We start from the raw sequence: 144,179 nt of genomic DNA on the forward strand, positions 1-144,179 counted from the left end.
TTTTGTTTTTTTAGAGACAGTAAGCACAGGCAGGGGAGGGGCAGAAAGAAGGGAGAGACAGAATCCCAAGCAGGCTCTGTGCCATTAGCACAGAGCCCAATGCAAGGCTTAAACTCACAAACCTTGAGATCATGACCTGAGCCAAGATAAAGACTCTCAGAAGCTTAACCCACTGAGCCACCCAGGCGCCCCTCCTCATAGTTGTCTTGAGGACCACTCCCTCCCTCTCATCCTCCCTCTTCTCCTCCCTCTTCTCCTCCCTCCCTCAGATCTTCAATTTGTGTGACACAACTTTGACTCTTTTCTTGGTATTGTCCTAAAAGAAGCTATTGAGTAAGAGAGAATGAAAACTTTCAATACATCCTTTTTAAACAAATAATTCTCTTGATCGATCTCATCACACAGAACTCAAGAGTATGCAACATAAATGGCAGCTATGAAAAAAATTACTAGGAAGGTAGCTGCAGATATTCTAAGCAACTTTTCCCACCAGGATATTAAACTGGACGTGGTTTTATAAAACCTAGAAAACAAGAAAATGGACAGGCTGGTGCACCGAGGAACAAAATAAATATTTTATTAAATTAATGCAGGTGTAAATAATGACAATTAAAACGCAGAACTAAGTATCATCTCTGCCTATGTCTTTTACAGTGAAACACAAGACAAAGATATAAAGTGCCTTACAAATCTAACACCACAAGAAGGCATTAACATTTAGGAATGGAGTGAACAGACTGTCCTCCAACTCAGCCAGAACCCTTTCTTGTACCTCACACAGAGGATACAGTCACGCAAACAACGGATGCTGTACAAATGAACGTGTACAAAAAGAGAACAGAAGGAGTTCTGTTCTGTTGGAGATTCTGTTTCTTCAGCCTTGACATGTGGCAAAGCAAAGGTTTTCCTTGTTGATAACACAGGTAGATGGCGAAGACAGAAGGAATACGCTGGGGCCTCCAGAGAGGGCATGTAAATTCAAAGTTTTGAAAAGCAATATCTTGGATCTGTGTAGTGATGAGAACTGGTAGGACTCAAGGGTTCAGGCACAGCTCATGGGCCTTTTCTAGCACAGGTGAGAGTCAAAGTACATACTGGAATTTCAAAAAAACAAAAACAAAACAAAAAACAAAACACAATAAAACCCGCTCATGTAGTTTTGCAACTGCAACATCAAAGTCTAGTTTGTACTCAAGAGAAAACAGAGAGGAAAAAACAAGTTCCACACATGATTCAGTCGTAGAGAATTAGTATTAAAGTCAGCCCTTAGGACTAGGTTGACCCAGTGTACCCTGGAGAACCCAAGGGTTTCACTTTGAGAAACACAACATAAACCAAATCCAAACTCAGTCACAGAGCACTCAACAAATGCTGTTGTCTAAATGTGGATGAAGTAATATTTAGGATGTACTAAGTCTTAGAAAAGATAGTAACAGGCTATGGAAGAGATGATCTAGAAGCAAAGAAGACATGATGCCTGGCCTCTGGGAAGTTCACATTGGTTCCAGCCGCTACATGAGGAACTATATATTCAATAAAAATAGCAAAGTGCACAGCAAGTGAATAGTGTGTTACCACTTATGTGAAAAAGAGAAAGAAATAAAAGACATACTTTTCATACATATTTCTACATATATTCAGAGATGGTCTTTAGAAGACCACATAAATAAAAGGCAGGGATGGTTGCTTCTGCAAAGGAAAACTCGACGGCGAGAATGGAATGAAGACTTTTTAATGTCTTCTCTTAGATCTGAAGTCTGAATCACGGAAAGATATGAATTCAAAATTCAACAGCACTTAAGTAAAAAGAAAGAACTGCTAAAAATAATACCAACACGATATATATCGACATCAGACTGCAGGGCAAAGGTAAGTAAATCAGAGGTGAATACAATGAGAGAAAAGGGATTCAAGAGTTATCGTCCACAATTTTTAAAAATGCTGACTTCTCCTCATAAACTAAAATCACTTGGATTATGAAAATGTATTTTCAGCTTCTGAGGAACACACTGACTGGCATCCCTCCTTTTGGCAGCTTTTCCAGACTCTCCACACCGTCGCGGTCCTCCGGTACCTTATACTATGACGCTGCACTAAGTTGTAATAATATATTCTCTGGCCCATCACTCCTCGATGCCACGAGCTCCTTGAGGAGAGCTACTTTGTCCTCTTCAGTCACGGCCTGGCAAAGTGCTGGACGTGCAACGGCACTTCCTAAATGTCTCTGCTGAATGAATGAAGTGCTTAAAGCAAAACACAGCCCTCAACTGTCTTCCAAAAGGCCAGTGAGTGACAGCTGTGGAAATCTCAGGTGTGATATTTACTGGCTTGGGCCAGTTACTTTATCCCTCCTCTCCCTCCACCGTGAAATGGGGGTAGCAACGGTGCCTACCACAATACAGTTGTCACAAGCACTACGTGACATGGTGTGTGAGGATGCCACATGGCTGTAACGCTGAGAGGTAAAATGGAACAGACACTGCAGTAACATACCTCACCTTAAGGTGTGAGAGTAAGAGTTTTCAAGTCAACCAAAGTACTGGGGGGCTAAATAAGGTAATATCCTATACAAACCATCAGTCCGTTCTCTATGCTTCCTACGTCCTGGTAGCTGTGGTGGATACCAAGCACTTTGTAAATACTACACGCCTTGGGGCACCTGGGTGGCTCAGTCAGTTAAGTGTCCGACTTCGGCTCAGGTCATGACCTCATGGTTCATGGGTTCCAGCCCTGAGATGCGTTCTGTGCTGACAGCTCGGAGCCTGGAGCCCGCTTCGGATTCTGTGTCTCCCCCTCTCTCTGCCCCACCCCTGCTCACCCACTGTCTCTCTCTCTCTCTCTCTCTCTCTCTCTCTCTCTCTCTCTCTCAAAAATAAAGAAACATTACCAAACAATTTAAAAACACTATACATCTTATTGAACACACCCAAGTCACTAAGCAGTTTAGTTCCGTGGCAAAATTTTAACTTCCACCATAGTATTCCTTCAAAAGAAATCACTCACAACCACACTCACATGACAAGACTCCACACACTCAAAATAAATAGAAATAACATACTTAAATATTGCTGCAACACTGGGGCTCTCAATAACACAGACGACAAACAGAGATGCTGGTGAAGCCAACGGGCACTTCTGTAGGAACTGACCACTAAATCAGGGAATCTCAACTTGTTTTCCTAGGATGAGCGACGGACAATTTGGAAGTGTCCTCTCTCTTTCTCAGGTGCCCGTAAGTCTGAGGCCCCAGTCATGCTGAGGCCACAGGGTTTCCTGGCAGGTGACCCCTGCTTACTCCTTGCTTTGTTATCCTCTTCTCTCCTGGCTTCCACTTTGCAGTGCTTGGGCCTCTCACATCCGACATCATCTGCAGTTCGCCTGGCCCTCCGCATTCCTCTGGTCATGCTTACCCCTGACGAGCCCAAACCACAGGCTGAGAATCCCTGCTTTAAGATCAGGAATTTCAATGCTGGATTACGTCTCCTCAAATTGTAGATCTGGAGAGTGATCGTGAGAAACATAACTCATGGTTGCTAGATGATACAATAAATTTGCAGTAAGAGAAAGAGGCAAATTATGTTTATGTGCAGTTACCTCTGCAGTATAAAGGGTGATCAACCATCTGCTTTGCCTAGGTTTGTTCTAGTTTTAAAACTGAGAGTCCATGTCCTGAAAAACCCCTTAATTCTGAGCAAATTGAGAGAGATGGCTGGTCACCCTAAGATGCTCCAAACATTCACTAGTTTTACAAAACAATTGAGTGGGATGGACAGCATAATGAGACCTGCCTGGGCTTACCCAAACTAATTAGATTCCTTTAAATTTGGGCCTGTCATGAAGTTTCATTTCTATCTGAATTAGAAAGAATTAGAGGGGTGCCTAGGTGGCTCAGACAGTTAAGCATTAGACTTTGGCTCAGGTCATGATCTCGTGATTTATGGGTTCGAGTTCTGCATCGGGATCTGTGATAACAGCTCAGAGCCTGGAGCCTGCTTTGGATTCTGTGTCTCCCTCTCTCTGCCCCTCCTCCACTCGCACTCTGTCTCTGTCTCTCTCCCTCTCAAAAATAAACATTAAAAATTTTTTTTTAGAAATTAGAAATCTTAATATAACTTTCTTCTTAGTTCAGGGGTGCCTGGGTGGCTCAGTTGGTTAAGCTTCCAACTCTTGATTCTGGCTCAGGTCATGATCTCAAGGTTCATGAGCTTGAGCCTGGGCTCTGGGCTACAGTGTGGAGCCTGCTAGGATTCTCTCTCTCAAAATAAATAAAATAAACTTGAAAAAAATAAACCTTTCTTCTTAGTTCAATCAGCTGGGTGAGGTCTTTCTACCTTTTATCAATGCAGACATTTGTGGTGAAATGAATGTTAGTGGACAGGTTAAGAGTAAGGATCAATGGTCAGGCTAGCAGGCTCCAAAGCCTGATTTTTGTCAGGTATGTGTTCTTGGGCAATTTACATGATCTTCTTAACCCTATGTTTTCTCTACTATAAAATGGGGAATATTCCAGTATTTATCTCTTTGATTTTGTGGGGGAAAGATTAAATAAGGAACTGCCTATGCAGTTAACACAGTGACTGCTACTCAAGTTCTCTATCATCTATCCATCTGTCATCCATCCATGTAACTCAACTTGGTCCCCTTTTGCAGGGAGGTGTTAGGATTCAGAGCAATAAAAATTTAGCAGAGAGAAGTTACGTCCTCCTGCCATCCCCAAAGCTGTGGACCAGGGCTGTTCCTCAGTTTCCCGGCTGACAGTGAGAGGAGGACCCTTATCACAGGTGGAGGTAAGGAGGAGCCCGTTGCTCTAACAGCCAGCATTCTTTACAGTGAGGGGAGATGATAGCTGATGGCTTTCTTCTTGTTAACTTTTTGTTTCTTTTTCCTTCAGCTTCCTCACCCGTGCTAATATTCTTACCATTTTGTTTCTTTGAGTTCATATCTGTGGTGTCACATTTTTCCACATCCATCATTCGCACTTCCAAAAAAAAAAAAAAGAAAACAACAAATCATATTTATCCCCATATAACATAACTCTACATCCCATGCAGTGACTCAAGTTTAAATTCCAGGTTCTTAGGAAACATTTTTAATCCCCTAGGAAATCTGGTAGACTTCCAAATTTATTCCATGGGTTCCAACCCCTGAGGTCAATTCAACAGTTTAGGGCATATTCTTTTGCTGCTAGATTTCTTTCTTTTTTTTTTTAAAGTTTGTTTGTTTGTTTGTTTGTTTAGTTGTCATCTCTATGCCCAGTGTGAGGCTCAAACTCACAGCACTGAGATCAAGAGTCATATTCTCTCCTGACTGAGCCAGCCAGGTGCCCTGCTCCGAGATTTTTTTTTTAGGAGTATATACTTTTATTCTCTATCCTTCCCTCAGAGATGGACCATATTCCAAGGTACTTTATTATACACTAGTTTTCTAGTCATTCCTAATGCCAAAAATTATTTTTCATGGGGAAATATTCAAAATGCAAGGTGGCAATAGTCACTTCCTTGGACAAATCAACTCCATTTCAGGGTCATCATATCATTGAAACTTCATCCTTACATTCTGGCTCATTGTCTCAGTTCTGTTAAATACGTATTCTTTAGAAACAGCTGACCTCCACTCAATTACACCACTTTCCCGTATCCACTCACCCTATTAAGGGGTTGTGGGGAATTTCTCAACCACCATTGGAATTCCCTTCCATCCTCCACTTCCCTATTTGGCCTCAGATAATTCTACACACAGATCATCATTGGATCCCCTGGTATACTTCTCAAAGTATTGGGGAAATGTCTACTTTGAATCATCTTTAAATGGGAGGAAATTATTTGAATAGATTCAATTTCCTGGATTTTAATTGTTCCCATGGGCAAATAGAGAAACACATGCAAATTATTTCAAAAACTGTATAGCACCCTCAGCCAGAAATCTTATAAAATACTCTATGGTAGGAGTATCACAGCTCTACAGGAAAAACTATCTTTATTCCTTAGGGTGCCCAGAAACCAACTCAGTACAGCAGTACAACTAATGCAAGACTTAAATTCAACCGAAACCGACAGGTATTTTAGCTTTTCCTCTCCTACTCTAAGTCTGTGGTTATTTGCATGATGGAAAGAAATTGTATGATGCGTGGTCTTCTTCACCCTGTGTACACACCCATTCTCCCACCCTCACCCCCATACAACGCTCTTCACCCAGCAATCCTGCTCGGCCTCACTGCCATCTCTATTCAACAGTGGAATGTCTTTGGGACACGCTGCAAAGGCAAATCAGGTTTCCCTGCAGCCGTGATCCAACTGTCACCCCCTTGGAAATGCTACTTCAAGGGCTCACTGCCATCTTCAATGTAAGCAATGGCGCAGAAAGCGAAAGGAGCAGGACTGGAGTAACGCATGACACACAGGTTCACACGCTAGCACAGCTAAGACCTACTTTGCATAACTGAAAGCTGGCCTTAGAAGTGAACGCAAATAGCAAGGCAGCATTTTACAAATCATTGTTTCCTAGTGGGGCCACCACTAACATTTGGGGTGGGAGGGCCCCCTGCTACATGGGACTATCCTGCACATTACACAAGACTTAGCAGCCCTGGCTCTGCCTATAAGAGCCACTGTGACAACAACAGCCCCCCATACGCTTGCCCATATGCCCGGTGGGCACCACTGCAATAAAAGATATACCATCTTGTTTCTTCAGACAGAAAGTGACAGCCGGGACCACGACAAGAAACAACAGGATGGCTCCCAGAATCATGAAGTGAGTCCTCTCATTTGCTGGAACCAGAAATGGTTCTGAAAAACAAAAGAGAAAGAGAAACTAAAGATAACATTTTGATGGGAAGGGGTCGAGAGAATAATTATCCTTGAAGTTTAATTCAGATTAGCTTGAGGTGGCCAAAAGTGCCAGGCCAGCGAGTGGCCGGAACAGCGAGAAGCCTTCGACATGAGAATGGGAACAGCACGGAAAAGAGAAAGAAGCCCAGGCTTTGGACAGACGGGCCTGGAGTTCAATTCTGCTGCCACTCCCTAGCTTTGAGGTCTCAGGCAAATCCTTTAACCTGCCCACAAAATGGAAATGATGATAAATTTATTGCGAGGCTAGCGTTTGTGAAGTGCTCACCACAGCAGCTCAGTACCACGTGGGAGCCTCATTATTCTCCTCGCATTCTTTAATGCAGAAGCCAATGGCTTGCTGTACGTGGTGGAGATGGGACATGAAGGCCACCTGGTCCTGGCAGAGAGCTCCTGCCTCCCCGTACACGTGGCCGCCACTAAAGGCCATTTCAGGCTACCTTTTATTCTCAGTTTGAACATCTTGGGCCATCCAATCACTGGTACCTGTCACCAATCTGTCTGGGGTTCCGTGCAGGAGGAAAAGGGGTTCCCTCAGCACATGATGCTCAGATACTGCTAATTCCCATTTCCTAACCATTAGTCATGATCCCTGACGGCCTAATTCAAGCTTTAAAACCACACAGTGGTCAACCTTTCTTTAAGAGCTTACAGTTTACAACCTGTTTATATCTAATTTATTTCAATCTCAAAGTAAGTGGAGTTAGGCATGTAAGATATTAAAATAAAATCACAGGTTATAGATGAGGAAACAAACACCAGCAATTAGGCGAGTTACTGTAAGCCTTCCCACAAATAAGCTGTCGTAAAACAACTTTTAAATGGCAGGAGCCCATGAGAGGAGCCCCTACCAAAGTGACTCATAACCCAGTAAGAGCATCTCTTTAAGTTTCTAAACTTTTTTTGCTCTTTTCATTCATAGGACCAATCCGGTATTAATTACCTTTTCCTATTGTTTGACCTTTCCACCTAATTTCTTAGTTTTTTTTTTTTAAGTTTATTTATTTACTTTGAGAGAGAGAGAGAGAGTGCGTGCAAACTGGGGAAGGCAGGGTAGAGAGAGGGAGAGAGAATCCCAAGGAGGCTCCACAATACCAGTGCAGAGCCCAAGGGCTCGAACTCACAAATCATGAGGTCATGACCTGAGCCAAAACCAAGAGTCAGACGCTTAACCGACTGAGCCACCCAGGCACCCCTCTTAGTTGTTTTTTCTTAAGTAACTGAAGCTTTACTGATAACATCTAGTAGAAGAGGGGGCGTTGAGAAGTGCTTCTCAGAACACCTCTGGGGTTACGTTAACATCGTACTCTCCTGTCTCTCTCTAAAGGTCTGAGCCTCTCACCAGACTCTGTATCCCACCTTACCCACTTCTGTAGGGTAGTAAGGAAAACAATAACGGAGTCTGTGCAGGCAAGAGTCTCAAATCCCTCTCACACGCTGTAGCTTATTTACCCCTAGGATAACCCTGCCTGACCGGTTATTGCTGTAGAGGGAGCGTGACACATGCAGAAATTGAGTCTCTTATGTCTTACGTGCTCAGCAGACTGCTTTGAGTTGGAATGTCATAGACTATATCTGGGGTTGGGGGACAGATGGGGAGAAATGACCTGTACCATTTAGAATAGGATAGATTTCCATTTGCTTGCTACCAGAGAAACCCTGGAAAGAAAGGAGCAGCTCTGATGTGCTCAGATCTGGACTCCTGAAACCCTGCCTGTGTTGAGTCTTCCTTTCAGATACTCCCCCAGACCCCCTCAGCCACAAGAGCATTTCCTACATGGAATGGGGTTGCCTTATCTGTTTAACTTTTCCTTTTCCTGGAGAGCCTGAATGGTGTCTTACTTTTCTATGAACCCCTGATAACTGGAACATAGGGCGTATTCAATAATATTTGCTGAATGCTTATTAAATAGCAATAGGACTCAGATGAGTGGAGGTGAGGAAGCATTTTTTAAATATAGTGTAATATATGCATTCATCTATTTAACACATGAATGCCTACAGTGAACACGCATCGTGCTAGAGGCCAGGGGACAGCAGTAGGCACATTTTAGTTGAGACATTTCAGAATATTACCTGGGATGACCAACTCAGCAGTACTGTTTCCCTCGGGACTTGATCTTTGAAGAAAAGTGCAGTAGAAAATCTCGTTAGCCGTTGTGTTGATTCTCAGCGTGCTGGTCACATTGAAAAGCTTTGTCTCCATATTGGGAACAGAGATGATGGTTTTGCCATTCAGGACTTGATGGGCACTGTTTGTCCAGATGACTTCAGCGGTCGGGTAACCCTCAGCCTGACACATTAGTTCATGTTCAGAGGTGACAGGATCCACAGAAATTCTTTGGTTGATTTTTCTATATGGGGCTAGGTCATGAGCAAAAAGAAGGCAGGGCTTTTATTTAGGACAAAACTATGTTTGTAGCTTGGTGTTGTCTACATTAGAAAAAGTATCAATTCTGGCTGGTTCTCAGAGAAATAAGCTTACTGTTCAGACGTCTCAGCAGTGGGGAACCCCTGTTAGTTCTGTTTCAACTCTTTTTTAAAATTTTTTTAACATTTATTTATTTTTGAGAGAGAGACAGAGAGCAGAGTGTGAGTGGGGGAAGGGCAGAGAGAGAGGGAGACTCAGGATCTGAAGCAGGCTCCAGGCTCTGAGCTGTCAGCACAGAGCCCAATACGGGGTTTGAACCCATGAACTGTGAGACCGTGACCTGAGCTGGAGTTGCATGTTTAATCGACTGAGCCACCCAGGCGCCCCTCCTTCAACTCTTCTATTCACAACCGGGCTAAGTTTGAACTTACAGGAACAACTACCTTGCCATAAAAATCATATTGCTTTTATTTAGACTTCAAGTAAATGTACAGATTAATTTAAAGAGAAATGTCTTCCTGAAACCAATAGTCTTTCTATCCAAATATAAAGTATGTCTGTCCATTTACTCAAGTCTTTGTATGTTTCTCAGGAAAGCTTTATAATTTTTACAAAGGGCCAAACCATTTCTTCTTAAATTTATTACTGGATATTTTCTTTTTGTTGCCATAAATCTATCTTCATAACATTGAACCTCTTCAGCTGGCCAGCACAGTTTTCTTAGACTTTAATAAACAGAAAATCTGATTTTCTTGTGCCACTCACTTTTTTTTTTTTTTTTTTTTTTTTACTATTTTTCTTCTTCTTTTTTCTAAATATACTTTATTGTCAAGTTAGCTAACATACAGTGTATACAATGTGCTCTTGGCTTTGGAAGTAGATTCCCATGATTCATTGCTTACATACAACACCCAGTGCTCATCCCAACAAGTGCCCTCCTCAATGCCTGTCACCCATTTCCCCTCCCCCTTCCCCCTATCGACCCTCAATTTCTTCTCTGTGTTTAAGAGTCTCTTATGGTTTGCTTCCCTCTGTTTGAAACTATTTTTCCCCCTTCCCTTCCCCCATGGTCCTCTATTAAGTTTCTCAAATTCCACATATGAGTGAAAACATATGATATCTGTCTTTCTCTACCTGATTTATTTCACTTAGCATAATATTCACTTTTTCAACTGTAGGTCAAGGATCAGAAATTAGGTATGAAAAAGAGCATGATATCATTATAAAAACTGCTATGTGTTCCTGATAATACTATTTAAAGGTTGGGGCGCCTGGGTGGCGCAGTCGGTTAAGCGTCCGACTTCAGCCAGGTCATGATCTCGCGGTCTGTGAGTTCGAGCCCCGCGTCAGGCTCTGGGCTGATGGCTCAGAGCCTGGAGCCTGTTTCCGATTCTGTGTCTCCCTCTCTCTCTGCCCCTCCCCCGTTCATGCTCTGTCTCTCTCTGTCCAAAAAATAAATAAACGTTGAAAAAAAAAATTTTTAAGGTTAAATTTATTTTTGATACTAAAGTAGTTTCAGATTTACAGAAAGATTTACACCAAAGATAGTGCAGAGTCCCTACATACCTATCACCCAGTTCCCCACTGCTGACATCTTACAGTACATTTGTCATAACTAAGGAGCCAATGTTAGTACATTACTATTAACTAAACTTCACACTTTGTTATATTTAACTAGTTTTTCCCTACGGTCCTTTTTCTATTCTAGGATCTCATCCAGAATTCCATATTATGGTACTTACTTTTTTGAACATTTTTATGCTATTCTTTATTTATTTTATTTATTTTTAAAATCTATTTATTTGAGAGAGAGAGAGAGAGAGAGAGAGAGAGAGAGAGAGAGAGAAAGGGAGAATCCCAAGCAGGCTCTGTACTGTCAGCACAGAGCCCCACATGGGGCTCAAACTCATGAACCATGAGATCATGACCTGAGCCGAAACCAAGAGTTATATGCCTTAACTGACTAAGCTACCCAGGCACCACTATGCTGGCTATTTTAATAAATCATTTAAATAATTATTACACTCAAGATATAAAGTTTAAATTTTAGATCATCGATTAAAATTTAACTCATCAGTTTAGGACCCTTTTAGGATTAAGATACCATGTGTACTGACTATTCTAGTAGATTGTTTAGTCTATTTACATCACCTAAGACCTTTATTCATGTTTTTTCATTACAAGCATGGTAACGAGCCATTATTATGCTGGTAATCTTTATTTTACTTCTAATGCTTCAGTGAAATCACTAGCGGATCACCCAGAGCCTTAACTTTCCATTCCTTTACTAAAGGCCTAACAATGGCTTTATGATAAGATATATTCACAGAAATTTGATACAAAACAACCAGAAACAAAACTGAAATAACGATGTGATGCTTTTGTGCTCTTAATGAAACCACAAATAGAAACACTGGAAATCAACATAATGACAATTTCAAAACACGTAAAAAATGGTTCTCATGAGTACTTGGGTCCTCAACGTTGTATCTGTTATGTTCAAGAATTCTTTAAGAAAAATAAATCCACTGGGGCACCTGGGTGGCTCGGTTCTTGATTTTTTGCTTGGGTCATGATTTCAGGGTCATGAGACTGAGTCCCACGTCAAGCTCCACATTGGGCGTGGAGTCTGCTTAACATGGTCTCTCTCCCTCTACCCCACACACTGCCCTTGCATGCGCGCTCTCTCTCTCTCTCAAAATAATAAATCAACCAATCCACTGATTATATACCTCCTGCAATAATATTACCGTAACAGGTTCTAGTTCACGTAGCACAGAGCTTGATCTCTGGACAATTTCAGTTTCAAGAGTAAAATCACAGATAATGGTAAAGGATTAGAGGTAAAAAGTTTGCTTTTTTACTCTTCTAATTGTTAATGGAATAATAAAGGAGAATGTTGCTTCATGCTAAGAAAATGTATAAATGTGGTACACCTCTAAGTGCCCAATAAATGAGTGCATTGGTTCTACTCATGGTTAGATATCCACGGTATCAGTCTCTAAAGTAGGGCACATGTATTTGGGTATAAGAAGAAAATATGAGAACTTCCACTTATACATATTTTTATCATAATAATTAAGAAATAATCTAAGCTTAAAGCTTTGCTAATTGATACTGGGGCTTGCTTCATATGCCACATGAGGGTCATATGGGAAGAGGGAGGTTTTACAACATCAAAGGGAGAATAGTGACTCATTTTGGGCTTATTATAGATTATCTAATTTTAAGTAGACTGAACCTGCTTACAAAATGAACAACTAATTAAAAGTTTCTCTGCAGAGAAACTGAAGATGGAAGATAATACTAAGAATTCAAGCACAAACCACAAGGAAGTGGCAGGAATGACACTTTATGAAGTTAAAACAGTAAATGCCTAATGGGACCTGACAAGGTGATGGTTTGAAAAACCTAAAGACTGTAGATAATGCTGCTATAAGTACTGGGATACACGTATACCTTTGAATTAGTATTTTTGTATCCTTTGGGTAAATACCTAGTAGTGCAATTACTGGAGCATAGGGTAGTTCTATTTTTAACTTTTTGAGGAACCTCCATACGGTTTCCTACAGTAGCCAAATTATGGAAATAGCCCATATGTCTATCGAGTGATGAATGGGTAAAGAAGATACGGCATATATATACACACAACACACTACACACACACACACACACACACACATGAGAATATTACTCAACCATAAAAAAATAATGAAATATTGCCATTTTCAATGACATGGATGGAGCTAGAGAGTATTATGCTAAGTGAAACAAGATGGTGAAAGACAAATACCATGATTTCACTGGTATGTGGGATTTAAGAAACAAAAAAAATGAGCATAAAGAAAAGGAGAGAAGCAAACCAAGAAACAGACTCTTAACCTATAGAGAACACACTGATGGTTACCAGAGGGGACGTGAGGGGAGGTGGGTGGAGGGATGGGTGAAATAGGTGATGGGGATTAAGGAGGGCACTTGTTGTGATGAGCACCTAATGTTGGATGTTAAGTGTTGAATCACTAAATTGTACACCTGAAACTGAAAAAAACCCTCAAGATTGTCAAGACCATCCACTTTGTTAACAATGAACTTCACCTTGAAGTATTAGCTAATGATAGTGAATCATCATAATTAGCGAGGCATTAAAAACATGGTATGTTAGGGGCACCTGGGTGGCGCAGTCGGTTAAGCGTCCGACTTCAGCCAGGTCACGATCTCACGGTCCGTGAGTTCGAGCCCCGCGTCAGGCTCTGGGCTGATGGCTCAGAGCCTGGAGCCTGTTTCCGATTCTGTGTCTCCCTCTCTCTCTGCCCCTCCCCCGTTCATGCTCTGTCTCTCTCTGTCCCAAAAATAAAATAAACGTTGAAAAAAAATTTAAAAAAAAAAAAAACATGGTATGTTAAATTTTTATTCCATCCTTTAAAATTTTCTATTTTTGTACATATTTTTAATGTTTGTTTTTGAGAGAGAGGCAGAAAGAATGTGAGCAGGGGAAGGGCAGAGAGAGGAAGACACAGAATCTGAAGCAGGCTCCAGGCTCCCAGCTGTCAGCACAGAGCCCTAGGTGGGGCTCAAACCCACGAACCCTGAGATCATGACCTGAGCCAAAGTTGGATGCTTAACCGACTGAGCCACCCCAGAGCCCCCTATTTTTGTACATTTATGGAATGCACAATGCAGTAGGTTGAACCATATGAAATTAGCGATGTTCAACTTCTTTTACCTTTTAAAAAAGTCAATTTCTTATGCTATATCCTTTATATTAGCACAAGTACATCCTTTATAACTACACACACATATTAGCTAATCTACTTTATTGATGGGGTAGGTTATCAAAAACATTTACAGACTACTGGTTTACTAGATATAGAGCACACATGTGCTAATCCAGTGGTCATATCAAGACCAAGAAAAGTTCACAGTAGTTTTGAAGTCAATATACAATTCCATACATACCCTGGAGGGATAAATACAAGGGGTAAAACCTGGTCATTAAGGACAGAGACTTAAGAGCTAGATTACCTGAGTTCAGAACCTGGCTTTACCACCTAATAGCTGAACTTGGGTAAATTACTTAATTTCTTTAGACCTCAGTTTCTTAAAAATATTTTTTTCAGGGGCGCCTGGGTGGCGCAGTCGGTTAAGCGTCCGACTTCAGCCAGGTCACGATCTCGCGGTCCGTGAGTTCGAGCCCCGCGTCGGGCTCTGGGCTGATGGCTCAGAGCCTGGAGCCTGTTTTCGATTCTGTGTCTCCCTCTCTCTCTGCCCCTCCCCCGTTCATGCTCTGTCTCTGTCTGTCCCAAAAATAAATAAACGTTGAAAAAAAAAATTAAAAATATTTTTTTCAATGTTTTATTTACTTTTGACACAGACAGAGACAGACTGCAAGCAGGGGAGAGGCAGAGACAGAGACAGAGGGAGACACAGGATTCAAAGCTGGCTCCAGGTTCCGAGCTGTCAGCACAGAGCCTGACGCAGGGCTCGAACCCACGAACCGTGAGATCATGACCTGAGCCGAAGTCAGACGCTTAACCAACTGAGCCCCCCAGGTGCCCCGGAGCTCAGTTTCTTTATTCATAAAATGAGAATCACACCATACCCATCACTGAATCCAAGATGGCATCTATTGAAAGACGCACTTAGATTGCAGAGATAGTCGAATATGAAAACATGCATCCTCCTACCCCATGATGGACCTCCTACCCCATAGAGTCATTTGAGGATTAAGTGAGCTAATATAGGAAAAGTGCTTAGGACAGGGCCTGGGATGCAATAGCTACTACATACGTGTCAGTTACTACTAGGACAGCTACTAGAGCTGCTGCCGCTCCTCTCCTTACTACCTCTACTTAAGGGTCCTCAGACAGTCTTCTTCAGAAAGTACTGACAATTCCTCATGAACAGACTCAGAAATAAATTTTCACATATTCAAACTTGTTCATGTTTCAAAAAGGTTAGGCTTATCCTATTTGAGGAAATACTTCATTCATTCATTCATTCAATAAATATATTTTTTATGTTCTTTTCATGTTTATTTATTTTGAGAGAGAGAGAGAGAGAATACGAAAGAATGTGTGCATGCACAAGAGAGCCAGGCAGGGCCAGAGAGAGGCAGAGAGAACCTCAAGCAGGCTCCATGCTATTAGCACAGAGCCCACCGTGGGGCTCGATCTCATGAACCATGAGATCATGACCTGAGATGAAATCAAGAGTCAGATGCTTAACAAACTAAGCCACCCAGGCACCCCATTCAACAAATATTGTGTGTGTGTGTGTGTGTGTGTGTGTGTGTGTGTGTGTTCTTGTCACACTCTTCTTGTATGCGAAGTCCTAGGGATAAAACAGTGATTAAACAAACCAAAATCTCTGCCTTTGTGCGAAATATATTCAAGAAAGAGGAGAGAGATAACAAACAGAACAGGCACATTTATATGATGTGTTAGATGGGAATAAGTATGTTCTGTGATACATTAGATGGGGAGGAACACTACAGAGAACACCTAAATGGGGATGGCTGGTGAATCTGGGGGGAGAAATGGGGTTGGTGGGGAATGACAACATGAATCCTTGGTTTGTATGAACAAATGAGCTTTATCAGGGTAACTATATAATAATTGAGTTAATCTAAAACTAAACTCTTACACATTTCAGTTTTGAAATGCTTCCCCCTTAAAATCCCAGGGTGAGTAAACTCTCTGTGGGAAAGCTGCTGTTAACTCAGGTCGACAGTGATGGGGAGAGGAACCTGACAGCATTACTGTGAAATCATTTGCATATGGAGATGACTCAGGAATTCTAACCTGCTTGAGTTGTGAAGTTCATGAAAGAGGACATTTGCACGAACGACTCTGCCTCAGTGCATGCGAAGCTTGGTGGCTGGCTTGCTCTCAAGTGTAGTTCAACTCAACACCCAAGACCACTGTGTACAGATGACAAGAGGGATGGGACTAGGGTGCCAAATTTAGTAATTTATAATACAAAATGGAATGGTCAAAACAAATCAGGGTGCCTGGGTGGCTCAGTCAATTGAGCATCTGACTCTTGATTTCAGTTCAGGTCATGATCTCACAGTTCGTGGGATTAAGCCCTGTGTTGGGCTCTGTGCTGACAGCATGGAACCTGTTTGGGATTCTTTCTCTCTCTCAAAAATAAGTAAATAAACTTTAAAAAACAAAAATAAATCAGACCCTCAAACCTGGATGTTCATCTGCTTTGTTCCATTAGGAACGCTTCCTTGGAAAAACCATCAAGGCTATAAGGTTTTCTATTATGTTGAACCATAGCAAAGGAAGTCACAGATCAACAAGGGACATTACAGAGCCCAGAGGACCTAAAAGAACACTCACACTCGCTACAGGACAACTGTTCCACTCTCTGCATACCCCCTAATGGCTGATGAGAGACCCTCTTTTCTGGAAGCAGAAATTTATACCCTATACTTCCTTTTACCTGACCACAGGGTTTTGCTCTTTTTCTCCAACCCAGATCCAGCCATGCTGGCCATTCATGGGGCTAAGTCTTGATAATTTCTTCAATGCCATGAAACAGTTAGTGCCTGATATTTGTTGACAGACTGAAGGAAAGTTGAAAATCCCAACCTGGGATCTCACCAGCTTGCTGTTCTGGGGAAGTATATGGTAAAATATAATGAAAATTAGATCTACTTCCCAAGACAAGTGACATCTTCTTGACAACAGTAGCACTAATTGATCCAGAATCAGAAACTCAGTAATGTGCCATAAAATAGATGCATTTCTCCGAATTCCTACAAAATTTTGATTTTGAGTTTATAATGATCAGTTATCCCTTTATGATAAATATAAACTTTTTCTACTTATAAAATCGATCTTCCAGTGGAAGGTGGGTAAACCAGGAATGGAAAGAGCAAGGAGGGTAATGATTAGATTCTGGTCACATACTAAAAGATCATCATGTAAACAAAAAAGGCAGGCAGATAATCTCAAAACTATGACTAGAGAGAACAGATTTCAGCTTAGTATCAGATAATAATTTCAATAAGCCTATGGACAGGATGTTGCTGTGGAAAGCATGTGAGCAAAAGATCCCTTAGGGGAGATTTCTGTTCTTTGGGAGTTTGGATTAGTTTCTCTTACTTGGGATCCTTTTATGTTTCAATTCTGTGAATCTAAACAGTGAAAGCAGTGGGGGTCAAGTAAGGTGTTGAAGGTGTTTTCCTTTTCTTAGCTAGTGGCAATGCAAAACTTTGAACCTAAGTGACCTGATGACGTATGTGTGGGTCAGTACCCAGGAATTTGATATTCACAGTTCCTCTGCAACACTCCAAGATAACAGTGGTACATATTTTCAACATGAATATATGCCCAGTGAGCCTAGTTTACACTGTCTCTGAAGAATAGTTTCCTTTGTATTTGGTAGGATTATTTTTTGCCTACATAGACTGACTTCAAGTCTTTCTGAATGTAAACTTTATAGTGGGGTTTGTTTTTAACATATTAATTGGGACTTGACACAGAAAGGCATAAAGGAAGGAAAATGATGGCAGACTTCATAAAATTTTAAGAAATTATAGTGGAATAAAAAAATTCCTGGAGGGACACACGAACAGTGGTTGCCATCTTTGTGTGCCATGGAAAATGGCAGTGAATGGAGGAAGGGCACTTTTGTAATTCATTTTACTCCCCTCCATAGTATCTGAATTATTTGCAAATACATATATTACTTTCACAATAATAAAAAAAGTAAATACTAGAAGCTTATATTTAGGAGAACTGAAAAAGGGCCCTGCCATGTTTGGCTCTAGATTCCTGGGGGCTGTTGAATAGGAAGTGTTCCCATAATGCTCCCTGATGAGTGTGTGAAGGAATGAATGAACAGACTGCCACCGTGGATATTGAGGTCCACTTGCAAGAAGGAAATGTTCCCAGCACCAGGACACGGTTTTCATCAAGACTGGGCCCTCTTCACCTGGGGACTACTCTTACCATGAACTTTCAAAGTAATCCGCTTATAGTCAGCACCGCCATAGCCAATCAAGCAGCAGTAAACCCCGGCATCCTCCAGGGTCACGTTTGTGATCTGAAGCGCGGCCTTCCCCAGGAAGAGCTGGTCCTTCAACAGCTGGGCCCTCTGACTGTAGCTTCTGTGCTGAACTTTCAGGTCTTCCTTCCCTTGCACAAACTGAATGATTTTCTTATCCTCCATTTCCCAGTAGACGATCAGTGAAACCAGGTCTAATTGTTCTTCTACGGGGAATCTGCACTCCATTGTCACATTGCTGCCGTACTCTACCACATACAGGTCCTTGGACACTGTGATCGTAAACGCTGAAGAGAAAGATGATCAGTCTTCAGAAGATGGGAAACTCCTCAAAAAATGTGCAGACTGACGCAGGGTTTACAAACACTTTATCTGGTCACTTATGTGATCATTATGTTCAAGGACTTACTTCCCTAAAATACATATTTTATCTAGTGGCTTCGGAGCACACTTTGGAACCCTAAATCTCATCCATGAGTCAGAATAGTAAAATCCACTAAACAAGCTGCTGTCCCCAAATCATAAACCTATATTACTGTAGAAATATGACATGGTGATGGTGTACTTATAGCCAGGAAGACTTGGTTTCATACGGATACCCCCATAATATCCTTTGGTTGGATACCTATTTACCTTCTAGACAGTCTGAATGATAGATTCCAACAGTCCTCTTTTCTTACTGTCCTAACCTCTTGACCAGCTGTCCAGCCAGAGGTACATGGGTATGGAGATTTAGGGAGGGTCTCAGGAGGATGCCAGTACTGTGTTACCCTGACACTTTCAACGTATACTATAATTCTTCTGTAGAATATACTCACTGGGAAAAGCAGGTTGCAGAGGAAGGTGGATATAACGATCCTGTTCTTGTTTAAAATAAATGAATAAAAGTACATACATAGACCATTTCCCCAGATATTTTCAGGAATTATCCCTGGGAAATGGATAATGGGTAATAGACAAATAGCTAATGGATAAGTTTTCTTTCTTTCAGTTTGACCATATTCCCCATATCTTTGGCCAATGAAATGGGTTTATGAAATAAAGAAGGAAAAACAGAATGTTCTCTAAAAAAAAATGACATCCATTTAAAATAATTATTTTAGTTTTTAACTTATGGTAAAATATTTCAAATATAGAACCTAATGAAACGATCTGGTGTCTTACCTTTCAGCAAATGACAGTAGGCCATGAATGCAAAGACACTAAATATCCTCATTTTTCTGGAGTGACCGAATTATGGAAAAACACAAAAAGAAAAATGCTTTATTCAATGATGACAGGTCTTGGCAGTTCTCACTGAAATAGTCTTCTGATAACCAGACAATGCCTGATTCATAAATGTGGAAGTGCAATAGGGAATTTAGAAGTTTAATACCTTTACTTAATATCCCACAGTCCTATAAAGCCAAATGGAGAAAAGTTACTGTGATGAGAATCTTTATTGTTATTTTTTTTGTTTCAGAAGTAGAATTCAGTGATTCATCACTTACATATGACGCCCCGTGCTCATCCCAACAAGTGCCCTCCTTAAGGCCCATCACCCATTTAGCCCATCCCCCCACCCAACATCCCTCCAGCAGCCCTGTTTGTTCTCTGCGTTTAAGAGTTTCTTATGGTTTGTCCCATTCTCTCTTTTTATCTTATTTTTCCTTCCCTTCCTAGAATCTTTAAATGTAATTACAAGGTCTGAAAATAACTTATACTAGAACTCAAAAGACACCAAGGAGAAAATATTACACTAAACCCTCTCAACTATTTCATGTTTTTTCTGCAGTGGAACATATCTGGAAATCCAAACTTGCCCTGTGAAAAATTTCAAAGGAGAGTCTGACTTCCACACCTCCCACCTTTTAACTCTTTTTTTCCCCCTCCATGGCACCTGAATATTTTCATCCTACCCTTAACTACTCAAGCCTTCCATATCACTTTCCCAACCACTCCACTTCTCTCCCAGGGGCCATCCTTCTAAATCTCCTCTTCTGTCCTTCACTTATTCCAAATTATAAATCCTATTCTCTCAATAAAATTGATTCTACAAGTAGCAGGAGTGAGAAGGAGAAAAAGTAGGATCCAACCAATTCATACTAAGATGTTAATGACTCACAGTCACTCTTTCTATTCTTAACACATTCTCCCTCTTGTATTATACATGTATTTACACACTTTGAGAAGTCAGTTTTCCCTCTTAAGGTCTCTTTGACCTCTTGTATACATACAAAAACTCACAACTTATTAATCTATGCTACACACATATAAGACAGAAGATTTAGGCTACTACACAAATAGCTCCTAAAAATCAAAAAGAAAACTACATACAACTCAACAGAAAATGAGCAAAAAGTTCTAGCATACAGGTCAGAGAATAAGAAGTACAAATGACATATACACACAGGAAAGAATGTTTAATCTCAACAGTTTTTAAAAAAGTATAAGTTTACATTAGGTACTATTTTTCACTTGTCAACCTAGCCAAAATTATAAAGATTCCTAATATTTAGTGTTTGTAAGAAATGGACAAATGGGTTTTCTCACTAATGGTAGGAATGTGAAGTTATACAACCTTTTTGGGATGGCAATTTGGTAATGCCCATTAAAATTTTAAATGTATATATGATATATGAGCTCTCACCTCCTCTCCTAGAAATATATCCTACAAGAACACTTACATAAACAATACATGTAAACTGATGATACTACTAACACTAGCCCCAAACTGGGGAATACTCCAGAAAGCCTAAAGGGTTAAATACATTTTGTTATAGTCATACAATGTAATACCATTAAGGATAGAATTGTAGTGACTTTGCAAAGCTGTAGAACATAATTTGCAGAGCAGTATATGTAGCAGAAATCTACTGTAGTGAAAACAAAGAAAAATCTGTGTGTGTGTGTGTGTGTGTGTGTGTGTGTGTGTGTGTGTGTAGACATAGGAAATACCCAGAAAAATCCATACCAACACGCTGATGGTGATTATCTCTAGGAGTGAAATCAAAGGGATGATAAGCAGGTTTTCACCTTTTTATAATTTTTAAAAGAAAGAATGGGAGAAAAAGAAAAAAAAAGCAGATGATCTTACTAATGATTTCTTTGGTGTTTCTGTGTGCACATTTTCAAATAAATGGATATGTTTCCCTTTAGTTATCAGAAAAACATAAAAATGAATTTAGTGAAGCATTTCATCCTGCCAACCTGCAGAATGTTTGTGAGGCAGAGTAGCAGAAGGGACAGAACCCTGGAACCTCAAGCATCAGAGTTGAGGGAGAATAATGATATTTAGTTTCCTGTTTTTTTGTTCATTATTAGAATAATATAAACACATTGCAGAAAATGAGAAAAGAAGGGAAAGATCACCCACTATTCCATTACTTTAACCTGGGAAACAATTGCTAATGCCAGGACATATTTTTGGTGTGCAAGTGCAGTGGGGTGGGGGTGAGGATTGCTGGTCTCCAAGAATGCTGTCTTTGAGCATCCCACAAAGCACAGGACAGCCACCACAGCAGAGCAGTGTCTAGGCCAAGCTGTCAACAGTGCTAAGACTGAGAAACCATTATGAGCATTCTAGCAAATATTTTACCTCTAGTCCTTTCCCCTATGAATTTTTTTAAAAACAATTATAACCTTATCCTACATTTAACACTCATTTTTTTTCATTTAGTATTACAATACAAACATTTTCCATTTTACTGAATGATATTCATAAGTATCTTACTGATTCCATAATGGTTACTTCCCCTATAGTTAGGCATAAGATTGTTTAAAAATATCATACATATTTGTGTATACAGCAAATATCTGGGAAGTGCCTACTGTGTGCTCAGCCCCATGCTAGGTCCTAGGATAGACTTTCCCCAAGTGGAATTGTTGATCGAGGACAAAGAACATTCTGGGACACCTGGCTGGCTCAGTCGGTTAAGTGTCCAACTTCTGATTTTGACTCAAGTCATTATCTCATCGTTCATGAGTTTGAACCCCACATCAGGCTCTGCACTAACGGTGTGGAGCCTGCCTGGGATTTCCTCTCGAACATCAGGGCAGCTGGTCTAAGAGAACACTGACATCTTCCTCAAGTAAGAAACTCTGATGGTATATCTGGATTCCCCGACAAGAGCATTCAAAGAGCAAGGAAACTTGAACTAGGAAAGAAATGATGGTTCATTCTGGATGGGGAAGCAGGTTTGTGCCTGGGGAACTCAGTATAATCCTTTGGAACTGATGCTACCCCCTCCATCTCCCAAGGGTAGCCAGGGTAGGGGGAAAAGATGGAAAAGAATTCAAGCTTCCTTTCTCAATAAGTAGGAGTAAGCAGTGTCTTGATATCTGTTTGGTTTAGAGTTTCCTTTGACTTTTACTTGATGTAAATAAACTATAATTTGATTTTCAAAAAAAAATTTTTTTCCTAGAGTTTGACAATGTAACTCCAAAATGAAAATCCACCCCATCAATAGATCAAGAGAGCTGACCTATTAAACCCAGCTAAACCCTGTGCCCAACTCCCTTCCCTCGGTCACCCTGAGACCCTCTTCTATGTTTCCCAGGTGACTTCAAATCCCAGCAGTACTTCTGTGGCTTCCTGTAAGACTACACTCTAACTACTGTCCTGTAACCTCTGCCTACTCTCTTCCACCGAATAAGGCTAATTTTTTCTTTAGACTATCATAGTCCTTAAAAACTGCTGGCAACTTCGATGGAAAGTGGCACTATCCTGAAGGTGATTTTTCAATTTGCCTCAAAAGGTGGCTCAGTGGGTTGAGCCTCTGACTCTTGATTTCGGCTCAGATCATGCTTTCATGGTTGGTGGAAATCGAGACACATGTCAGGCTCTGCGCTAATGGTGCAGAGCCTGCTTGGGATTCTCTCTCTCTGCCCCTACTCCACCCCCCAAATAAAATAAACATTAAAAACTTAAAAAAAGGGCTTTAAAATATTCAGGCTCTTTGCCTAAGTAGTTAAACTTACAAGAGTTTGCCTGAAGGAAATAATCAGCAATATCCCAGAGATTTACATTCAAAGATGTTCACTGAATGGCTAAGATACTTAAAACACTGTAAATACTCTTTATGTCCAGAATGGGATATTAATTTTGCCTGGTTACCCAGTAACATGGAATGCAGGCATTAAAAAAACTCTATCTACATGTACACACACATATACAATACACATATATATACATACATACTGTGTATTTTAGAAGACTGTTTAATCCACAGAAAATCATACAAGGTATTTCTTAGACGCAAACAAGGTGGAACAATGTGTTATAAGACAAAGACCATGATCAATGTGTCCAAAGGCTCCATTTGGAGCCTGCAGGTCTCCTGCAGGTCCTCAGCGCAGGCAGCAAGAAGAACTCCTATTGAGGTTTCCTGGATCTTACAGTAGGAGGGGATCCTTAGGAGATGCTGCAGGTGTACGACGTACTCAGAGAGCAGCTGAGGATGGACGAGGACCCAGGTGTCCGACCTCCAGCCTAGGAATTTCCCCCTAGACTCTGCTACCTAAGTCAGGACCATATTCAGGAACGCGCGGAAACTTATACTTACAAAACTGACATGAAGCAAAACTGAATCCCACCTGGCGAAAGGCCAAACGTTTTAGCTTTTCCTATTAACCTATGCAGCTGATCTGCTCTATTGCCCCATCCAACCAGCAACGCTTTCCCTCGTCCGCCTCCCCTCTCCATTCCAAAGGTCTACAGAGCATTTTTTAAAGCGCCAACCCCAACCGGGACAGCCAGCGAATCCCGCGGTGGGCACTCCTTGAGGGAAGGACGCTCCCTACCTGCCGGCGGGGAGACTGGCGGCGCCTCCGCACGCGGTGGCCCCGGAGCTGCTGCAGCAGCAGGTGGCGCGGGTTCTCGAGCTAATGAGCTGGCGGGGGGCGGGGCGGGGCGGGGCGGGACTCCGCCCCACCCGGCCGCAGCCCCGCCCCTGAGACGCCGGCGCGCACTTCGTCCTTGATCCATTCTCTAGGCTGGGCTCCTAGTGGGGAGTAAGCGGTTGCGTTCTAGGAGAAAAAGTAGAAACCGAAAGCGAAAATAGAGGCCCGGGTTCTTGTAAATCAGCTGTTAAAGAGAAAAGCTTCCTCATTAAAGCAATCTAATAATTCCTACCTATTCTGTTAAAACAGAGGTTGAAAAAATAAAACAAAGGTTGAAAACAAACTGACGTCTGAGCTGATTACAAAGACTTCAGACGGCTTTTATTTTAGGAATCCAGACACCTGACGTTCTGCCCATCAGGTTCCCCCCACCCCCCAACCCCCACCGCCTTCTGATAAAAGCTTTTCACAAGATGAAGGTACATCTTGTCGTAGCTGGATGTAATTCCACAATACATACGAAGTAAAATGGCAAGCCCATATGGCTTTGGTTTTTATTCTAGAAAGTACGGGTGTGTGTAATAGGAAATCTACTTTTAATACGTGAATTTTGAGGACTTCCTCAAAGTTCCTCGACATAATGAAACTTAGGTTGCTTTGACATGAAAAGAACTTCCCATCACCAGTTACATCTTTTAAGAATGCTCTCGATCCCTGCTGTCTTGCCATCCTTGGGGGTTCAGGTTAGGTTAGCACATTCTAGGCGAAGATTAGGAAAACCCTCCAGACCGTTGGAGGAGACTAGCTAAAAACCATGTGAGTCACACAGAGGGTGATGGCATAATTTACTTAAGCGTTCCCCATTGCTGGACTTGTAGGTGCTTCCCTCTCTTCCTCCTTCCTTCTTCCCTCCCTTCTGGTCTCTCTCTGTCTCCCTCTCTTTGTAATTTTAAATTGGTAACCTGAACTCTTCATTGTTTTGACTTTCCTGCTTATTTATTTCAACTGCAATTCAAAATACTGCATAACGGATGAATATCAAGATGTCCATTGCCTTGGTTATGGCATTTGCTTCCCAAGTAAGACTTCACATTCTCAAGAGTATCACGTTTTTATTATTTAACCTAGAAAAATATTGAGGATGATACTGCCTTAAAAATCTGGTAGAGAGTGTGAAATTCTCTTTAGCCTCAATCAAATTGTAAATATACTTGGAGATTCAGCTGAGACGCTCCCTCTTTCAAATCTCTTTTTGAGGCCACATAGTGGAATACGGTAGTATTATCCCAACTTTGTCTGATATTTTCTATTTTATCTTTCATTTTTCTAAAGATGAGAGTTAAGACCCAGGACACAAGATTTCATGACCTGTGAATGTGGTCATGACTATTGTGTGAGGAAAAAAAGAAAGAAAAAAACTGTCTCTAGAGCTACCTGCTGCTAACTAGCTAAGTTATCCTGAGCAACCAATTCACTGAGTAGTAGTGAGGATTAAGTAATATCCTCTTAGATGGCCTCTATGATCTATGAATAATTTTTCAAACTGAGAGGAGGGGGCAGGGAGGGTGTTTAGTTTATTGTTTGCTTTACTAAGGTGATGTCCAGGATCTACATAATGATCAACAGAGAAGGCAGAGAGTGAATGGAATCTGCCTTTCTCTGAACTCAGTGATGGGAATGGAAAGTATTTACTCAGATTGCTGCTCAGTGATTTACATATTAGTAATTTGATGATTGCTGATCTTATTCATCTTCCCCACCTGTTTTCACCCTTCAGCCATTGACTTCCCATACAGCTTATCAAGGTTCTTACTGAAGTTTTTGGTACCTTCTGGAGATATTAAAAAACAAACAAACAAAAAAACCAGGATGTGTTTAGAAAAAAGGAGAATTTATCACTTCAAAAAATATATGAGAGTCTGTATGTTACTGTACTGGAATTAAAATTAAAAAACGTAAAAATATACATGAGAATCAAAACAATCCTGACTTTGTGATTTGGGTAAAGTAGACGGAGAAGTGCTGAGACAGGAGGAGACAAGTGAGAAGCCGAAGGTGTGGGATGAGACACCCAGATCATCTTCAGTATTGCCATATCCTTTCTCACTGCTCTTACTCTATTCATTTTTAGAGGAAAACACTCATCATTGCCAACGTGCCATTTCTCAGGGTGTTTCTAAGGTTGACTCGCATCACAGTTGACTTGGCATAGGTGTTTAAATACAGAATCCAGGTCTCTGCTGAATCCAGTTCTCCTGGGGCTGGTCTGGACATGCACATTTCAACACCATCCCTGGGTGGTTCATGTGCACACTAAAGTTTTGAAAACTGATGGTATAATGTTTAAGGAAAAACTGAACCAAGAGTTCTTTGCAAGTGCAGACGTAGCACCCTTTCCTGTAATTTGGTTAACGAGTATCAGTACCACCCTTCACTCTAGTTCTGCCTATCCCACTTCCACATTTGCCCTTAAAACGAGAGAGATGATCTTTGTTCTGTTCTTAAAAGGAGGATAGACTGTAGGTTCTGAACAACTGGGCTTGAAGTGCCATTAGCAATTTCCTGGTGAAGGAGCAATTTCCAGTAAACTTTCTTGATCATCACAAACAGGATAAAATAAAGAGACTTTAAGAATATCAACAACCTGCTTGGTTTGCATTGAAAGTTTACAAATGCATTTTATTACTAGATAGAGAGAATATCCAAATGTGTCTCCACGTTCTATTTTTGATCGTGTGCAACTGTAAATCGCTGCCCTGTGTTATGCCCATCTCTCTCTCTGTGTCCCTATCCGCCACCTGCTGCCTTCTGTTGGCTTCCTCCTTCATCATCTGTTCATAATCTGTACATCTGTGCCAAACAGATTTCATTGATAACACTTTGCCCTAGTCACACAAGTGTTTAAAATACAGGAGTAATTCACACACGGGGATGGTCAGAGAGAAGCAGCTGTCATCACCTGACACCCATGTTCAGATGCTTCTCTCACTTTACACTGTATTTGTCTCCTTTCTCCCTGTCCTCAGCTGGGGATGGGCTGGCCAATTGAAGAGTTCTATCTAGCCTTCAAAGGGGAGCTCCCATGCTGTGGGCACTTGAAAACAAAGATGAGATCTCCAACAATGTCCCCTGTCCTCAGGAATTAATAAACCCACAGAAATACTTATGACTTGAATCAATGCTGTGGGACTTTGGGACTCTATGGGAAATAACTTAGTTCTAAGGTATCTCAATAAATGAAGGCCACTAAAAGTAAAGTTTACAAGTGGGAGATACCCTTTTAGAGGATACTAGAAAATATTCTTTATTGATTTAATATCCTAGACTAAAAATTACATAAGTGAATGTTATACAAGTCAAACAGTCCCCTCGGAGTCATTTCACTTGATTTAAGGGCATGATTTAGTTCCAGTGTCTCTTGTAGAATTGCCTCCAGAAGTATTATCTTATACTCACACTGAGATTTAAACCAAGAACTATGTGAGTTCTCAATACCTAAAAGTCTTCAAAGCCTCTCCTTTGAAGGAAATAACTGATTTTTCTTCTCTGGTCTGAATAAGTGTTTATTCAAAGGTTATAGTCACATCCAAGTCACAGGATTGAGAACCTACTTAATCTGCCACTCCTGACTGCAGACTCATCATAAAAGAATGAGAAGCAGTTGTTTTTTTTTCTTTTCCCCATCTTTTACTGAAAAGACATTAAGGCCTTTCTGTTTTGAGAAAGAGAGATGGGCAGGGAAGATAAGCAGTTTCCCCATCACCCATGAGGGCTGGCCTAGGTTTGGGTTGGAAAGGTAGTCCTAGTTTTGCTTCTGGTGCAGTAGGGTTGGTATCTGTCACCCTGTATTTCACAGACTCCAATAATTCTGGAAATAACCCTCATTTGATTGGTTTTGGTAAAGGGGATAATTAATGCCTGCTGTAACCACAAACGATTTAACCCAGTTAGGTCATCATTTTTCATGCGTTTATGGAGGGCAAGAGGAAGATGGGGAGCTGACATGGGGAAGAATACATTCTAACATTGAAATGCTTGTTCCCAGATTCACTTAGAAGAAATCAATGGGACTATAGCAGGCCAAGTGGTACAGCATTTCCAGGGATGCTTGCCATAGGAACAACAGAAACAGAATTAAGACTGAGGTCTGGGTATGATTTTTTGGTGTCCCTGGGTAGCACAAACATATGTTGTGCCCTTCTTGTGAAGAGTTGAAAAGGAAAGGTAATAGATAATAAAGTGGATCACCTTATTCATCAGAGTTCAGAGACTGTTCTCAAGTTTTTAAAAAGGGTATTTGTGCTGATTCCTCAGGGGTGCAGGAGGCTGAGAGTCACAGGCGGAGAACAGTCATGTGAGCCACATGGGCTGGAGAAAGAGGAAGTCAACCCGGGTCTAGTCTAGTGGTCTTTTCATAGTCGAGAAGAAGGAAGAAGGAGGAGAAATATAAATAGGTACTGTGAGTGGAAAAAAATCGGGAATGAGAGAAATACATAGAGAAGATCTTGGAGTCTATTAAACAGGCTGAGGAGAACATTTGCAGGAAATTCTTCAGAAAGCTTATGTATTATTTTTCAGTATTTCAGCTGTCAGTTTATATTTCCTTAGAAAGCCATTACATGCTTGGACTGAACCATGTGAAGCCTTGGTTTTATTCACTTTACACTCTGAAATATAATCACCCTTCGCCCGTGCTGAAAAAAGCTTTCCTTGACTCTGCTGCCCCCTTAAATTACTGTCATCTCCGATTACGCCATCTCAATGGCACACCTCAGCAAACTATATCATCACTTTCTTCAACTATCAAATTAACAAAACAAAAAGCAATCATTATAGTAAAGATTAATACAGTAATAGTAAGACATAGATTTTGTACATGTCGGACTCTGTCTTGGTAATTTCCATATATTAGCTTGCTTAAGTTTTATCCTATGAGGAGGGTACCGTTATCACCCCTATTTCAGAGATATGGATACTGAGGCACCAGTGCCTAAGTAACTTGTGTAAGCTTCCACAGTCAGAAGTGGCACAACCAAGGTTCAAACCCAGGCACTTTGGTGCCTAAGCTCTTAACTACTATACAAGTGTGCAGTGAAATTGGTATCCTTGCTTACTGCTGCTGGCACTGTGTATTTGTTCAACCTCAAAAAGTGAAAGAGGCAACTGGGTGACTCAGTGGGTTAAGCATCTGATTTGAACTCAGGTCATGATCTCACGGCTTGTGGGTTCAAGCCCCACGTTGGGCTCTGTGCTGACAGCTCAGAGCCTGCCACCTGCTTCCGATTCTGTGTCTCCCTCTCTCTCTGCCCCTCCCCCACTCTCTCTCCCTCTCTCAAAAATAAACATTAAAAAAATGAAAAAAGCCCTGAAACACACTTGCTATCTGACCCAGTAATTCCACTCCCATATATCTATATATGTATCTATATGTATATCTACATCTATATCTATATCTATATCTGCCTGAGAACTGTTCATAGTAGTGTTACTCATAATAACAAAAGATAGGGATAATATAAATATTCATCAATTTAAAAATTTTTTTAATGTTTATTTATTTTTGAAAGAGAGACAGATCGTGAGTGGGGGAGGGACAAAGAGGGGAAGACACAGAATCTGAAGCAGGCTCCAGGCTCTGAGCTGTCAGCACAGAGCCCAACGTGGGGCTCAAACTCATGAGCCGTGAGGTCATGACCTGAGCTGAAGTCAGAAGTAACTGACCGAGCCACCCAGGTGCCCCCAAACATCCATCAATTTTGAACAGATAAACAAAAGATGGTACACCCACACATTTGCATATTATTCAGCCATAGAAAGGAACGAAGCAGTATTATATGCCACAACTTGGATGAAACCTGAAAACCTTATACTATGTGAAAGAAGCCAGAGTCAAAAGACCATATACGTTGTACGACTCCATTTATGTGAAATGTCCAGAATAGGCAAATCTATTGAGACAGAAGGCAGATTAGGAATTGCCAGGGGCTGGGGGAAGCAGGAGAACGTACAAAACTCAGTGATGTTCTCTGTTGGTTCAAATGTATAAACATGTTCCATGATTCAAGTGTAAGTTTGTAATTTACACCGTGTTCCCCACAGCTTGGGAAACTGTTCCAGAATAGCTTACTACTGAAGAGCTTCTGGCCTCAGCCCACACTGTGCACCTAGATGCCTTCCTTCACAGACCGAGGCTCTTGGCTAAACCTCATTCTCAGATTAATGGAGAAATTCATAGTCCTTGGGAAAGCATCTCTGTTAAAAGGAAATACTACCATACATACCTTGAATTTTCAAAAATGTTGTTTGTTTAAAAACTACTTTATGATATACAGGGAAATGGTGAATAATTTTACGGTCCTGGGGGGGAAGGACTTTCAATGACTTGAGGATTTTACATCAATTCTAAAATATGTGTACTACTCAACTTGGTATTTACAATCAACATATTAAATGGTTATATATATATGAAGCTGTTTATCACAGTGTTATTGACAGTAGCAAAAAAAGAAAAATCCAACAATGAAAATTGTATACACACTTGCAGAAAGTCATACACCTTTTAAAAATGGGACATATGGGGGCACCTGGGTGGCTCAGTTGGGTAATTGTCCAACCCTTGATCCCAGCTCAGGTCTTGATCTCAGGGCTGTGAGTTCAAGCCCCGTGCTGGGCTCCGTGCTGGGTGTGGAGCCTACTTTTAAAAAGTGGGATGTATGAATGCTATCTAACAAACATGAAAATCATGCTGCCATGCAAAATGATTAAAAGCACCTATTTGTGTGTGTGTGTGTAAAAACATACAAACATTCAGTAATTCAGACAGTTATAAATAATACACATACTCATTAAAGTTGTATGTTTGTTTTTTTTTTAAGAGAGAGAGAGAGTGGGAGATGGGAGGAGAGAGAGGGAGAGAATCTTAAGCAGGCTCCACGTCTAGCATGGAGCCCGACACAGGGCTCAATCCCATGACTCTGGCATCATGACCTGAGCTGAAATCAAGAGTCGGACACTCAACCAACTGAGCCACCCAAACACCCAAAGTTATATGTCATTTGATACTGAAATAATTTCCTTTAATCCTCTTACCCGTATTCCATTGTGTTCAATAACTATACATAGATTTCTCTTAATTCCAAAGTTATATATTCTATGGTCACTTTTTTCACTTCTATCTTAAAATTGTGAACAATATCGGGGCACCTGGGTGGCTCAGTCGGTTAAGCATCTGACTTCGGCTCAGGTCATGATCTCGTGGTTCGTGAGTTCGAGCCCCACATTGGGCTCTGTACTGACAGCTCAGAGGCTGGAACCTACTTCAGATTCTGTGTCTCCCTCTCTCTCTCAGCCCCTCCCCTGCTCATGCTCTGTCTCAATAATAAATAAACATTTAAAAAAATAAAATTGTGAACAATATCATACATATAAGAGTATAATGTAGGTATATCGTTTGAAGTGCATCCATTGGGTTTCCACTGGGAACTGGAATTCTACTCGGTTCAACTGAAGAGATGTTAATGAATACACTATTTAAGAGGGTGTGGGTGAGATTAAGAGAACCATGAAGTTGGGCCTGAACCATCAACAACTAGCAACCGTGGGAAGTCCATACCATCTCTGCACTAACATGCAAAGGAGGAAAGCATTTCCAGAGCTCCATGAGCTAGAGCCACAGAAGAGAGGCCTCTGGTCAAGAGTTCCAATTGTGGGAGGACCCAGCCACTACTAGGTCATCAGTCCCAAACAGAGAAGGAAAGTAGAAAACATATCCTACCTCTTTCCTCCTGCTTCCAGTCTCCTCTTCGAAGTGTCCAAACACAAATGGAAACAAAACGAGCTGTGGTGAGCCCAGGTGATACTCTCCAAAAAGATCTGCCTCTAGAGGCATAGAACAGGGCAGGGGAGGAAGAGTGGATATGAGGAAAGGCAAACAGAAAACCCAAATGGTCTGCCTGTTTTGCCACTCAGCAATTATTCTTGCCATTGATCAGGTGAAGAGAAGCTCATCCCCTACATATGAGAATCAGAAGCCTACCAACCACTATACTGCTTTGAGGTGATGTCAATTTGGGTATACTTTGACCTAGAAACTAAATTGTAATATTTGTCTCCACCAGCACTCTTGACACAAGGTAACAAGGAAAGGGGGCAAGGAAGAAATGATTAACATTTTACATGTCTGTCTGTCTCAACAGCTTGTTGCAAGGCTAAAATGGATAATTATAACTTCCTACTTCATTTATGTTTCCCTTGCCCTATGCGGTTCCTTTGTAGATCAGGAATTTTTTGCCTGGTGTGGTGATACAACATTTAATTTCTGCATGTTCTGAAATTTAAGTGGTCTCGACCTTATCAAGTTCCTGCAGCTATTTAATGACCATTAGTACTGCACATGGGAGTATTCAGATATGCCCAGTGAATCTCTGGTCATCGTGCAGAGTTCTCCTTGCCCTGATTGTATAGCTGCAACCCAATTTCTCCTTGGTAATTGGGATCAGTTATCCCAATTCCATCACAGTGAGAAACCAAAATGATGAAGGGGGCAGATCCAGCTTCCAATTCAGTAGAACCACAGCTGAGTCCTGTGGTAGAAACATTCCTTTCTTTTGAACTAGGACTTCCAAACATGGTCAAAGTTTGTAGAAATGGTGTGCTGGACATTTTCCATTTGTCCCAGCAGTCTTTGTGCCTAGGAGGCTGACCTCTAAAAACTGTATGAGCCTGGTTTCCTCATCTTTGGCTTCGGGGTAGATCCAGCTAATGGAAGACCTCAGCAGGATATCGGAGCATGAGAGGACACAGACGGGCCTTTCTTTTCCACCCTGTCCTCAATTGGAGCTGAGGGTGTGGCAGTGGCTCCAATGACAGAATCTCACCCTGCTGGGCTAATGGTCAGTACTGACTGCCTTCCTCTGCTGAACAGCATAGCTTCTGTTGGGTAGCCCTCACCTACAGCCACACCTGTGGCTCTTGCCTGGTTTTAGTAACTGTTCCACCCCTCTGGCCCCTTCTGCTCCCAACTATTGCTGGTTATGACTGGTTATTGAATACAAACTATGTGCCAGACACTGTGAGAATTGCCTAAATACATTATGTCATTTAGTCCTCACAGTCCAATAAGTTCGAAGGCTTTTAGTCCTATTGTAGAGATAATATAGTTTTAGAGATTTATGGAAGTGACAGTGACAGAGTTTGACATAGAATCTAGGGGTCCTTATGCTAAGGTCTCTGCACTCAAATACTATTCCCTGCTTCTTTTATCAGTTAATATCCTGCCTTAAAGAATCGAGGTTCCATATGGCTTTGCTCCTGTGGCACAAAGGATACCTTGACAACACACCCGCTCCCACAGTTGGGAACATGAATGCTGGTAAGATTTCCCCATCCAGCCATTCAACAAACAGCGTCTGGAATGTAGGACCCAAGCTCCAGAATGCTAAGGGTCAGTGCTGACAGCATTAAGGCAAGCCTAGGAGGTTGGTTTGGTGCTTACTCACAGGGAACAGGGAGCTTTGTGTCTATTAGTGTGCAGTACCATACTATTGTGCAGTGACAGGATAGACAGCCCAGAAATAACCCCCACATTTATATGGCCAATTAATCCACAAAGGAGGCAAGAAAATACAATGGGGAAATCAAAGTCTCTTCAACAAATGTAGCTAGGACAGCTACATGCAAAAAAATGAAACCGGGCTACTTTCTTACACCATACACAAAGATAAACTCAAAATGGATTATAGACCTAAATGTGAGAGATGAAACCATAAAACTCCTAGAAGAAAACATAGACAGTGATTTATTTGACATTGGCCTTAACAAGGGAAACAAAAGAAAACAAACTACTGGGACTACTCCAGAGTAAAAAGCTTTTGCATGGCAAAGGAAATCATCAGCAAAATAAAAAGGCAACCTACTGAATGGGAGAAGATATTTGCAAATGATATATCTGATAAGCAGTTAATATTCAAAATATAAAAAGAATGTATACAACTCAACGCCAAAAGACACAAACAGTCCAATTCAAAAACGAGCAGATGACCTGAACAGACATTTTTCCAAAGCAGACATACGGATGACCAACAGACATGTGAAAAGGCACTCAACATCACTAATCAAGGAAAATCAAAACCATGAAAATCAAAACCACAATGAGATATCACCTTACACTAGTAAGAATGGCTAGAATCAAAAACAAAAGAAGTAAGTGTTTGCAAGAATGTGGAGAAAAAGGAACTCTCATGCACTGTTGGTGGGAATGCAAACTGGTATAGCCACTGTGGAAAACAGTATGCAGGTTCCTCAAATAATTAAAAACTGAATTACCATATGATCCAGTAATTACACTATTGGGTATTTCCCCAAAGAAAATAAAAACACTGATTCAAAAAGATATATTCACCCCTATGTTTACTGCAGCATTATTTACAATAGCCAAGATATGAAAGCAACCCAAGTATCCATTGACAGATGAATGGACAAAAAGATGTGGTACACACACACACACACACACACACACACACTGGAATATTACTCATCCATAATGAGATTGTGCGATTTGTAACAGTGTGGATGGAGGTAGAAGGTATGATGCTAAGTGAGACAGATCAAAGACAAATATCATATGATTTACTTATATGTGGAATCTAAAAAACAAAACAAACGAATACACGAACAAAAGTAAAAACAGACCCATAAGTAGAGAAGAAACCAATGGTTGCCAGATTGGGGGGGGGGGGGTAAGGGGATGGGCAAAATGGGTGAAGGGGAGAGGGAGACACAGGCTCCCAGTTATGGGATGAGAAGTCACGAGGATGAAAGGGACAGCCTAGGGAATATAGTCAATGTAGTCAATGGTATTGTAATCCGGTTGTATGGGGCAGATGGCGGCTCCATTTGTGGGGAGCACGGTATATAGACTTGTCAATCACCATATACACCTGAATGTAATGTAACATTGTGTGTCAACTATACTTAAATTAAAAAAAAATGCAACTGTGGATCATATGTTTAAGTGACAACCTCTCATCAGACACATTCTTTTCTGGAAGACAGACCCAACAGTGTGGTTGACACCACTTCTGGAGAGTAAGGAGATGGCTCCTTAAACTCTTTAGAAGCTCAGCTGGGCGCGGGAGCAGGGATTTCTCTCATGCATGGGTCACTTACAAACCTCACTGAGGCCTCCTCGTCCCCTCAAAACCTGACAGCTGAGCCGCTGTTGGTTTGAATTTGCCTCTTTGATCTCGCCATTCTCTCCCGGGCACCTGGCGGGACACAGCACACTAGGCCTCGGGCAGGAGAGGGGCGTCTTTCAGGAAGCCAAGGGCTGCGCTGATTGGCTAAGCCTTGGAATCACTGTCAAGGCCGTCCAATCCCGAGGCTCCGCCCGCCGAGTCCCGGTCGAGTCTCGGTGGAGGGGATTGCGGGCCTGGAGGCCTCCGCTGCGATTACTGTCCGCACCTCGGCCGCCGCCTGCTGCCCAGTGAGTGAGCGCCGGGCCCGCGGGACTGGCCGAAGGCCGATGGGGAGGGGGGAGTCCGCGCGGCCGCCTCTGCCGGCGACGAGCTCCGGGGTCCCGGGCTTGCCGGGCAGCGCGGGGCGCCCGCTCCTCGGGAGCACCCCTCGTTGGCTCTCCTCTCGTCCTCCCGGGTGCTGACCGCTATCCCCAACCTCGTTTCGAAAGAGCGGGCTCTCCTCGCAAGGAACCCTGGCTTCTCCAGAATCGATGTAATCGAGCTGGGAAAGGAGGCAGAGCATTATCCGCGGAAATCCGCATACCACTGCAGGAAATACCCAAGTTACTGCATTTGGGTCCAGGGAGCGCGGGTGGAGTTACCATAGGGAAAACCTCCCGGAAGCTGTGGGTTCTGAGCTGGAATTCGCGGGGTGGGGGGGGGGGGGGGGGGGAGGGGGAGTGACCTAATTTGAGAGGGATGCAAAAACGTACAGTAAATTATTGTAATGTGCCACTAGTCTTAAATGTAGGTAATGTACCATTTGATCAGGAAATGAATCAGCACAGACATTTGGATAACAGGTCACCCATGGGTCATGAATCTTTCTTTCTCTTTTTCTTTCTCTTTCTCTTTCTTTCTTCCTTCCTTCCTTCCTTCCTTCCTTTCTTTCTTTCTCTTTCTTTCTTTCTTTCTTTCGTAAAATCAAATCATAGTTCCCAGGGGTGACAGGAGTAGGGCTGCCCGGAACTTGCAGCCCCTACCTATTCTCCTCAGATATACCTCTTCCCATCTTAAACGTTGGCATAGTTGAGGGCCTGAGGCATTGAAGAGCCCTTTCTAAGGTCTCAGGAGTAATCAAAGGAAAAATGAAGGCAGAAGGGACCCGAATCAGCATTCTCAGCCCCTTGAGACACACTGGTATCTAAGCTGTAAGTAGTAAGACTTTTGTCACCAGTGATTTGTCACCAGTGATAAAGTTGTAATTTTTGAAAGACACCTTATTCAATTTGGTGAATTCAAAGTTATCCCTATTGCAGGATCACTCTTGCTTATTTTCTGATAAATATTTTGTGAATGGGAGAAAGCTGAAAGTATTCTGGACACCCTAAGGAACCGCTTAGATTTTGGACAATGCCTTTGTTAGGGTGGGGACAGAGGGGAAGCTGAAGATACTGAACTCTGGGACATAGTTCACAAGGTGTGGTACACTTATTTTCAGGTGTGGGTTCCCTTGGGGACCACAGGGAACTTCTTCATCCTGATTGGATTCTACATTTAACCCTTGGGAGCAAGACCAAGAAACTGAGGCCCAGGAACAGGTAAGTCTATACCCTAACTTCCAGATAGTTTCTCCTCCCTAGATGGCTGATGTGAGCACTATCTCTCCACTTCAGGAGAGATCCCACCCCCTTCTCAACAGGGGCACTGCCAGAGACACAGTTCTATAAGTTACAGGGTGAGAGTGTGTGTGTAGGAATGGGATTAGAGGACAGCTGTTTTCTTCATAAATGTTTGTAACATGTGTAAAAATTCAATCATCTACTCCTTTGTGCAAGAAAAAAAAAAAAAAAAAAAAAAAGAATGGCAAGTGACCTAAGCTTGATTTCTCTTGTATCACTCATGTTCTATGCAAACATTTATGGGAAAACGACATCATGGGGACTTCCAAGATGGATAATATATTGCTACTTCCTTCAAGCAAGTTCTGGCCTGCTGTTGCAGACAACTGACTCGGGGTGCCAAAGTTCAGAAAAAGGAAAGAACTTCTGTTACATCTCCCTACCCTCAGTGGGTGGCCTCTGACTCTCTGGACAGGGGATGGAGTGGGGCTGTGGCAGAGGGGAAGAGAAACCTCATGACCTGCCTCTTCTCTCCAGTGAGTTGTTCAGCCTCCTATGCCCAGCACTGAGGCTGACTCTGGCTCTGAGGTCCCTGTAAATCAAGAATGCATCTTTGGCAAGAATACAGGGAAGTCACTGAAGTCTGGCTTGGAGTGCCCACTTGCCTGGAACCTAGTTAGCAAGGATAACTATTCTACCACCTGGCACAAAATTCCCTCCCTCCCCCAGCATCTTCTCCCCAGCTAGCCAGAACCCACTATTTCATGATAAGGCTGTGAAAAACATAAGCTCTGCTGGGTTTCCTACAGAAGAGTGTGGGTGCGTTGGAAAGCACTGAGGCTGGTCGGTCCGACGTGAGGTTCACAACCTGCTTGGTAGCCTACCAAAGAGAATCAGCACTATTATTGAGGGGAGAGCGGTGGTAGTTCCCCTAAGTTTTTTCAATCTTCTGAAAGTAAAATTAATAATAAACCGAAGGCCTTCTGTACCTACCCAATTGGATTAAGAACAAAAAATTGACATTTTGGCTCCCTAGAAGTGATAGAGCACTTAAGAACTTCCTAAGCATGATAAATAAGATAGGCAATACCATGTATTCATTTAAAAATTGCTTTTCCCAGGACATTTAAGTGTCATTATGTTCTTCCCCTCTTGAGACCTTCAGCAGAAGCTGAAGAGAAGAAAGGTGAAGCCAGAAGAGGATGGCCAAGGGATGTCACCAGTGGGTGACACAATAGGGGTATATAGGAGAGGGCCAGGGATCACAGGAAGAGTGTTGACATAGTGACCTGGAAACACCTAAAACTTCCTAAACACAAATACAAGGAGCACAGAGAAATCTGTCTTCAAGGTGTCCTCAATGCATCTTCTGAATCACCCCTTCTCAGAAGCAAAGTTTCTGTCATCCAGTTGTATAGAAGGTCTGTACAACTGTCCCTCACAGAAGAGAGAGTGATCTTTTAGTTTGTCTGTTTTTAAGTATTCAGTTCTTCAAGATTTACAGTGGGAAGCAAAATCAGGAAACATGGAGCTGTATACCTATAGAGAAGGAGGAGATTCTGAAATCATCTTCGTTCAGTCAGCTGGTCGTAGGTTAGCAAATGTTGGCCATGCTGGTTAAGTTTGCCCAAGATCAGACAGCTACTTAGAAGAAAGGACTGTAATCCACACTGTATTCCTAGCTCAGAATTTGATTTTTTTTTTTTTTTTTTTTTTTTTTTACATTTTTATATGGTATCTGGTATCTGGTATTTGTTATATGGGCAGTCCAAAGCATCCTATATGAGGATACATGTAGAATATATCATTTTAAGCCTCATTGCTTTTTTACATTTTAGGTGAAGATGGGGTTTATATTCTCAAAATCTATGAATGAAAACATGAAAAACCAACAGGAGTTTATGCTTATGAATGCTCGACTCCAGGTACATTTTCAAATAAGTTTTTATATTGTTACAGTGGTTAAAGTTTCTATGACATACTCCAGCAGTATTGTTCTCTTTGGCCCCAAAAGGTAAAATGCTCTTGGGCCTCTATCCTAGGAGCCAAGATGAAATGGATTACTAATTATCTGGTAAATGGGCGTGTTTAAATCTCCAATCTAGATCCTGGTATAAAAATTTCCATACCAAAGGAAGACGTAACTGCTTAGAGTGTAGGGGAGGTAGAATGATGCCCCTCTCCTCACCAAATATGTGCATCCTAACCTCCTGTGGATATGTTGCCTTACATGGCAAAAGAGACTTTGAAATGTGATTAAGTTAAGGAGTTTGAGCTAAGGAAGCTCCTGGGTTATCCTGGATTATCTGGATGGGCCCAATGTAATCACAATGGTCCTTATAAGGGGTAGAGATGGGGCGCCTGGGTGGCTCAGTCAGTTAAGCGTCCGACTTCAGCTCAGGGCATGATCTCGCGGTCCGTGAGTTCGAGCCCCGCGTCGGGCTCTGTGCTGACCGCTCAGAGCCTGGAGCCTGTTTCGGATTCTGTGTCTCCCTCTCTCTCTGACCCTCCCCCATTCATGCTCTGTCTCTCTCTGTCTCAAAAATAAATAAATGTAGGGGCGCCTGGGTGGCGCAGTCGGTTAAGCGTCCGACTTCAGCCAGGTCACGATCTCGCGGTCCGTGAGTTCGAGCCCCGCGTCAGGCTCTGGGCTGATGGCTCGGAGCCTGGAGCCTGTTTCCGATTCTGTGTCTCCCTCTCTCTCTGCCCCTCCCCCGTTCATGCTCTGTCTCTCTCTGTCCCAAAAATAAATAAACGTTGAAAAAAAAATTAAAAAAAAAATGTTAAAAAAAAAATAAGGGGTAGAGAGAGGACAGAGGGTCAAAGTCAGAGAGAAAAAAAAAAAAGGTTTGAAGATGCTACACTGCTGGCTTTGAAGATAGAGTGAAGGGCCAAGGAAGGAATTCAGGTAGCCTCTAGAAGCTGGAGAAGGCAAGGATGTGGATTCTTTCCTAGAGCCCAGAAGGAACACAGTCCCACAGCCCGCTTGGGATTTCTGACTCCAGAACTATAAGATAATAAATTTATGCTGTTTTAAGCTTCAAGTATAATTTGTTATAGCAACAATAGGAAATTAATACACACTCTGAAAACTTGACACTGGATTTAGACATAGGCTGATAGCAAAGTAGAAGTAGCAAAGTAGAAGATTGTCTAATTGCCTGATATTGTCTAACTGCCTAATTGTCAGGAAGTATTATGAAACGTTATAAAGGTTTGACTGAAATTATTTTCCTAAGGTTTCAAACAAAGATCTCTTGGCTTCTGGGGTTCATTATGGCCCTGGGGATAGAAGGTCCTACTGTGAGGCAGTATGGTGAGTGGTTAAAAGTGAGGACTAAAGACAGACCAGCTAGGTTTGAATCCCATCTCTACCCCTAACTGTATGACTTGTGCCTCAGACTCCTGGTTTATAAACTGGAGGTAACAGTATCCCCTTCACAAGGTTGTTTTGAGGATAATGATGGTCGTGTAAAGAGAGTACACGGGACAATGCTTCAAGTCCTCAAAACAGTGTCTTTCACTTTATAAGTATTCATGGTTGCTGCCATGATTGCTATTAAGAGTGTCCTGTGCAGGACAACAATTTCTTTTGGGGGAATGGGACAATTTAAAGAATGGAAACTGAATTTTTGTAACACAGAAAAGTGGCCTAGGGGAGATTAAACATTAGGCATATGAACCAGCCAAGAATGTCATATGCCCAGAGAGTCTTTTGTCCAAGATCTTTGGAAACTATAGATTTTTACATCCATTCCCTTGAAGTCAGGATATGTGAAGGGTGTGGGATTTTATCCTATTTGCAAGATAACAAATTAGCCTGTTACTATTTGTTGGACGCTGGCAGAATACAGGAGACACTTCCATCAGAGACAGAGGACTTCACTACTCATAGCACAGTAAGCAGCATGAGCTTGAGGTTGGCATGAGTTTTCCCCGTGCCCCTCAAGTCTCAAGAGGGCATGCAGGTTGGCTTAATTGGATGCTGAGGTGGGTACAATGGGTTCGGGACACAGCGGAGGAACAGCGAGCTATGGAATCTACTACTTTTACCGTGACTGGTCAGCCAGGCTGCTCTTAGGTAAGACTTGTTACTTCATTTCTCAAGGTTTCTCACTGCAAACACAACCCTGAGTAATGGCCCATGTAAACAACAGTCAGACCCTATATCCTTGGCCTACCCAGCAAAAAGTACAGGAATGGCCCATGCAGTTTGATTCTCCCAACATGTGTTTGGTTAGGATGATTAGTTTTTCTTTGTTGATCAGGATATACTTTATTATTTATCTTCTAATTTCAAGGAAGGATGATAAAAAGAATGTAGATCAACACTATTAAAGCAGCTTTCCACCTTAAAGCTACTTGAGTTCTGATCTTAACTGGGACAGGCTAGAGAGAAACATAATCTGTAGAAATTTTGGAAGATTAGGTGGGTCCTCAAATATTTCCTGTTTAAAGGAATTAAACTCCTAACATCTTTCTTAGGATTTAGAGCTATTCTTTTATTGAAAAAAAAGTATCACAAAACATTTGATACATTCTAGAGAATATATTTATAAGTTATGAAGCATAATAAAATGAGTACTGATGAACCCATTACTAAATTGAAGAATTTTGTTATCACAATACACCTGAAGCTACCTACAGGTTCCATCCTATATGTTGAGTGAGCCCAAACAGTTAAAGCCGGTCTGGAATTGACCTCATATCCCAGAGCCCCTGGGACTGGGCAGGACTCAGAAGATGTAAGGAATGGGCCACTAGGGTAGAAGATTTCTTGTCTTTGTAAGTTCTTTAAAATATTTTTAAAAATCCCAGTTGAAACATCATATGTACTAATGCCTTTAGCCCATGACGGCATGTCTTTTGGTGCTTTTCCTGTTTGATGGCATCTCAATAAAAGGGGTAAAGAGAAGAAATAAAGCAAAACTCTTATTAAAGAAAAGCCTAATGACTAGAATACTTTTCCCAGTTTTTTTTTCTTACTTCTACTTTTTTTTTTTTTTTTTTTGGTAAAATAGGAGATAAATAATAACTCAATCATTCCATATTATTGGGTGTTTTTTTTTTTTCATTCAGGGAAAAGAACAAGAATTAGAGATTCAGCTATATCTCATACCAGTGCCCAGGTTCTTAACTGGCTGTACAATACTCACTCAGGGCTTTGGGATATTTAGGTCCCACCCCAGACCAATCAGATCTCTTCCTGGCCGGGCATGCTGTCACTGTTCTAAGCTCTCCAGGAGACTGTAATGCACAGTCTAGTTTGAGGTCTTTGCCCTTCGTTTTCCATGATGCTACATAATTATAATCAATGATTGGCAGCGATTTAACACAATGCATATTGGAGATGGAACCAAATAGTTTTCAATTTAAGTAAGCTAATCAGGAAATTAAATCAGTCACTGGAGTCTGATTAATAAGAATTTGTAAAAGACTTCAAATCGGAAAGTTTTCTCTTCATTACAACTTTGGTTCAAGTTGAGCTAGAGGGGATTTATACTACTAGTTAGAATGATGTTTTCATATCATCAGCAAACTTCAGTTTCCCATTGCTTTGTTTAGCATCTCTTACTCATGATGGTGGCTATACTCAAGTAAACGAAGTATCAAAAAAAAAAAAAATGAATACTTTCTTAAAATGCCATTAGATGGCATACCTAAACTAATTTCATATCACTTGAGTGGCCAGAAAAGCATTTTGATATTATATAACAGAATGGAAACTGAAAATGGAAAGCAGAAAGAATGAGGGAAGATTCCATAAGTCTTTGCTGTGCTCTAGAACTCTGTAAGCAAAGCAGTTATGATCCATGTAAAGATAAGTCAGGTAGTTTATTCACCGTTTACTGTGTATAGACAACAAACGCAAGATTTAAAAAATACGTGATTGTATGTCTATTGTTAGTTTGGTGTTAAAGAAATGAGGTATAGTTATAAACCAAAAAATACATATTTAATATATATAAAATAATGTGCTGTATGCTAAGCAGGACTCAGAAATGCCTAAGGTATGTGCTCTATATTCAAGGAACTTATCATCTAAATTCAAGGAATTTATCATCAAGGGTGAGTCATGCTGCAAATAACCAGATGTTTGTGTGTATGTATGTGGTAAGCAGAACATTGGCTCCCTAAAGATGTCCACACAGTAATCTCTAGAACTTTGAATGTATTATCTTGTGGCAAAATGGACCTTGCAGATGTGATTAAGGGAACAGACCTTGAGATGGGAAAATTATCCTTGGTGATCCATGTGGACCCAATCTAAACACACAAATTCTTTTTTTTTTTTTTTTTTTTTTAGTTTTTTAATGGTCATTTTTGAGAGAGAGAAAGACAGAGACAGAGAGAGACAGAGAATGAGCAGGGGAAGGGGAGAGAGACAGGGAGATACAGAATCTGAAGAAGGCTCTGGGCTCTGTGCAGACAGCTCAGAGCCTGACGCAGGGCTCAAACGCACGATCCGTGAGATCATGACCTGAGCCGAAGTCAGATGCTCAACCGACCACCCAGGGCCACCCAGGTACCCCTAAACACACAAATTCTTAAAAGTGGAGAGGTGAGGACAAGAGAGAGAGAGAGAGAGAGAGAGAGAGATAAATACCAATGTGGAATTTAAGAAACAAAACAAGTGAGCAAAGAAAAAAATAGACAAAAAAATAGACTCTTAACTGTAGAGAACAAACTGAGGGCTACCAGAGGGGAGGCAGGATAAGGAGGAGTGAAATAGGTGAAGGGCATTAAGAACACACTTACATGAGCAGTGAGGAATGCACAGAACTGTTGAATCACTATAATGACACCTTAAACTAACATACCACTGTACATTAACTACACTGGAGTTAAAATTAAAGAGAGAGAGAGAGAGAGAGAGAGAGAGAGAGAGAGAGAGAGATGGAGATGTGATGTTGCTGGACTGCAACATGGAGGAAGGGATCCCCCACAAGGAATGCAGGTGGCCTGGAGAAACTGGAAAATGCTAGGAAACAGATTCTCCCCTAGACTCTCGAAAAGGAGGTTCTTGCAGACACCTTGATTTTAGCCCATTCGCACCTGTGTCAGACTTCTGATGTCCAGAAGTATAAGATAGTAATTTGTGTTATTTTAAGCCACTAAGTTTGTAGCATGGACTCTGATAGGATTGTTTCTGCAACATAAAACATAATGTATACTCAATACATGCTTTTTCAAATATATAAAAATTAGAACAGCAATAACTATTATGAGAACTTTCTGAAATTGCTTAAACCCCTATAACTCCCAACAACCTGCCATTCTTATGCCCTCTCATCTGTTTTTTGCTTTTGTTTTGTTTTTTTTTTTTTTTTTTTGAGGTGAAAGCTTCTTGAAATAAGAAGGGCTTAATGTTCTGAGGAAAACAAGAGAGTACAGTGTCTGCTTGGTAGAGAGTCTTGTGGCAACAAGGAGCCCAAAATGTAAAGTAGGGAGTGAAGAGGGAGGAAAGCAGCCAACTCTGTATGTGGAAGGACGAGCAAGTGGGAGATGGTTCCAGAACCAGAAGTGGCCAGGAAGTACCCTGACTAAAAGATCACCATGTCAACACAAGCTCACCAACTTAGATTTAGAACTCTCTTCAACTTACCCCTCTGAAACTCATTGCTGTCCAGTCCCTATCCCCGTTACCTTTGTCCCTCACTCATGATTATTCTTGAGGTTTATTTTTATTGTGGTAAAACACAAATAATATAAAATTCATCATTTTATAAAATTTTTAAGTGTTTTTATTTTATTTTTGAGAGACAGAGACAGAGAGAGAACAAGTGGGGGAAGGACAGAGAGAGAGGGAGACAGAACCCAAAGCAGGCTCCAGGCTCTGAGCTGTCAGCACAGAGCCCAACGCGGGGCTCGAACCCACGATCCATGAGGTCATAACCTGAGCCAAAGCCCGATGCTTAACTGACTGAGCCACCCAGGCGCCCCTAAAATTCATCATTTTAAAGTGTACAATTCAGTGACATTTACAATGTTGTGTAACCATCTCTGCTACTGAATTCCATAACATTTTCATCAAAAGGAAACCCCATGCCCATTAAGCAGTCACTCCCCATCACCCCAATCCCTGGCAACCACTAATCTGCTTTTGTATGGATTTGTCTGTTCTGGACATTTCATATAAATGGAATCATGCAATATTATTTTTTTGTCTGGCTTATTTCACTTAACATAATCTTTCCAAGGTCCCTGTATGTTGTAGCATGAGTCAGAGCTTTATTCCTACTTATGGCTAAACAACATTCCACTATGTAGATACACCACATTTTGTTTATCTGCTCATCAGTTTACAGACATTAATATTTCCACTTTTTGGCTGTTGTGATTAATGCTGCTATGAAAATTCTTATACAGGTTTCTGTTTGAACATTTGCTTTTCAACTCTTGAGTATATACCTAGGAATGGAATTTCTAGATCACCTACTTTTATATTTAACTTCTTGAGGAACCACAAAAATGTTTCCCTTGGTGGGTGTACCATTTTACATTCTTACCAAAAGGTATGTCGGTTACTATTTACCCATTTCCTTGACAAAACTTGTTATCTTCCTTTTTCTTTTCTTTTCTTTTTTTTTTTAATTCTAGCCATTCTAATGGGTTTGAAGTTGTTTCTCATTGTGGTTTTGACTTGAAATTTCCTAATAACTAATAACATTTTTTCACAGACTTTTTGGCCATTTATATATCTTCTTTGGAGAAATGTCTATTCTGGTCCTTTGCTCATTTTTATTTTTTTATTTTTTTATTTATTTTATTTTATTTATTTTTCAATATATGAAATTTATTGTCAAATTGGTTTCCATACAACACCCAGTGCTCATCCCAAAAGGTGCCCTCCTCAATACCCATCACCCACCCTCCTCTCCCTCCCACCCCCCATCAACCCTCAGTTTGTTCTCAGTTTTTAACAGTCTCTTATGCTTTGGCTCTCTCCCACTCTAACCTCTTTTTTTTTTTTTTTTCCTTCCCCTCCCCCATTGGTTTCTGTTAAGTTTCTCAAGATCCACATAAGAGTGAAACCATATGGTATCTGTCTTTCTCTGTATGGCTTATTTCACTTAGCATCACACTCTCCAGTTCCATCCACGTTGCTACAAAAGGCCATATTTCATTCTTTCTCATTGCCACGTAGTATTCCATTGTGTATATAAACCACAATTTCTTTATCCATTCATCAGTTGATGGACATTTAGGCTCTTTCCACAATTTGGCTATTGTTGAGAGTGCTGCTATAAACTTTGCTCATTTTTAAATTGGGTTGTTTTTGTTTTTGACTCTGCAGGAGTTGCTTATACATGATGGACACTAGATCATCATCAAACAAGATTTGCGAATATTTTCTCCCATTCTTTGGGTTGTCTTCTTACTCTCTTGACAGTGTTCTTTCATGAATACAAGTTTTTAATTTTTGTGAAATCCAATTGATTTTTTCTTTTGTTGCTTGTACTTTAGGTGTCATATCTGAGAAACCATTGTCAAATCCAAAATCATAAAGATTTGCTTCTGTGTTTTCTTCTAAGAGTGTTATAGTTTTAGCTTTATATTTAGGTTTTTGACCCATTTGGGGTTAGTTTTTTATGTGGTGTGAAGTAAGGGTTCAACTTTACTCTTTTGCATTAGATATCCAGTTAGCAGGAGGCTCATTCTTTATGAACATAAAGAAGTCAGGCACTGCACAGTTAAGATTAGGAGTCACATACTAAATCTGTAACTGACTCAGATGACGAGTCTGTTCATCAGGGTTCAGGCTCTCTGAAAAGAGCATCTTGGCCTATTAGTGGTCTTCAAGTACCTGAAGTTCAAGACAGTGACAACCTTCCAGTTTCTTTTCTACTAAAGTTGAAATGGATAGAAATAAGTTAATTTAACTACATTATGAAGAATTCGGTAAATACATAGAATACAATACATTAGTTGACTTTTTTTTTTTTTTTTTTAAATATTATGCCGTATTATTTTTTTTTTTCAACGCTTATTTATTTTTGGGACAGAGACAGAGCATGAACGGGGGAGGGGCAGAGAGAGAGGGAGACACAGAATCGGAAACAGGCTCCAGGCTCTGAGCCATCAGCCCAGAGCCCGACGCGGGGCTCGAACTCACGGACCGCGAGATCGTGACCTGGCTGAAGTCGGACGCTTAACCGACTGCGCCACCCAGGCGCCCATACATTAGTTGACTTTTAAAGAGGTTGCTAAAAATCTTCAGCAAATCTCTTTAAATGTGGGGAAAAATATTAATCACTTAATGGAATCACTTAGAGGAGTTAATGAAAATAGTTATGATTTCCTATATTCTGTCCATATACAGGAAGGGTAGGAAATGAAAGTGAAATAATGAGGTCATTGATGCCACAGGTACTTATCTCTACAAAGGGAAACAACTAAATGACAAGGGTCAAGCCACCAAGCTGATCTTGTGCTACCTAGCCTTTCCCTACTGACATTGGGTCCAGGACCCTTCAATCAGTTCTCTAAAGGGGACACATGGTTTTAGGTTTGTTCACAAACTTAAATGAGATCAATGAATCCAGTTATAGACTGCCAGAAGGCTTTTCTTTTTCTTTGCTTCCCTCAACTATAATTCTGTTTCATAAATCTGATCAGAGTGAATTTTAATTCATTTTTAGTTTTTCATTGCTTGAACAAGGGTGGTCACTTTACTTATTTATTAACTCAGTAAAGCATGTTCTGAATGGCCAATATATACAGAGTCTGGGACACAAAACTGTTAATTAAAAAATGGTACTGTAGCTTTAATAATTTTGTTTTCTCTATAAATCTTCATAACATGTATTCTTTCTCCCTCTCACCCTACCTTACTCTAAAAATAATTTAATGCAGGCTTGCTGTTAAAATCTTTACACTTCTCATATGTGTCTTGTTTCTACTTCATTTTCTTCCTTAAGATAATTAAGAATGTTGGGCAGCAGGAGGAGGAGAATTTTTAAGAGACAAAAAAAAAAAAATATCCCCTATAAATATCTCTAATAGTTAACATAAGGGTAACAATTCAAACTGTCATTATTCTTCAATAATCTTATTAAGTACAAAATAATAGTGAAACCACATTTTAATAAATGTTTTAGTTTAAAATAATTTTAGGGGTGCCTGGGTGGCTCAGTTGGTTAAGCATCTGATTTCAGTTTAGGTCATGATCTCATGGTTAGTGAGTTCAAGTCCTGAATCGGGCTCTGTGCTAACAGTGCAGAGCCTGCTTGGGATTCTTTCTCCTTCTCCCACTCTCTCTGTTTCTCCCCCACTTGTTGTCTCTCTCTCTCTCTCTCTGTCTCTCTGTCTCTCTCTCAAAAAAATATGAATAAACTTTAAAAAATAAATAAATAAGGGGCACCTAGGTGGCTCAGTCAGTTAAGTGTCCGACTTTGGCTCAGGTCATGATCTCACAGTTCATGGGTTCAAGCCCTGCATTGGGCTCTGTGTTGATAGCTCAGAGCCTGAAGCCTGCTTCAGATTCTGCCTCCCTCTCTCTGCCCATCCTCCGCGCATGCGCTCTCTCTCTCTCTCTCTCTCTCTCTTAAAAATAAAGAAACATTGGGGCAGTTGGGCGACTGACTTCAGCTCAGGTCATGATTTCATGGTCCAGTCGATGGGTTTGAGCCCCAAGTCAGGCTCTGTGCTGACAGCTCAGAACCTGGAGCCTGCTTTGCATTCTGTGTCTCCCTCTCTCTCTGCACCTCCCCCACCCGCACTGTCTCTCTGTCTCAAAAATAAATAAATACTTCTTAAAAATTAAAAAAAAAACATTAAAAAAGAACAAGATTAAAAAAATAAAAATAATAAAAATCTAGATTTACAGAAAAATTACAAAACTAATACAGAGAGAGTTTATGGATACCCTTCATTTATTAGCTTCCTCTAATATTAACAATTTATAATATCAAAGTACAATGATCAAAACCAGGAAATTAACATAAGCACAATAAAATGAACCAAACAACTGATCTTTTTGATATTTCACCAATTTTTCTTCTAATGTCCCTTTTCTGTTCCAGGATCCAATCTAAGATCTCACACTGCATTTAACTGTTGTGTCTCCTTAGTCTCTTCCAATCTGTGACAGTTCCTCATTCCTTCCTTCGCTTTCATGATAAGTATTTTGGATAAGTCCTGGTCAATTATTTAGAAGAATTTATTTTACTTTGGGTTCTTTTAGTGTTTTCTGACAATTAGATTCAGGTTGTGCACTTTTTGCTATTATTCTTAAACCACAGAATGCTGTTGTGTCTTTCTCATTGCACCATATCAGAGGATACCTGATGTCAGTATGTCTTATTACTGGTAATGTTAACCTTGGTCACTTGGTTAAGGTGGTGCCTAGCAGGTCTCTCCACTGTAAACTTACTATTTTTGGTTTTCTAATTGATAAATACCTTTGGGGAGATACTTTGAGACTAAGTTAATATCTTGCTACTACTCACACTTGTGGCCATTGATTTCCGCACCCATTGGTGGGATCTTACATGCAACAATTATTACTGTAGTATCTGCCTAGTGGTGATTTTTGTATCTTCTTCATTCCATCTGTATTTGTTCACTGGAAAAGCTGTTCCTTCTTCACCCAAATCATTTATAGCAATATGGTCTCATGGACATTTTATCCTATGGGTTATAATCTAGTACCACCATTATTTACTTTATGGTTTAAATTATTGTCTTGGCTATTGGAAACTCCTTCAAGTTGGCTCCTAGGTCCTTTTGACATACCCCAACATTTTTGAATATTTTTTTATTTTCTGTGATCAAAAGATCGTCCATATATATTGTCCCTGTCCCAGGTCTGGAATTAACCACTTATTCAAGGAGTCCTGGTTCCTCTTATTGGAGAATAGTACTTAGAAATCAAGACCTGGACTCTAGATGTGTTTGTTGCTATGGTCATTGTTCCTGGACCTATCCAGCAAAGACATGTACATGTACTAACCCATGCACATACACTAAACCAGGAGTTCATGCTGATATCTCTGATCAATCCATTATGACGCCTCATTCTAGTCTTTCCTTATCCTCATATGTTCTTTCTCAGACAGTGAGAAACCTGGCTGTTATTTTCCATAACATATTCACTTCACTCCTAGTAGACAAATAAAATAATTCTAAAATTGCCAATATATACCCCGGTGAGAAACAGATTCACTAACTAAAGTACATTTTTTGTTCTTTTCCCCTTTACAATAAATATGCATTCAAAATACTGTTTTCCTGTGAATTGGGTTAGTTCTTCCTGGGCTCCTTCAGAATGGTTAGGTTATTCATTTGCAATATTTATACTTTATATTCTCCCTATGTCTGGTCAGTTTTAATTAGTTGTAGGGTAGGGGGATATATAAAACATAACTGTGTTCTACTAATCAAAGCTATACAGCAAGACACGCTCCAAGAAGGGTATCTCCCTCCTCATTCCAGCTAACCTATTCCCACCCCTCTCTTTTATATAGCCCCTTCCCACATTCAACCTATAGGTGCCTAATTTCTCTAGTCTTCAGTTATCCTTATTGCACTTCTTTTGCACAATAAACTGATACGTGCGTATTTTCTTTTGTCTCCTTCTTTCTTACATAAAGGGTAGTGTACCAATGATACCCTTTTATACCTTGCCTATACATTTAACAGTATATCACTCCAAAGCTGTTCAGAGGTTTTTCTCATTTTCTTTAATAGTTGCATAGTACTCCATTGTGTGGGCAATATTATTTATTCAAATGATGTATGGGCACTGTATTAGTTTCTTACTGCTGTGACAAATTTGTTGTAGCTTTAAATTTATCCAAACTGGCTTCTATCTCTTACAATGAGACCTATTATGATATAAATACAACAAAATACTACCTATTTCTACACAGCCTTCCAGCAGGGATTACCTAGAGTGCAAAAGCATTTTTCTGCTAGGTTTCAGTCCTTCCTAAAAAGTTCTTCATTTAAGGGGCGCCTGGGTGGCTGAGTCGGTTAAGCATCTGACTTCAGCTCAGGTCATGATCTCACGGTTTGTGAGTTAGAGACTCGTGTCTGGCTCTGTGCTGACAGCTTAGAGCCTGGAGCCTGCTTCAGATTCTGTGTCTCCCTCTCTTTCTGCTCTTCCCCCACTCATGCTCTGTCTCTCTCCCCTTCAAAAATAAATATACTTAAAAAAAAAAGTTCTTCATTTAATATTTTAAAATGCCTTCTAGATGTTAAGAGCCTTTAAATGTAAAAATAAAAATAGCCTTGGGGCGCCTGGGTGGCGCAGTCGGTTAAGCGTCCGACTTAGCCAGGTCACGATCTCGCGGTCCGTGAGTTCGAGCCCCGCGTCAGGCTCTGGGCTGATGGCTCAGAGCCTGGAGCCTGTTTCTGATTCTGTGTCTCCCTCTCTCTCTGCCCCTCCCCCGTTCATGCTCTGTCTCTCTCTGTCCCAAAAATAAATAAACGTTGAAAAAAAAAATTAAAAAAAAATAAATAAATAAAATAAAAATAAAAATAGCCTTTCATATGTGATAATGTTATATTTAAATACATTTTTTGGTGTTGCTGTTAGTATTCATAAACCACCCAGAGACAGATTCATTTAGAATTACAAAGTATGATTGAAGGTATTATGTTAAAAAATACAGCCCTAGTGCATTTCTTAATAATACATGACCAAGTAAAAAACCCACTTTTGGGGGGAGTCAATGTGTACATGAGGATTTTTGGGGAAAATGAGAACCATGCAAATTAGGAATAAGAAACCACATCTCCATTTGGTCCTTAGTGCCTATTCCAAGAGATGGGCTTCCAAATTATACTGCAGAAGGACAAAGGAAAATGCAGTGTGAGGTAGTGAACAGAGATTATTACACAGAGAAATGTGCACTGTTCTAAAGATGTTCTTGAATATAATGTTTTCCTCTCAACTTCTCCTACATTATGCTCTGCTCCCTGATGCATACTTCCTACTCCCTGACAATCGCTGCCTCTCCTCCTCTTATTATGCTCTCCTCCTCTTATTCCCTGTCGATTGCTGCCTACATTATGCTCTGCTCCCTGATCCATACTTTCTTTTATTTTATTTTTTATTTTTTAAAATTTACATCCAAATTAGTTAGCATATAGTGAAACAATGATTTCGGGAGTAGATTCCTTAATGCCCCTTACCCATTTAGCCCATCCCCCCTCCCACAACCCCTCTAGTAACTCTCAGTTTGTTCTCCATATTTATGAGTGTCTTCTGTTTTGTCCGCCTCCCTGTTTTTATATTATTTTTGTTTCTCTTCCCTTATGTTCATCTTTTTGTCTCTTAAAGTCCTCATATGAGTGAAGCAATATGATTTTTGTCTTTCTCTGACTGACTAATTTCACTTAGCATAATACCCTCCAGTTCCATCCACATAGTTGCAAATGGCAAGATTTCATTCTTTTTTTTTTTTAATTTTTTTAAATGTTTATTTATTTTTGAGACAGAGAGAGACACAGCATGAACAGGGGAGGGTCAGAGAGAGGGAGACACAGAATCTGAAACAGGCTCCAGGCTCTGAGCTGTCAGTACAGAGCCCGACGCGGGGCTCAAACTCACGGACCACGAAATCGTGATCTGAGCCAAAGTCGGCCGCTTAACCGACTGAACCACCCAGGCGCCCCGATTTCATTCTTTTTGATTGCCGAGTAATACTCCAGTGTATATATATACCACATTTTCTTTATCCACTCATCCATCGATGGACATTTGGGCTCTTTCCATACTTTGGCTATTGTTGATAGTGCTGCTATAAACATGGGGGTGCATGTGTCCCTTTGAAACAGCTCACCTGTATCCTGTGGATAAATGCCTAGTAGTGCAATTGCTGGGTTGTAGGGTAGTTCTATTTTTAGTTTTTTGAGGAACCTCCATACTGTTTTCCAGAGTGGCTGCACTAGCTTGCATTCCCATCTGAGCCATACTTTCTTACTCCCTGATGATCGCTGCCTATGTTATGCTCTGCTCCCTTATCCATACTTTCTTATTCCCTGACGATTGCTGCCTACGTTATGCTCTGCTCCCTGATTCATACTTTCTTACTCCCTGATGATCACTTCCCTTATTTCCTAATGAAATTGCTCCATGTTTCTGTGGAGGTACCTATAGAGACATGGTCAGACTGTGGAGGTATCTACAGGGACACGGCTAGAACTGCTGAGGTACCTACAGAGACGTGGTTGAACTGTGGATGCATCTACAGAGACACGGTCAGAACTGCTGACCAAGCTTTCAATGACTTCTGGATTAAGTAACTGACTGTGAAGCTCTCTTGCCAATTATTGGAAACAAATTCATATCATGCCTCAGAGTAATGATCACCTAGTCAAGGTAAGATTCATTTCTTCAGACACATGTTTTTATAGCTTACATAATTAATTTCACCCAAGCCTTAATAAAAGTCTGTCCTCTGCCCCTGATCTCTGCCCTCGGAACCAGTAACACATCAGAATGTGGTTTGCAAAGAGTTCAACCTTAGGCTCTACCTCAGGCAAAAAGGGAGTTGATTAAAAAAACAGGCATGTTTAAGTCAGTGTTAGAGGGAAGTGATAGTGAATTTTGTTTGCAGCATCTAATGTGTGGTTCTTTTTTGTAAATGGAAAGTTACTTTAAAAAAACTCCTTATGAAAGAGTCCTCATATTGGGAAGGTTCATTCAGTTATATTATTTCCAATTATTTTCCCCTCTTCCTTCATTTCCTTACATCTGAACCATTCATTTTTTCCCCTCAATGACTATGTTGAAAACCTCATCAATATATTTTGCCTCCTCTACTTTCTCTCCACCTTCCCTTCCCAACTGATCAGCAAGTAAATGTGGATTGCAAGTTCTTACTTCCCAAGAATTTAATAAACCTCAGCCACTACATCAAAAATTCTAGATCATTAGCCCTTTCAAAATTTTTGAAAAATTGACTTAACAAAGATAAATACAAATAATGTTCACAGTTCTTAAGAAAGGGATATATGTGGGGCGCCTGGGTGGCTCAGTCGGTTAAGCGTCCAACGTCGGCTCAGGTCATGATCTCGTGGTTCGTGGGTTTGGGCCCCGCATCAGTATCCATGCTCACAGCTCAGGGCCTGGAGCCTGCTTCACATTCTGTGTCTCCCTCTCTTTCTACCCTTCCCCTGCTTGTGCTCTCTCTCTACCTCTCAAGAATAACATTAAACACAATAGTAATAAACATTAAAATAATAATAAAACATTAAAAATAATAATAATAATTGCCAATTTTTACCGAGTGCTTGTTAAATGCCAGCCACTATTCTATACATTTTATGTATTCTCTTATTTTGTTTCATAATAACCTGGTAAAGAGACCCTATTATTATGACCATTTTATAGATGAGGAAGCTGAAACCCAGAGAGGTTAAGGAGCTTGTCTAAAGTTACGCAGCTGGTGTGGAGTAGAACCAAGATTCAAACCAGGGAGTCTGACTACTTTTCGCACTTTTACATAACCATATTTGTCTCTCCCTGCTTCAATTATTCATTCATAAGACATACACAAAATCCAGGGCATTTACCAATGTAAATTAACCTTAAACAATGTAAGTTAACCTTAAACAATTTGGCTTACGCATATCTATGTAATAATTACACAGTAGTGACATAGTAAATGGGAAGCACAAGTAGAAGTTTTAAGATAAAATTTAGGATAAGCTGTGGAAATAAGAAATACACCCTTCTGGGACTTATTGTCAATGACAAGTTACATAAGCATATCAACCCTAAGCAATTACTCAGAATTATATAGCATCTTTATTGTTAGCATCTATGACAACTTGTGAAGTATCACTTAATTTATCCCAAGAGGCCCTCCCTGGAGCAGTCCCGAGGAGAGCAGATTATATAATTTATCACAATGTCTAAAATATAAATGGAGAAAGGAAAAAACAAAGACACTGAAAAATCAAGAGGTTTGTTTCAAAATGTGCAGACTGTTTAAGTCTCGTTTTGATTAAACCCTAGTACCCGGCATTGTTGTTGTAAGAGATTTGTTGCCTTTCCTTCTGGACCTCATAGTGCAGATAACAGAGCTCTAAGTGGTGTGAAGTTCATTGCTGCCCAGGCCAGGCCAACTCCTCACCTCTGTGCACCCTTGCAGCAATGGAGATTGGTGTAGGATTACCTGATTGAGGAGAGTGTGCCCCTACCCCCTTGAGCCTGGTAGCGGTGGGAAAGGGGAAGGTGCATTGAATTATCTGTGAGGCTTTTCCAACCAAGCCTCCTTCCCACAGATTCTCTACTCAACCTAACAAGTGGCCAGCTTTAGGGTGTCTTGGCTTACTAATAGGCTGAGGACAGCTGAGCTGGACAAAATATGGAAACAAATGAACATACCAGGGTGGCTGTGGGACTGCCCTTTTTTCCTCATGATTGAATACAATTAAAGGCCAACCTTACCTCTGCTCCAAGGCCACAGACCCTGCCTTTGATTCTGGAGGACAGTCTCAGGAATGTGTGCCACTGCTCACAGGGTGATGAGGAGAAGGCAGTGCTGAATCAACACCGAGTTTACCACTGCTTCTGACCAAAGACTAAGGAATAGCCAGTGTGACATCATCTTTTACCCAACAACACAATTCGTTACATGTGACAAACTAGTTTTGTGGAATTTTCTGACATAAAATCAAAGTGCGCTGCCCTCATGAAAAATATTGTGATAATCTAGATAAAATTAGTATTGCAGTTGGTTATGACTTCCTTCTGTTATCTTAGCCTTTTCCCCCCCAGGCAATGTTTTTGGACATCTTGGCTTTTTTCTGTTTCGCCCTGAATGATCAAGTGTCAAAAATTGCAAATGCTTCAGAGATAAGTAATCTTATTTTGATTTAGCACAAATCAAAACCATATTGCATCACATAAAGTTGTGTTAAATCAATGATTATAGATAAACTGAATGATGCTTTAAGCACATACAAACATTTAATCTTTGGAGCCAAATTCCAAGGTCTTTTGGTGGCCAACATAAATTCAGCCAAGTATTTTTCTGTTGGCATATGCTATAAATCCTTTATTTGTTTTTCTTAGAAAATTCTGCTACTTTGATATTTAGAGTAGGGAGACCTAGTAGGGCAAAAGAACAAATATCTCCTTTGCAACAATTTTCTGACAATTAGCCATTATAGTAGTCAACAGAACTTTTTTTTTTAAGACTTAGTCTTTTTTGAATTTCAAAGACATTTAAAAAGTTCTCTCCTGAAATGTTCCTGTTTGACATGATACAGGGAAGGCAGCACACATGTAGATTTGACTGCCATCACTACACTTTATTTCCAACACCCTGGACTTGCCTTTTTACACTTACTGTCTCTCAAAAGATTTGTGAGGTAGGTGTGTAATCGCTGCATTTGATGGATCGAGGTAACTGCTGTGTAGAGTCCCACATCTAAGACCAGAGAGCTAATACCAAAGGCCTGAGGTCAGAGTCTGGATCTCCCTGGCTCCAAAGTCACAAACCCCACCTTTATTTGGTGAATTATGGAAGGCCACCAAGAATAAACACTGTAGAAGAAAGGCGAGGATGGTGTACTGGTGTTCGCATTCTGCCCCTGGATCCCGTGGGAGAGAGCCCAGGTAGGAAGGGTCTCCAGGCCCCACAGCTACCTCTCTGAGTCTCTGCCTAAGGCCCCTCCGTTTGGCCTCTCCTGTGATCTTCAGATTCTGAAAATGGTCTAGCATCAGTCCGCCTTGGCCAATTCTGTCAACACGTCCAGATCTTCCCTTAGCACTCCCATGGTTTTACAGGTTAATTTTACATGGACAAAGGTAAGCAAAATAGAGGCATAACCAGTTTATGAAAATATAAACGTTAACTAGATACAGAGTGTGCTGTTCCTGAGATCCTAAGCCAAAAAACATCCTAGCCTGAGGCAGATGAAGGCTGGCACCAGGGTTTCAGAATCTTCTAGACAGCCTGTGTTGGTTTCTTCAATGAATATCTAATCCAGATGATACCTTCCTGGTGCATCTGGCCACATTCACCAACCATCCTGGGTATTTTACACTTCAGGCCCCTGGAAACCTCACCTTTGCTCCTCACTCCTCCTTGACATTTCTCTTCGTCACTTAGGTTTTCCTGAAGCACATTCTCATTGAGACCTCCCAGGGTCCCTATCCTTCAGAGGAGGTGAGTTTCACATACTGTGAAGCAAGTCCCTCCACTTCATATTTGTAAAGGCTTTAGGTCACAAAGGAAGGCCATCCTACCCTGGAGTTCATGCCAGAATTCCTTCTCTCCAAGGGCCAGAGGCAAACTCCCGTCACTTCCTATTTTCTCTCTGGTATCACTCTGGATGACCCACTAACATTCTATCCCTTTCTAAGAGCTTCTAGAGAGTGGGTCATCTGCAAAGCAGAGACGATGGGTACACTTAGGATTAAATCCTCAGATTTTTCCTAGATCAGTTTATCCTCTCTGGCCACCTCCCCAGGTCCTCCTTGATGACTCATTACTCAGACGTTGTCAGAAGAAATTTAAAAAATCTTCCCAGAGTCTTTTAATCACCCCCTGAAAGCACATGGCAGTTGGTACAGACTGAGAAAGAAAAATGTACCCCTGACAGCTAGGCCCTGGCACTACCAGTTAGGCCATGGTGTTCTCCTAGGGAACATAAGCAGCTTCAGAGAGCACCACCATCAGACAAGACCACTCTATAATCATGTCAGAAAATAGACAAAGAAATGGACATTGTCCAAACTACAGAGATGACTGGGTGACCCCCCTGCCCCATGCTGACTAATGTGAGGGCTGCTCCTTCTCTCCTATTTACAACTTGCACATGCTTAGTTCCTGCCACCTTCTAGATAAGAAGACTTAAAATATCCAGTCTTGGAATTATTCCCACTTTCTGACAGCACTCAGTCCAGATGATCTCTGAACCTTCCCCCAAATTATTTAACACAAGTCCATGTCCTATAAATCTCTTCTTATAGTCTCCTACTGAGACACCCCACACTTCCTATGATATGTTTCTCTTTCGCTGCAACAAGTCAATGAACTCTACTTTTTTTACTTTATTTTTCTGGTGGTCTTCAGCAGGAGGAGCACTAGGATAAGATAATAAATATCTAATGCTTATTTAACATTTTCCCTATGCCAAGTACTATTCTAAGCTCTCTGAACATATTAACCCCTGTAATCCTTGTTACACATACTGAGATTGCCACTACTACTATTTCCATTTTGTAGATGGGAAACCGAGGCACCAGGAGGTTGAGTAAGTGGCAGCCCTGTTTCCCAGAAGAGGAACACCCCATCACAAGTTTGGGCAGTCTTTAAACTATGGAACAGACAAGAAAACACTTCAGTTCTCCATGTTCTTTAGGACCAGGGTGATAGAAGGCTAGACTAGTTCCCTAGGATTATATACTTGCTAATTTTAAGCCAAAACTTGGAAAGTCAGAGGGAAAGAGTAGGAGAGTGACCTCGTTTCTGAAGAATTTTTATTTTCTTCACTGCAAAAATATGATCTCTTGCCAAGAATAATGAGTTTATATAGGTTTTAAGGTATATTCCCCATGATATTCTCCACATAGCCTGTGATATTTGAGTGTTTACCAATGTGACAGGCATGGTTTCAGATTATCACTAATCAACAGAATTAATATCTCAGGGCTTGGCTCACTCGATTTCTCAACAACTCTTGATACAGTTAATCACTGATCACGCCCTCCTTGAAACTACTGTCCTCAATGCTGGGAAAGCCTATCTCCTGGTTCCCCTCCTCCTTCGCTAATCAAGCCATCTCAGTCTCTTCTGCCTCCTCTGCTCCCTGTTGCACATTCCAGGAGTGGCCCTGGCTCATATCACAGTTGTCTTCTCTGTCTGTGCTCATGTCATAGGGGATCTCGTTCAATCTCCTAATTTCAAATACCACCTATATAACTGATAACTTCAGATTTATATTTCTACCCTAGACCGATCATACTGTCTACTTGACGTCTCTACCTAGATGTCCATAAACACCTCAAACATGTTCAAACCACACACAATTCCTTATTCTCACCCCACCGATCCCATTCTTAGCCATCAGATCTGCTCATCCTGGCGGCTTCCCCATATCCACAAGTGCGACCACCATGCTGTGCTCAGGCTTCAAACCTGAGGTTACCTCTTACTCTTCCCTTTCTCTCACACCCCATTACCCAGTCCATCAGAAAATCACTTTCAGCTCTAAGTTCCAAAATATCCAGAATCCAACCACTTCTCACCACCTCCATTGCTACCACACTGCTCCAAGCCTCGTCTTTTGCCTCCATTCGTGCTATAGCCTCCTAACTGTTCCCCTACAACTTATTTCCTTCTTATACTGAAGCATGTCATAGACATAGTGAAGTACACAAACCCTATGTATACAGGTCAATAAATTTCTACATATGTTTATACCGGTATAAGTACCACCAAGATCAATATATAGAACATCTTCAGCCCTTAGGAGGCTTCCTCCTGCCTCTTTCTTTCTCTCTCTCTCTCTCTCTCTCTCTCTCTCTCTCTCACTGCTTAAAGGCAACCATTATCCAGACCTCTATCCTCATAAATTAGTTTTGCCTATGTTAATGCTTCATATGTATGCAATCACACAGTATGCATTCTTTTGTCTTTTTTTCCCATTCAATATTATGTCCACATTGTTTATTCATATTGTTGCTTGTAGCCATAATTCATTTTTTCCAGGCTTTGTAGTATTCAATTACACAAAACCATGATTTATTTTTCCATTCTATGGTTGATGGGTATTTGGATTGGTTCCAGTTTGGGTCTATTATGAATATTGCTGCTATGAACAAACATGCTCATCTCTCAGACTGGTCCTGTTAAAGCATCAAATCACACAAATTCCTGCCTATAACCTCCAGCAGCTTCCCATCTTCTTCAGAGTAAAAACTAAAGTTCCAGCAAGGCATGTGAGAAACTGAATTTTGAATTTTATCTTATTCTAATTAATCTCATTAATTTCAAGTTAATATATTGCTAGTGGCTACCATAATGTACAACACACCGCTACAGTAACTCTGGATGTCTGGCAGGTAAAGCAATTTTCAAAATAGTTTTTTCTGGCATATTTTTCATCTAAGTAAATTTACAACAAGCTTGTGAAGTTCACTAAGATAATTCCTGATAGGATTCTGGTTGGAATTTATTCTTGGGTATTATATAGTATTTATAATATTATGAATAGTTTTTAATGGTTTCTGGCATATAAACATTTTTAATTTTTGTATGTTGAGCTTATATGATCTTATATTCAGCCATCCCGCTAAGTTATCTTGTTGATTTTCATAGTTCTGGGGGGGGGGGCTTTTTTAGTCATTTTTCAACTTATTTTCTCAAATCTTATAAATAATCATTATCCATTTGTTTTAATTCCTACTTTTACTGCACTATGGTTAAAAATGGTCTACGAGATTTTTGACTTGAGAATTTATTGGGATATTTTATTGTGGTATAATACAATGTTCACTAAATATTTATAAAGAATATTTTCCTATATTTATTGGGCTATACACATATACATAAAATTAACTTGTTAATTTAGTTGCTCAAATCCTCAATATTCCTACAATTTCTTTTTTTAAAGTTTATTTATTTTGAGTGAGAGCAGGAGAGTGGCTGAGACCAACTGAGCCACCCAGGTGCCCTAAATTGATTTTCTATTGGATTTGATACAGGGAGTGCTGTCTTCCTCCAGACTCAGAATTAATGATGCCAATATCTTTCATGAAAACTCATGCCTTTCCCTTCCTACCACACTGTCTTTTATGTGGCCTTCCCCCCCCCCCCCCCCCACTGTGGGCTGATACTAAGCCACTATTGCTTTTAATACTTCACATCTTAGCTTGCTTATCAGTACTATCAAATTAGGTTTTAGTTTTCAAAAATGAGGTCAGTGTGAATAAACATCCCATCACAAAAAATGTATCTCTTTCTCATTAAGCAGAAACATTCATGAGGATTATAGAAGAACATTTTATAACACAAACCTCTAATTACATTTATGTTTATGTTTCCCAATTTGACCTCTCCCTGTCTGTGGCTATTCAGTTTGGGTTTTTACTTAGCATTATATTGCAGGAGGAATGAGTATTTCTGCAGGGATTTAACAGCAGCAAATCAAAGATTTATTGGTTATGACTGGGTCAGGCTCACCTTTCTGTAGAACTCTTAGACCCATACACATCAGAAAAGGACAAAATGTAAAAATAACAATTTCTTCCATTTCAGGAATTAATGGTTATTTTCTTATAATAATGAAATGGTATTTTATTCTTAAAATCACATCTGAACATGAATATTGGAAGTCTTATTTCCCAGAAACAGGAAACTAAATAATGGATTCTTTCTACAGCCTACTTCTGTCTTTATACTGAAATCAGGTTTAAATAAGAAACTTCCAATATAAGGTTTGCCAAAAATTCATAAGAACTGGAGATGACCTACCCCATGAATTCTTCCTATTAGCAATTATGTCACTATATTAACTTTCTGATATTAATTGGATTCTGAATTTAGTTATTGTACAAACATATTTTCTTCTAAAGAAAAGAATATCCAGATTAACAACCATCCAAACTGAGGTCCCCAAATACCCTGTAAAAAATGGTGATGGGCTGATATCTGAGCAATGTTTTAAAGGAAGGCAGATCACTTCAACTCACCCTCTTGACCAAAAATTTAGTATGGTGTATATGGCACCTCTATAGGGCAAGTAAGCATCTAATACTCAAGGACGGTGACATTAGTATCAGACATAAGAAAACTTGAAGAAAATATAGAAACATTTACTGAGCAAAAAAACCCAATATTCTTCCCACCTCTTGCCACTGCAAGGAAAACCTGGTGTGTTTTGGTATGAGAATAGAAAAATATGGAATATAATGCTTGAAAGTAATGATTTGTGAAAAGGAATATATATATATATATATATATATATATATATAATGCTAAACAGTTTTTCCTTTCTTCTTTTATAAATGTAAAGATGGAATGTTTTATTATAAAATTATTTATAATTTTTTGCATCTGACTAGAATTACTCCTTACCAAGTGGTTGAGATGTTTTTGAATAATTTACTGAGAGTGGAATACAAAAGGCCTTTTTAAGATACAGGAAGAATTACGAAGTCAGGCGACTATATAACCACATATCTTCCTTATTTTTTATAATGATTTAAAATAAACACATGCTGGGGCACCTAGGTGGCTCAGTCGGTTAAGCATCCAACTTTGGCTCAGGTTATGATCTCACAGTTTACGAGTTCGAGCCCCGTGTCAGGCTCTGTGCTGACAGCTCAGAGCCTGGAGCCTGCTTCAGATTCTGTGTCTCCCTCTCTCTCTGCCCCTCTCCTTGCTCACGCTCTGTCTCTCTCTCAAAATTAAATAAACAGTAAAAAAAACTTAAATAAACACATGCTGTCATTTACCTATCATGACTAATGCTGAAAGGGTAGTCTGTCCCATTTCTTTTTTTTTTTTTAAACACCTTTGCTGAGGTATAATTGACATAGTATAAAATCCACCCATTGTAAGGATTCAATTCAGTTATTCTTAGTACATTTATAGTGTTCTGCAACCATCACCATAATCCAGTTTTAGAACATTTCCATCATCTCCAGAATTCCCTTGTGCTCATTTACAGTAAGTCTTGGATCCCAACACCCAACCTGGAAAATCACTAATCTACCTTCTGTCTCTATAGATCTGCTTTTTCTAGACATTTCAAACAAATGGAATTATACAGTACTGTATCTGTCTGGCTCCTTTCACAAAGTATAATAATTCTGAGTTTCATCCATGTTGTAGTATATTTCCTCCTCCAAGGGAATTTTAGAATCAGCTTGTCAAAAAAAAATGTTTTATTTATTTTTTAACTTTATTTATTTATTTTGAGGGAGGGAGAGACAGAGAGAGAGAGAGAGGCAGAGAGAGGGAGAGACAGAATCCAAAGCAGGCTCCACGCTGCCAGTGAAGAGCCTGATGTGGGCTCAAACCCGTGAATTGTGAGATCATGACCTGAGCCAGATTCAAGAGTCATAGACGCTTAACCGACTGAGCCACCCAGGTGCCCCTGTCAAAAAAATGTTTTAAAAACTCCTGCCAGCCAGGTGGGAGAGTCTTTGCTCAGCATAGCTTTTAATGACTCTTGTTTCTTGCTTGGATTCTCCATCTGCTGAAGTATTTTGGAATAATTATTTTAGATTTAGAACATTTCTGAATGTAATAAAACTACATGAAAGTACAAAAGTACTTTTTATTGGATAAAGACCTTCAGTTTCAGGATTCCCTGAAGACATCAACATGTAGGATTAGAAGCACTACCATTGAGAAGACAGAAAGGAAAATAAATAAAGAATATCTACATGGTTATAGTTGTATTCAGTGTGGTTAGTGTTATCTTTTTTTTTTTTTTACTTCTCTTTTGCTTTGGCTCATATCCTGAAAATAAATACTTTGCAAATTTCCTGGCTATCATGGTAAGAGGTGGTAAACAATATTATTCTCCATTTTATTGTGACTGTAATAGCGTCTCATTAGACCAAAGTCATGTATCTGACAACTTCTTGTCTGGCACATGATGAGGAAACAAGGAGAAATCACTTAAAGACAAAAGAACCAAATAATTATAACAATTGTTATTAATAATTATAACAATTATATTTATATACAATTGTATACATATAATATATATAATTATAATAATAATTGTAATAAGTATAACATATTCATAGGACGTCCCCATCAGGTCCTCATTAGAAATTTATGTACTTCTACTTTATACACAGTTCTAACAAGCTTTGCTCTCTTACTGCCCCTAAGACAATCAAAAGCAACAGATCACTGAGAGGGAGAGAAAGAGAAGAAAGGGAACCAGGAGACACTGGTGCTTAGAAGAGAATTTACTACTAAGAGTGAGAAATAAGCACTTGATACAGGAGGAGACAGAAAATAGATGCAGAGGCCTGGGACCACTCAGCGAACTATGACAGCACAGCTGGATTACAGCCCAGGAGAGCTAATGATGAGTCTATGTCTTTACAAAAAGAAGGTTCCTAATGTTCAAACCTAGAAAAAGGTATGTAACTACTAGCTAACTAATTCATAAATAAACAAACAACCAAACTACTTTGGTTTGCTATATTCTATTACGAAGGCAGCAGCATTTATACCATATACTGCAGTAAAAGCAGTATATACCTTTTAGACAAATGTCTGTTAAAATGGTTAGAAATCTTTTGCAAATTTCTTGCTAGAAGGAGTATATTTCAGTCCTCAGGATAATGCTTTTATTTTTTATTTATTTTTATTTTTTAATGTTTATTTTTGAGAGAGAGAGAAAGAGTGAGAGTGAGTGAGAGAGAGAGAGAGAGAGAGAGAGAGAGAGAGAGGACGAGCAGGAAAGGGCCAGAGAGAGAGAGGGAGACGGAATCCACAGCAGGCTCCAGACTCTGAGCCATTAGCACAGAACCTGACATGGGGCTTGAACCCACAAACTGCAAGATCATGACCTAAGCTGAAGTCAGAGGCTTAACTAACTGAGCCACCCAGGTACCTCAGGATAATGCTTTTAAATATGACCAGATGATTCCTAATATTGATGAAAATGTAGCATTTCTGCATTTCTTATTTTTTGGCCTGTCCTCATCAACTGACAAAAATTACGATGCTGGGCTAATCTTTGGGAGATTGCAACCCCATTCATAACTAGATATTACAACATTTAAAGTCCATACTATAAAGAAGTTATTGATTATTGTTGGGTTAAGTTACATTTGCAGTAAACTAAACATCTTATGAATTAGGTTGTATAAAACATTTTTCTATTACTCAATGAACATGGGACTTATTATCTGAAAATAAATAGTACGGAAGATAGGTTTCACTGAGAACAATGGATCAACAGTCCAGAGAAGGAGCTTGCGCCCTGCCAACTACTCATTTGGCAAACTTGCACATGCCTCTTAACCTTCTTGAGCTACAGTTTCTTCATCTAAGAGGTAAAAGAAAACCCAGTACAAACAGAACTACAGATACAGGCGAGTTACCTAATCATTCTTACCCCTCAGTTTCCTCTTTTGGAAAAATGGGAATGTTTGTTACCTCTGCCAAACAGACTGTTACAAGGAGTAAATGGCTCAATAACCATTAGCTTTTAGGAATCATATTGTCACTTGTGTGCAAATTTTGTCTTTTTCTCCTGAAACATATTTTTACTTCCCTAGGCTTCAAGATTTACAGAAATGTATTTCCATCTGATATTGTGTAAAGCTGCTTCTGCTCTTCCCATACAAACATCCTTTCCTCCACCAACCACAGGCATGTTTAAAAAAAAAAAAAGATGCTCTATATACATAATTTCTTTTTAGCCCCATAAAAAAGCAAACCCACAAGGTAGGTACTATTATTATCCCCATTTTACAGATGAGAAAACTAGAGCATACATATGTCGTGACTCACCTAGGTCACAGGGCTGGGAAGAGATGAATGGAGTCCCATCTAGAAAACTGTAGGAGGCCAGGCTAACCAAAGCTGGGAGGGGCTGCAGCAGAAAACAAGGTTAGGACATCCTGGGGCACAGATATGGTCTGTAGGACCTGGAAAATTGAGCAGAGAGGCAAAAATAGAAGCATTAGGAGTTTTCGAGCAGGGGAGCACCAGGGGCAGAATTGATATTTTCAAATAATCAACCTTATAATTTTGTATCTATTTTCTAGGCAAATAATAGCAACTAACTTTTATTTAACCCTTATTAAAGCTCTGCTCTAAACCTCTGCATGTATTTGCTCATTGAATACTTATAACAACTCTAAAAGGTAGGCACTGTCATTTGCTCCATTTTACAGACGAGAAAACTGAGGCGCAGAAAGATGCAAGAACTCACCAAAATCCAGACAGCTTGCAAGTGATGGAACTAGGCTTCCCTGGCAGGCAGCCTGGCCCTGGTGTCTACTGTGGCCTCTGTGCCACAGTGCTTTCGTTAATAGACATATACCGCAGTCTAGACATATAAGGCTAGCAGGGGAGGCAGCAAGAATGGAGAAAAGGGGAAATTTTGAAAGAAAAGTGGGTGGGATTTCTGGACTAACTAGAACTTGGGGGGAACAAGAAGGGGAGTAAGTTGAAAATGAAATAAAAGTTTTCATTCCCCTGGGAGAATCACGGCGCCTCTGAGGAAGACGAGCTGGTCTGGAGGAACCACGATAGAAATGCAGGTGGTGTTGAATTCAGGGTAGTGCCAGGAATGCTAGAGAGATGGCTGCAGCTGGCAGCATTGCTCAGTGAGTAGACAGCACTCCGGAAAGTGATGTGAGGGCCTCCTGCAAAGATACACTCTCGAGTCAGGAAAACAGGTAAACTCTCCAGGGAAGAGAGAGCGAAGAAAGGAAAAGAGTAAGTCTCTAAATCTAGGTAACCACCAAGGACAGGAGATGAGAGGAAACAGCAAGACAAAGAGGCTAACACATACCAGTGCCCGTGGCGCACCAGCCCTTGCAAATATGCCGTGGGATTTAGGAGAGCAGCCCTGTAAGGCAGCTAATGGTGCTCCTGGAGATAGAGGAATTTGAGTTAAGGCATTCAGGGGTCTTTCCCACAATCACACAGCAAGTAAGTGATGTAACTGGAATGTGAACCTAGTCCATGCAATCCCAAAGTCTGTCTCTTTCCATAAACAAAAATGTGTGGAAAGGGGAAAATGCCTGACACAGGTGAAGGCTGGTGGCTGGTGTCTAGGACAAGGGTGGCAGGACACAAAGCCCTAGAGGTGAACCAGAATAGGATTTTAAAAGGCTACATCATGTCTAGGAACTAAAGAGCCAGTGGAAGTTTTTCAGCAGGAAAGTAATATAAGAATCGTTTTAAGACAAGAATATAAACAAATATAAAAAGAGAAGTATTAAAAAATGGACAGGATGGGGAAGAAACTAGGACCAGAGAACACAGATGGCGGTAACGCTGTACTTTTTTTGATGAGTAATGATGCTCTGGGCTGGAGCTGGAACAAAGGCAGCACGGAAGAAAGAGACTGGATTCAGGAGGTATGCAGAGATATTATGGCAAGACCTGCCCATCCCTCTCCCAGGGGAGGTCCCCAGAAGGCAGCTGGAAATAGGATCTACCACTGAAAAGAGTTCTAGGATGGAGATTTAGAATTCAGAAGTCATCAGGAAGAGATGGTATCACCAGGAACTGGAAGACCAAGAGAAGATGACCAAGCAGGAAATTCTGGGGGCAAAGTAAACAAATAGAGGATTTGAAGGACCGTTTCTGGAAAAGGCTCCAGTGCTCATCTGCTCTTACGAGTTTCCTTTTCCTTTTGTATCCTGTCTACAGAAGGGGAGCAGGTCTTGACCTTTCAGAACTTCCGTTCTGCCTGTTCTGCCCTCATCTCGAGCACAGACACTATTTTCCTTACAAAGCCATGGGCTGGCTTTGTTCTGTCTCAGGGAGAGATCCCAGAGCCCCAAACCCATGCCTGTGCAACAGGACAGGGGAGGTCACATCTCAAAGAAATGTTTAGACAGTCAAGTCTGCAGACCCTGGTCATTATTCGGAAGTGGTGGTGGCTACTGGTTCTCTGAGAAATCCGCTGTGGCACTGAAAAGGGCATCTTGTAAGGACCATGAAATGCTCACATTCAGAGAGTGGTAGTTACTGGAATCACTTAGGAGAGGGGAGCATGAAATGCTGGTAAGAAATTGGAGGCAGTGAGTTGTTGAGGTTCTTTCAAAGAGATTTAAACAGAATATTCAGGTCAGTCTGTATCCCAGGTCAATTGAGAGCTCTTTATGCAATCTTTCTAAAATTATGGCATCAAATATATGGAAAGCTAAAGGTTTTTCAGATGATGATCACATACCCTGCCGTTCACCCCTATTTTCTATACTGACTTGATACTTCAGTATACTTAACAGTAGACTGAAAATTTGGACTTTGGGACAGGCAGGTCTGGGTTAGAATCCCAGGTCTGCTATTTAATAACTGAGGCCACAGGGGAAATCACTCAAACTTTGAACCTCAGTTTCCTCAACTGTAAACTGAGATAATACCTCCTGTGGCCGTTAATATTGACTGGATTGTTTAACTTCTGTTCCATTCCAACTCCCTTATCAAGTGCCTGTGGATACAACAAAGGCTGGAAAAGTCAAAGGCAAGTTTCCCAGACTCCCTTGCAGCTGGGTTTCATATCTAACCTAGTTCTGCCAGGTAGGGCATGCCTGAGGGAGACTCTGGAGGTAGACGTGGGCGGGGTAAAGCTCCAAGAAGACACTGGATCTTCTAGTAACCACTGTAGAAGTGACTGGTATTTTGGGAATGTGGAGGTGGAGTTTCAGCATTTGGACCCAAGTATGTGACAGGAGACAGTAGCTGTGGGGTTCCCCCAGAAAAGTCCCATGTTCTGGCCGAGCATTCTCCTGGTTGTGTTGTTCCTGACAGTACAGAATGCAAACTGATTTTCACTGCTCCCCCAGAAATTCTTAAGCTGCTAAATACCCTGCAATAATTGCCATTTTGTTTAACTACTAGTTGGAATGGATTCCCTTTTTTTCAACTCATAGACCAACCTCATAGGGTTTTGTGGGAAAGGCAATGTATGTAAACTAGTACAGTGCTTAACACCTCGTGAGCCACGTTACTATTATTAGTGAATCGTATGTCCTCAATCGTATGTCACAATTAGCGAATCAGTGTCCACAATGAAGTAAAAATAAGCATCCTGCAACTTCTTAAGGATTTTCTGATTTTATTTTTTGAAACATATTTTGGTTCTAAGATTCTTAGTTCTACGTATTATAGAGGTTTTAGTTTTGTGCACCGTTAGGATCGACAAAGTGAAACATTAATTATCAAACTAAGAAATATGTACTCTTTAAAATGAGGAAAACCAGGATAAAAGAAAACGACCATATTGTTTTTTACTTAAGTTGTGGAATTGTCTACAATTTCAGTACCAGACACAGTTAGGAGTGATCTTAAAAGACTTTTAGATAATGGCTGAGAAGGTCAATAGTCTTTTGTTCTTTCCCAGGCTCTGCTTATCTTGTTAGCATCTTCTGATCTCATTGGGGAGATTCCATTTATTTTGGAATCCATAACTTAACATAAAAGGTTTTTGCCAAACTTGCATTCTTATCTTTTATTTAGGGAGACCTTACTGTTTTCAAACATTTGAGAGTAAGAATGGATTTAATTGTGTTTAATCTTTATTGGAAGATATGTAACAAGATGCTGTAAGCAAAGCTTTTAAGCTTCTAAATACTACTGTGATTTTGTTTATGTTCAATTACTTTCATAAGTCATTGACAAAAAAATAGTAGTTTTTTTTTTTTTTAAACTTGAATTTATTACTCATTTTCCTTTCTGGATTCTCCCCAAACTATTTACTGGATGTTGAGCATTTAAAATCTCTGTAGAGCAGGGCACCTGGGTGGCTCAGTCAGTTGACTCTTGATTTCAGCTCAGGTCATGATCTCACTGTCGTGAGATGGAGCCCTGTGTCCAGCTCTGTGCTGGGCATGGGGCCTGTTTGAGAGTCTCTCTTTCTCTGTCCCTCCCACACTTGCCCATGCACTCTCTCTCTAAAATAAATAAATTAATTAAAATTAAATAAAATACACAAGAAAGAGCAGATATAACAGTTTTATGAATGTAGTCAGGATATGGTTTCTACTACTATGTACAATTAAAAAAAATTTTTTTATGTTTATTTATTTTTGATAGGGAGAGAGAGACAGAGTCAGAGCATGAGTGGAAGAGGGGCCACGAGAGAGGGAGACACAGAATCCGAAGCAGCTTCTAGGGTCTGATCTGTCAGCACAGAGCCTAATGTGGGGCTCAAACCCACAAACGTGAGATCATGGCCTGAACTGAAGTCAGACACTTAGCCGACTGAGCCACCCAGGTGCCCCTATTACAATTATTTTTAATAAGCTAGTTCCCTTTTATTATGTTCTCTTTAAAATGAATTGTGGTTCTATAACTGTTAAACTAGTATCAGATAAACCTATAAGATCATTAGAGTCTGAAGTCATAAGCAGTAACATTCTAATTTCAAATTGTTTTGTAAAGCAATACCAAAAATAAGAGACAAAAAAACCCCTAGTATTATAAAAAGATCTAAAATTCTTTTAAAATAGGATGAAGAATTTTACATTTATGATTTGGGTTAAAAACTGCTAAGGAGGGGTGCCTGGGTGGCTCAGTCAGTTAAGCATCCAACTTCAGCTCAGGTCATTATCTCATGGTTCGTGGGTTCAAGCCCTGCATCGGGCTCTGTGCTGACAGCTCAGAGCCTGGAGCCTATTTCAGATTCTGTCTCTCCCTCTCTCTCTGCCCCTTCCCTACTCATGCTCTGTCTCTATCTCTCAAAAATAAACAATAAAAAAAATTTATTTTAATTAAAAAAACTGCTAAGGAAACTTACTGTACATGTTCTCTTTTTCTCGTATTTCTTATGTGTCAATATTTGGGGAAGAAGGGTGAAAATGAATGTACATTTATTTACATGATGCCTATTATTGGTGAATTAATAGAATTATCCCTTATGGCTGCTGAAAAAGTTTGTTAATAAAATTCATTAATTAATTTGAAGTTTGAAATGTATTTAGATCTAGGCCTATGATTTTAAGCATAATTTATGAAGCATGAGATAATTAATAAACTTTTAATTGATAATTAAAATTATAGCTCAGTGATGTCTTTCATCAGGAATTTTTTTGCCCACAGAGAGGGTATGCATAGATTTTTTTTTAATGCTAGGCTCAGAGTTTATTGTAGATACACAGTCTTACTGATTATCACAATTTATGATATACAGAGATGAATGCTCTATTCTTATTAGAAGAGACACATAAAATAAGATTTGTTCATAACCATTTTTAAAATAAACTTAAATTTTAGAACAGCTTTAGTTTCATAGAAAAAGAGGACAGGGGTGCCTGGGTGGCTCAGTCAGTTAAGCGTCTGACTCTTGGTTTCAGCTCAGGTCATGGTCACACGGTTTTGTGCGTTTGAGCCCTGCATCCAGCTCCACTCTGACAGTGCAGAGCCTGCTTGGGATTTTCTCTCTCTCTCTCTCTCTCTCTCTCTCTCTCTCTCTCTCTCTCTCTTTCTCTCTGCCCTTCCCCCACTCATACTGTCCATCTCTCTCAAAATATATAAACTTAAAAAAAAAAAAGAGGACAGGGTTCTTGAATACCCCATACTTAGTATACTCTACAGTTAATATCTAACATTATTTTAACTGTCACAACTAAGAAATTAACATTGGTATATCACTATTAAACAAATTCCATATTCAAATTTCATTAGTTTTTCCCTAATTTCCTTTTCTGTCCCACGATCCCATCCAGGATGCTTCATTACCGTATACAAGGCGATTCACTCTTTGTGCGTGAAGTTTAAAGGTCTTTGGCAAATGCAGTGTCACCTTTCCACCACAATAGTGCCATACAGATTAGTTCCACCACACTTACAAAGCCCTCTGTTCCCAATCTTTTGAGAATTCCCAGAGGATCAGTTTTCAGACTGATATTTCAGCTTGATCTTTGGTTGGGAAAACCTAGGCTGTGAATTTTTTCAGGCAGTGGTTCTCAATCCTAGCTGCACACTGGAATTACCTGGCAACCTTTAAAAAATATTAATGACTGGTCCTCACTCCAGATCCTAGTTTCACTGTTCCGGGGTGTGGGCCTGGGCATTGGGATTTTGAAAAGTTCCTGAGAGGCTCACAATGTGCAGGTACGATTCAGAACCACTGATCTTGTGTTCATCTGTTTCATGATTGGATTCAGCTGCATTTTGATAACAACACAAATTATTAATTGATGCATCTACATCATTTTGGGGGGTAGATACTATGAACTATCATGTAAGTTTTTAAATAAGTAATATAGCAAGGATGCATTTCACATGCTAACTAATCATGTACACAAAACACTCTGGCTGGAGGAGGCTTTTCTGCTGTTATTTCCTGTTTGATCAACCTGGGCAGCTCCAGGTTATTTCCTCGAAGGGTATTCAGCCATGTTTCAGGTTGGCTTGACCATCATCTCTGGACTCTAGGATGCTGCTAATCCCCTGATATCCTGCCACTTTCCCTACCCAGCACGTGGTTTATGGCCCCTGCCTGAGTGTCTGTTAAGGAGTCCCCAGGCTCTAGGTTTTATGGACTATCTGGTAAGCCCAGACCTGCCTTCAACTGTCAGCTACCTTCTATGACCCTCTTCAGGTTGACACAGGAACCCTGCAAACATTCTCCATACCCCCTGGCGGCTGAGGAAGACTGAGTGGCCTCTCTCGGGTCTGCTCTAAGCCTAGATCTGCCTTGCAACCATTTCTGCTCCACTTCAGTTGCCCCTTGCCAGAATTCCCAACAGAAGATAGGCCCACAGGTGCACTCTGGGGATCCCCAAACCCTAAATCCATCACAACCCTCCAGAGTTTCAACCCCTAGGAGGGGCCAAGGAGCCAAGCCCCATCTTTAAATCTAAAATCTCCCTTTCTTCTTCTAGTTCCTTCTTATAGTAGAAAGGCAGCAAGAAGGGAAAACTGAATCATGTTCTCATTCCTTCCCACCCTATGGTTTACATCATGAATTCTATGCTTGCTGTCCTCTATGTTCTGCTAATGATACACAGTGCCAAGATTTTAGAATTTAAAAAACAACTTTTCTCTCTCAAGAATCTGACTTTCTTGGGGTGCCTGGATGGCTCAGTCGGTTAAGCATCCGACTTCAGCTCAGGTCATGATCTCACGGTTCGTGGGTTTGAGCCCCATGTCCAGCTCTGTGCTGACAGCTCAGGAGCTGCTTCGGATCCTGGGTCTCCCTCTCTCTCTGCCCCTCTCCCACTCCCACTCTGTCTCTTGCTCTCAAAAATAAATAATAAAAACATTAAAAAAAAAAAAAGAATCTGTATTTCTCAAAATAATGGGCTGTCAGACAGTTGCTTCTCTTGTTTTCTAAATATCCCTTCAGAAATCCAGTCTCCTTCTGTGCTCTGGGCTGTATCTGTTTTCTGCTCCAATGAAGCGAAAGACACTGACTAAAGTGACAAAGCATTTGAGGTAAAAAGAAGATTATGGCAAAGAAAAATCTCTATTGATGTCTCAGAGTAATACCCCTCTACAATCATATCATAAAGTGATATGGACCTGCTACATCAAGTGAATGTCAATTTGCAGCCAGATAAATTTGGAAAGCAAAATGATTTCAGTGCAATTTCTAGTAATGGCCAATAAGATGTACTTGCATTTAAAAGCACATAGATCTTTCCTCACAAGTGACAGAATAGGCTGAACATCTATTTTAGGGTTGAATAAAAGTTCCAGATCACATGCATTCAAGACCTGAGGACACAGAAGAAGAATATCATATCCAGTCTGTATATATATTCCAGGAAGATTTCACTGCCAAGGTGACAGCTGTGGATAGCTGTCCAGAGGAACTTTAGTCAAAGTCTATTGAGATTAAAAAAAAAAAGACGAGGGGCGCCTGGGTGGCGCAGTCGGTTAAGCGTCCGACTTCAGCCAGGTCACGATCTCGCGGTCCGTGAGTTCGAGCCCCGCGTCGGGCTCTGGGCTGATGGCTCAGAGCCTGGAGCCTGTTTCCGATTCTGTGTCTCCCTCTCTCTCTGCCCCTCCCCCGTTCATGCTCTGTCTCTCTCTGTCCCAAATAAACGTTGAAAAAAATAAAATAAAATAAAATAAAAAAGACGAATAAAAACAAATGAAGAATGAAAATCCCTTGGAAGAGCAGATTATTAACTCTGTGGTCCAAATCAAAAGATGAGTAACCAGACTTTGCCATTTGTTTCTTCCTCAGCTGGAAAGACAGCTAATGATGCAGAATGAAATGAGAGAAAGGCAGATGGCTTTGCAGATTGCTTGGTCTCGAGAATTCCTCAAATATTTTGGAACTTTTTTTGGCATTGCAGCCATCTCTTTAACAGCTGGGTACGTTTGCTATTTACTTTAAACTTGTCTTAAGTAATTTACTTATTTTTTCTTTTGACATTACATATTATCATAAAGTTGACCAAGACAGGACTTTGTTGCAAATAGCGTATATGTAAAAACAGTAATCACTTATAGCTTAGTCCTTGGAGATAACTGTAGAACCAGGGTAGAAATAGTTAATTCTACCTCTAGTGTCTCAGATTTCTTCTATCCTTTTCTCCATTTTATAAGTTACAGGACTGACTTGATACCAAGATAGAAGAAGTCCTCTGCTAATTTATCTCCACAATCCATAAGGGGGATATAGCAATACTTAACCATTTTTTAAATGATTAATCTGAGCCTCAACGTCAAATAAAGACGAGCAAGTCATAGACTCTGCTCTTGAGAATTACAGACTCTGGGGAGATTGTGGGTAAGAAAATTCTATTTCTGTAAAATACTCAAATGAACTAAGTACCTTCTAAAATGGAAGACATTCGTCCAAAAGCAGGTAATTTTTTTTCATTGAGTATGGAGATAAGTATTTATAGGCCATTCTTGATATTTATTCTTTTTTGTTCTTGAACCAGAGCAATAAGAAGGAAGAAGCCAGCCTTCCTCTTCCCTATCATTCCATTAGGCTTTGTCCTCACCTACCAGTATGACTTAGGATATGGAACCCTTCTCCAAAGAATGAAAGGTCAGTTTTTGATAAAGCAGAGTCTATTTCTGATTCATCTTCTGGTTCAAGGATCGTCTCCTTATGATCCCTTCATTTATGGGCATTTTGACAAGACCCCTCTCTCTGAGCTTCCAATGACCAACATATCTGCTCCCTCTCACAGCAGTGTGCTACAGTCAACTCATACCAGCTCACGTGAACTATCAAATTTTCAGGAATTTGTAAGCTGGTTGTTAAATACAGTCATTATTAAAAATTAAATTATATAAACTTATAATTAAATAAATTACAAAAATAATATTAAATTCTATTAAAAACAATGGTAATATATACTCAACTTACCAGTTTTTCATTATTTTACTATTATCAGTACTCCTAAGTTATGTGTATCTATTTTATGTGTATCTACTGTATCTGCATGGCAGAAATGCAGATACAATATACAGACACAATAAGATACAGATACAACCCTGACTTCAGTGGCATCCCATTGGTAGCCTGAAATTGGTCATGGTGGGAATATTTACACATGGAAATCTGCAAACACCAAATCAAGGCTTGATTTACTATTTTGTTGATTGTCTAAGCCAGGGATTGGCAAACTATGGCCTGCAGGCTGGCCACATGTTTTTGAAAATAAAGTTTTATTAAAACACAGACATGCCCATTGATTTCTGAATTGTCTGTGGATATATTCCCATTACCACAACAGAGCTGAGTGGCTGCAATAGAGACATAAGGTCCCACAAGACTAAAATATTTACTGTCTGGCCCTTTTAAGAAAGCTTGCCAACATGGTCTAGACTGAAGGAAGTGAAGAAGAAAATGTTAATACTGTAGATTGTGCTTAAATGTTTGTTGTGTCAATGGCTATTACATTGTGACTAGCACAAACAGTTGAGGAAATATTCTCCCAACATTTAAAAACTGTTATCTGAAAAATAAATAAAGTAAAATAAAATAAAAACTGTTACCCGATTCAGCTAAGTTGTCTACATCATTCTCAAACAAATAACATTCCAACATATGTTACTGTTTCCACTTTTGTCCTACTCATTAGTATAAATTAAAATACCAACAAACATTCATGTTGGAATTATACTCTCTCATCAATTACAACTATAGATTAGCTATGAATATAATATTTCAGGAAAAAAACATAAAAACATTCTGAGAATCAATTTGCTATGGGAAATTTATGATAAAGTATACAGAACATTTTATTATTTTTTTATAAATTGTGTGCTACATTTATTTTATATAAGTAAAATTATAATAAACTTATGTTCATAATAAACTTATATGCTTTTTTTTTTTTCCGGGAGAGGTGGTTGTTAAATAATCACCAGCACCATGCTGTTCTCACAGAACTCTGGATTTTATTGCCCTAGAAAATAGCACTGCCACTGTCCCTTCTTCTTGAGCCTTTGACCCAGAGCATATTGGAAACAGTGCTTTCCCAAGCCTTTCCTCTCATGGGCTCTGTGGGCACATCACTGTCTCTCAAGCTCTGTGGGGACTGATTTGGTACAGGAAGGGAAGAAGTATAGACTCCTTTGCAGGTATTGGAATCAGGGAGTAGAACTTCTCTTTCCCAAGCCTAGAGAGATACAAGGGTTATATGTTCTTAAAAATTCCCATTTGAAGATGGAAATACATTTTCCACACAAAAACTGCAGAAATGTTTCTTGGGGTCAAGCATTATTGGTATCATATCATAGTTCAGCTATATTGTGGGCTAAACAGTTTTTTGTTGATGGCCTAGAAATTTCTTGATTGCATTATTACTATGGGAAAATGCATTAAACACTTACCTACAAATTAAATTCTGGAGTGCAATCTCATTTTATGCAGGAGACTAACTACACAACTGATTTACCAATGTTAAAGCTCATTTCAATAACCTACTCAGTTTCATGCTACTCATCTGCTTAAGAATTCATTAGTCTGATTTTGCAAGATGAGGAGCTCTGGAGATAGATGGTAGGGATGCCTGCGCAGCATTATGAATGTTTTTAATACCACTGAACTGTATGACTCAACATGGTTAAGACAGTAAATATTATATGTATTTTACCACCATAAAAAAGAATGGGGGGAAAAACTCACTAGTCTTGAGTTCAATTGTTTCATTGTTTATATGGACATTAGAATTCTCAGCGCCTCATAAAAATTAATATGTACTATTAAATGTCAAGCCTGCTACACAGCATTCACTTGAACATATTACTAATAGAGAACAAGTTTATTTTCTAAGAACATTGTGATTGTATGTTTGGGAAGTAATTTTATTACAGGTCCATCAGAATCCACAGAACATATAATTTTAAAATTTCAAGACACACTGTGGGAATTTCCTGTTTAAAACAATATATATAGGGGCACATGGGCAGCTCGGTCAGCTCTTCTCAGCTCAGGTCTTGATCTTACAGTTGTGAGTTAGAGCCCCATGTTGGGCTCCTCTAATCTACCAGGAAATGTGCCATCTTCAAAAGTTTAGGTTATAACATTTAGCCCTGTTAACTAGTGATGACCCAATATACACAACCCTTGTTTGACTGAATTTATCATCAGCCTTTCTGCAAACACATGGTGAGAATTTGCAGTATGTGAGGCCCTATCACATGGAAACATCTAGTATGTCATCAAAGGCTTCTCTAATTACATATAATTTATAATGATTTTTACTTACTACTTAAGACAGAGGCAAAAAAAAAAAAAGATGTTTGCAGATGGTTGAAACATAATAATTTGAAAATTGTAAGCCCACCCTCTTGGGCCTGGGGTACAAATTAACTGTGTGCTAAAATAGAGGTACTTAAAGGAAACATTTGCCTTCATTCCCAAGGAAAGTTTATAGAATGTCAACAATGTAGATTATAATTTTTTTAATCTTGCTAATTAGTCTTCAACTGGGCCCAAGACAGTACTAGCTGTTATTTGAAAGAGGAATTGTTTCTAAAAATGTATATTCTTGGGAAGCCTGGGTGGCTCAGTTGGTTAGGCGTCCAACTTCGGCTCAGGTCCTGATCTCACTGCTTGTGAGTTTGAGCCCCACCTAGGGCTCTGTGCTGACAGCTCAGAGCCTGGAGCCTGCTTCAGATTCTGTGTCTCCCTCTCTCTCTGCCCCTCCCCTGCTCACGCTCTGTCTCGCTTTCTCACCCTCTCTCTCTCAAATATAAAAAATAAAACATTAAAAAATTTTTTTTAATGTATATTCTTGTGTGTATGTATGTATACTAAAGAACTAAAGACTAAAGAACACTTAATATTATTTTGGGTATAAGTGGTTTCAGGTAAAAGATTAGCTTTTCTGAAAAGGTAGAATTTTAATAAGCTTTATTTTCTCTTATGTGTGTCGCTTATATATTAAGGGCAATATAGCAAAGACTTTTTGGCTTCTCCATCCCAAACCCCTCCAAACACAACTAAGGCTTACCATCCTGACTTTCCTTCAAGGGACTAAGTATTACACATGGTATTCTTTTTCTTTTACATTTTAAAATGCTGTCTTCTATCAAATAAAATCTATGGCATATCATTTATCTCTGAGTCTTCAGAATTCCTTTCCTCCCAAAGGAAAGAATGGCCTTCCTTTGGGAGTTTCCTTCCCCTAAGGACAATGGGTGAAACATGTGAATGTGAGATTTAGGGGCATGCCTCCAACACTGTTACAGCTTGTCATTGCGATATAGCAATTTGGCCTTCTCACAAAACACTAATGGCCATTTTGTCACCTTGCATATTTCTGTACTTTATTTAAGGTGAAGCTGAGAACATACTGGAAACAGAAAAGAGTAAGTTGCAGCTGCCGAAAGGAATGATCACTTTCGAAAGCCTTGAAAAAGCCAGAAGGGAACAGAGTAAATTCTTCATAGACAAATGAAATTATGTTTACCCACCGAATCTCAAAACACATCATTGTTGACTTGAATCATGGTTTTTACAATTTTTAGATGCTTGAGATTTTGATATAATGGATTTTATTTTAAAATATTAAAATGCAAAATGGGTTTTGTTAAATGATTTTAAGATAAAATTTATAACATTCAACACAAAATTATGGAGGTACTCTAAATAACTTATTTCCTATATATGTGTGTATTACAAATATCTAAATGTATAATTAATAAATTATGTTGTTTTGAATTTCTGGAAGCAAATGTCCTGCTGCTCTCATTTCTCTGTCACACATGTTCCCTATCACATTTCTCTCCCACCAATACTTCTTTTATTTGGATTTGTCGATTGTCCTGTCTCTACATGATAGAAAACAACTAGTATTAATGACTAACATGAATATTGTACTTATTATGGCCACTTATTTTTTTTGCATATATTATTGTAATCATCCCAACAATCCCATAAAGCAGGCATCATTTTACGGCTGTGGAAACTAAGACACAGAGAGCTTAAATTACTTGCCTAGAGCCATATATAGACTTGAACCTAAATGGTTTGGCTCCAGTGAATATGCTCTAAAAGGCCTTGAAAAGGTTAGACCTTTAACACATTCTTGCCAAGAGAAGACAGCTGTGAAAGACAAAAGGTAAACACAGTCAAATGACGATTCAGGACAGAGCTGCTAAAGAGGTGGCAATGAGGGGAGGTTGATTAGGATCCTACCTTTTTACTTCCACTCACCAGGAAACCTATACTCATAAGATAACCCTATTTAGCCCCATTCCTACAGTTGCAAACCCTACATATATTAGAATAATTACAAAGATATTTCCTGATACCTACTCTGTATCAAGCACTATTGTAGGCCCTAGGGTTACATGAGTGAATGAACAGACAAGGTTGGTGCATCTCAGGCAAAGGAATGTGTTCTAGTAAGGGGTGGAAGAACTGAGGAAAGGAACAAACAAACATGGAGATAAACAAGACCATTTCTGATGGTGATGAATGCTCCAGTAGAAATAAAACAGGATGATAACAGAGTGATTGGGAGCATGTGGGGAGGGGGGACTATGGATCTGGGACAGTAGGAACTGCCTCTCTACAGAGGTAACATTTCGGCTGATACTTGAATGGTGAATTAACCAGTCCTGTGAAGAGCAGGTAGGGGGACAGGGAAAGGATCTCAGCAAAGGGAAGAGCCAGAGGAAAAACTCTGAGACCTGGCATGGCCAAAGAATAGAAAGGCCAAGCAGAATAGGAGGAGATGAAATCTGAAGGGGGAACACAAGCCATTGTTATAAACAATAGTCATTATACTCAAGCAACTGACCACATATCAACATATGGTTCTGACAGAATCATAGTTGTAGAGAACGTTGGGTGAGGTCTTAAAGGATGCACGGAAGTTCTCCATGAAGATAAGGAGGTGCAGAACAATGACATGCTGGGCAGAAGAAGAGGCTTGATTAAAGGCAAGACAGGATGTCACGTCCAGGGATTTGCTGCTGGTTCGATTTGCCTAAGCTGGGGGGTTCCTCCTGTGAGGGACGTGTTAAGAAATGCACTTGGAGGCACAGATTATCTCTGGAATGGCTTTGGGTTTAAGGAATCTGCATCCTGAGAGTAATGGGCATGAAAGATCTGCACTGGGTTTTACTGGAATTAGTCACTATAGGGGGAAGATCCCAGAGCCCATGCAATGAAGAACGGCAATAGTCCACCCAAGTACTGGCCAGGGCCTGAACTAAGGCTGTGGCTTTGAGCATAGGTTCAGGAAAGTGACACAGAAGAATAGCAAAACTGGGAAACTAGTTTGAGTTTGTGGAGGGAGAAGAAAGTAAGTTCTCTTCATTGAATCATTAGCATGGATTTCCTGTAGTGATTAGGAGGCACACTGGTGGTCTAAAGGATGCTTAACATCTAGCACTGGTTCATAGACCATGCCAGAATCTGGAATTGCATTTCTTTTACCTTAAATTCAATCATTCTGTCCAAACATTCCTGACAGGGCCCACCGAGAACGGGCCTAAGTGTCCTGCAAAGACTGACTGGCTAAAGACCTTACACAAGATGTGTGTCAGTGTGCAACACATCAGGCTGGGGTCCCTCTGGACCACCAGGACATTCATTTGTATTGGCCTCTCACCCTGGCATTAACCCTGAGTTCGTTAGTAATTATTACTCAATAGAGCCTCTGCTAAACACACACACACTCACATTTTTGTTTGTGCCTATTGTGAGGCAAAAATCAAAGCAGAGCTATTAAATAAAGGCTTTGCAATTCAACTGTATTAAAATATATTCCAATTGTCTTTTGTATTACTGATTATCCAATGCTTTTCCCCTTATTTATTATTAAACATAATAATATTTATATTATGAAATATAATAATATTTATAATTGAAAGGACAAACATTTTTGCTCTGACACTCGAGCTGTTAGCCATTTATGTTAATACTTGCACTAATTACTATTATTATTATTATTATTATTATTATTATTAAATTCTGATTACCAACTAGACATCTGACATTTCTTTTTTTTTGAATTTTCTAATTTTTTTTATCTTTGAGAGAGAGCATGAGCTGGGAAGGGGCAGAGAGAGAGGGAGACAGAGGATCTGAAGTGGGCTCTGAGTTGACAGCAGAGAGCCCGATGCAGGGCTCAAACTCACAAATTGTGAGATTGTGACCTGAGCCAAAGTTGGACGCTCAACCAACTGAGCCATTCAGGTACCCCTAGACATCTGACATTTCTAAATACTGAACATGATGTGGTCTTTGTTCAGGTAGCTTATATTTACAGATCTTTGTGATATTACAAGAAAAATAAGGAAATTGTTGTAAGAAAATATATTAGAAGAAAAATAAGAAACTAAGGTCTGATTATAAGCAAAGATTTAGAGATTTGAATAAGGGTAACCTCACCCAGCGTCTTTTCAGTGATTAGAAACAAAGCTGGGGAAAATCTCATCCCTATCCTGTGTGGCTGTTCATCTTCCCCCAGGACACTGCAGACCTAACCAAAGCAACGCAGAGACTCCCTCAGCTGCACGTGGAGGTTAAGTCGTGGTGGGAAGGAAATAAATACGGGCCCCAAAATTTTCTGCACCAGAATGACCCTTCTTGGAAATCAAATCACTTTATAATAATAACATAATATAATAGCAAAAACAGTTTATAAAATCACACTACTTAGCCATTTTGAATGTTTTTAACTCATATTTAAATGAGAGAACTGGGGACTAAAATTACAGGCACTAAAATTACAAACAAACTAAGTTTATATGGTATTACACCCAACTCAGTTTGTGTTTGGGGGTAAAACTGAAGGGTCCTTTATGGTCCAGTACCTAACTTCACTTTGTGAAGATTATAATAGTGTCCTAAATCTACTGAAAACCGTTTTAATGACAAATACTGAAGTTATTGTCCAGATGTTAAAAAGAGAAGACCCTTGGAAATGGTCTAGTATAAGCTCCCATTTTTACATTTTCTCAAGAAAATGGAGGCCTTTTGTGATTTACCTAAAACTCCACATCTGGTAATGGTAGTTTGTACCAAAATGTTGGTGTTTTGAATTCCTGGCAGGATTCTCCCCTACTCTGAAAGAACAGTGACAATGAAAGTAAAAATGAAAAATATGCTTCTATAATATCATAGATACTCAGTCTCAGAGCCTTAGAAGAGGGGATTAGAAGGGCAGGGTTTAGGGCACCTGGATGGCTCAGTTGGTTAAGCATCCGACTTTGGCTCAGGTCATGATCTCATGGTTCGTGGGTTCAGGCCCTGCGTCTGGCTCTGTGCTGACAGCTCGGAGCCTGGAGCCTGTTTTGGATTCTGTGTCTCCCTCTCTCTCTGCCCCTTCCCTGTTCACGCTCTGTCTCAAGAACAAATAAACATTTTTTAAAAAATTAAAAAAAAAAAAAAAGAAGGGCAGGGTTTAGAAGAGGATGAGGAGGGAGAAGACTCAAATTACAAAGAATAATCTACAACCAATGTAATCTGAATGTGAGCAATCTGAAATTCATAATATATTTTTATAGACTTTGACAATTTAATATATGCATGTTCAAATGTTATATTCTAGAGACACTAGCCAGAACCTAGATAGTGTTTCTGCTCCACTGTTCTGGGAAAGGAACAAACTCTTGCTGGGAAAATATTATTAAATAAACCCCACTAGCCAGGGATCACACTATCTCTTGGCCTTGGAGTGTGTTTGTTCTGTAAGACGGTTGGAAATATTCCTTAGGTTTGGCCTTGTGGATGCCTACAGGGGATTTCAGGAATACCTGCATTCTACCAACTGTACAATTTGCAGAAAGTAGATTCTAGTATTCAGGGATGACTACTTAGCATCTCTAATGATTTTTCTACTGGTAACTTTGGAATTGATGAAGACTGGAGCAGTGCTTGGCCTGCAGGTGCACCAGGAAGCCCAGACTGACTAGGGGCGGGGGAGAGAAAGTGAGAAAGGCCTAGAAAATAAGGCCAAAAACAATGAGTAGTCTTCATGAAGGGATGAAGCTGACTCATAGTAAACAGCACAAAAATGGCTGCCAGGGGAGCCATTGGTAGGGGGAGTTGAGCCCCTCAGGGACCAAAGTCACCTGTGGGATTCTCTTGCAGCCCAGTTTATTTTGCTGTGCTAAGTTGTTCCTCTGGCCACTTGGAAGACAGTAAGAAATGTGGCTGGGCAGGACAAATTCATCATGACTGCTGATAAAGGTAACTGGAAACCTATGTCACTGATAAAGACTCAATGGTGCTGCTAAGTCTCAGGTTTCGATGACATTTCTGGTTCAAATTTTTCATCCACAGGTGTCACAGGATTGAAGGATGGATTGCTAACCTCAGTTTATTTTTTTCTTGGAGGACTTCCATTATGGTTAGCAGCACTCTGTGGATGTTTTCTGCTCCGCCTGGATGTGAGGGATAGGCAGACACTGACCCTGAGTTGGTATTGGGATTTCATTTGGTGTTAGAAGAACAGAGTTCAGGATGTGTCCACAATGAATTCATGTCCTAGAAAGGATTGGCAATCTGGGATTCTGGTTTGGTGAAGGTTTCAAAAAACTAGAAGGAAACAGTTGTTGAATACATGTGAAAGTCAATAGATCAGAGATACTAGTATACATTGAAATGTGTTAAGGGAGGTCTGTGAAAAGCTGTCAGAATGTCAGGATAATACGATTGGGATTTGAGTAATACAGGTGTTTTTTTTCCTTCTCTTCATACCATCCCCACACCATTAATTTACTGCTGATGAAGATGTGACTTGAGTAGAAGACAGAACCAATTCTATTCACCAAGGTGATTTTGAAAAGAGAGCGAGCTTGCTAGGGACCTAATATAGGTTAAAATACTCGACAAGTTCACATCTTCTTAAATTACTCCAGAGAAAAGTTGGCCTCTGGAATGCTTTCTTTTCCTCTTCAAGGATCTAAAACTTTTGAAAGGCTTCCAACTAATGCTACCTATTTCAAACTAGAAGCAACAAAAAGACACTTGGGTTTTGAATAGAGTTTGAGCTATGGATGGTTTTGTCTCTGAATTCAATAACCATGGACTATGGACAGAGTACCGGACTGATCTTCCAGCCAGTTTCCTTGTCTGATCTGGAAGCTTAGGACAAGGCTGCCATCTCTGAAACAGCCTGAAAATCTAAGTAGGCAGGTAAAGGGGTTCTGTTCAACTTCTAACTTTAGTAAGTTCTCTTCAGCAATTCAAGCAGAGACATCAATTTCCTACTAGGATTGTTTCAGGAAAAGAAAAAATTCAAATAGCCTCATGGGTGATGGATAAGACATTCCATTCTCCCTCCCATTTCTTTTTCCTCAGAGATAATCACTTGTATCTCTTTTAGCTATCTCAGTATAGGATCTCCCTGAAGCAAACTTTGCAATAGTGCCTTGAGCAAGTCATTTACTTGGGCACATAATCCCAGAAACTCTAGTGGGGAATTGGTGGAGTAAGATAGGACAGAGAAAAAAGCTAGTAAATGAAATCTTACCCAGAAAGTTACCTCTGTGGGCAACTTAACCCTGCTGGGGAACTCTGAGAAATGGTTCAGAATAACCCCTTCACCCAGAGTTATCTGACCCCGGAAATGCAAGAGCTGGGGTATAAAAACCTACTTTTGAGTTCATTGGTGGAGGGCTGTTCCCAGTCCATTATCTTTCCAGCACTTAGGGTGTTTTGGCAAAGTGGGCGCTGGAGGCCAGAAAACCTGGAGGCAAGAGATGCAGGTGCTACAAATTGGAAGTCAGATCAACTTAAACTGAAATGGCAAGGGCCAAGGGGAAGTAGTTGATAACAATTCATATTTTAATACCAACAGTGTTACTTTAACTTTACATCTCTAAGTAACGTTCCAGTGTAGCTATTTCCTAATGTTCCCAACTTTTTAAAAATATAACTTCTTGACACATCATACAAATCATGAGGAATTGCTTTCACCTCTCCCACCTTATACCGTCTCGCCACAACTGCCACACACTTGCACCCTTCCCAATGATTGACCCATCTTTCCAATACTCTTATGTGATCATTTTGTTAGATCAACGTTCAGGGCTTACATTGTGATGATGACGAACCTTAGCAAAACTGTGCCACGTAGTAAAGTATACTACGTTCTCTTTCTTGTTCGGCATCCTGCTTTTCTGGAATTAGTAAGTCTAGTTGTTTCATGTGCTTAATGTTCTATATATTTATCACTCTGTGGCCATGAACTCTTTGCCAGTTTCTCCCAAGACGTCCATTCACATCAGTTAGTCTATCAGTATCTCCTTCTTGAACAAACTTGCAGACTCCTGACCTGCTCCCACCTGGACTGTTTTCCCTCTACACCTGGTACTCAGCTCTCCCTTCACCTATGGTAGGGGTTCTCTTCTCCTTATTCCTGTGTTGCATCTTTTGTTTCCTATACCCTATGTTGTGCTCCTTCATTTGCTGGAACTCATCCTCCTACAGCTTTCCGAGAAAGAGTAAATGGAGGAAACCTGTTAAGACCTTACGTATCTAAACTTAACAGTTCTTTTTTTAAAAATTTTTTTTAACGTTTATTTATTTTTTGAGAGAGCGAGAGACAGAGTATGAGCAGGGGAGGGGCAGACAGAGACAAGGAGACACAGAATCTGAAGCAGGCTCCGGGCTCCTAGCTGTCAGCACAGAGCCCAATGCGGGGCTCAAACTCACAAGCTGTGAGATCATGACCTGAGCCAAAGTCAGATGCTTAACCGACTGAGCCACCCAGGTGCCCCTTAACAGTTCTTTTCTGATGCTTGATTGATGCCTTGACTGGGCACAGAAATTCCTGGTTGTTAGTAATTTTCCATCAGTATTTCTAAGAGATCATCTCATTTTCTTTTTGCACTTCTCAGTCTGTTTGTCGATACCCTGAGCTGGGAAGCCTTCCATCACAGATCCCCCTCTTTACCCTGCTTGAGCTCCGACCACACGTGTTGGGCCACTCATCATATAGACAGATGTGCTCCTCACCCACTCACCCCACTCGCCTGCCCCACTGGGCAGAAGCCATCCTTAGCCAGTCAGGCCCACACACCTCTCACTAGGCCACCTTCCGTTCCTTGCTGCCCCCAGTGTGGATGGCCTCCTTCACTCCTCTGAGCCACCACTGGACACCTCCTTTGCTCTGCCCTTCCTGATGGCTTTAGCATGGAATTATTCAGAAAGAGAAGGGAAGAAAAATGAAAGAACTGAATTTTAACATCTGTCATTTAATTTATATATTCAGAATTTTTGAAACAAAATTACTTTTAGATTTTATGTTAATGATGTTGATTTTATAGGCTAGATCCTTTGTTTTAAATGTTTATTTTGAGACAGACAGAGAGCATGGGTATGAGTGGGGGACGGGCAGAGAGAGGGAGAGAGAGAACATCAAGCAGGCTCTGCACTGTCAGTGCAGAGCCCTATGTAGGGCTCGATCTCATAATGGTGAAATCATGACCTGAGCCAAAAGCAACAGTCAGGTGCTCAACTGACTGAGCCACCCAGGCACCCCTAGGCTAGATCCTTTTATTTAGAATTTGGATAGAGAGGTTTTCACTAAAGAGTATTTGTGTTTATTGGAGAAAAGTATCCCAGTGAGTTGTTTTGGCAATGTCAGTGAGCAGAGAGTAGGGTTTTAAGGCCAAAGCAACCAAGGAACAAAACCCCTGGTAACCATGGAACCCTGTCCTCAATAGAATAGGACTGAGTCCTGGGCCATCAATCAGTTTCTATATGAGGTGTAGACACTTTGGAGAAGTGTATTGGCTCCTGAAATATTTACATATCTACTACTCTGCCAATTAATTGAGAACTTGAGTCTAAACACCAGCATTAAAGCAATATATTTTATAACTCACCAAAATATACTGTTATGCTCAATATGCCAGACCATTAGCCTCATAAATTTACTAAATGCACCACCATTTCAGCATTTATAATTGCTTGAATAATTCTAACAGTAGTTTTTAATAGCATATAATTTTAGTTATAAATGAGACTGTTCTGTTGCCTTAGTCCAGGGCTTCTTAACCTCACTACATTTGGGGCCAGATAACTCTTTGTGGTAGGGGGCTGTTCCATCTTTGTAGGATGTTTACCAGCATTCCTGGGCTCTGCCCACTAGACGTCAATAGCAAACCTCCTCTATCTTGGTTGGACCATCAAAGATGTCTCCAAATTATCCTTAGTTGAGAACCATTGCCTTGAATTGACAGTTCAATCATTTAGACTCTCTTTTTTTTTTTAAGTGTATTTCTTTATTTTGAGAGAGAAAGAGAGTGAGGGCGGGGCAGAGAGAGAGGCGGGGGGAGAGAGAGAATCCCAAGCAGGCTCCACACTGTCAGCGAAGAGCCCAACAGGGCTCAAACTCATGAACCATGAGATCATGACCTGAGCTGAAATCAAGAGTAGGACGCTTGGACCGACTGGGCCACCCAGATGTCCCTAGACTCTCTTTTATCTTTGTTGTAAATGTATATTTTTTCCCTTAACAGTGATGAATAACCATTACTGTTTAGCTTTCCAGGTATACAAAATTAACAGATGACTACTAAAAGATAGCCAGTGATGCTAGGAGCATAAAATGTCAATTTAAAAGGTACTTAGCTTACATTACAACATTTCCACTATTGGGTGTAACCTGATTGTTGAGTGGGCAAAACGAAATCATGTTTACAAAATTTCTCAGGAAACTGTAGTCAGTATCCAAGTGTTAACAGCCCAAGCTTTGCAGATTGAGTCTCAGTTTGAACCCTTCACTCCAGTGCTCACCAGACCTGAACATGTAACTGAATTTCTGTTCTTCTATCACTCAATTTTAGTGATATATTAGTATCAGTTATATAATCAATTATATAATATATTAATATTATATAGATTATATAGATATATAATATATATATTAATATTATATATTATATAGATTATATAACTGATATTATATATATTATATAGATTATATAACTGATATATATATCAGTTATATAACTGATATATATAATATATCAGTTATATAATCAATTATATAATATATTATATTAGTATAATTTGGTGATACTAATATTACTCAGCTCAGAGGTTGCTGAGAGTGACAAAATGAGATAATGCAGACAAAGTATTTGGCAGATAATAGGCATTCAATATTTCCTAATACTACTGTTCTATGTCCAAAGCGTATTCCACGTCTGTTGCTGTTTTTACTCTAGTCTATAACTTGATGAGTTCTAATTGACAAAGGACAAGCAGACAGCTGACTGCAAACCCTTCTCTGTTTATCAATTAACTGTATACCCTATTTGTCAGAGAACTGACTATTCATTTTCTATGGACACAATGAACATATTTGAGAAATAAAACTAGAGAAAGTGATTTGGTCGGGGGCTATATTTGATAGGTGCATTTAGATGACAATTAAAAAAAGGAATAAAAATTCAAATAACATTTAGTTATGCATTAAACAAATGATATTTATTGAAAAGAATAAAACTGAAATCAGGGCTGTAGAAAATCCAGAATTTTCTGAGTTATCTGGACCTATAGACAAGAAAACCTGAAAGCAGGAAAACAGGGTTTTCAGAGAAAACTGTGCCTTCTAGGGAAGTGGTCCTACATATTCAAAACAGCTGATTACTGGGTCAGATTCACTCATTCTCTGGAAGCAAGAAAGAAGATACGAAGAAGGTCTCTTCATTCATTGTAATTCAATGAGCAGATATTCTACACACACCAAACAGCAGGAAAAGCACCCTCATCAAAAATCAGTCAGTCACTTGTTAGAAACCACTGAATCATAGATGAAGAGGGCTCACAATAATACAGAGGCATAGAACTTGCCCTAGATTTTTCATCAGTTTTCTTCTCCACTAGTCAGCTTAGTTCAGAATGATTCCTTTTGTCAAATGCTTTTGGGCATCACCCTTACCTTTCAAAAAAAAAAAAAAAAAAAAGAAGAATCACATCTCTCAGTCAATATTAACCAAGAAAAAAAGTAGAATTAAACAAACTTCACTTTATTTTTTTTTTACATGAACTAAAATTTTAATAATCACTGATGTGGTAGAGTATATTAATATTTTTGCCAAATACTCTTGTGGCCAGGATGAAATTCCTTTTCAGGACTGTCCTTCCCTTTTTTTTTTATATGAAATTTATTGTCAAATTGGTTTCCATACAACACCCAGTGCTCATCCCAAAAGGTGCCCTCCTCAATACCCATCACCCTCCCTCCCCACCCTCCCACCCCCCATCAACCCTCACAAACTTCACTTTATAAGAAGGGCAATTTGCAATTCTGTTCAACATTGTTTCCATAAAAATAATACTCCTTAAATATCAACAGAATTATATGTATTTCTAAAGCTTTAATATGTCCTCTCTCGCATGCTAATATGTGCTTGAGAATTGTTCGAGAATAGTTAGTAAAGATTATTCTGAGCTGTTTCAAGGTTGGTATAATTGAGCCAGATACAAGTAAATATAAAATATAACTTGTTTAATCTCTTCAAATATAAGTGACATGTGATGTCCTTGCAAATACAAGGTTAACACTGAAAATCAAGTTGGAAGGAATAAAGTATGATTATTTGGGCTTAATAGTCATGACTGAACACCTTTGTATTAATTTTTCACATGTTCCATTGTTAAAAGATCAAAGTAGAGTAATTACTGCGTTTCTATAAAACACTGACTGGAACCTCAGACAAATTAGAAAACATATTCCCCTTAGCATACATACATATCTGTTTTCCACCATATTAGCATATCCTTATAATACTGACAGTTCTTTACAATACATTTAAAGTATTGCATAACCCACTTAAGCTCAAGACTGGTATATTTAGGAATTCTAACTTTATTAATTTCTTCAGGATTGCATAAGTAACAACTTAAATAGCATTATTCCTAAAATGTTTCATCAGAGTCTTTGGGCAGTGGCTACATGGTAGTTTGTCAACTATTCAGCACACTGGAGACAACTAGTGAGCTTAAAAATACTGATGCCTAGTTCCCGCACCGGGATACACTAATTCAATTGTTTTAGCATGCAACATAATATTAGTGTTTCTTAAAGGACCCCAGGTGATTCTAATGTGTTGAAATACTGGGGAAACTTTGGGCTGGATTAAAGGTCCAGATTGGGAGTGGGAGCCATGGACCATTGGCTAATCTGAAGGATCAGTCATCTTAATGAAGAAAAGATTCTAGATTAAGGGTAATGGGGAAAAGGGGTGCCCTGGGGTAAGTCTTACACAACTGCCCAGGAGTTTGTAAAAAGGTACAGATGAGTCAATGGGGTCCCATTCTATCAAGCCAGTTTGTAAGTACCAAAAACCCCCTCCCCTCCCCTCCCTTCCCCTCCACTCCCCTCCCTCTTTTTTCTTTCTTTCTTTCTTTCTTTCTTTCTTTCTTTCTTTCTTTCTTTCTTTCTTTCTTTTCTTTCTTTCTTTCTTTCTTTTATTCTTTCTTTCCTTCTTTCAAAATCATGCTATCCCAAAGAAGGATGGGGAGGATCACGCTGAAAATGCATGTCTTTTAATGTTTCTTTATTTTTGAGAGAGAGAGCAGGGGAGGGGTAGAGAGACAGGGAGATGCAGAATCCAAAGCAGGCTCTAGGCTCTGAGCTGTCAGTGCAGAGCCCAATGCGGGGCTCAAACTCCTGAACTGTGAGATCATGACCTGAGCCAAAGTTGGACGCTTAACAGACTGAGCCACCCAAGTGCCCCAAGACTTTAATTTACCATTTATTGGGTCAGAGCATCTATGCTCACTAAGATCTATTTTAGGGCAATTGGGTAACAGGCAAGGCAACAGTTCCAATGGTTAAAGTGAGACATACCTATTTGTTCTCCATTTCATATGTAGTAACCTCTGAGGATTATAGGGGGTACCATATTAATATATAGTGGGATCCCCAGGTGTACCAGTAATTTGAGTCCAGTATTATGTCCATGTGGTACCAATCGGTAGATTTCAGAAGATGTTAAAATTAATTCAGAACCTGTGCTGTAGAAGTTTAAGAGCCAATAAATATGGTTTTATCTCTTTGCCATTTACATCATTTTAATAAATTTTAGACTTCCAATTGGGTCTAACTGTGGGCCTCAGTTTTTCTTTTTTTTTTTTTTCCTTCCTCTTCCCCTATAGCCAGGTTCATTTATTTGTTTGTTCATTCATTCCTTCCTTCTTTCTTTCTCCCTCTCCCTTTTTTGGTTGGCTACTAAATATAATCTGGTGTCAGGGGGTGTCCTCTCTACCCCATGCTTATTTATAAATATCTTCCCCCAGAGTCTCAAGTATCATCAGGCTCGGTGGTCACCCCCATGGCAATGTTTGCTTTATAGGGTTTAAAGAAGTTTAAATGAACTCCTTTGCTGTGCCACAGGGATGCCACAGGTGTCTTTCCTTGTAACCCTGAGGATCAGGATCTTTGTTGTGACAATAGCATAAGAAGCAGCAGCAGCAGAAGAGGTATTTAAGGGTCCTGCTGTGCTGTCTGCTATTGGATATGTGAATCACAAGCCACCTATTGGCTTTCTTTTCTGCACCTCTCTCTCTCTCTCTGTCTCTGTACAATTTCTCTCAAAAATTTTCATCTATTTTCTAAAAAATACAATTTGTTGTCAAGTTAGCTAACATACTGTGTACACAGTGTGCTCTTCGCTTTGGGAGTAGATTCCCATGATTCATCGCTTACATACAACACCCAGTGCTCATCCCAAAAAGTGCTCTCCTCAGTGCCTATCACCCATTTTCCCCTCTCCCCTACACCCCTCATCAACCCTCAGTTTGTTCTCAGTATTTAAAATTTTCATATTTCTAACTGCAAAAAGTCATAGCTTTTAGTTTCTGTCTTGATCCAATCACCCATAGTGCAGACCTTCTGAGTGGTTATGGGAAAAGTTCAAAAGACCAGCAGCCAGCCACCCTCTTAGGTAACCATCTTCTCCTCCAGGGAATGTCAGTTAATCTCCCTAGGGTTAAGGTCCACATACAATAAGGTCTTTGGTCTATGGCTCAGATGGAAGCCATTAAGTTCCATGATTGTCAGATTAGCCCTTTGGCATGCTAGCAATCAGCAACACTAAGCAAAACCCAGGTATGCTGGCTAGGGATTTTGCATTAGGAGGGTGTTGACTTACTCACTCCTCTGGTATTTTGGCAGGAACTGGTACCAAATGCTGCTTCACCTTTTCTTTTCTCATTAGCACCTGGCCACAGGCCTGCAACTGGGGTGCCATGCTTAATTCTCCCCAGGATGGTGGTCTCCTCCTTTTCCACAAAACTCACAGAAAACCAACTCTGAGCCTGTCCCAGGGGTGCACAGTCACAATATCCACATGGCTGCCCCTAAGCTGTCAGTGATGGTCACCAGGATGCGGTGACCACACTGTTGTAGCTGGACCCTTGGTAAGCGGGACTCAAGAGATAATTAGTTAAAGTTAGTTTTCTCTGCCTTTACAGGTGGGATGCTCAGACACCACCTGCCAAACACAGGCCAAACCCAACAACATGTTAAGCTGTGGTATATTGTAAGTTAACAATAATTCTTATCTGGGGAACAAGAGCATTTTAGGGTTGGAAGAGATGGCAATATTGACAAAGACAAAAAGTGTGTCCAAAACACAAGCATGCAGCAACTGGCAGTTCTGTCTGAGGGGGCTTTTGCCATATCATGATGGAACCAGTCAGTTAGCCAAGAGGACTTAGTTAAAGCTGACTAGGTGTCCTTGGTCATGAATGGGCCACCTTGTTCATGATCCAAATGTTTTAATTACCTCCTATTCACCCCATTGGTGAGGGAGGAAATTCTGCCCCAAAGTTACAAGGATGCCACATACAACATTCAACACCCAACACCGGACAGCTGAGACTGTCAGTTTATTAGTCACATATACTCACGGCTCAGTGTAGGAGGACACTGCATGCCACACAAGGCTAAATGGGAGCTGCACTCAGAACACAGTAAACAGCCGGGGGCCATATGAGGCAGGCCTTGTAGTAGCAAGAGGGTGAGGTAAAACTGTAGTTACTACGAGAGGATATGATTGGCTTCTTTGAGTAATTCCATGAGCTGGCAGGAAAATGAAACCTACTACTGAGGGATGTGTAAGAACTGTGCCTGGTTCTCTTGAGGAGAGTTGTTTGGCTAGGAGAGCCAGACTCCGCTGTGGGAGCAGAGTGTGGTGGGGAACTTGTGGTTAGGCCATTTAAGTCTCTCCGTTTCACCAGCTATCAAGGCAGCATATAATGTTGGGCCTTAATTTTTTGCCCCAATATATTAATATTTATGGTGATCAATAAAGCATATTTGGGGACCTATTATTGAGTGTCTACTATATGACAAGCATGTATCATCAGTGAACAAAACTAAGGTCCCTGTTCACAAGAAGTATGAAGTATACAAAGAGTGGCATAATTCTTTCTCAACATTCGCTTAGCACATACATTGTTGTTTGAGTAGAAATAAGAAAATATTGAAGTTATTTATCTCTTCTAATCTCTTGGAAAAATTTAGAGATTTCCCAAAGTTTTGCTGATAAGAGAACTTTCTGAAGATCCTAATTTCCCTTCAGTTTTTGTTTCAGTCTTCTTGATAAAGCAGCATAACCTGAAGTGAAAGCACAAATATCTAGAGTAGTTCCAAGGATGTCTATGAGACATAGAGTCAGCACTGATTTCTGATCACTACTCTTGAAAAAATACAAAGGTTTACCTCTCCTTCTTCCACAGATCCCAATGAAATGATGGAAGAAACATACAAAAACAGATCTGATGCACTGCTTATTATCACGGGAAATGAGGGGGACGGTTTGCTACTGATACATCAGAGAAAACAATGAGAATTTGCTACAAGATAGAAAACTGGTAGAAAAAGATTAATGGTGAAATATAAAAGAGCAGAATCTCATGTCTTTAAAAAACTGAGTTTCTCTTAGAACCACAGGCTGATCCCAACTGGATGGAGTGCAGGCAGGAGACCATGAGCAAGGGAATTCAAGAAGGGGCTGTAGAACCTCAGAGGTTGTCTGCCACCTGGAACAAAGTTCTGTGACACGGAGATCCAACCCAGAGAACAAGGGCAGCACCCGGGAAATTTACAGCCTTCATAGGACAGATGCAGTCCCAGACACAAAAGGCAATTCCACAGAAACTGCCCTGGCCCAAGTCCCTTACCACCTCTTCCACAAAATCCCTGGAGGCAGGTCTCCTGCTCCCAGAATCTACAGTCACTGCTTCTTATTAGATGACTGGCTTTTAAGAGGTACAAAGATAATCTGTGGTAAGCCATCTTGTAAAAGCACTCAAATGATTACTTCAGTCTTTAAAATATCGATCTCAAGTGCTACTAATATGTGCCTAAAACCCTCATGAGAAACTAATGAATGCAATCTTCATTTGTTTCTCATATAAAAAAGTACTCTGCTTACACATATATATATCAATTAGGATTGTGTTCTCTGTGAATAACAGAAGACCCTGTAACAGTGGCTTTAAGCCTAGGGAATCACCCGTTTAGATGTGAAAGAGGGTAGCAGGCTCTTCCCTTTCTGGTCAGCTGTGCTTAGCATGCAAGCCTTCCTCCTTCTGCTGCTGAAACTCATGGTCCCAAGATGGCTGCTGCACCTCTGGATCTCAATGTCCACTTTAGGACAAGAAAGGAACAAAAAAACGCTTAGTGTCTGGATCAGAAAAGCAAAGCCTTTGCCAGAAACTTCCACTGCTTGCTTATGTTGTACTGACCAGAACTGTGTCACATGGACCTTGTTACCTACAAGAGACATCTGGAAACCATTTCTACAACTCAACAACCTCAAGAATCGATCTATAGTTCTGCTTACCGCTTTGTACCTACAATTAAAGGCATTCATGTGTATCTATTAACCTTCACCATGCAGATTAATTCCAACTGGAGCTGGCTGCAGGAGAACCAGAAAAAGGGGGCTTTGGAATCCAGAAGACATGGGCAGGAATCCCAGCTCCAGCACTTACCAGATGTGTGCATGGCATACATTTGATTTTTCTCTTTTAAAAGGTTTCTTTGGGTTTTCTTGTTTTTTAACAACATGAAAGAAATGCCTTTTAGCCATGCCTACAAAGCCTGTGAATCCCACTGTTGTCTGTTACTCTTAACAGTAGAGTAAGCCCCCATCTGGCATGTGCACTAGACAAACTTGTACAAGTTGCATGACTACTCTCAACTTGCTTCCTCTCCCTGTAAAACGGGAGAATGGCCCTTTCACTGGATAACTGCAAGGACTCTACAAGACGACACAGATAAAGTAAAAATGCCCCTGATGACTGAAAGAAAACCAGCCTCAAAGCAGGCTAGTAAATCCTTTTATCTGTTGTTTTACTGAAGATGAGAGCCAAGGATACAGGTTTTCAGATTACTCTGTGGAACTGCCCCAAGTTTATTAGATACAAGGGACTCTACATGCAAAAGAAGAAAGGGTGTGCGTGCTTGCAAGCAGTTCTCCAAGTCACAAGGACAAAGACAAGTCACAAGGTAGAATTTGTTATGGTTGTAACAATTAAGGTTTTTTGACTTCCACAGAGACATGTGAAAGACCCTTAGGTCATCTTTATACATGTTTCTATCATATCTGATTGTTTAAAAATTTTGCTTGCATGCCTTTGCTTAACTGGTTTTCTGGCTCTTCCTGTATTTAATTGTTCCTTGAGGTCGTCTGAGATGGTCACAGGAAGCTGGTATCAGTCACCTACTACATTTTTAATGCACTCCACCCCCTCCAAAGCTACCCTCCCCCCCAGAAATTTACATTTTACACAAGCAATTACTTTGGAGGGCAGCCTTGCAAATGGATTATTTTTTGCAATGATTGTGAACCCACAAAAAAACCTTCAAACCTCAGTTTTGAGAAGCCTCTCCCAAACTGCTTGTTTTAGCAAAAACCCATGTAAAAGCACTACCTCTGACCATCTCATAGCTTTGGTCAGGGCTGGTGTGTGTGTGCGTGTGTGTGTGTGTGTGTGTGTGTGTGTGTGTGTGTGTTTTATTACACAATGCTTAGCATTTGATCAATGCCAAGTGGGTCCTGTTGAAATTAGCAGCAACCTAGAAATGAGAAATATTCTATCCCATAGCTGTATCTGTAACTGACTGTTATTACTTTAACCCAAAGCTACCCTAACTTCCTCCATGTCTCTAGTTTATCTGGTGGAACTGAGGTAATCTGAATACATTATGAACACAAGGAAATAAATTATTGAAAAAAAGAACCTATTTACACTTAAAAGTTAGTGTCCATCTAGAAAGATTATTTAATGAGCATATTATCTCAAACTGTTAAATTAGAAGCTCACTAAATACAGTAAACATAAAATACAGTAAAAATAATAGACATGATTTCTGTCCTGTAACCTATATTATCAAAATATTCTTTCTAGAATTGTGGCATTTTTTGTTTCTGTGTGTGTGTGTGTGTGTGTGTGTGTGTGTGTGTGTGTGTGTTCTCCAGTCTCTAGGGATATAGAAACAATACAATCTGAAATTAAAATATTCAAGTAACTGGTTACAATTAAACTATCTCCCAGAAGAGTCAAGGAAAGTCAGTAGAGAAAGTGCACTGTAAACTTAAGATATCGTACAAACTTAAAGTGATGCATTGATAATTTTAATGTTTTTAACCAGGATTTTTAAAAAAGTCATCAGATATCTCTTTTGCTAGTAATTTTTCCATTCATTCATTGTATTTTTAATGACTGATATACCAGACACTATTCTAATGAACTTATTTAGATTAGGTTATACAACAAATGGTCATGCTGGAAAACTCTGAACTATGAGAATATGGGTGATTTCAATTCTATTTTTCTTGATATAATTTAGTGTAAGGGCCATGCATAACTTTATGATAAAAGAAAAGTTTAAATCTTGACTAATTTTACCTAAAGTATGTGAAATACTTTAAAGGTAAGAAAAGAAAAATATATACAGCTGCAAAAGATCCAAGAACAGAAAGATGGGCAAGTGGAGGAAAGTTGGGGAGGGTGAACGGAGGGCGGGTGGGGTGGGATAGGGGGTGGGGGGTTGGGGGGAGTGAAAGGGGGAATTCCAAGGAGGTGGGTGGGGAAAAGGGTGGGGCTTGGACCACTGACTCAGGTCTAAGTGGTCACCCAAGGGTTATAAAAGCTTGGTTGAACCTGGCCAGGAAAGCAGCCCCAAAGTCCAGCATTGGAACACAGGCAGAGACCGGTAGGCGTCAGCGGCTGCAGGCTCTAGCGGAAAGCAAACGCCCAGGGCAGCAGCTTTCTGGTCCAAGATGCTGCGCCTGTTCTTATCCCACCTGCTGGGAGTCTGGCTGCTACTGAGCCTACGTGCCAGAGAGATCCCAGCCCAGAAGAAGGAAGTGTTAAAGGTATGCGGCCGCGAGTATGTCCGACTACAAATCCGGATCTGCGGCTCATTGTCCTGGGGAAAAAACAGTCAGCAACACCGGGAAACTCGGCAGGCACCCGCCGCACTCCCAGGTGAGCGCTCCGGCCCCCGCCGCTCCCCACTTCCCATTGGCTGTGGTCGGGCTGCCAGACCGTTCCGAAGCGCACCCGAGCTGGGCGGCTCCAGACCGCGCTGGCTTCCCGCGCTTAGCCCTGACTCCGAGGTTGCTGATGCCTAAAAGTTTGGAATTTTCTCTTGCAATGTGTTTTTCTAGTGAGGTCGCACCCGGGATCTCACCAGAGGAAGTGAAAGCATCGGGCACAGCAGAGGCCTTTCCTGAGAGGCACTTGGTGCCCTTCACCTCCTGACAGTCAGGATGATCGGGATGGGGACGAGGGGGAGCCACAGAGGTGGTTCTGTCGCCCAAAGACCCGCTGGAGGTGGGGGCGCACCTGGGTTGGACACCACAGTCAAGTCCGCAGGGCACAGAGCAGAGGGTCGTGTGCGCTGGTTTGAGTGCCAAAGTGCATGGGACTGAACTCGGAGACCACTGCTAGGATCCTGGAGTGGTAAATATGAAGGGTCTTCTTAACAACTCTCCTCCTTTGCAAAAAATCTGGACTGTGGCCCACACCATCGAAAATCTCTTTTAATTTTATTTTTATTTGTAAATTTCATTGAAGTCTGGGAGAGCCTAGCCTCCCACCCTCTTTGCAATGGGCCTTGAAGTTCATTTGCAAGAGAAGGGATTGAAGAGAAAGAAAAAGGCCTGATCCCCTACAGGAGAAAACCTGACCCCTCAGAATTGAGTACAGCTCAAATCTGGAATGGTTTAAAAAAAAACAAAAAAAAAACCAACTTTGTTAGTAATACTATTTAGAGAGATAAAATGGAACCTAAGTTTAAGTAGCAATACAAACTTTCACATCTAATCAGTGTAATGGGTTATATTAAATTCAGAAAAGGCAAGCCCAATTATGAATAGTGTTTTATGTTTTACAACATGTATGTGATTTATGATAAATCACAACTATATTTTATAGGCTACATAATATATCCTATATTTAAGTGACCTTCACGTAAAATCATTGTGCACACTAAGCACATTTACTTCTCTTTTATGGGATTTAAAGTATGATTATAAAGCTATTTACTTTATTTTTCTATACTGTTGGTCAGAGACTGATTTATTTAATGCAAGTTTTTACATAATGCTTATATTCTACACTACAGAGTTTAGAAATTTACTCATTCAAAGTCGGCAAGACCAGACTGCATTGTGTTTCCTTTGTTAATTCACTTTTTCTGAATAAATAATATGCTCATATTAAAGGCTGAAACATACACATAAATACAATAAAAAAATAAAAAACACAGATACTAAAGACTCTGAAAAAATACGTGAATTTAATGAGAAAATGAAAACATCTACATTAAATGAGAAACTGACAGGCACTGTTAATGAGAAATGTATGGGCACCTGCCTGGCTCAGTGGGTAGAGCATGTGACTCTTATCTTGGAGTTGTATGTTTGAGACCCACCTTGGTGAATTTAAAAAATTTGTATAGTATTTTATGTCACAAATCTACTATATATATTTAACCATTCTTAGTGGACATTTAGGTTGTTTCCAAATTGTTACTTAAACACGATTTTCTGAGCACATTTAAATATAGCTATTTGGCCAAATTTCTGTTTCTGTAGCAGAGTATTGTGATTTTAAGTTTTTTCAAAGGACTGTCTTCATTGCTACCCAGTACATAATTTAACTGGAAATAAACTAACAAAATATTGCCTGCAAGTGAAGATCAAGAAAAATGCTTAAATTACTAGGTAAGAATCATTTTGGAAGTACATGTCAATCAAAATAACTTGTGATTCATGAGCTTATAAAACCTCTATTGTTAGTTTTTGTTTTGTATTATTGTTAGCTAGCCATTTTTTTTACCAGAGTGTATGCAGAAATACATTGCACCCCTTTAAAAAATAAGAGATATTTTTAACTAAAAGAGGTCTATGTTAGTAATTTTAGTCCAAAATACAGTAATTAAGAGGGCCCCTGGGTGGCTCAGTTGGTTAGGCATCTGACTTTGGCTCAGGTCATGATCTTGCTATTTGTGAGTTCGAACCCCATATCAGGCTCTATGCTGACAGCTCAGAGCCTGGAGCCTGCTTCAGATTCTGTGTCCCCCTCTCTCTTTGTCCCTCTCCTGCTTGTGCTCTGTCTCTCTCTCTCTCTCTCTCAAAAATAAACAGTAAAAAAAAGAGAGAGAGATGTTTATATGAATTCAGGTTGATTAGAATATTATCTTTTATTTACACTTGAGAAGGTAAAGCTGTTGATTGGAAAATGTTTCAAAATAAGTTTAAAAAATAATTTTAATAAAAGAGTGCAATCAGACAAAAGTAGACAAGTGGAACTACATCATACTAAAAAGCTTCTGCAGAGCAAAGGAAATAATCAGAGTAAAAAGGTAGTTTATGGATTAGGAGAAAGTATTTGCAAATCATAAATCTGGAAGGGTTTAATTTCTGACATATATAAGGAACTCCTACAGCTCAATAGCAAAAAAGGTAATAATCCAATTACAAAATGGACTGAAGACATGAACAGACATTTTTGGCACAGAAGACATACAAGGGCCAACAGTTATAAGAAAAAAAAGCTCTATATCACTATCATCAGGGAGATGGAAATCAAAACAGCAATCAAAACAACAATCACTTCACAGCTGTCAGGATAGCTATTATCAAAAAAAAAAAAAAGGCAAGAATTGTTGAGGATGTGGAAATACTAGTACCTTTGTATACTGCTGGTGGGAAAGCAAAGCAAAATGGTGCAAGCACTGTGCGAAACACTGGGGAGATGCCTCAAAAAACAACAACACAAAAGAATTCCCACATGATCCAGCAACTCCACTTCGGCATATTCATCTAAAACAAATGAAATCCAAATTTTGAAGAGATATTACCACTCCCCATGCATTGCTCACAATAGTCAAGATGTGAAAAAGAATGCCAAAAAACACAGCCTATGAATAAACACAACAGAAACTACAATTGTTTTGCCTAATTCATTAACTGGCATTAAGTATATGGAAAGTTACTAAACTTACTATTAGTTTTTCTCTGCATTCAAAAAGGCCCCAACTAGAGAAGGTTTAAGTTTGAGCAAGGAGAGTTTTATGGGGAGACTGAATTAAACTTGGGGTATCTTACTGGAGGAAAATGCAAAAACTTCTGACTACCAAAAAAAATGGTACAGATTCTCATCTGTCAGGTTTAGAACATGAATGAGAACGAGCATTAGAAGGAAAGATAAAATCCTAGGGTTTGTTTTCTTTCACTTGAAAACTCCCAACTATTGAAGTTTGTTACTGGCTGAAAGGAGAGCATGGAGACCCTTGCTAAAGAACTCACAGGAAAGGGGCCAGCCCCAGAGCATTCATGCCTGCCTGGGTGAGGGGATGTGATTTCCTCTGATCAATAGTCATCAACGGTTACCCAGAAATCTACAGAACATTGTTTAGATTTATATATCTTGGCTTCATTGTTTCCACTGTTTCAAGAGCCACACTTTATTAGTAAGCTGAAAAGGACAGTTGGCTGTCCATGAAGAACAGCAAGAACTGATACAGGTTTATACTATAATTTAAACTTCATCTGTGTTTCTAATGTTTCTGGTGCTAAAACTCTCAAAATTGTGTAAATGGAATAGGTAAGGTTAGGAGAGAGTCTACATGACCGAGAGTTTTTTGAGAAGAAGAAATATGTTTCCTTTTTATTATATCTCTTACCTGGCAGTGCCAGAGACATGGAAACAGTCAATGAAGGTTCAACTGATCAAAGAAGAAAGATACCAGGGGCTCCTGGGTGGCTCAGTCGGTTAAGTGTCCGACTTCGGCTCAGGTCATGATCTCACAGTTCATGAGTTTGAGCCCCGTGTCGGGCTCTGTGCTGACCGCTCGGAGCCTGGAGTCTGCCTCGGATTCTGTGTCTCCCTCTCTCTCTGCCCCTCCTCCACTCGCTCGCGTGCTCTCTCTCAAAAATAAATAAACATTTTTAAAAAATAAAAGTAAAAAAAAAAGGAAGACATCAGCGAGTTCCTGCAGGTTCCCAGTCCAAGTTCCAACCTTCTTATTTGCCCATCCTGGGAGGTGTTTAAGAACAGACTCCCTTAACATGCAGAGCTTGCATGATCCACAACACTGGAACAAAAGTCATACAAAGTACATTAGTTAGTACACACAGCACAACAGATACCAATCTCTTCTTAAAGTCACTGGTATTTTGGTCACTGTTCTTTTAGCCCATTTCTCTAGTAAATGTAAAATACTACTGATTTGGAGTAAATACTCCGGAGAAAAGAAATTGTTAGATAGATGTATGAGGGATGTCAGAGACCAATATCTCCTTTTAGATCAGAGGAGCTGAAAATTCTGCCTTTTTACCTTTATCCTGAGGCCGTAATCTGCCACCATGGAATGTTTGAGAGGATTAAGTTAGAATTAAGTCAGAAGTTCGTAACAGAAGAAAATTAGGTAAGAAAAATTAATCTGGAGTCAAACTGAGTGTTTTTGATGACCAAGATGACTTCAGAAATGTCAGAGGGAGTCAAAGACTATGATGAAAGCATTAAGGGGACATGAAGAAAGACAGACACGAGGTCTGTGGAGTAAAGCAGAATCTTAGTAATGCTGTAGTAATTTAAGCCACCCAACTATAATCCACTAAATTGTTTAATCAGGATACTTGTTAACTCTGTTTTGATGTTTAATTCTATTAAGACAAAACTTTCTTTCATGTCTCTGCAAAATTTTATTTTATTTTTTCCTGATGTTCCTTGAGTATTTTTCTCTACCCCCTCCTTTTTTTTCTTTTTTTAATTTAGAAATCATGTCCTCCTCCATCACCAGTGGAGAAGAAGCCTTGAATGGGATGTTGGAGTACATTCCTGATTTGCCACAAGAGCTGAAGGCAACACTGTCTGAGAGGGAGCCATCATTCAGAGAACTACAACCTTCATTGAAGGATTCTAATCTTAACTTGGAAGAAGTGGAGAAAAGTATTCTTGGTAGACAAAATGAAGCTGAAGACCAAAGTCTTTCACAATTAGGAAGAGCAAGGTTAGATGCACATTCTCGAGTAAAGAGATCAGACTATATAAAATACAGTGACAGGTGTTGTAACGTAGGTTGTACCATGAAAGAGCTTGCTAATTTATGCTGAGATGAAAGTATTGTGTATTTCATCCAGTGTTCACATGTATTCCTGACACATTCACTGATGGTTCTATCACCCCACTGATTATTAAAATATGAGAAATCATTATTTTGTGTTTGGGTTTTTCATTTGGTGTGTAACAAAATATTCCTTGAATTGTTATAGTTTGTGTTAATAATAACTTTTTATTCCAAAAAATATTTTTGCCTTTTAAATTAATGGTAATTAAATTGGGTTATTGCCTTTTTAATACTGTTAACTTAAAATGACATAATCTTTATCATTTTAAACACATATAATAACTTAAAAAAATTTTAATAGATAACTTAGCAAAAACTTATGCTTTGCATTAGTGAATAAGGATAAGCCTATTTTTAAAATTTGTATTTGATAAATTAAAACCCGTCACCCACTCTTTCTCCTCTAGACCTAATGCCCACATGTTATTTCACTACTTAATATTAAACAAATTATTTTTTTTTAATATATTTTTTAATTTTTTTAATGTTTATTTATTTTTGAGACAGAGAGACAGAGCATGAACAGGGGAGGGGCAGAGAAAGAGGGAGACACAGAATTGGAAGCAGGCTCCAGGCTCTGAGCCATCAGCCCAGAGCCTGACACGGGCCTCGAACTCATGGACTGCGAGATCGTGACCTGAGCTGAAGTCGGACGCTTAACCGACTGAGCCACCCAGGCGCCCCTAAACAAATTATTTTAATAGCAAAAGAAATAAAAATAAAAAATAACTCAACTTATACAGTGCCTAACACCAGGTACACAAAAAGGACCAAAATGTTTTTAGTGATTTTAAACTCAAATCAGATATACAGAGTCACACAACTTGGACTTTTCTTACAGGTTTTAAAAGATGTTTGTGTCTTCTTGAACTATTAATTGCAAACAATCAGATTGGATACTAAATCCATTTAATTTAGTCGGATTTTTCAAACTAGGGTTCTTCTAATGTTACCATCTAAGACATTAAAAGTAAATTATTTTTTAAGAAGAAAAACGAACAGATATATAGAAGAGAGTGAACAACTGAGTGTCATATATTACAGCAGAACTGTTTAACAAGGGAACAAGCTTTCTGTTCAATGAGAATTTACAAGCCATTTCTATAACAAAATAACTGTGAGATGATATGAAAACTGTTAGAATAGTAAGTTAACAAATATCTTAGTATTTAGCCAGTTCCTTTGACTTACACACACATACAGTTTTAGGTAGCATTTATAGAAAAGTACACTTAAATAGCAAGTTAATCTCTATCAAATATCTGTAAACAGAATTATTTTAAAAATTTCTCCCAAATTTTAAATCTCCATAACGGTTCACCATAATGAGGCCTTTAAGGTTTACTAAGTCCTAACCAAGGCCACCTTGTAAAACTTCATAAACAGCTGCAGAACCTCAGAGGTTATAAGCCCTCTTGGACAAAGCCAGGAAGAATGCTATCTGAAATGGGAAGTCCTTCAAAGGAGAACAACGGCAGTCCCCAGGAAATTTACAGCCCCAACACATGAAGAGGCATTCTTAGATACAGAAGGTATCTCCCAAGACCCTGTCCTGGCCTGCATCCCTGATATGTACCTCCATAAAAGCCCTCGAGGCAGGGTTCCTGGTCTCAGAATCTGCATTCACTACCTCTGATGATACGACCACACTTTAAGTGGTACAGTCTATAGTGAACCAGCTACTGTATACATTCAAATAATCAGTTAACATCTTCAAGATATCTAATTCTCGTGTTACCAAAGTCCTCCTAAAACTCTCATGCAAAACTAATGGTTGTATGCTTAATTTATTTCTCACATGAAAGTTTTTTCATAGTATTCTCTAATAATTGTATTTCTATGGTGTTGGTTGTGACCTCTCCTTTTTCATTCATGATTTTATCAATTTGGGTCCTCTCTCTTTTCCTTTTGAGAAGTCTGGGTAGGGGGTTGCCAATTTTTTTTTATTCTTTCAAAAAAACAGCTCTTAAATTTATTGATCTGTTTTGTTTTTTTGGATTCTGTATCATTTTTTTCCACGCTAATCTTTATTATTTCCCTTCTTCTGCTGGCTTTGGGCTTTATTTGTTGCTCCTTTTCTAGCTCCTTTAGGTTAGGTTGTGTATTTGGGACCTTTCTTGCTTCTTGAGACAGGCCTGAAATGCAATATATTTTCTTCTTGGAGGACTGCCAATGCTGCATTCCAAAGTGTTTGGACTGTCCTGTTTGCCTTTTCATTTGCTTCCAGGTATTTTTTTTTATTTTTCTTTAATTTCTTGGTTAACCCATTCATTCTTTAGTAGGGTGTTCTTTAACCTACATGTATTTGGGGGCATTCCAAATTTTTTCTTGTGGTTAATTTCAAGTTTCATACCATTGTGATCGGAAAATATGCATGGTATGATCTCAATACTTTCATACTTATCAAGGGCTGTTTTGTGACCCAGTGTGTGATCTATTTTAGAGAATGTTCCAGGTGCACTCGAGAAGAATGTGTATTCTGCTGCTTTAGGGTGAAACGTTCTGAATATATCTGTTAAGGCCAAGTGGTACAATGTGTCATTCAGAGCCATTGTTTCCTTATTGATTTTCTGCTTAGAGGATCTGTCCATTGTTATAAGTGGAGTGTTAAAGTCTCCTACGATTACTGTCTTATTATCAGTAAGTTTTCCTTATATTTGTGATTAACTGATTTATATATCTGGGTTCTTCCACATTGGGGGCATAAACATTTACAATTGTTAGCTCTTCTTCATGGATAGACCCTTTAATTATATAATGCCCTTCCTTATCTCTTGTTACAGTCTTTGTTTTAAAGACTAGTTTGTCTTATATAAATATGGCTACTCCGGCTTTCTCTTGACATCCATTAGCATGATAGATGCTTCTCAGTCCTCTCACTTTCAATCTGCAGGTGTCTTCAGGTCTAAAATGAGTCTTTTGTAGGCAGCATACAAATGGATCTTGGTTTTGTTTTTGTTTTTGTTTATCCATTCTGATACCCTATGTATTTTGATTGGGGCATTTAGTCAATTTACATTCAGAGTGATTACTCAAAGATATGGATTTAGTGCCATTGTGTTATCTGTAGGTTTCATGTTCTTTGTGATGTTCTCTGGTCCTTTGTAGTCTTTAGTGCTTTCCACTCACAGAGTCCCCCTTAGGATCTCTTGCAGGGCTGGCTGAGTGGTCACAAACTTCTTTAGTTTTTGTTTGTCTGGGAAAGTCTTTCTCTCTCCTTCTATTATGAATGAGAGTCTTGCTGGAAAAAGGATTCTTGGATGCATATTTTTCCTATTCAGCACATTGAATATTTCCTGACACTCCCTTGTGGCCTGCCAAGTTTCAGTGGACAGGTCTGCTACTAACCTTATGTGTCTACCATTGTAGGTTAAGGACCTTTTTTCCCTACCTGCTTTCAGAATTCTCTCTTTATCTTTGTATTTTCTCAGTTTCAGTTGTGGTGTTGACCTGTCTTTGTTGATTTTTTTTTTTTTATTTTTTTTTCCAACGTTTATTTATTTTTGGGACAGAGAGAGACAGAGCATGAACAGGGGAGGGGCAGAGAGAGAGGGAGACACAGAATCGGAAACAGGCTCCAGGCTCTGAGCCATCAGCCCAGAGCCTGACGCGGGGCTTGAACTCACAGACCGCGAGATCGTGACCTGGCTGAAGTCGGACGCTTAACCGACTGAGCCACCCAGGCGCCCCCTTTGTTGATTTTAAAGGGAGTTCTCTGTGCCTCTTGGACTTGGATACCCACTTCCTTCCCCAGATTAGGGAAGCTCTCAGCTATAATTTGTTCAAATAAACCTTCTTTCCCTTTCACTCTTCTTCTTCTGGGACTCCTATGATATGAGTATTTTTTTGTTTCATGGAATCACTTAGTTCTCTCTCCTTTCATGATCTAGTAAATTCCTTTTCCTCTATTTTTCAGCTTCATTGTTTTCCATAATTTTATCTTCTATTTCACCTATTCTCTCCTATGCTTCTTCCATCCTCATTGTCACTGTATCTAGTTTATTTTGCATCTCAGTTATAGCATTTTTATATTAGTTCTAGTTCTAGGTCTTTGATCTTTGCAGCAAGAGCTTCTCTGGTGTCTTCTATGCTTTTTTCAAGCCCAGCTATTAGTTTTATGTTATTCTAAATTCTTGTTTAGATATATTATTTATATCTGTTTTGAACAATTCTCTGGCTGTGATTTTTTCCTGAACTTTCTTTTGTGGAGAATTCCTCCATTTTGTCATTTTGACTAGGTTTCTGTCTTTGTGTGTTTTAAAACCTGTTATGCCTCCCACACTTGAGAGTGTGACACATATTAATATATATATTAATATATTAAATATATAAGTTAATATATTAAAAAGGGGTCATACGCTGTCCAGGGCCTCGCACCTCAGGAAGTGTTTTTTTTGGTACATCTCATGCACTCTGTGTTGCATTTTGGCTGCTCTATCCCACTGACCAGTCCTCTGCAGAGTTCCTCCTTGCTCATCGTGGTGAAGTGTTTGGACCTTCAACCAGATGCACTTCAATTTGTTGAAGCAATTTGTTGGGGAAAAAAAAGGAAAGGCAGTGGGGCCAGCTTGATCCCATAAAAAGTGAAAAATGAAAGGGGAGCCAGAGAATCAAAAAACCATAAGTCTAAGTCCAGAGAAAGAGAAAGGAAAATAAAGAATAAAAAAGAGAAAAGATAGAAAAAAAAAATAGAACAAAAATGACTTGTCAAAAAAATTTATATATACATGTGTATATATATATATACATTTATATATATATATATATAGACACACACACATTATATATTGACCAGCATATATATTGATCAAATAATATATAATAGTATATATGACATATACTATATATTACATACAATATATAATAATACATATAATATTGACATATATATATATATACACATACATACACACACATACACAGAGAGGGGGGGGGGCACTAAAAAGAAACCAGAAACTATGAGCCTGATCCCAAAAGAAAAAAAGAAGAGGGAAGAAAGGGAAAAAAAAGAAAAACCAGCTGTCTGTTGGTGCCTGGGACCCGTGACTGTGCTGTTCTGGAGGAGAGGCCAGCTGCATTGGGTCAGTCAGTCTTGCTCCAGTTGATAAGCAGTTGCCAGGCAGGAAGGGGCGGGTTGGGTGTGTGTGTGTCCTGCCTCTGCTGGGGTCTGCTGCTCTCTGAAGTCCCACCATGTTGGCGTTGGGGGGAAAATGGCATCTCTCCACTCTATAAGGGGTATCTCAACCCACACTGTTTAGGCAGCCTTTACAGAAAACCCGGGCGGTCAGCTTGCCCTGCTCCACAGTTCTCCCACGCCTTTTAGGCGCTTGGTTGGGATTCAAAACCCAGCTTGGTGTAGCTCCTCTCCCCTGTTCTAGAGTAGAGCCCCTCTGCCCTGCAGATAAAAGGCTTTGGCTGGCACCTGCAGTGTCTTTTGTCCTGGGGGAGGCAATAAACCCTCTTCCCAAAGTACTCCAGGAAGGGGACTATTCTCTTCCAGTGTGCCCCTGTGATCACTACTGTGCTCTATATACTCCAGACTGGCTCCCTCCTCCCCAGGAGCAGGCGCCAAGGCTCCGGCTTTGCTCCAGAGAAAGTCCTGCACTTCCCAACCTCCAAGTTTCAGCTCTTAAGGCTGTTTGCGAATAATAAACTGGCACTCTCTGTATTTCTTGTTCCCCAATCCATGGTCCAGAGAGGTTTTCCTCTTGTGCTCACTTGATGCCGCACTTTCACAACTGCTCTCTCCCTTTTGTCTCTCCACAGAGACAAATTCACATACATGTGCCTCGATCCTGCCAAGCTGTCTCCCTCCAACTGTGGAGATCCTTTGTCACTGTGCAGATCGATTTCCTGAGTGTTCCAAGTGATCTGACCTCAATACAGCCATGTTTGAGGTACAAAGAAAATCCCAGTCCTCCTACTCCTCCACCATCTTAACTTTCTGCCTCAACATTATTTTTTAAAGAAGTTTTCTGTTTACAAAAAAATGTAGCAAAAAGTACAGAGTTCCCATTTACCCCTCTCACTCACAGAAACAGTTTCCTCTATTATTAACATCTTGTATTAAGATCAGCAGTTTCTTCTTTTCTTTTAATTTTTATTTTAATTCCAGTTAGTTAACATACAAGGTTATGTTAGTTTCAGGTACACAATATAGTGATTCAACAATGCCATAGATCACCTGCTGCTCATCACAAGTGCATTCTTTAATCCCCATCACCTGTTTAGCCCATCCCCCCCACCACCACCCTCCCCTCTGGTAACCATCAGTGTGTTCTCTATAATTAAGAGCCTATTTCTTGATTTCTCTCCCTCTCTTTTTTCCCTGTTGGTTGTTTGTTTTTAAAATTGCACATATGAGTGAAATGATATGGTATTTCTCTTTCTATGACTTACTTATTTCACTTAGCAATATATTCTCTAGCTCCATCCATGTCATTGTAAATGGCAAATTTTCATTCTTTTTTATGGCTGAATAATATTCCACTGTATGTATGAATGTATATTAAGGAGTGCATATATCCTTCTGAATTAGTGTTTTTGTATTCCTTGGGTGAATACCCAGTAATGAGACTGATGCATCATAGGTTATTTTATTTTTAACTCTTCGAGGAACCTCCATACTGTTTTCCACAGTGGCTGTACAAGCTTGCATTCTCACCAACAGTGCATGAGTGTTCCTTTTCCTCCACATCCTCACCAACATCCGTTGTTTTTCTGTGTTGTTGATTTTAGCCATTCTGATAGCTGTGAGGTAATTTGTCATTGTAGTTTTAAACTGCATTTCCCTGATGATGAATGATTTTGAGCATCTTTTCATGTGTCTGTTGGCCTTCTGGACATCTTCATTGGAATACATGTATATTCATGTCTTCTGTCCATTTCTTAATTGAATTATTTGGTTTTTGGATGTTGAGTTTTATAAATTCTTTACAGATTTTGGATACTAACCCTTTATTATGTAAGTCATTTGCAAATATCTTCTCCATTCAATAGGTTGCCTTTTAGTTTTGTTGACTCGTTCCTTCACTGAGCAGAAGTTTTTTTATTCTGATGTTAGTCCCAACAGTTTATTTTTGCTTTTACTTCACTTGCCTCAGAAGATAGATCTAGAAAAAAAGTTGCTATGGTTGATGTCAAAGAGGTTACTGCCTGTGTTCTCTTCTAGGATTTTTCTGGTTTCAGGTCTCACGTTTAGGTCTTTAATTCATTTTGAATCTATTTTCATGTGTAAGAAAGTGGTCCAGTTTCTTTCTTTTGCATGTTGCTGTCCAGTTTTCTCAACACCATTTGTTGAAGAGACTGTCCTTTTCCCATTGGATATTCTTTCCTGTTCTGTCAAATTTTAACTGACCATTTAGTTGTGGTTTCATTTCTGGGTTTTCTATTCTGTTCTACTGATCTATATGTCTATTTTTGTACCAGTACCTGCTGTTTTGATTACTAGAGCTTTGTAATATAACTTGAAGTTCAAAAGTTTGATGCCTACAACTTTGCTTTTCTTTTTCAAGACTGCTTTGGCTATTCAGGGTCTTTGGTGGTTCCATACACATTTTAGGATTGTTTGCTCTAGCTCTGTGAAAAACACTGGTAGTATTTTGACAGGGATCACATTAAATGTGTTGATTGCTTTGGGTAGTATAAACATTTTAACATTAAATGTGTAGATTGCTTTGGTTAGTATAGATATTTTAACAATATTTGTTCTTCCAATCCATGAGCATGGAATGTCTTTCCATTTCTTTGTGTCATCTTCCATTTCTTTCACCAGTGTCTTATAGTTTTCAGAGTACAGATCTTTCACCTCTTTGATTAGGTTTCCTCCTAGGTAACTGGGACTGTTTTAATTTCTCTTTCTGTTGCTTCATTACTGGTGTATAGAAATGCAACAGATTTATGTAGGTTGATTTGTATTCTGCAACTTTACTGAATTCATTCATTTATCAGTTCTAGCAGTTTTTGGTGAAGTATTTGGGTTTTCTATATATAGTATCATGTCATCTGCAAATAGTGAAAGTTTTGCTTTTTCATTACCAATTTGGACACCTTTTCTTTTTGTTGTCTGAGGCTTATGGCTAGGACTTCCAGCACTATGCTGAATAAAAGTGGGGAGAGTGGACATCATTGTCTTGTTCCTGACCTTAAGGAAAAAGTTCTGAGTTCTTCCCCATGGAGGATGATGTTAGCTGTGGGTTTTTCATATATGGCCTTTATTATAATGAGGTATATTCCCTCTAACCCTACTTTGTTGAGGATTTTTATCATGAATCGACGGTGTACTCTGTCAGATGCTTCTCTGTATCTATTGAAATGATCAGACGGTTTTTATCCTTTCTTTTACATGATGTATCATGTTGATTCTTTTGTGAAGATTGAACCACCCTTGCAACCAAGGAATAAATCCCACTTGATCATGATTAATGATTTTTTTTAATGTATTGTTAAATTTGGTTTGCTAGTATTTTGTTAAGGATTTTTGCATCTATATTCATCAGAGAGAGATATTGGCCTGTAATTCTCTTTTTTAGCGGAGTCTTTATCTGGTTTTGGTATCATGGTAATGTTAGCCTCGTGGAATGAATGTGGAAGTTTCATTCCATTTCTATTTTTTGAAATAGTTTGAGAACAATAGGCATTAATTCTCCCTTAAATGTTTGGCAGAATTCACCTGTGAAGCCATCTGGCCCTGGACTTTTGTTTGTTGGGAGTTTGTGATTAGTGATTCCATTTTTTTGCCCGTTATTGGTCTGTTCAAATTTTCTATTTCTTCCTGTTTCAGTTTTGACAGTTTACATGTTTCTAAAAATTTATCCATTTCTTCTAGGTTGTCCAGTTTGTTGGCATACAGATTTTCACAATATTCTCTTATAACCATATTTCTGAGATGTTGATTGTTATTTCTCCTCTCTCATTTGTGATTTTATTTATTTGAGTTCTTTGTAATTTTTCTTGGTAAGCCTAGCTAGAGGCTTATCAATTTTATTGATTTTTTTCAAAGAAACAGCTCCTGATTTCATTGATATGTTGTATTTTTTCCTTAGTTTCTATCATTGTAGATTTGTTCTGCCAGGCTTTGGACTGCTCTCTGGCTTATTTACTTGGATGGGGATGATATCTAGTTGTAAACATGAAATGGGATGAGCTTAGGGTCCTCCTATGCCACGATCTTCCCCAGATCATCCGTTTAATCTTACATGAGCTTTGGAAGATTGTATCTATCAAGGAGCTGGTCCATTTAATCTATTATATCAAATTCGTGGGCAAAGAGTTGTTCACAGCATTTCTTTAGTATCTTTTTAATGTCCATAATATCTGTAATGATGGACTCTCTTTCGTTTTTGATATTTGTATTGTGTCTACCCTCTTTTTCTCTTAATCTAGCCAGAGGTTTATCATTTCATTGATCTTTTAAAAACCAGATTTTGATATCATTGATTTTCTCTATTGACTTCCTGTTTTCATGTTCATTGATTTCTAGCCTAATTGTCTCTACTTGCTTTGTGTTTAACGTGCTATTCTTTTTCTAGTCTCCTAAGGTAGAAGGTTAGATGACTCATTTTGGATATCTCTTCCTTCTAATACATGCATTCAATGCTATAAATTTTTCTGTAAGTGCTGCTTTTACTACATCCTACAAGTTGTGTTTTCATTTTCATTAAATTCAACGTATTTTAAAATTTCTCTTGACAATCTCTATTGGATTCATGTGTTTGATTCATGTTCTATCTTAGAGAGGCTAGAAAAAAGAAAGGTGTCAGGGTGACTAAGTGAGACACTAAAGGGAACCAGAATCAAGGGCAATGTGTCCTTCAGCCAATTATAGATGAAAATAAGTTTGATGCTGTCAGGCACTTGGAAGTTCCAATGGATTTTCTTTAAAGGCAAGACTTTGGTCTGGAACCAAACCAGCAAGATCTCCAAAGTATGCCTGTAATATTTATTTCCCCTTCAATTTTCTTTGATTCATTCGTTGTTCAGAAGGTTATTGTTTAATTTCCATGTATTAGTGAATTTTCTAGTTTTATTTTTATTGATTTTTAGTTTCATACCATTGTAGTCAGAAAAAATATTTGGTATGATTTCAGTCTTCTTGAATTTACTAAGATTTGTTTTATGGGCTAACATATGATTAATCCTAGAAAATGTTCTACATATGCTGGAGAAGAATGTATATTCCACTGTTGTCAGATAGAATTTTCTGTGTAGGTCTATTAGGTCCATTTGGCTTATATTGCTATTCAATTCTTTGGATGGTCTATCCATCATTGATAGTTGGGTACTAAGTCCCCAACTATTATTGTATTTCTGTTTATTTCTCCTTTTAGTTCTGTTAGTTTTTGCTTCATGTATTTAGGTACTCCAATGTTAGTGCATAAATATTTACAATTGTTATATCTTCTTGAAATTTTGACCCCTTTAGCATTATATAATGATTTTCTTTGTCTTTTTTACCACTTTTAAAGTCTTTTTTTTCTGACACAAATATAGCTACCGTTGCTTTTTTGTTGTAGTTATCATTTGCTTAAAATATCTCTTTCCATCCCTTCACTCTCAGTATAATGTGTCTTTAAGGGTAAAGTTAGTCTCTGGTAGGTAGCATATTGTTGGAACTTTTTTTTAATCCATTCAGCAATTTTATGTCTTTTGGAGAATTTAAGCCATGTTACATTTAAAGCAAATACTGATAAGTAAGGAGGTACTATTGCCATTTTATTAACTGTTTTCTGGTTGTATTCTGGATTCATCATTCCTTGTTGCTTAACCTGTCGTCTTTGCATTTTGATGTCTTGTATCAATATGCTCTGACTTCTTTATCATGTTCTTTTATGTAATTACTACAGGCTCTTCCCTTGTAGTTACCGTGAGGTTTACATAAAATATCTTAAGGTTATTATAACACCCTAATTTAAACTAATAACAAATTAAACCACAATAGAATTCTTAAGCTTTACACTTTTACTTCTCTTCCTCACATTTTCAGTTATTAATGTTATAATTTACATATTTTTATATTGTGTAACTAATAATAGATTGTTTATTTATGTTATTTATACTACACTTGTTTTGTAACATATGAACTAGAATTTTAAGTGAATTACACACCATCATTACCATATTACAGAATCTAACTTTGACTACACATTTACTATTACCAGTGAGTTTTATAATGCCTTATGTTACAATTTTAATTAGCATTATTTTAGTTCTATTCAAAGAATTCTTTTAGAATTTAGAATTTCTTATAAGGCAGTTCTAGTGGTGATAAATCATCTCACCTTTATTTATTTGGGAAAGTCTATCTTTCCTTCCTTTCTGAAGGACAGCTTCACTGGGTATAATGTTCTTGGTTGGCAGGTTTTTTTTTTCCTTTCAATAATTTGAATATTGTCATCCCATTCTCTTGTGGCCTGAAAAGTTTCTGTTGAGAAATCTGCCAGTAGTGTCTGCCAGTAGTCTGATGGACTACTCCCTTGCATGTAACTTCTCCTTTTTCTGTTGCTGCTTTTATAATTCTTTGTCTTTGACTTTTGAAAGTTTAATTACAATGTTTCTTGGTGTTCACTCTCTTTGGGGTCCTCTGGACCCCTTGGATCTGGATGTCTTCCCCAAGTTTGGGAAGTTTTCAGCCATTATTGCTTTAAATATACTTTCTCTCCCTTTCTCCTTTCTCTTCTCCTTTTAGAATATTATTTCTTTTCATAGTGTCTCAGAAGTCCCACAGGCTTTCTTCACTCTTTTTTATTCTTTTTTCTTTTTGCTCCTCCAACTGGGTAACTTCAAATATCCTATCTTCCAGGCCAATGATTCTTTTTTTCTACACAATTGAGACTAGTTTTGAAGGTCCTTATTGAATTCTTCAGTCTGGTTATGGTATTTTTCAGCTCTAGAATTTCTGCTTTCTTTCTTTTTTATGGTTTCTATTATTTTTGTTGAATTTGTTTTTTCATGCATTATTTTCCTTATTTTGTTTAGTTGTCTGTGTTCAAGCAGTTGGCTAAGTTTAAGACACTTTTTTGGAATTCCTTTTCTGAATTCTCATAAACCTCCATTTCTTTAGGATAAGTTATCAGAGATTTATTAGTTTCCTTTGGTGCAATATTTACTGATTTTTAAATAATCCTAGATTCTTGACATTGGTATCTGCTTATTTGAGTAAGCATTCTCCTCATATACAAACTTTGCAGGTTTGCTTTGGCAGACATTTCTTCACCAGTCAGTTCAATCTGGATTTCTGGATATGTCTTTAGGTAACATTCGGGGGCAGGTGGTATCTCCTATTAGGGCTTATTTTTGGGTGAGGCAACTGTTCAAGCTCTTGAGGGCAGGTGTGGGGAGGTATGTGCCACTGACTGAGAATAACTGAATAGGACCACTGGCTTGGTTCCCTGCCCAAGTGAGGCTATAGGATAAGCTCCAGAGTTGCCTCAATTCTCTGGTCAGGCTTAGTAGATGCTTGGGACTGGATACTCGACTCAACAGTAGGTGGGGCTATGACTTAATCTCCCCTGCCCTGATGGGGCTGCAATACAGAACTCAGAGCCTGCATGGATCATTGTTGTGGGACCTGAACCAGGAAAGAGTATAAACGGAATATCCTGGTCATGTGAGGCCACCAATGTTGCTGTGCAGAAGGGAAACCCACAAGCTGTGTTCTCTGTTCAAGTGCCACTGTAAGCATGGCTGATGGCTGGGCTATGCAGCTTCCTGTGTGCTCTGGTAAGGTTCTCTGGTTGGGCAAGCTGAAGGCTTGTATTCAACAATAAATGGGGCTATTAAATAGTTTCCCTCCCCAGGCATAACAGGAGAAGCAGCTCCAAGGCCACCAAGGTTCTTTGTATTCTTGACTCAAGTTCCTTGTCCAAACAGAAGCACTGACTTTGCTCTGAGGGCAATCAACTCTGCCCACCCATCTCTCAGTTTAAGCAATGCTAGATTACTGAGAAGCTTCTAAGTGTGTTCGTCAGCCCTTCCTGTCAGATGGGGCTGGAAGCCATACTCTACACTAGGTGGGGCTATGATTCAGCTCTTCTGCCTGGGAGTGAGCAGACTAGGATCCAAGGTTCACAAAACTTCTTGTTTGAGGACCTGAATCAAGCAGACCTGCACCCCACCGAGTTCCTTGGTCAGAGTATACTACTGACTTGGCTCTGCATATTAGCAAAATCACTGGTTAGGCCCACTACTTGAGCTCACAGATAAGAACTTGGTCCACCAAGATCCAAGTACTAACTGCTTGCAGCCCCTCCCCATGGTTCCAACACAGATTCACCCTAGTTGAGTACTGCAGATTCCCCAGGATACTCTTGGAGTGCAACCAGTGCAGGAACTCCCATGAAGTGACCCACAATGCTGGTGAAGCTGGATATCCCCCGTGGACTCTCCTGACCCACTGGAGGAACTGTAGGCTCAGAGGAGACTTCTCAGCAAGGTGCCCTGTGAGCCTGAGGGAAGGGCAATGCCATCAGGTATAGCTATTCCTCTTACTCTTCTATGTAGTCTTGGTCTCTGTGGTACAGGGGGTTGTTTCAGCCTCATTCCCCTGTTAATGGTCCTAGTCCATGTTCTTTCAGCGTGTCTTGTCCATGGTAGGTGTCAGTTGCTATTCTTAGGAGAGGGAGTGAAGTCAGGAACAACCTACATCGCCATTTGGTGACATCACACCTCAGTTGTTTTTCAAACTAGGGTTCTTTCATGCTTCGAAGAGATTCTAGCATGCATTTTTAAGTGATAAAATAAGTTGTGTTGAAAGACTCTTTCTTCATGTAACAGGTATGAATTTATAAGCACTCTCTGTGTTGTGTGAGAAATATTTAACTTCATTTTTATCACATGAACATAAATTAAACTTCTGCCACTGGGTGGGAATATCATACTTAAACATTATTTTAATAGGACTCTGCCATTAAGCTGTGCCTTGAAACATGCGGTCTTAGCATCAAAGCATCAAACACAGAAGATATTTCTGAAATTCTCAGTTCCCCAGAGTCTCAGAGCTTTCAAGTGAGCCCACTTGAATTATGTAACAGATTTGTATACAAGTATTTGAAAAAGAAGACAATATGGATAGTTACTGAATACTAATCAAAGCAAGGGAGGTGAACTACACATCAACATGTCAAGTCCATTCAAAGACTACTGAGCAGTATAGCAAAACCCAAGAATTCAACTTCATATATATTTGATCATATTTTCCTTCTCCATATGTATATATAGATAAGAAAAGTCAATACACTTATCTGTGCCTCTTCCTTATACCTTGTGAGAAGTATCTGCAAAATCTTTAGAATTACTGGGCGTTTACAAATGATGGAAAGAGCGGTTTTAGGAAGATGCTCTTTAGTCCTTCTGATATTCCACTAATTCTTGCTAATGGTTGGTGTATTTATAACTTTTGCCATTTCTTGAGGAGTATATAGGCAACTTAAAAGTAAATGGATTACTATTAACATGTTGCATCAGGGTCTTGGGCAGTCACTAGGTGGTGATTCCTCAATTCTACAGCAAACTGGAGACAAGAGGAAATCCTTAAAAAAAAAAAAAAAAGATGCCTAGCTTTGACACTGGGACATACTGACTTAATTGTTTTGACAAGCAACACAGGCATGGGATTTTTATTGAAAGTTCTCCAGGTGAATCTAATGTGCTGTAACATTGGGGAATCACTGGGCAGGGTTTTAGGGCCTAAGGTGGGAGAAGGACTATAGACCAGTGGCTGAACTCAAACATAAGTCATGCTACTGAGAAAGAGAATCCAGGTTATAGAAGATGGACTTCATTGGAAAGTTACTTTTTTTTCCTAATAAACAGCTAAAGATTATAAATCCAGTAAGTGTTTAAACAAACTTTGGTACATTGTGTCATAGAATAATAATCAGCAATAAAAAGCAACCAAGTAGTGATCCATGCAAAAACCTGGGTGAATCTCCACAGAACTAAGCTAAGTGAAAAAAGCCAGACCTAAAGGTTACATATTACATTATTCCTTTATAAAGATTCTTAAACTGACACAATTATACAAAGACCTATCTACTGAAGGTTAAGGCTGGGGGTGGGGGTGGGGGGGAAGCCTGGGAGGGAATTTGGTATGACTATGAAGATCTTTATAGTATTGGAATCATTTTATTGTTTAATTCTTTTTGTTCAATATATGAAATTTTTTTTAATTTTTTTTTAATATATGAAATTTATTGTCAAATTGGTTTCCATACAACACCCAGTGCTCATCCCAAAAGGTGCCCTCCTCAATACCCATCACCCACCCTCCCCTCCCTCCCACCCCCATCAACCCTCAGTTGAAACCCCCATGGGTTTCTGTTAAGTTTCTCAGGATCCACATAAGAGTGAAAACATATGGTATCTGTCTTTCTCTGTATGGCTTATTTCACTTAGCATCACACTCTCCAGTTCCATCCACGTTGCTACAAAGGGCCATATTTCATTCTTTCTCATTGCCACGTAGTACTCCATTGTGTATATAAACCACAATTTCTTTATCCACTCATCAGTTGATGGACATTTAGGCTCTTTCCATAATTTGGCTATTGTTGAGAGTGCTGCTCTAAACATTGGGGTACAAGTGCCCCTATGCATCAGTACTCCTGTATCCCTTGGGTAAATTCCTAGCAGAGCTACTGCTGGGTCATAGGGTAGGTCTATTTTTAATTTTTTAAGGAACCTCCACACTGTTTTCCAGAGTGGCTGCACCAATTTGCATTCCCACCAACAATGCAAGAGGGTTCCTGTTTCTCCACATCCTCTCCAGCATCTATAGTCTCCTGACTTGTTCATTTTGGCCACTCTGACTGGGGTGAGGTGATATCTGAGTGTGGTTTTGATTTGTATTTCCCTGATGGGGAGCGACGTTGAGCATCTTTTCATGTGCCTGTTGGCCATCCAGATGTCTTCTTTAGAGAAGTGTCTATTCATGTTTTCTGCCCATCTCTTTACTGGATTATTTGTTTTTTGGGTGTGGAGTTTGGTGAGTTCTTTATAGATTTTGGATACTAGCCCTTTGTCCAATATGTCATTTGCAAATATCTTTTCCCATTCCGTTGGTTGCCTTTTAGTTTTGTTGGTTGTTTCCTTTGCTGTGCAGAAGATTTTTATCTTCATGAGGTCCCAGTAGTTCATTTTTGCTTTTAATTCCCTTGCCTTTGGGGATGTGTCAAGTAAGAGATTGCTACGGCTGAGGTCAGAGGTCTTTTCCTGCTTTCTCCTCTAGGGTTTTGATGGTTTCCTGTCTCACATTCAAGTCCTTTATCCATTTTGAGTTTATTTTTGTGAATTGTGTGAGAAAGTGGTCTATTTCAACTTCCTGCATGTTGCTGTCCAGTTCTCCCAGCACCATTTGTTAAAGAGACTGCCTTTTTTCCATTGGATGTTCTTTCCTGCTTTGTCAAAGATTAGTTGGCCAACTAATCTTTAGAATCGTTTTATAACTAGACTATAGCAATGTCAATACCCTAGTTGTGGTGTTATACTATAATTTCACAAGATGTTACCATCAAGAAAAACTGGGTAGAGCATAAACATGACCTTGCTGCATGACCTTTTAAATTTTTTTATTACGTTTATTTTGAGAGAGAGAGAAAGCGTGTGAGCGGGGGAAGGGCAGAGAGAGAGAGGGAGACACAGAATTCAAAGCAGGATCCAGGCTCTGAGCTATCAGCACAGAGCCCGACACAAGGCTCGAACCCACAAGCCATGAGATCATGACCTGAGTTGAACGACTGAGCCACCCAGGCGCCCCTTGCCGCATGACTTCTTACATTCACATATGCGGATTTCCATGATTTCAAAATGTAAAATTTTAAAATTTTACAATTTTAAAAATTCCTCAAAGCCCTAAGAATCAGAGGGAGTAAGTGTAGGTTGTTTCCTGTGGACAATCAGATAAAAGGGTAGGAATTCATGGAAGATATAAAGTAGTTGGAAAGATACTGACTGTGAAATATGAAAGACCAGGAGATTCACTCTTTAAATACCTACTTCAAGTGCTTACAAAGCATGCCTAATACTCTCATGAGAAACTGATAAATGTAAGCTTATTTCACATAAAAAAATTATACCGGTTATACATTTGTTTCAGTTAGGACTGTATTCTCTGTAAATAACAGAATATAATGCAACAGTGGCTTAAAGAAGCCTATGGAGTAAACATCTAGCATGCCACTGATGCCAGCAGGCTTCTCTCACTTTTCCAGTAAGCTGTAAGCTTAGCATATAGGCCTTCTTCCTATGCTCCCACCTCATGCTTCCAAGATGACTGCTGCATCTCCCAGTATCAGCGTACATTATAAATAGGGAAAGAAGGGGACACGAGAAGGCTTAGTGCCTGGATCAGAAAAGCAAAGGCTTTGTCAGAAACCTTCACATATGTTCTTATACTGCATTGGTCAGAAGTGTATCACACAAGCACTGCTACCTGCCTGTGTTAATTTTCTAGGATTGTAATAACAAAATACCAGAGACTTGGTGGTTTGAAGGAAAGAAATGTATTTCCTCATAGTTTTGGAAGCTGGAAGTATAAGATTAAGGTGCTGGAAGGATTGGTATCTCCTGAAGGCCTCTCTCCTTAGATAGGAGCCAGCTGCCTTCTCACTGTGTCCTTCCATGTCCTTCTTTCTGTGTGCTTACATTTCAGGTATCTCTCCCTCTTCTTATAAGGAAACCAGTCACATTTGATTAGCGCCTTACCTACATGACATGTAACCATAATTATTTCTTAAAAGACTCTATCTCCAAACACAATATATTCTAAAGTATTGGGGTTTGGGTTTTGGTTTTCTACATATTAATTTGGGGTACACAATTCAGTCTATAACATTCTATCCTCTAACCCATCAAAATTCATGATTTTCTCACATGCAAAAGACATTCATTCCCATTCCAACAGTTCAAAATTCTTTTTAATAAAAATTTTTAACGTTTATTTTTTGAGAGAGAGTTCAAGTGGGAGGAGGGGGGACAGAAAGAGAGGGAGAGAGAAATCCCAAGCTGGCTCCACAGTCACCACAGAGCCCAATGCAGGGCTTAAACTCACAAACCATGAGATCATTATCTGAGACGAAACCAAAGTTGAATGGTTAACCAACTGAGCCACCCAGACGCACCAACAGCTCGAAATTCTTAACCCATTCTAGCATCAATTCTAGGTCTGAAGTCTTATCTGAAGATCTTCCAAATCACATATGGGTGACACTCAAAGTATGATTTATCCTGAGGCAAAATTCCTTTCTGCAGGACAACCTGTGAAATCAGGCAATTTATATGTTCTAAAACACAATGGTGAGAAACGATGGAATAGGCATAGGATAAACATTCCCAATTCCACAAGGGAAAAATATAAAAAAGAGAAAAGGTGATGGGTTCCAAGCAAGTGTATATATAACATGACAAGGCAAATTCCTTTAGATTTTAATGCTCAAGTATAATCCTTTTTGGCTTGATGCTCTGCCTTTTGGACCTGATGGGGCTCTACCTTGGGCAGTTGCACTTTCTCATAACTCTAGGCAAAAGTCTTACCCATGAGACAATGGGAGAGAGCAGTCTTGTCTTCTGAAATAAAGGAGGAGGCAGCTTTGCCCCAGGACCTGTGGTGCAGAAGCAGCCCTACCAATCCCTGAATCATCGTTAAATGTCTTGTAGGTAAGGCCCTACCTTCTTTTCCTGAAGAATAATGTTCATAATGGAATAGTTCTACTCTTCCATTCTGTAGAATCCCAGAAGCTCAAGGCTTCTTTCATTTTGTTCCACACTTGTTCCTTTAGTCCAATCTGGACATATTTCTGCTGGCACAGACCCATCATTATTTCTGGCTTCTGCTTAGATCCATGGGTAATCTCTTTATGGAGTTATTGCATCATCAAGCCACATTCTTCATGGCCTCTCCAGGAAAACTTCTTGTTTTTTTGCAATATGGATAGGTTGAGAATTTTACCAATCTTCAAGTTCTGGTCCATTTTCCTTAACAATTTCTTCAATTTATCTTTCTCCTCTAGCAATGTATTATAAGCACAGAGGCAAAAACAGGCAGCACCTTAAACACTTCACTGAGAAATCTCTTCAGCTAAATATCCATGTTCATCACTTGTAACTTCTACTTTCCACACAACATTAGAAGAAAACTCAGACAAATTCTTTGCCACTTTATAACAAGAATCACCTTTCCTATAGTCTCAATAACATATTCTCCATTTCTGTATGAGATTTCACACAGAAAGCCACCATTACCATTCATGTTCCCACCAACAATCTCTTCAAGGCAATCTAGACTTGTTTTAGGATTCTTTTAAAACCTCTATTATCCAGCTTCTATTATTCAGTTCTAAAACCACTTGCACCATATTAGATTTTAATCACAATCACGTCTCCATACCAAAATCTGTATTCATTGCTAGGGCTGCCATAATAAAGCAATACAGTCCGGATGGCCAACAGTAACTTTTTTTCTCACATTGTTGAGGCTGGAAGATATCAAGGTTCTGGCGGGTTAATTTCTCCTGGGGCCTCTCTCTTTGGCTTGCTGATAGTTGCTTCCTTGCTATATTCTCACATGGTGTTTTCTTGGTGTGTACACAACTCCATGTCCCTCTTTTTTTTCTTATAAGGGCACAAGTAATATTGGATTAGGACCAACCTTTATGACCTCATTTAACCTTAATTACCTTTTGACATGCCCAATCTCTTAAAATTGTCACATCCTAAAGTACTGGGGGTTAGGGATCCAACAAATGAATTTTGGGGAGGGAAACACTATTAAGTCCACAATACTACAAGAGACACTGGGAAATCATTCCTAGCACCGACAGACTAAAGAGTTGAGGTAAGCTGAGAGAAGAGATGAAAAAGGGGATTGGGCAAGTCAACCTAAAGTTTTGATCATGCTTGTGGCTCTTACACCACAAATGATTCATTCAAAGATACTGATCTGTATCTATTCACCTTCATCATTTTAGCTAACTCCAACACAAGTTGGATTCAAGGGATACAGTAGCAAAAAAGGAGATGTTAGAATCCAGTAGACATGGGGTAGGACTTACAGATCCAGCACTTAACAGCTATATTCATTAGAACATTTATATCTTTTCTTTAAAAAGGTTTCTTTGTCTCTTTTCAAGGACATGTGAACACGTTAGTTGTGCCCCAAATTTGTGAATCCTGAATTTCTCAGTGACCCTCAACTTTAGGGTAAGCCCACATATTGTACATGTGAAAGCCAAAGTTACACTTGACAAGGTCCTTCACCTTTCTCCACTTGATGCCTTCTTTGTAAAAAAAAGGAAATGTCCACATCAATGGACGATAGTGAGAACTCTAAAAGATGAGTCACGTAGGATGCCCACAAACTAGTCAAGAATTCAATATATGTGTGTTCTTTCTCTCTTCTCAGTTCTAACCTTATGGTCTGCTTAGAGATGCTCTATGATCCATTTAACTTTCGTTCATCAAGATGGCCAGGTCTCAGGAAATATGTCTAAACATTTTATGAGCCCTTGAACTGAAAACTTTATACTCATGTTCTTTACATCTTCTAGAACAGTGCCTATTACATACTAGGTACATTATAAATGACTGTCTAAACCAATAATTCTTTGATGCTTTATTCAATTATTTCTTACTCGAAATGAGTTGATACTGAAGTAGTTTCTTTTGCCAGTTGACAGAATTTCAAAGTCAAAAATAAAAGCAATTGAAAAAATTATGCTACATCAAAAAAACAATGTGCATGACCTTTCTTAGTTGCAAAAGAAACAAGATGCTTCTTCAGATAAAGCCAAGATATGTTAAAATTATGTATTATCATAAAACATATATGAAAAAGTAAAATTGTAAAAACTTGAAATAATTTATAGTTATATTTTCAATGCAAAGACTTCAATATATTTGTAGAGAATATTTTTCTATTTATGCATGGTATTATTTCCATTTAGGGAGATTAAAGATATTTTACAAAATGTCCTTTAATAATAGAAAATAGCAAATTGGTAGACTGTGAAGCTACAAGCTCTTGTTCCCCTGTGGAAACATAAGCAGAAACGGGCCAAACTAACTGCAGAAAAGTTGTGGAAAACCATGAAAACAATCTAGTTATGATAGCTTAATGAATGTCACCTTCACAACATTAGTGATTTGTGGTATTTTAATTGTTCTTGTCCCACCCTCACATGAAGTGTTAGTCTTGGCCTGGAAGAGGGGGAAGTCTAGTAACTCCCTCTCTTGAACCAGAGTGAAGAGCTCACATTTGTAAGTTATTGTATTTGACAGCTATCCAAAAGACTGGCATTTGTTTAACCCACCTCAGATCTCAAGTGGGAAAGCAGAGGGCACTGCTTATGAAATCTGCAAAGAGTCTACAGACTCACAAAACACCAGGGGCAAGAGATTATGGGTGGAGACATAAAATAGACAATCTCAAGCCTGGACAAGAAGTGGGGCAAAACTCTTCATGGAATTAACACATTAAAGCACCTGCGCACACAGAGTAATGGAGAAACTCACAGGAAGGACAAGGTGAGACACAGGCTCAGAAAAGATATGAGAATAGGCTTTCACTTCTGGCTGTTCTCAGGATCAGAGCAAGTCTAGCTCATTGGTGGAAGGTCATATCAGTTCAAAGACAACCTGCTAAAACTGGTAGAGCAGTTTTTCCAATTGCCCCATTTCTAACAACAACAAAAAAATCACAAGGCATATATAAAGATGAAAACAAAGACCATTTAAAAGAACCATATAAATTGACAGAAACCATCCTTGCAGAAGCCCAGACACCAGATGTACCAAACACTTCAGTAAAACTGTTCTAAGTATACTGAATTAACTAAAGGAAATGACTACAAATACCTAAAGAAAATTAATAAATTAATGTGTCAACAAAATGAGAATATCAACAAAGAGAAAATATGAAAAAGCCGAAAAATAAATTACTAAGTTGAGAAGTTACCTATGGGTATCACTAGCAGATTTGAGCACTCAGAAGAAATAATCAGGAAATGTGAAGAAAAGACAATTGAAATAATTGAGTCTGAGAAACAGAATGAAGAAAAATAAACACAGCCTAACAGATTTCTGGGACACTATCAAATGGTCACTATATACATTATGGGAATTTCATAAGATTAAGAGAGAAAAAGTAGCAAAAAATATATTTGAAGAAATAATGACTAAAACTTTCTAAACTTGATGAAAGACAAGAATGTATAATCCAGGGAGCTCAGCAAACTCCAAGCTGGATAAATACAAAATAAACCAAATATACACATCATAATGAAGCGAAAAATGAAAGGCAAAGGCAAGGAAAACATCTTGAAGGCAGCAAGAGGAAAGTTATTTGTCATATACAAGGGCCCCTCAATCACATTATCATTTTACTTCTCAGTGAGAACCTCAGAACCCAGAAACTAGTAGAATGACATACTTAAAGTGCTGAAAGATAAAAACAGACAACCAAGAATTCTATGTATAGCAAACTGTCCTTTGAAAGTAAAAGGGGGTGTCTGGGTGGCTCAGTCATTAAGCATCTGACTTTGGCTCAGGTCATGATCTCACAATTCGTGAGTTTGAGTCCCATATCAGGTAAGCTTAAGCCCTGCTTCAGGTGAGCTCGAGGCCCACTTGGATGAGCCCACTTTTCTCTCTCTCTGCCCCTCCTGGGATTCTCTCTCTGTGTCCCTCACTCACTTGCACCCTCTCTCTTTCTCAAAAAATAAAAAACTAAAAGAAAAAATAAGGCATATCAGATAAGAAAACATTGAGGGAATTTATTACCACCACACCTGCCCTAAAAGAAATGCTAAGGGGAGTTCTTCAGGTTAAAATTAAAAAATACTCAGGGTGCCTGGGTGGCGCAGTCGGTTAAGCGTCCGACTTCAGCCAGGTCACGATCTCGCGGTCCGTGAGTTCGAGCCCCGCGTCGGGCTCTGGGCTGATGGCTCAGAGCCTGGAGCCTGTTTCCGATTCTGTGTCTCCCTCTCTCTCTGCCCCTCCCCCGTTCATGCTCTGTCTCTCTCTGTCCCAAAAATAAATAAACGTTGAAAAAAAATACTCGACATAACTCAAAGGCATATTGAAAAATAAATATTTCTCTTAAAAGTAAACACAAGGGCAAATATAAAAACCAGTATTACTGTCACTGTAGTTTGAAATTCCTTTTTTAAAATTTTGTATAGGATTAAAAGACACGAAGACATAAAAAAAATTACAAAAGTATGGTAGTGTGTACACAATGTAAAAAGAGGTTATCTGTGACATCCATAATATAAAATGGTGAGAACAGAGTTATATAGAAATAGAAACTTTGTATGGGATTGAAGTTAAATTGGTATCAATTAAAATTAGATGTAATAATTTTAGGACGTTGTCTGCAGTCACCATGGTGAGCACAATAAAATACAGAGAGAATATACACAAAAGGAAATGAGAAGGAAATAACCATATATCATTACCAAAAAATCAGAAACAGGAACGAAGATAGTAACAAAGGAAATAAGGACAAAAAGAGCTTTACAACATACAGAAAACAAATAGAAAAATAGGAAAAGTAAGCTTTTCCTTATCAGTAACACTTTAAATATAAATGGATTAAAGTTTTCATTCAAAAGGCTGAGATTGGCAGAATGAATAAGTAAATATATTGTAAGTACATCCAGTCTACAGTAGACTCACTTTAAATCTAAAGACACAAATAGGCTGAAAGTTAAAGGATGAAAAAAATTTTCATATAAATATGAACCAAAAGAGAACTAGGACTGGTATACACTATGGCCTGAATGTTTGTGTGATCCTCAAAATTCTTATGTTGAAATCTTGATCTCCTATGTGATAGTATTAGGAAGTAGGGTTTTTGGAGAGGTGCTTAGGTCATGATGGTGCTCATGAATGGGATTAATATTGTATAAAAGAAACCCCACAGAGCTCCCTAGCCCCTTCCACTATGTGAGGACACAGCAAGGAGCTGACACTCTGAAACCCAGAAGACAGCCTTCACCAGAACTGAACTATGCTGGCACCCTGAATTCAGACTTCTAGCCTCTGGGACTGTGAGGCAGAAATGTTGCTTATAAGCCACACAGTCTGTGGTGTTTTATTATAGCAGACTGAACACACTGATTCTATACTCCTATCAGATAAAATAGATTTCTAGTCAAAAATTGTTACAAATAACAATAAATATTAAGAATGGGGCTTATTCATTCAGAATATATAACAGTTACAAACATATATATAACAATCTCCAGAGCCCCCAAATCTATGAAGTAAACACTGATAAAATTCAGTGAATAATTAGCTCTACCACAAAAGTTGGATATTTCAATTTTTGTTGAAAAGATCAACAAAAGTGACAAACACTTAGCATGCTGATTAAAAAAGAGAGAGAAGACTCCACTTACTAAAATTAGAAATGAAACCTGGGATAATGCTACTGATTGTAGAGAAGTAAAAGGTACTGTAACAGAATACTACTTACTATTGTATGCACATAAAAGGGATAACAAGATGAAATGAATATATTCCTAGAAGAAAACTAATCTACCAAAATCAATCATGAAGAATAGAAAATCTAAATAATTCTATACCCAGTGGGGATACTGAATCAGTAATCAAATTCTGGCAACAAACATAAAAGCCCAGGACAAGATGGTGTCACTGGTAAATTCTACCAAACCTTTAATTTTTTTTTTTTCAACGTTTATTTATTTTTGGGACAGAGAGAGCATGAACGGGGGAGGGGCAGAGAGAGAGGGAGACACAGAATCGGAAACAGGCTCCAGGCTCTGAGCCATCAGCCCAGAGCCCGATGCGGGGCTCGAACTCACGGACCGCGAGATCGTGACCTGGCTGAAGTCAGACGCTTAACCAACTGCGCCACCCAGGCGCCCCTCTACCAAACCTTTAAAGAAGAATTAAAATCAAACCGCAAAATTTTCCAAAAAACTTGAAGAGGTAGAACACTTCCTAACTCATTCTCAGGGACCAACATTACTCTGATACCAAATCCAGACAAAGACACTACATAGAAAACTACAGACCAATATCCCTTATGAATACTGACAACAAAATCCTCAATAAAAAACAGCAAACTGAATTCCACAGAGTATTAAAAGGATACCCACCTCACGACTGAGATTCATTCCTGGAATGCAAGGACAATTCAACATACAAAAATCAACTAATGTAATACACCACATTAATAGAGTGATGGCAGGAAAACATGTCATAAAAGAATTTGATAAAATTCAACACCATTTCATGATAAAAAAAAAAAAAAACTACCAACAAACTAGGAATAGAAAAACTCTTCCTCAAGATGATAAAGTGTATGTGTGAAAAACCTAACTTAACATCATTCTCAATAGTGAAGGACTGAAAACTTATCCCTTAAGATCAGGAACAAGGAAAAGATGACCACTTTCAGCCTTTCAATTCAATATCATAGCCAGAAAAATAATATAACAGAAGGGGAGGACAAGGCATGCAGATTGGAAAAGAATAAATAAAATATTATATGCCTGAAGACAATATGATCTTATTCAGAGAAATATCTAAAGATTCCACAAAACTGTTAGAGCTAATAAAAAATTTCAATAAAGTATCAGGATACAAAATCAACATGTAAAAATTGGCTATATTTATATACACTAACAATGAACATCCATAAATGCAATGGAGAAGACAATTCCATTTACAAGAGCATCAAGAACAATACAACACTTAGGAATAGAGTTAAACAAAGAGAAACCTACAAAACATTTGTTAAAAGCAATTAAAGAAGGCATAAATAAATGAAAACACATATGTTCATGGATCGGAACACTCAATATTGTTGAGAGGTCAATACTATCCAAAGTGATCTACAGGTTCAGTGGCATCCCTATCAAAATGCCCATGACTTTTTTTTTTTTTTTGGCAGAAATAGAACAAAAATAAATAATAATAAAGTTATTTTTTCCTTAAATTTGATTTCAAAACTTTCTACAAAGCTTCAGCTGCAGTAATCAAAACAGTGAGGTACTGACAAAATGACAGTAATATAAATCAATGGAACAGAACAAGGAGGCCAAGAATAAACTCTTGGTTTGGCCAAATGGTTTTAGAAAAGGGTGCCAAGACAATTTAATAGGGAAAGGACAATCTTTTCAGCAAGTGGTGCTGGGAAAACTGGATATCCACCCGCAAAAGAAGGACTTGGACACTGTCCTCACATGATACATAAAATTTAACTCAAAATTTATCAGAGACATAAAGGTAAGAGCTAAAAATAAAACTATTAGAAGAAAATGCAAGAGAAAATCTTGTTGACATTGGATGTGGCAATGATTTTATGGATATGACACCAAAAGCATAGACAACAAAAGAAAATAGATATATTGGACTTCAACAAAATTTAAAACAATTTGTTCTCTTGGACGCTGTCCTGAGCAACATATTTATGGATATTTTCCTTAGGCAAGGGAAACAAAAGCAAACATAAACTATTGGGACTACACCAAAATAAAAAGGTTTTGAACAGGGAAGGAAACCATCAACAAAACAAAAAGGCAACCTACTGAATGGGAGAGGATATCTGCAAATGATATATCTGATATGAGATTAATATCCAAAAAATATAAAGAACTTAACACAAAAAACAAACAATCCAAAATGGGCAATCTAAAAATGGACAGAGGACCTAAATAGACATTTTCCCAAAGACATACAGATGGCCAACAGACATTAAAAGATGCTCAACATGGGGTGCTTAGGTGGCTCAGTCAGTTAAGCATCTTACTTTGGCTCAGGTCATGATCTCACAGCTCATGAGTTCTAGCCCCACGTCAGGCTCTGCGCTGACAGCTTGGAGCCTGGAGCCTGCTTTGGATTCTTTGTCTCCCTCTCTCTCTGCCCCTCCCCTGCTCCTGTCTGTCTGTCTGTCTGTCTGTCTGTCTCTCTCTCAAAAATAAATAAACATTAAATTTTTTTTAAAAAAAGAAAAGATGCTCAACATCAATAATCATCAAGGAAATGAATATCAAAACCACAAGAGATATCTCATACCAGTCAGAATGGATAGTATCAAAAAGACAAGAAATAATAAATACTGATGAAGATGAGAAAAGGGAACCCTCATGCACTATCGGTGGGAATGTAAACTGGTGAAGCTACTGTGGAAAACAGTATGGAAATTCCTCAAAAAAATTAAAAATGGAAATATCATATGATCCAGTAATTTCACTATTGGGTAATTACCAAAGGAAAAAAAAACACTAATTCTAAAAGATATATGCATCCTGATGTTTACTGAACCATTATTTACAATAGCCAAAATATGGAAGTAATTCAAGTGTCCATCAACAGATGAATGGATACACACACACACACACACACACAAACACTGGAATATCACCCAATCATTAAAAAAGGATGAAATCTTGCCATTTGCAACAAAAGGGATGGACATAGAGGGTATTATGCTAAGTGAGATATGTCAGACAGAGAAAGACAAATTCCATATGATTTCACTTATATGTGGAATCTAAGAAATAAAACAAACAAGCAGAAAGAGACCCATAAATACAGAAAACAAACTGGCAGTTGCCAGAGGTATAGAGGGTAGGGGTATAGGAAAATAGATAAAGGAGATAAAGAGATACAAACTTCTAGTTATAAAGTAAGTTATAGAGATGAAGAAAGTACAGTATAGGGAATTTAGTCAATAATATTATAATAATATTGGTGGTGACAGATGGCGAATACACATTGTGGTGAGCAGTGAGTAATGTATAGAATTATCAAACCAATATGTTGTACACCTGAAATTAATATGACATTGTATGTTAATTATACTACAATAAAAATAAGTAGATTTCAAGAAAAAAAATTTTAAGTTTATTTTTGAGACGGGGGGTGAGGGGAAGGACAGAGGATTTGAAGTGCGCTCCACACTGATAGCAGAGAGCCCAACGTGGGGCTCAAGCCCACAAAGATCATGATAGTGATACAATAGAGATCATATCTTGAGATCATGACCTGAGCTGAAGTCAGATGTTTAACCAGCTGAGCTATCCAGGCACTCCCAAAGAAAACACTGAAAAATATTTTTTGTAAATAGCTTTTCCTGTCTTTTTTTTAGTTTATTTATTTTGAGAGAGAGTGAGAGTGGAGGAGGGGCAGAGAGAGACAGTGAGAGAATCCCAAGTAGGCTCCACACTGTCAGCACAGAGCCTGATGTGGAGCTCAAACTCATGAACTGTGAGATCATGATCCGAGCCAAAGTCAAACACTCAACCAACTGAGCCACCCAGGCACTCCCCAAAGAAAACATTTTTAAACATTCATGTATCAAAGGACACTATCAAGAGCATGAAATAAAAACTCACAAAATGGGAGAAAATAACTGCAAATCATATACAAGGGTTAATATCTAGAACATATAAAATTGAAAACAAGGTTTATAAAGAATTTTCAGCATGATATGAAGAGACACCTGGAAATTCATTTCTAAATAATCAATTACAGGGGAACCTGGGTGGCTCAGTCAGTTAAGTGTTTTGGCTCAGGTCTCATGGTTTTTGAGTTCGAGCCCCAGGTCAGGCTCTGCTTGGGATTCTCTGTCTCCCTCGCTCTCTGCTCTTCCCCCACCACCTCGTGCTCATGCTTGCTCTTTTACACAAAAATAGACATTTAAAAATATACATTAAATTATCAATTACTTTGCAGAACTTTATGGCACATGGTCTGTTATCCAAATTGGTCAACCCATAAAAATACCTTCAAAACGTCAGTTTTTAAAAGCCTCTCCTAAACTGCTTGTCTTAATGAAAATGTATCTAAAATGACCTGTCTGAACATCCCATAGCTCTAGACAGATATTATGTGAAGAGTTACACAATGGCCAGTATCTGACAAATAGTATTCCTCCAATTATGAGAGATCTAAATCATATATTTTTATTGGAAACTGAGAATCTTTATTAGCTTATTCCAAAAGTACTATAACTTCCCCAGTAAGCCCTCAGGCTTACCTGAGTGGAGCAGATCTAGTCTGACTGGATTTTGAACACAAACAAAACAGGTTTATAAACATGTGATCCAATTTGTATTTAAAAGTTTATGTATACTCTGAGAGTCATCTAATGAGCCCATTTCCCCCAAATGTGTTACTTATTTTAAAATTTAAAAAGTGACAAAAACCTGATCACAAAATGCAACAATCACAGAATACCATAAATCCATCATAAAGATAAAGGTTTTTTATACAAATATGTGTTACCAACATATTCTTCCTGGAATTGTGAAATCCTATTGATTTTTCCTTGGGGTGTGTGTGTGCACGTGTGTGTGTGTGTGTGTGTGTGTTCTCCAGTATCTAGAGATGATAATTACAATTTCAAATAAAAAATATTCAGATAGCTAGTAACAACTCACCAACCGCCCAGGGAAATCAAAAGAAAATGAAATTGGTAGAAAGTGATACAATCTGATTACCCGCCACTATAAGATCTTCAATCTGGTGCTAAGATTTAAGAGACAAAACCAGAGGTCCACGTGTTTTCCTAACCCTTATCAGGATCTCCAGAGAGCAGAAGATCCCTCTAATCTTAGGACTCCCGTCCTCTGCAATATGGAATAGAAAAGTCCATATAAACTTTACATATTATTGTACAAACCTAAAGTGGTATTTTAGGAATTTTAATACTTTTCACAGGACTCGGTTTAAACATCATCAGGTTTCTTTCTTTTGTGAACAATTTTCTGTCCATCCATCACAATACTATAGACTACTGTGCAAGGAACTATGGAAATCAATCTAATTGTTGTACAGTTTTTTAATGCTTGAAGACGGAATACATATAAACAGGGTAGTTTGTAAAAATAATAGGTTATGCAGCAAGTATTAAACTAAGATGATCTCTAGCTGATGAGTTTACAAGGTCCATTTTATTTTTTTAACTATATTTTCTTTTTTTAATTAAATATAATTTATTATCAAATTGGTTTCCATACAACACCCAGTGCTCATCCCAAAATGTACCCTCCTCAATGCCCATCACTCACTTTACTCTCTCTCTCAAACTATATTTTCTATCATAACCATAATATACCTTTAAATAAGAAAATGGCATTAAAAATTACAAATATTTAAGCATAAAAAATAGTTGTAGAGGAGGGAAGAAGAGGTAAATTCAAATTTTAAAACAAGCAAGGAGTAGAAGAATACTGAGAGCACGTAGGGAAACGGGATGTGGGGAGGGGAGGTGCAGAGGGAGAAACAGTGTTGAGGAAGCAAATTTTGTGGAACCTGTTGGAGAAATAGGGTGGGGCTGGGACCCTTGACTCAAGAGCTGAGTGTTATTAAACCAAAGGCTATAAAAGCTCCCTGGAGCCAGGGAGGGAAAGTATTCTGAAGCCCAGGACAGGTACACAGGTGAGGGCAGTACGCAACAGCAGCTGCAGTCCCGAGAGAAAGACTGAAAAGCCAGAGCAGGAGAGACCCGATCCAGGATGCTGGCCTGTTTTCATGTCGCGGGCGGGCGGGCAGGCAGGGAGCCTGGCTGCTGCTGTGCCTACTCTGTAGAGAAAGCACGGCCTAGTAGTGGTAAGCGACGACGAAAAGGTGAGGTTACCTGACACCGAATTCCTGGATAACATAATGATTTTGTGTGAGAAACAGCACAGGAGGATCTCCAACATCCCGGAGGAGCTGCAGGGGATCTGGAGCAGCCGGGAGGAAGAGCTCCTGCCCCTGCAGGTCTGCATCTCCCCTTGCTTGTTGTCAGGCTGTCAACTAATGGGGACGGCGGCCCGTGGGGCCTGGTTCCAGACCTCACTGAAGGCCTGAGCTCAGCCCCACTCTACACACGCAAATGCAAGCAGCAATCTATCTAAATAGTGTCACCGTGCAAGCGGAGGTGAAAAGTATCACTGTGCAAGCATCAGCACCAGGGGGAAGAGTAGGAGGCGGAACCCTGGAAATACTGTATAGTAAGTCACACTGCCCAACTCCAAGTGAGCTTGTTGATGCTCTTGCAAGTTTAATTATCTTCAGGCAATGGTTAACTTTCGGCCTATACAAAATTTTATAATTTTCCTGATTCTCCTTGACACAGATATTTTTCCAGATCTCCCACCCATCTTTCTTAACAGCAAGTCTTATCACCCTCCATCAGCCAACATGCAGGAACCTTAAAAATGATGTCACAAAACATTCCTAATTTGCCACAGAAGCTGAAGTCATCACTGAGAGGCACCTCTCTGTGAGGGAGGCACTACTTTCCCAACAAAAGAAGGAAGTTATCAATATAATTATGTTGTAAAAAAGGTTGTAACAAAAAATTTTTCTGAAAATATGCACAATTGAGTAATTGTCGATTTTTCACCTATCTTCGTGTATATTCTCCATGATGCATCCATCAATGCAATCAGTCATGAATGGTTACTAGAACATGAGGAATCATTATTAGTGTTTACATTCTTCGTTTGTTCCGTAACAATATACAGTCCCTCCACAATGTGCTTCCTTTCAATCTTTTTAATGCTAAAAAAGTCTGTTTGTTTTTAATTACTGGAATCACTGCATCAATTACATTTTTAACTTTATTAACTTCATAATGATTATAAAAAGCTTAATTATTTAACCCGATATAACTCATTTTGTACACACCTAACACCAGGTACACACAAAAGTAATAAGATGTTTTAATTGATCTTGCCAAGATAGACCACGTGAACATTAAACCACAAAACTTGCAATTTTCTACTTAAGCCCAATTGTAATTTTTGTCTTGTTGAAATCATGTTTGAAAACAGTCAGGTTCAGTACCAAATACATTTGGAATTTGGGGCCCAAATAAACTCAATTATTTTGTAGGTTAGGGTATTTTCATGCTTCTAAGAGAAGTGACATAAATGAACAGTCCTTTAGATAAGTGAATAAATAATGTTTTATCCTAGAAGAGAGCTAGATTGGTAAACGAACACATTCAGGCTCACCATTTCAGAAGTTAAAGAACATTTATGGATGCAAAATCATCTGTGAAATGATATGAACATTTGTTAGAATGGTATCATCTTAGTGTTTAGTCAGAATTATGAGTTGAAGACACCAATTCCCATATTCCAAATCCCAAGACATGGCTAATTACAACCTAGCCTCTGAATTTCATCATGTCCTCCCTGAGGCCACCTTGAAGAGCTTCTTCTCATTAAGGAAGCAGAGACCTATACATTATAACTCTTCAGGGAGAAAGTCAACATTTTTCAAGAGTCACACTTTCACCATGGAAACTTTGTTGCTGATTTTAACACTTCCATTTGTATCTTATTTATTCCCCAGCACATTGCTCATTGTCAATTCCAAAACTCCATTTGCTCCAAGGTCCCCTCTGCACCCCACTATTCTCCCATCATATTGAACTGATTACACTGAGGTCCTTCGTGACCATCTGGTGACTCAGTTACTCTCACCTTCCATACATACCACTTCTCCTACCCTATCTTTCCTCCATTATAGATGGAAAAGTGCCCCCAAAATATAACCCTCTACCTGCCTGTGTGAGATGTAACCCATACCTTTATAATTCCTAAAAGAATGTGTCTTTGATTAACAGGTATGAATTTGCAAGCATGGTGTTTGCTGAACAAGAAATACCCAGCTTCTTTATGTTTTGTTTTGTTTTGTATTTAAGTAGGCTCCACGCCCAACATGAAGCCTGAACTCATGACTGAGATCAAGAGTTGCATGCTCTACTGACTGAGCCAGCCAGGTGCCCCTCTTCTTTAGTTTTAACAAATCAACATAAATCCAATTCCGTCACTGGGTTGGAAATTTAGCATCAGACACTATTCTAATGGAACTCCCCCATTAAGCTGTATTTGAAACCCAGGGTCTTAGCACCAAAGCATGAAGTCCCCATAGGTTTCAATGGCTCACCACTAGGACACCTACCACCCAGCCTGCATGGTCCCCTCAATTCAGGTGCTTGCCTCCCTCACTGGGGATCAACAGAACTCTGCCAAGGGTACTTGTTTCTCTGCTCAGAATCCTGTTTCCCTACGTATATCACAAAGCCATCCCTTCTGAGGTCTCCACCTGTCCACAGCACTGTCACTGAGCATTAACACAGCAGTAATTTGTCATTTCAGGAATCCAGGACTTCAACCTCTTTGTAATGTAAATCTTCTCTCTCTCCTCTCCCTTTCTCCCTTACTCTTATTCTCTCACTCTTACTTGTCCATCGGGCATGCTTCCACACTTTTTGGTTGACTTGGGTATTTATAGGCCATGGGGGGAACAACTTTAAGCAGCTTCTGCTTTCTGCCACACAAAAGTCTATCAGAGAAGTAAAGACTTAGGCTCTGGATACTTGGTTTAAATTTGAAGTGAAAAGATGGTATGGGAGAAAATATACAAGAAGAAATACAAGCAAAGAGATATCTAAGAAGAAAAAGTAATAACCCAGTTAATTATCTTGCTATGCACTTTGACCTTATACATTATCAACTTCCCCTTCTGCATGGGAATCTTCCTCTGTTCCTAGTATTTTTTATAAGCAAAGAAAACTGTCTTTGCATCAACCCTTCCTCTGCCAAACCAAGAGAACTGCTCCAAGCACTTTAGCACCCACTATGAACTGATCCTGTGAGATTCTACACTAGCCTCCAATCCCAAAATTCAATCTTAACTCTCATCTTCTTCACTTCTCTTTGATATTTCACTCCATTAATGATCCTCTCTTTACATTTACTTCCTGTTGTGCTTTTATGAAATGACATCATTGTGTTTACATCCTTTCTCTTATCTTCTCTCTTTTAATTCCTTCCTTGCTTCTTCCCACATGAAAGTCCCTCTTCTGCCTTGAAACTGTATACCCTACCCATCTATTAAAGAGATGATGAATTGTTACTGCTTCATCTCACAACTCTTTGCTGTTGACTTCCAAATCTGGATCTCCAGGCTGGAAATCTCAGCATACCTTCAGCCCCATATTCCCATTTACTGTATTAGGTAATTCCTCTTCAATGTTTTAGAGTCATCTGAAACGTGTCATGTCCAAATTTTACTGTGCAATTCAACTCCCCTCATTATTTCTCCTCAGTGTCATCAGTATTTTTCATTATCCATAACTCAAAGCCCCAGTCTTTTTAAATTCCTCTCTCTCTCCTACCTCCAGCTTACATTCAACCAGTCACCAAATCCTATGATGCTTCCTTTAAAAATCACTCTTCTCAGTCCTTTTGGCTTATTTCCACTCCTTCCATCCTATTCCTAGCTCTCACCAAAAATTCATGGATAAATAATGTGGACTTCTGGTTGGTTTCTTCACTTTCTTTTCTTCCCCATCGTCTTCTGTATAGAGTTAAATTATTTACCTTAAGCTTTAATTTCACCATGTTCAGACCTTATCCCAATTAGTTGATAACTTCCTACTTGCCATAGGATAAACAGGATAAAATCCAAACTCCTTAGTCTGAATTTTAAAGTCTCCTTTATTCTCTTGCCATACTTCATCTCCTACTAATCCCAAACATAAAATATTATCTAGGTTATTTCCCTAGACTATGTCTCGCTCAGTTCCGTCCATGCCTTTGCACCTGCCATGTTCCCTTCTTCCTGAGATGTCAGCCCTGCCTCTCTACTGCCTACCTTTCCATCAAAGCCCAGTTAGGTTCTGTCTCCTAGATGAAGCCTTCCAGGACCACTGCAGCCCACACCAGCCCTTCCCTTCCATAAATTATTTTAGTTAAACTCTCCACAGTTAATTTCAACATTTAACCAGTAATGTTTTTACTCCATTATGTTTTCAACATAATTAAAATAAGTTTAAGCTTCTTATGCTTAAAGTTATTTCACTTATTTCATTTATAACTCCTAAACACCAAAGACTTCCCCCCCCCCCCCAACGAATTAATGGAAAATCTCTTCTAGGACTGGACCAAGACTATATAGACTGCATACTATCCTTTTTGTACTAAAAATAAAAACATGAAAATTGACTTCAAATGCACTCTCTCAAACCCTTGCCAAATTAAAAGTATGATATCTGATATATAATAGAATACAACATTTTTAGACGACTATTCTACATATTATTTTATTTGATTCTCGCATTCCAACAAAAATAGAGTTGGCAATGATTACCACAGCTGATACTTACTGAGTATTATCTGTCAGGCATTGTATTTTCTCATTTATTGGCTCATGTATTATCTCATTTTAATGCATTATCTGATTTAACCCTTTAATAGCTTTATCAGAAGGTACTATTATTATCTGCCTTTAACCTCTGCCACATGTTCTTATATTCACAAGACACATAAGTAACCTGTGGTATATGATTTCTGCAGGTCTGTATAGCTACCTAGTCTGATAGCTGGGATCAGGCACTAAGTGTCTTTACTATCAATGGAGTGAATTTTTTTTTTTTTTTACATTTATTTATTTTTAAGAGACACAGAGAGACAGAGCACTATTCGGGGAGGGATAGAGAGGGAGACACAGAATCCAAAGCAGGCTCCAGGCTCTGAGTTGTCGACACAGAGTCTGATGCAGGGCTCGAACTCACAAACTGTGAGATCATGACCTGAGCCGAAGTCAGATGCTTAAATGACTGAGCCACCCAGTCACCCCTCAATGGAGTGAATTTTTAAACCCATTCTGAGTCCACTACCTTAGTTTTGTTTGTTTTTGTGTGACTTTTTTTCCCCCCCGAACTATTGTTTCCTTTCATATAAGGTTTTGGTCTCAAAAGATTTGCTTTGATATTATGATATCATGTACCATCATCACCAAACCACATTCTTTTTATTTTTTTGACAAATTATGGTTATATAACGTAGGTTAAGAGTTTGGGCTCCAGAGAGAGACTATTTCTAATCAGGCCTCTGCCCCTTGCTAGCTCTGTCATCTTTGGCAAGTTTCTTAATCTCTTTATGTCTGAGCTCCTTCATCTATAAAATGGGGATAGTTATAGTACTATTTGATATGATTGCTACAAGGATTAAATGGGGTAGAACATGGACAAGCACTTAGATTAAATGGGGTAAAAATGGACAAGCACTTAGTAATCACTCAATAATGATGTTATTATTACCATTCTTTCAAAATACATCTTTGGATATGTATTACTTGTATGTATTCAAGAATACATATAAATGAATATGCATAATAATTCCTGACATGGTAATTCCTCAACACATAAGTGTTTTATTAACATTCTTTCAAAACATATCTTTAAATACATACTATTGGTATGTATTCTGGAAGTAAACACCAAAAATAAAGTGTTAACAAGACCAACATTATAGTAGGAGACACACAATAAACTGGACAGAAAGCAAAAGGTAAAGAAGACATTACCTGTATTATAATAATCAAGCAAGCTTATAATTATTATAATTAATTGTATCCTACAAATTTTAAACTAAAAATTTAAAGAATTAAATATGGGAATCCTAGTTCCCATATTAAGGTATCAACATAAAATGCTAAAAATAACTTGAGAAACGAATATTCTAGTATAATTCCTAATAATCCCATATTTTATCTTGCATAAATGAAATTCTCATTTATAAATACTCAAGGGTCACCTGGGTTAAGCATCCAATTCTTGCTTTCGGCTCAGGTCATGATCTCACCGTTCCTGAGTTCAAGCCCTGCATCAGGCTCTACGTTGATAATACAGAGCCTACCTGGGATTCTCTCTCTCTCTCTCATTCTCTTTCTCTCCCTCTCCCCCTTGTGCACACTCTCTCAAAATAAGTAAATAAACTTAAAAAAAGTATTTTTTAAAGAAAGAACTTATAAATACTCAAATGTGGTTTATTAGGGAGCTCCCACTTTATGGCAATAACCTGGCATAAAATAGGACAAGATACTAATGAATAAGTCAGGAATTCATTTAGTAATAACTGTAACTCATTCATTCAAAATAAGACACTTCACTAATAATTTGTTCTGTTCAGTAAATTCATTGGATCTTGCTAATAAGAACAACAATGAGCCAACCAATCTTTCACAAAGCAGGAAAGAATACCCGATGGAATAAAGACAGTCTCTTCAGCAAGTGGTGCTGGGAAAACTGGACAGCAACATGCAGAAAAATGAACATGAACCACTTTCTTACATTATACACAAAAATAAGCTCAAAATGGATGAAAGACCTAAACGTAACACAGGAAGCCATCAAAATCCTTGAGGAAAAAGCAGGCAACAACCTCAATGATCCTGGCTGCAGCAACTTCTTACTCAACACATCTCCAGAGGCAAGGGAAACAAAAGCAAAAATGAACTATTGGGACCTCATCAAAATAAAAATTTCTGCACAGAAAGGAAACAATCAGCAAAACTAAAAGGCAACTGATGGAATGGGAGAAGACATTTGCAAATGACATATCAGATAAAGGGTTAGTATCCAAAATCAATAAACAACTTATCAAACTCAACACCCAAAAAACAATCCAGTGAAGAAATGGGCAAAAGACATGAATAGACACTTATCCAAAGAAGACATCCAGATGGCCAACCAACACATAAAAAAATATGTTCAACATCGCTCATCATCGGGAAATACAAATCAAAACCACAATGAGATACCCCCTCACCCGTGTCAGAATGGCTAACATTAACAACTCAGGCAACAACAGATGTTGGCAAGGATGTGGAGAGAGAGGATCTCTTCTGCACTGCTGGTGGGAATGCAAACTGGTGCAGCCACTCTGGAAAATAGTATGGAGGTTCAAAAAATTAAAAATAGAACTACTCTATGACCCAGCAATTGCACTATTAGGTATTTATCCAAGGGATACAGGTGTGCTACTTCAAAGGGACACATGCACCCCAATGTTTATAGCAGCGCTATCAACGATAGCCAAGGAATTGAAAGAGCACAAATGTCCATCGATGGATGAGTGGATAAAGAAGATATGGTGTATATATACAATGGAGTATTACTCGGCAATCAAAAAGAATAAATTTGCCATTTGCAGCTATGTAGGTGGAACTAGAGGGTATTATGCTAAGTGAAATTAGAGAAGGACAAATATATGACTTCACTCATATGAGGACTTTAAGACACAGAAAAGATGAACATAAGGGAAGGGGAGCAAAAATAATATAAAAACAGGGAGGGGGACAGAACATAAGAGAGTCTTAAACATGGAGAACACACAGAGGGTTACTGGAGGGGTTATGGGAGGGAGGATGGGCTAAATGGGTAAGGGGCATTAAGGAATCTACTCCTGAAATCATTGTTGCACTATATGACAACTAACTTGGATGTAAATTAAAACAAATAATAATAAAATAAAATAATAAAAAGTAAAAAAAAAAAATAAAAGAATAACAACGAACATTAGTAGTTAAGAATGTGTTCATTCATTCCAAAAATGTTTATTAAGGGTCTATTTAGTAGGTATTCTCCTAGGCACTGGATAATAAATATGAGACAAAAATGGTTCTACTTCTTAATGACCTTACAACCAGTAGATAAGTACATAATTAAAAAAAAAATTCACCATAGTGCAGTAAAGAACCATAATTATGACATAACTACGAAACAGGGTATAAAGGGGTGCGGGGGGGGGGGCTCAGTCGGTTGAGCCTCCAACTATTGATTTCCGCTCAGCTGTGATTCTCTCTCTCCCTGTGTCCCTCACCTCCTGTCTCTCTCTTTAGCCCCTATGCACTCTCTCTAAAAGTAAGAAATAAATAGGGTATAAAAGGAACAAGTAGTCAATTCTCTAGGATTCATCAATCGATCCACTAAATATTATACGAGTGTTAATGCTATTAACATTTCACTTATTATTTGCTATATATATTATCAGTTATAATTATTAACATTAATGTATTATTGAGAACGTAGTATGTTCCAGACACTGTTCAAGGCAGAGGATATCAAAGAAAATGAAACAAACAGAAATCCCTGCCTGCACGGAGCTTACGTTCTGGTAGGAGGAGACAGTAAACAAGTAGAGAAATAAAATATATATAGTATGCCAGTCTGCAATGAATCGCATATGGAGAAACACAAAGCAGGGCGCGGATACAGAGAGTGCAGAGCGAGTGAATGGGGGTATAAACCAAATTGGCCAGGTTCTGACATACATTGCTTGAGAGGCTTTTTTGTGCGCTTTAAACCTTCCTCTCAGTCTAATGAATGTCTTCCGTTCTCGCAGGGCTCACGGCCCACTACAGTTTGGACATTCGCTGTGTTTCCAGGAAGGTGATGACATTGTGCTAATCAAATCACATAGATCTTTAAAAAAAAAAAAAAAAAAAATCCGAGTCCAGCTAACTGAACAGCGCCCCCTGGCGCCAAGGGGAAGCAGGGCAACGTTGCTGGGAGAAAGGAAAAGGGAGAAGGGAGATGAAGACGCAGAGGCGGGCGGCAGAAAGGAGAGGGAGACCGGGAGTCTACACTGACTGCGCGCGCGGGTCTGCGCGGGTCCCGGGCATCCCGGGGCCGCTCACTCCTCCTCCCGCACGGCCCCCGACTGCCCCCTGCTGGCCGGTATTGCATCCTCCCGAGCCACTGCACTTATCCAATCCAATCTTCTCTAAAAAGACCGAGGACCGGTACCCACCGCGCTGCCTGCCCTTCCCCGCCGCCCTGCTCCTACTTTAGCAAAATACTGTTACTCTTAGAAGGCAAACCCCGTAGGGCGTCCCCGTCGCAGGCTTGTTACAATTTGGCAACAGACAATCCTCTGTAATCTCTCGCGACGGCGGCACATTAGCATCCCAGCTGCCCTCCCGGAGGGGCGGGCGGGGTTCTCCTCGGGCCGCTCGGAATCCGAATCAGGCTGGGGGAACTCACACTCGCACATTCCAGCGCGCCCGGGGGCGCCAACACCTCTGACGCCCACCGCGCCAGGCCCTGGGGTACAGGGGGAAGCAAACATGCCCGCACGCAGCTGGGGGGCTTGGGGGCAGACGGTATCAAACAAGCGCACGAACAAACGTGAACGAACCACCGAGGTGCACCCCACCGGGGAGCCGAGAGAACGTGTTTCTGAGGAAGCGACGCCCCGGGACCAACCAGGCAAAAGGGCGGCAAAGGCACTCCGCTAGAAGGAGCAACGCCTTTTCTGATTTTACCAGTTAACCGGCGCCCCACGGCTCACGGATGCGTCTCTCTACAGGGCAGGACAAGAAACGAATGAAGGACTTTAAGAACTAGAGCCCGCCACCTACCTGGCTCTGAGAGCCCACGCAGGGCGGCCGCCTCGCACCTCACGCCTCGCACCTCAGCGTTCTCGCGAGGTCCGCACGCGCTCGGAAGCCGGCCAGGTGCGCGTGCGCGGCGCCGGTGGGCGGGGGCGGGGGCGGGGGCACGAGCGCAGGTGCCGGGAGAAGCCGGGCGGCCGGGAGGCAGTTACACCGCGCCGCGGACCGGGCTGCTGGGGCCTCGGGATGCCGCGGCTCCTCTGCCTGTGTCTGCTGTGGCTGGGGCTCCCGTTAGTTCGGTTCTCCCGTGAGCTGAGCGACATCAGCAGAGCTAGGAGGCTGTGCGGCAGGCATCTCATGAAGGAAATAATAAAACTCTGTGGCAATGTCAGCTGGCACTTCTTGAAGGAGGAAACCCCCAAGATCCAGCTGTTTCCCCAGGCCAACGAGAAGATTGAGACCTTCATTCCCGACCGGTTGGAAAGCTCCCAAACCACTTTCCCAGCCTGGGCGAGAGGCACAAACCCAGGTAAAAATATAAACCAAAGGCGTGGTTGTTCACCCTTGTACATTTCTTTACCCCAAATCTGCTCTACCAGGAGGTGAGCTTCCTCGGGTAATGGAATTTGTGCCTAGTACCGAGAAAAATAAAAAAATTTATAAGCCAATGTATTGCCAGCAGACAATGAAGCTTTTTTTTTTTTTTTTTTAACTTAGAGGAAATAAGTATACACATATAAATCTATACATTTATGTAAGAATGCTGCTGCTTCTCGGGGCGCCTGGGTGGCTCAGTCGGTTAAGCGTCCGGCGCAGGTCATGATCTCGTGGTCCGTAAGTTCGAGCCCCGCGTCGGGCTCTGTGCTGACAGCTCAGATCCTGGAGCCTGTTTCTGATTCTGTGTCTCCCTCTCTCTCCCTGACCCTCCCCCGTTCATGCTCTGTCTCTCTCTGTCTCAAAAAATAAATAAACGTTTAAAAAAAATAAAAAAAAAAGAATGCTGCTGCTTCTCTAGCTTTCCCTTTCTGGAGTACACTTGTCACCTGGCAAACTCAGCTTTGTCTTTCAAAAACTCTTAGGTTTCATTTTCCCTGTGAGGTCATCGCTGACTCTTTCATAGCTACTCACTCCATTTTCCATCTACCACAATGTCTAACACAGTAGATCTATCTAACCATCATCAGGACCTGCCCCATAATCTGTCCAGCCCTGTGCAGAAGAGAAATACAGGGCGCCTTATTCAGAAGCAAGAAAGGGCCATTGAAGGTACTAAAATAAAAAGCTTCCCCCACCCCTTTTTTTGTATCTCCTCTGCTCACATACACGGTCCATTGTCCCATCAGACTTCACTTAAAAGTTCACATACTTAAGTACACTTCAATTACAAGATAAAATTTTTGAGACGTTCAAGACTGCGACAATAGAGCATTAAGGAAAATGCAAAGTTCTCCTAAGCACTGGGTCTGTGTGACTGCACGAGTCTCACCCCCATAAGGC

General features: G+C 39.6%; 4 protein-coding genes across 11 annotated transcripts in view; 3 read left to right on the forward strand and 1 right to left on the reverse strand.

The window, feature by feature from the left end:
- Positions 1-553: 553 nt before the first annotated feature.
- CD274 (CD274 molecule) lies at positions 554-65,444 on the reverse strand. Of its 4 annotated transcripts, none has more exons than XR_006710499.1 (8): positions 65,311-65,444; positions 24,019-24,243; positions 18,183-18,524; positions 8,925-9,212; positions 6,678-6,788; positions 4,919-4,978; positions 3,296-3,497; positions 554-1,094 (listed from the first exon to the last, which is right to left on the reverse strand). XR_006710499.1 is itself a non-coding variant. In XM_045470262.1 (7 exons), exons 2-7 carry the CDS (start codon positions 19,451-19,453, stop codon positions 3,475-3,477), a joined length of 876 nt encoding a protein of 291 aa, XP_045326218.1. In that variant the 5' UTR covers positions 19,454-19,457; positions 24,019-24,126; the 3' UTR covers positions 554-3,474. The 4 variants fall into 4 exon arrangements, 2 of the variants coding, with proteins under 2 accessions (XP_045326218.1, XP_045326217.1); XR_006710498.1 differs by having other exon boundaries at positions 3,059-3,497; XM_045470262.1 differs by lacking the exon at positions 65,311-65,444 and adding an exon at positions 19,402-19,457 and having other exon boundaries at positions 554-3,497; positions 24,019-24,126.
- PLGRKT (plasminogen receptor with a C-terminal lysine) lies at positions 35,433-78,636 on the forward strand. Of its 5 annotated transcripts, none has more exons than XM_045470263.1 (6): positions 35,433-35,539; positions 36,733-36,832; positions 38,692-38,778; positions 73,676-73,806; positions 74,382-74,491; positions 78,238-78,636. In XM_045470263.1, exons 3-6 carry the CDS (start codon positions 38,698-38,700, stop codon positions 78,357-78,359), a joined length of 444 nt encoding a protein of 147 aa, XP_045326219.1. In that variant the 5' UTR covers positions 35,433-35,539; positions 36,733-36,832; positions 38,692-38,697; the 3' UTR covers positions 78,360-78,636. The 5 variants fall into 5 exon arrangements, with proteins under 5 accessions (XP_045326219.1, XP_045326220.1, XP_045326222.1 ...); XM_045470264.1 differs by having other exon boundaries at positions 35,509-35,543; XM_045470266.1 differs by lacking the exon at positions 35,433-35,539 and adding an exon at positions 35,766-35,784.
- Positions 78,637-96,988: 18,352 nt separating this feature from the next.
- Positions 96,989-102,624, forward strand: LOC123593785 (prorelaxin). Its single transcript, XM_045470268.1, has 2 exons — positions 96,989-97,384; positions 102,185-102,624. Exons 1-2 carry the CDS (start codon positions 97,177-97,179, stop codon positions 102,520-102,522), a joined length of 546 nt encoding a protein of 181 aa, XP_045326224.1. The 5' UTR covers positions 96,989-97,176; the 3' UTR covers positions 102,523-102,624.
- A 40,227-nt stretch (positions 102,625-142,851) lies between these two features.
- Positions 142,852-144,179, forward strand: part of INSL6 (insulin like 6) — a 13,406-nt gene continuing 12,078 nt past the window's right edge. The window contains exon 1 of the mRNA XM_045468668.1: positions 142,852-143,211. Coding sequence (XP_045324624.1) covers positions 142,929-143,211 — 283 coding nt within the window. The 5' untranslated portion in view covers positions 142,852-142,928. The remainder of the gene's footprint in view (positions 143,212-144,179) is intronic.

This window comes from Leopardus geoffroyi, chromosome D4, assembly GCF_018350155.1.
Source record: "Leopardus geoffroyi isolate Oge1 chromosome D4, O.geoffroyi_Oge1_pat1.0, whole genome shotgun sequence".
Taxonomy (NCBI): domain Eukaryota; kingdom Metazoa; phylum Chordata; class Mammalia; order Carnivora; family Felidae; genus Leopardus; species Leopardus geoffroyi.

Excerpts from the sequence above, each read along its gene's own strand:
- CD274 (XM_045470261.1), bottom strand. The coding sequence starts at position 24,202 with ATGGATCAAGGACGAAGTGCGCGCCGGCGTCTCAGGGGCGGGGCTGCG. Across the intron at positions 9,213-18,182 it reads GATTACTTTGAAAGTTCATG|CCCCATATAGAAAAATCAAC; the intron begins GTAAGAGTAGTC and ends CTCATGACCTAG. Across the intron at positions 6,789-8,924 it reads TGCTGAGTTGGTCATCCCAG|AACCATTTCTGGTTCCAGCA; the intron begins GTAATATTCTGA and ends TTTGTTTTTCAG.
- PLGRKT (XM_045470263.1), top strand. The coding sequence starts at position 38,698 with ATGGGGTTTATATTCTCAAAATCTATGAATGAAAACATGAAAAACCAA. Across the intron at positions 73,807-74,381 it reads GCCATCTCTTTAACAGCTGG|AGCAATAAGAAGGAAGAAGC; the intron begins GTACGTTTGCTA and ends TTCTTGAACCAG. Across the intron at positions 74,492-78,237 it reads CCTTCTCCAAAGAATGAAAG|GTGAAGCTGAGAACATACTG; the intron begins GTCAGTTTTTGA and ends ACTTTATTTAAG.
- LOC123593785 (XM_045470268.1), top strand. The coding sequence starts at position 97,177 with ATGCTGCGCCTGTTCTTATCCCACCTGCTGGGAGTCTGGCTGCTACTG. Across the intron at positions 97,385-102,184 it reads GGCACCCGCCGCACTCCCAG|AAATCATGTCCTCCTCCATC; the intron begins GTGAGCGCTCCG and ends TTTTTAATTTAG.